Source organism: Psittacula echo (genome assembly GCF_963264785.1).
Source record: "Psittacula echo genome assembly, chromosome: 4".
Taxonomy (NCBI): Eukaryota; Metazoa; Chordata; class Aves; order Psittaciformes; family Psittacidae; genus Psittacula; species Psittacula echo.
Genome location: NC_137738.1, coordinates 107,713,986 through 107,858,164, shown reverse-complemented (window position 1 = coordinate 107,858,164; position 144,179 = coordinate 107,713,986). Strand labels below are relative to the sequence as shown.

Here is a 144,179-nt window from a genome sequence, read left to right as displayed (position 1 = left end):
TGACAACCTCGTCTTTCATGTGTTCAGAAATGCTTTGCAGGGTGATGTGCTCCACCACCTCCCCAAGGGCTGAGGCGGGGCTGACCAGCCCATAGCTTCCCAAATCCTCCTTCACACCTTCCTCAAAGACATATGACATCTTGCCTTCTCCCAGCCCTCATAAACCCACCCCAATCACCACATCCTTTCCAAAGCCATCAAGAGCAGCCTCATCAAAAATGTGCCCTTTGGCTTCTTCCGTGTTTGTGTCTTATCCCTTTCTAAGAGACCTCATGTACCAAGGCAGGCCACAGACCCAACACTGCTGTGGGGTGATAGTGCGGGGATCAGTGCTACCAGCCCACCTGGGGAAACCATCCAGGAGAAGAATGTAGAAGAACCAAACCAAAAAATACCCCAAAAAAACAGGGCTGGAGTGCCCAGAAGGAAAGGGTTGTCTTCCCTTGTGTTGGAGTTTCTCCGTCCCAGTATTAGCTTCATGGTGGGCATAATACCAACTGGCGGAGCCCATGCTGAAGTATACAGGCCATATCCGAGACCAGAACCTTTGCACAGACTCTCCTCACCATGGGTTCATTAGCTTTGGCAAGAGGGAGGTGCTACAAGTCCCAATGTGATGTCTGAGGGCTGCAGTTCAAGCACACAGCTTTTCAGCAATTGGCTATTTCCACCCCTGAGGGCAGCCAGGCTCTTCAGACAAGCAGTGAGGTGGTGATAAGGGTCCGTGTGGACACACCAAGTGTATCCTGTGCTGAGCCAAGATCCTGTCCTGGGATCTCCAAGGCTATGGCAGCATCTACAGCTGATGAACAGTGTCCTGGCAGTGGCCCATATTGGAGATGAAAGGTTGATGAATCACACTTGGGTAACAGCTCTGATGAGCACCAGCGGATAGGCTTCAAGAAGAATTACCCCAGGTGTCCTATCACCCATCCAAAAAGCAGCACCGTAAACATCCCAGGGTCTTTGACCGTTGTGTTGTGATCTTAATTCACATGCAAATGGCTTCTGCCACCAGGCCAGCCCACAGAGTTTTGGGAATCCTCAGCAAACACTAGCCAATGCTCCTCCATGTCCAGGGCTTGGGATGCTCCTTCCAATCTTCAGTTGGCATTAGTGATGCCACCATGAGTTTACACCATCCTAGATGTCTCTGGGGTACCAGAACATAGGTGATTCATCCATATATTGAAGACCAGCTCCACCAGCTATCCCTGTCCTGCCCTGGAAGCTGCGATGTTGGTGCAGACATGCCTGTAACTTCAGGAGGATCTCCTATTTCTACCTCTGAAGTATGGATCATCCACACCACTGGTGGGACTTCTTTGGAAGTTGCTATGAAAATGGTGGACAATTGCATCAAATCCCACCACGATGCTTCTTCCAGCTCAGACTGAGCATTGAAAACCCCCAGGTTCCTCTGCTCCTGGTACAAACCATTCCCTTTGAGATACAACCTTTTACTGACCCATGAGCCAGCAACCATCCTATCTCTTCTCCGTCTTGCTGGCCAGGGAAAACAGCAGCTCCAGATGCAGGACCAGGCAGGAAGGCAGGGGCTGCAGAGACACTGGTACCTCCAGACTGCAAAACAACATTCTGGGGCAAAACCAGAGGAATAGCCCCCCAGAACCTGGTGGCAGTGACATGGGAATGCAGAAGGATTTGCCTGCAAGGAAGTGGCATTGGAGTGGCTCCAGCATCTCCACAGAGCCCTGGAACTCTCTGGTCCCTCATGTTTTTGCAGTGATATTTCCCAGCCCTGGAGGCTTCCTGAGCTGCTGGCTCCTTCCAGGTGGATGTCTCAACCTGCCATAGTTTATCATCACTTATAAATTGGTGAGCAGGCAGGGGGAAAGCGATGGATGATCCCGTAGGAGTGGAGGGGGAGTGAGAGGAAAAGAAATGCTGCTGGCCAGGGCACAGCCACAGCTCAGCAGAGGGGAAAAGAAAGGATTAGGGGCTGAAATAAAAACCCAAACAAAAATGCTATTTAGTGGCTCTTTCCATCCAATGTTGGAGGCAAATCAAGACGGTGAGAGGGTCTGCAGGGTGCTTGATGCCCAGCCCCCCTAAACACTGTGGTTCACCAGCCATCTGCGAAGCTGGTCCCACCCTGATGGGGCTCAGAGGGAGATTTTGGTGGCTTCTTGGAGGGTGGGGTGGGCCTTGGCGGCAGTCTGGGGTTGGTGTAGGTAGGGACAGTGATGCTGCAAGCTAGGGGGCAGGAAAGCTGGGGATGCTCAGGGTCTTGGGACCTTCTTAGGACTCTGCTTGGGCCATTGCAACCTTGTCCCCATGACTTCCAGAAGGCAGTTTGGGGTCTGCATCTTTCTGGACGGTGTCCCTGGGGGGTGCCCAAGGAGGAGGGACAGTGATGGCACGTGGTACTTTCCCCTTGAGGTTTGGCACCGACCAGCAGCCAAAATCCTCCACAGACCTCAAACCCCAACCCAGCACAGAGAGGAAGGTGCCCACCCAGTGTAGGGAGGTACAGGAGGTGCTACCCCCCTGGTGCTGCCCATGGCAGGGGACAAGCCAGCAGGCAGAGGCACTTACGAGGACGTCGAAGCTGTCCCTGTAGAGGTGGCGGTCGCAGTGCAGGCAGTCCCCCCGGCAGTCGCCCCGTGCCCGGGCGAAGAGGCAGAGCAGCAGCAGGTCCCAGAGCACAGCCCTCATGGCGGCACCGGCAGCGGCTGCGGCGCGGGAGAGGGAAAACCCGTCAAGCCAGGACAGCACCGGCACCACTGAGCCCTGCACCTGCACTGAAAAGTGCCCGTTCTCAGCCCGTCCTCCCTCACCGCAACCCAGACACGTGTGTTCCCGGTCTCCCTGACAAAATTATCCTTTCAGGAAAGGAGCCCGAGTGCCTCCTCATTCTCAAAAACAGATCCGGTGTGTCCCAGCTTATTTTTTTCCAGCCTATCTCATGGCATGCGTCCCAGAAGGGGCTTATTTTAGTAGGTGGACGTGTTGCGGCAGCACGTCCCTGGCTGTCCCCTGAGCAGGGTGCTCCTTATCTGAGCATCACTGGAGCTGGGTGAGGATGTCCTGCTCCGGTTTCCCTTCTGGGTTGTTTCTGTGGTGCTGCCACACCTTTCTCTGGAGGGTTCAGCCGTTGCTGCTGGCAGGGATTGCTTGGGTCTGAGCCCACTCAGTGTGAAGCAGCAAAGCCAGTTCCCAAAGAACCCCCATGTGTCCTGCCCGGCTTTGCTGACATCGGTGACAGGCAGTGATTAAGAGGCATGACCAAGGTTGTGTGCTTCCCTCCCAGTTCCTGAAGATTTAGCCTGATGCATTCCCATGGCCATCTGTAAGCAGGAAGGTTGGTCCTCCTGCCCCGCTCCTCTCCCTCATGCCTCCAGGAAAAGGGATCCTACATCCCCACGGTCCTTGGGAGCAGGTCCTGGTGCTGGTTTATAAGGTTTATAAGCCAGCAAGGGTAGGAGATGGAGGTGATGGACAGGAGCAGGATAGGGATGTGAAGGTTGGTGCTACCCTTGGTGACACTGAGGTCTCACCCCTGGAGCAGCACCCAGAAACCTCCGTACTGGGATGCTCAGAGGTGAGAAAGACCTCAGTGATGGTGGCTTCGCAACCTGTGTGCTGCTCCAGCACCATTTCAGGCTGCTTTTGGGGGCACTTTAGCACCTGGGAATCCCCACTTATTTCCCTCTCTACCAAGGTGGAGAGGGCAATCCCACTCTTTGCAGTGGAGGCAGAGCACCTGGTGGGGTCCCCAACCAGCATTGCAGTCGCCTTTCATCCCTGCCATCCAGGCAGTGACACAGAGCCTGGCAGCTCTCAGTTGTCATTTGCTGGGCAGTACAAGGGGAAGCTGATAAGAGCAGGGATTGAGGCTTAATCTTCATTGAGTCTCATTAAAACTGGCTGGCAGCGTGAGAGAGAGGTGTGGCAGAGAGCTCCCAGGAGAGGGCAAGCCTCCCCCCCAAATCACTCAGCTCCAAAATGGGGTTTGGCAGAGCCAGAGAGGGGGCTGCAACCCACCCCCCAGCCCTGTTCCCATGTCCCCATGAGACATCAAGTCCAATGTCCTGGGCTAAGCAGGTCACATCTGGCTGCGGAGAAGGCTCTGAGATTACGGCTCAGCTTTTCTTCCCCGTTAATTGAAAGATGCTATCGGGCGGGCGGGATGCGGTACCCTGCCAGCATCACTGGCCGGACCAGGGGTGGGAAAGAGGGAAACAACCCCCCCCCTTTTTGCACTGGTGTGTGGCCCCCTGCAGATTAAATCAGCCCGTTAAAAGGGAAGGACCAAGTGTGGTGGGTTTTTTTTCTTCATTCTGCCCTTGGGTGTTTGGGGCAAGGGGAGTTGCAGGTTATGGGGTGGTGACGGCACAAAGCCCTTCCCGAGTTTCACATTCACAGACCCATGTAAAAAAAAGGGATGCCTTTTTTTCCCTTTTTCCCCCCATTTTTCCCCCTTTTTTAATTTTTTTTTTTAATTTTTTCCTCCTTTTTCCCATTTGTTCCCATTTTTTCCTGATTTCCCCCCATTTATTCCTCATTTCCCCACATTTTTTCCATTTCTTTGTATATTGCTCCATCTTTTTCTTTGGGAAAACCAAACCTGGGCGCTATTTCTTAAAGGGATTCACCAACCAGTCCCACTGCTTTCATGTCTCAGGATGCCATCAACACTGGCAAGGGCTGTGACAGCCCCGATGTCATACCACAGCCACCTCCATGGCTCCTCGGACACTGAGGCTGCTCCTGGACATGAACCTTCCTCTTCCTCCCTGAAAACTAAACCTATCCATCCTGGGAGAGGGTGCCAGGATATAGCCACTTCATCTCACAAAACAGCTTTGGGACCCCCCCACTGCTACAGGCTGCCCCGAGGGTGCATCCTCCAGAGTTTGCAATCCAGTGGAATTACCCTCATTAATATTTTTTGGGGAAAGAAAGAGGGTTTATTTAGAAATCCAGCCTGCAGTTCAGATAATGGCAAGGTCTGGTTATCTGCCAGAACAAGAGGCTTTTATTTATTGCTCCGGCTGGGGCAATGTGGGAGATGCAGCCGTATGAAAGGGCTGATTTGGAGGGCAGTGGGAAAGATGTGGGACGTGAATAACCCGAGGAGTAGAGGTGGAAGGGGAAGCAGCTGCTTTCTGAGATGGGTTTTATTCACTTGATTTGATGTGGTTTGGGGTAGGAGCTTGCGGGCAGTGCCGGGGAGCTGCTCCCTGCCTCTCTCCTGGCATTCTGCAGCCCCTTTTCCTATGGGAGATACTAACAGAAGGGATTATCCCAGCAGTAGGATCGACATCCTTCCCCAAACACCTTCGCAAGGGTTTAAACGCAACGAAGCTCCAGCTTTCCCAGGTCAGGATCAGTCCCGCCACGTGAGGAGCACATTTAGGAGCCCCTTGCTTCCCACACCTGGAGCAAAACCAGCCCAAATTCATGTTTTGCTTGCTAATTCCCACACTGCCCAAAGCCAAGGCCTGATCCAGAGGGCAAGAAAGATGCGATGGGGCAGGATCCAGCCCCGCTGGGAGCCAGCATTGAAGGAGTCAAAGCTTTTTCCAGCCGAAAAAGCACAATACTGTCCAACAGTGTCCCCCACTGGCGCTGGCTAAAATATTTCCCCAGCTCCCCCAAACCCTGGCGATGCCGCTCGGCTTTGTGCAAGCAGCTTTTGGGGGGATTTTAGGGAGAATCGGTGAGGTTTGAGGCCAGGGGCAGGGTTGGCTGCAGATGCCCAGCGCTTACCAGAAAAAGAAGCATTTTCTTTTTTTGAACCCCCTCAATCAGGTAATTGGCCATAATTGGTCAAAATTAGATGCCGCGGCGTGACTATAAACACAGATGTGGGCTCAAGAGGCTGAGAAAGGCTGTTTAGAGGTAAAAAAGCTCAGGAAGAACATTTCTCCCTGCGTCCCCGTGTCTCAGCCATTCATTCCTGCTTTTCTGAGGGAGATTAAAAAAAAAATCAAAGCAACAAATAAACCATTTTCCTCCTTTTTGTGCTTTTTCAAGAGGAAAAAAGGGATTGCTCGCAATTCGGGCATCTCCCGGAGCATCCCATGGTGGCCCCAGTGAAGTCCTGGCTAGGAAAAAAGGGGGCAGAAATATTGAATGGGGAAAGTCATGGCACTGCAGCTCCCCAAAAAATACCCTAAAAATCCTACTCATCCCAGAGGAACCCACTATCACTCTGTGGGCTTCCCCCTGGCTTCGGGCAAGTGGCCTGTGCTGACTCTTGTTGCACCCCTCTGGCTCCACTCCGGTTGATTTTGGGGCTGGATGGTAAAGCTGAAACTTTTCCTCTTGTGGGATAGAGGAGATGGATTTCTCTCTCTGGGAAGATATTTCATTTAACCCTTAGCAAGGAGGGGAATATCTCTTGGTGAGCTGAAGCCGGACGAACCATTCTCAGACAAAAAAATCCCCAGCCAAGTCCCCCCCAGGATGGAAAATAAAGCGGATTTCCTACCTGCGGGTGTGCTGTCGGCTGCCGGCTCCTCTGATCTGTGACTTCTCTGGTGCCTGTGCCACGGTGGTATATATAGACAGTGTACACACGCATCCCCACACCTCCCTCCCCGAACACGTGCGTCGCTGAGCCCACCCCCGGGGGCTGCCAGCGGAGGGATGCACCAGCCGGCAGCTGGGGACCAGGGATGTGCATCCTTCCCCTCCTCCTGCAGCCTTCACCCCTTCCTCCTCCTCCTCCTCCCCAAATCTGGGGGGCAGCCTCGAAGGAGGTGATGGATGCTGGCCTTGTGCTTATCCAAAGGTGTGGTGTGTCTGAGCAGCCCAGGGTTGGGGTGGAGGCTGGGGGGGTGCAAAGCTAATGCTGCTCAGTGTGCCCTGGCCCAGACCTCGGGGGGTTACATGGATCTGAAGGCACCAGCAGCTGGGTAAGCCCCAAAAGCACCCCCAAAATCACTGCTCAGCCCTTCTTACGGAGATCTTTTTTCCCCCTGAGACCCCAGAAAGAGGCAAAGGAGGGGTCTCCAATCCCATTACCAACCCACTCTGCCACAGCTGCGGCAACACCGTGCGGCACCGAGCACGTCGTGCATCGATGGCAAGCGTGCGGGTGGGAATAATTGATTTCAGGCTCAGTGGATGATGGAGGGGGGGAGCAGAAAATTCCAACTTCACATTTCATGGACGATGGAAACGCCCGGCAAGCCAGACACAGCCGCATGCCAGCACCTCGCGAGGCGGAGAGCTGGATTTGGCCATTCCAGCATCAGGGATAGATGCTGCCTTTGGTTTGGAAAGGCCAAATCTGTCTCGACCTTCAGTGGTTTCTCCTGCAAACCAGCATCACCCCATTTTTCTCCCCATTTAGGTGACCTGCAGCAATAACGCTTGTCCCTGCTGGTGCCGGCACGGAGCCAGGACCTCCCCAAGCATCTTTCCCTGCCCCACCTCAGTAATTAAATAATAAAATCTGCCTTCATGCTGTGATCCTATCTTGGTAATTTCTTGTAATGACTCTCTAGGAAGGGCTGGAGATCGGAGCAAAATGCCTTTTTTTGTTCAGATACAGCTACTAAATAGCTGCATTTAATGCCCCCTGGGTGAGACCTCGGATGTGCTGGAGCTTGGGCAGGCATAAAAAAATCTAGAAATTGATGAAAATGCCCAAAAGTGGTAAAACAGCATCATAGAAGTGGTTGGAGGGGACCTCCCCAGTGCTGGGGGCAAGATGTAAGCCTGGATTTGGGGTGTTTCAGTGGAAAATTTAGGCTGGTGAGCAATGCCATGTCAGTTTCATGGGCAGCCAGGGGTGAAGTGGTTCCCCATCATGCTCCCGGGTGAGCCCTGGAGATAGAGTCTCTGCTTTATTAAAGATATATATATAATTGATACTTCTTTTTAAATCAAAATATATATTTGATATATAGATAGATAGATATTGCTTCATCCTGCCTTTATCACTTGTTTTTTCATTAAGGCCATATTCCCTGCCTCTTATGCAAAGCCGAGCAGCAGCTGAGCCAGAGCGAGAAGGGCTTCGCGCTTCTTTTGTCCTTTCCTGGGGTGGTTTCTCAAGCTCTTGGTGCTGCTGTCTCCTCCACAGCCCCCCCCCAAATAGTAATTTCTCAGCATTTACTGGAGTGCCACAGCCTTTTCTCCCCTAACCTGGCCAAATGGGGTCGCCTCCACGTCTCCTTGTTTGAGCCATTGATAATGATGCTGTTGAGCTGGCAGGAGCAGGAGGCAGCAAATGACATGGGGTGACGTCGTTTACAGTCTTGCTAATTAACAAAGGGGTGGAGGGGGGTGATTGACAGCCGAAGTGCCCAAACCCAGCTTGCTAGGCAGGAGAAACACCCAGTTTTGCAGCTTTTCCAGGTTTTTCCAGGTCCAGCTAAACTCCAATCAGCAGTACTGGGGAGGGAATGGGTTTGGGATCTGGAGACAGTTGACTCCTTGTAAAATTAGGATAAAATTAGGATTAATTTTAGGATTTTTTAAGGTTTTGGGGCATTTCTGTTTCAGAGTTAGGTCCAACTGAGCACTTTCCTCTGTGGTTTGGGGCAGCAGAGGGGAAGAACAGCTCTGGTGGGGCGGAGCAGGAGGATTCGAAGTGACAGGCAATTAGCAACGAAAAGCAACGATCCTTTTCAGAAAGCGAACATAAAGCAGATGGGATCTGGCACAAGGGAAACACGGAGAGGATTCAAAAGCTGCCTGGAGGATACAGGATCTGGAAAACTCGGGAACTGGGAAGTTTTGTTGTTCCCCAGGTCTCATGGATCTTCCCGCAGCTGGAGGGGCCAAGGACATACCCAAGCCTCCCATGTTCACTTTTGGATGCTGCCTGATTATTTTCCTGATTAACTCCTGGTGTTTATAGGACAGCCATCCCCTCCATCAAGAAAAACATTCCCCTGAGCATCACCTCATTTCTTGGCCCCTGCTTGGGTACTAGTGCCCAGGAGGTGATTTTCCAGTAGCTTTTCAAGAATCAGACACTTGATGCCAGGGCCACATCCTGCTCACGGGCTGCCTCAGTGAGGTGCTTTCATAAGATTAACGAGCAGTTTAAAAGGCCTCACTGCCCCAGTTTGGGGTTAATAAATGCCACAAGTGGGGTACAGACCAATGCTGCTGATTTACTCCTATTGGCAATGATTGGGGGCTTTGAGTTCTGCCCTGGCAGGGTAAGGATGAGTGTGATGAAGGTTCAAGCCATTTCTGCTCCCCAGCAGGCAGCTCATGGCTGGGCAGGAAAGCGGGTCTGGCACACTAGGTCTCCTCACCAAGCTGGGGCTTGCAGAGCCACTGAGCACCGCAGCCAGCTGAGTCCTGCTGGGTGGCAGGCAAGGACTTGCCAGGCACAATGGGAACCTGTCTGCATCCTTCACTCTTGATAAACCTTAACAGAGGCACCTGGCTCTGGGCCAGGTGTGGGGACCGCTGGCAGCCCTGCTGAGGATGCTGAGGGTTGCCTGGAGACCTGCCTGCACCAAGCAGGAGGTAGATGCTCTGAGCAGGGGTGGGGAAAGTAAACCTCAAAATTGAATGCAAAGAGAGGGGGGATGTAGCTCTTTTCCAAGAGGGGTGGGTGCCATGGGGGGTACCCTCTGGCTCCATCACTATAGAGGCGAAGGGTGCTATTGCAACTAGGCTGCAGCTGATTCAACTGACTGGGTGGGAAAATAAACTGATTCTCTCTCAGGTTGGTCTTCCACCACTTTAGTGGGTTGGATGAGCTTGTAAGGGGTTTGATGGGCAGCAGGAGGATCTGGTGGGATAGAAACCCATGCAGACGCAGCTCTTCGTGGGCAAAGCAGCACAATATCCTCTGCCTGGTCTCCATTGTCATGTGGGCAATGATGACTTCACTGCTGGGTCTCCACCACAGTCTGGCTGAAATAAGGCTGGGGCAAACGACGGATGAGTTGAGGGATTGCAGAAATGTTAAGGAAAAAGAACATGAAAGGAAGGGGAGATCAATCCCTTCCAGCACTTTACATCTAGCAGGAAAGAAGCAAAGATGATATTCCTGCAATAAAAAGACTAGAGCGACTTGGCTTGATGTGACATCTAGGAAGATCATAATTTCTGCTTGCTGCCCTTCATCCCTGCTGCTGGGAAGGGCCAATTTGGACACAGAAGCTCCACTTTGCATTGGAAAAGGGAGATATTACCCTCAAGACCCAAGGAATGTGGCTTCTTCTCTTGGCACTGCCTCAAGGTTTTGTCTTTGGAGATGCTGGAACCATGTCTGGACCGGTGCTGAGCACCATGATCTGCTTTGTGGTTGGCCCTACTTTGAGAGGGTTGGGACTAGAGCCCTCTGGAGGTCCCATTCTGCCTTTCTGGGACTTTCTGACCCAAGGGTGGTGAAAGACAGGGACCAAAAATGGATCAGAAGGACCTTTATTAAAAGTAATAAGGGCAGGGGTATTTCACCCCTCTGCCTGTAGTGACCACAGGAGTCACAGGATGTGCCCATCTCCACCCATCTCCAACTCTGAGCTGGTCCCAGTGGCAATGGGGCAGCTCTTGGAAAGCTGAGGTAGATAGGGAGCAGGTTTGACCCACAATAAGGTCATGGACTCTCTATCCTGGTGTTTCTTGAATGAATTTCTGGGACCAAACTGCCCTGACCAGATCAGAAATACTCCACAGCATCTGCTTTGCTTGCAAGTGGTTCTGGAGCACCTACCTTTCCTCTGGTGCTGGTTTTTGGGGTCCTGTCACATCAACCCTATACAAAGAACAAAGATAGGTGATGTCTTTTATTGAAGCATCTGCAAATTTGCCATTCAAGGCAATTTTTGTGCCAGCATCCCAGACCATCCTCCTGGTTACCCCATGCTGGGACACACCATCCCCAAACGTCCTTATGGCTTTACCATCCTCAGCTCTGCTCTCGCATGGGCCACATGGATGTTAGCTGCCACCACCATCACCACATGCCCACCTTGGCGTGAACCCACAAAGCAGAGCACAGCTTGACAGCAGCCTGCAGCCTTCTCCAAGCAGAACCATGAATAGGTTCATCAAGAAATAAAACCGATGGCAGATACTGCCAGCAACACAAGAGCTCAGCCTCAGCGAGTGGTGGGGGCTCAGTGGGGCCCTGCCAAGTATTTGTGTCATCTCATTAGAAATTGCAGTTTCATTGAAAACCCGATTGTGCTCATTTAGCTGTCGCTCAAACCCTTCTGCAGCCACTTACTAGCGGTGGAGCAGGGAGCAATAAGACTTTGGTGAAGATCACCCATCCTTTCACAAATTACCTCTTACTGATGAATTAAGGCCGTTGAGACAACAGCGCCTGAAAGCTGAGAGAATATCTGAGTTTCAGAAGAAATGCCCTAAGCCATTATCCTTCTTTATTCATCACCCATGAAGCCACATCTGGAATGTTGCATGGGATGCTCGGCTGTGAGGAGCAACGCAGTGACTGGGAGGCCATGGGGATGGTTGGTGGGTGGAAGATGGGATGTCGGGGGAGCTGTTAAAAACGCTGTGGAGCAATATTTTGTTCGAATGGAGGGAGAAAATGGTAGATCTGACCCCAAATGTGCTCCAACATATGGTGTGTGACCCCTTGTACGTCCCCTCGACAGTGCAAGCAGGGGATCCTGCTGGAGATGAGCTTAATTCTGGTGTGGGAAACTCACCTTACTAGCACCACAGCTGATTTTACAGGGAAAAACTCCTGACTTTGGGCAAATCCCAAAAACACATATCAAGGCAGAGAAAGAGCTTTGTAGGGAAAAGATTTTAACCCACGGCATGGGAAGTGTTGGCATGTCCATATACATGTACATGGGTTTGGGGCTCTGAACACAGCCTTGGGGCCAGCTGAAAAACTGCTGTCCGAGGCTCTCTGCCTCCCAGAGCATCCAGGAGCAATGATGTTGTTACCTGTTGATTGTTGTATCTATGTTCAACCCCTGGGGCCAGCACGTGGAAGATGGGCAGGATGATGTTCCAACCATCTACTCACTTCTTCCTTTGGGGACACAGCACCCCCTATCTCCTCCTTTTCCCATGAAAAAAAAATCTTCCCTGGGGGAAGAAGTCTGCTCGGCTCAGCCCCGTCTGATGGATGATGGCAGGGACGGGCTGGCGAGAAACCAGATTGAAACCGGTGACTCATTTCCCACCGGCGGCTATTTCAGGGGGGAAGAGCGGCCGTCCGCGCTCCTCCAACATCCATCAGGTGGTCGGAAAGTCCCCACAGCCACCTCCAACACCCACCCCTCTGCCGCGGGGCGGACAAATGAGTTTTCACCCTGATTGGATCCTTTTCTTTCTGTTCTTGCGTGCCCACCCCATGCCATCCTCTGCTGGACACGGGATGAGGATGCAGCTTCATCCCTGCTGGTACCCAGACCCCCTGTGTCCCCCCTGCTGTTGATGGTTGACACTTGCCTGTGATGGAGCAGCTTTCCCTGAGTGGGTGGGAAACAATTAGCAATCAGCTGCTCTAGGACATTGCCATAACTTACAGATACCACAATGTCTATCGATGCTGACATGGAGCAGAAACCAACCCAGAATTACCAGCACACATGCCCTGTGGTGGTTTGGGGCAGGATTTGAGTTTCAACGTGCCAGTGATCCTATCCGAGAGCAGAGGATGGCTCTGAGCCCAAAGCACTGGCACACGTCCATTGTCATGCAGCCCCAAACACTCACGCTGCCTCCAGCCAGGCTCACGCCAGGGAAAAGGAGCTCGAAGTTTAATGAAACAGGATCAGCAATCAATAAAAAAAAAAATAACAAGAAGGGATTTCTTTGCTCAGCAGCAACTAAATCTCTCCTCTCACCCACCAGTCCTGCCCATCTGACCAGGCTTGTGCTCTCCGCCTTCCCCATTGATCCCAGTGCAGGTCCCAGCATCCTCCCAGCAAGGAGCCTAGGCTGGTATCCACTAAACCACCATGCATCAAAAAATAACCCCCAAACCCTAGCATTTAGTGCTTTGTGAAAGAAAAACTGCTACATCACTGTTGTCCTTAGCACATAAAACCTCTGAGTCACCAGAGGAATGTGCAACGCTTTTTAATAGAGTCCAAACTGTCCCAGCAGGCCCAATGTTTAATATTCAGGGATTTTGATTGATTTTATCTTTATTAATTTAGATTGCTCCATTAAAATATTCCCCCCCAGCACCCCAACATGGGTGGCTGGAAGGGGAGAGAGGAGAGATGAGCTGTGAGTTTCTTGCTGTGGGACATTGCCATGGCTGAAGGATACTGCCGTGATAATAAAGGAGTAAGAATCCATCAGAGGCAATTAAAACCCTCCCTGCCAGCCGGATATGAAGGTGATGGGATGGTATCCGACATCCTATTGGGCTCATCCTCCCCGTAGCATCCCTAAGTGGAGGCAGGATTTGGGGCTGATGTGCCCCTGAGGGTGTAACACAGCACTGGGTCTGGAGCCTTTTTTTAAGATGCAAGGAAACATTTCAGACCAACGCAGTGATTTTATTTCATATTGGGAGCACTGGCTGTTATTAAAACCAATATTGAGGGTATGCAATGGCAACACAGAGGTTGGCCACAGGGGAAACCTCCCCAGCCTTGCTGATTAACGTCAGAAGACCAGGATGCTCCAGCCATCAGGCTGAATCCCAGCTGCAACCCCTGAGTCCCCATCACTGTCCTCCGGGATGACATGTGGGACCAAGGTGGGGTTTTATTTGGTTGCCATTCACAATGCAGGTGCAACCAGAGTGGATGTTCCGTGTGTTTTCTTGCTCCTGTTTGCTGGCATGCAGATGGTCCCAGCTGCTTCTTGCTGGTCCTTCTTCCCATCTCCATCAATGTTAAGGGTATATTTAGGGCGCAGATCTCTCCAGGAGTTCAACCACACACCCCAAAGACACCTCGTAATGTTGCATTTTAGTGTGGAAACACGGCCAAATGGACAGTTGCATAGTTGCTTGGCTAAGGGGACGGAGAGACAGACAGACGGACGGAGAGACAGACGGACGGAGAGACGGACGGACGGACTGACAGACGGGCAGGTGGGCGGGAGGTCACTGCCTCCCGCGCCGCGCCTCTCGCAAGCATCAGCTCCAGCACCGCGGCACCGTGCTGAGATTTGGTCCCAGCCAGCACCCATCGTCCGCCGCAGAGTCTCTTGGGATTTGCAGTTCTCACGTGCTGCCACCGTCACGCAGGCGCACAACTCCTCTTCCCGGGCTGCTTGCGCGGGGAAGGAGAAGCGTTCGCCGATTGGTCTGCTGGAGGCCCCACCTCCCTCTCCCTGACTTGTGATTGGTTCGACCGCGCCTCCCTCCTTCTGGTTGGTAGGCTGCGGGCAGTGGGTGGGGCCTCTTGGCGGCGCGGGAATTGCGGCTGTGGCTGGTGCCGGTGGTGAGGGGGGTGGCGGCTGCGGCGGGGAGAAGCGGGAATGGGCCGGGTTTGAGGGGCTGCTGGGGAATGGGGCAGGGGCCTGAGGTGGGGAAGGAGTTGGGGGTGAGTGGGGAAGTGACCTGAGGTAGAGCAGCGGCCTGAGCTGGCCACGGGGTCTTACTTGAGATTCTGGGAAGTGCTGGACCTGAGGGGATGGTGGAGGTGGGGATTGAGGTGGTGCTTGAGGTGGGGCAGGGGTGTTAGGCGGGAAGTGGGGAAGAGCTGGGCCGGGGGGGATGGGGAAAGGGGCTGAGGTGGGGAAAGGAATCTGAGGGGTGGGGAAGGGGGTTTAGGTGGGATGCTGGGAAGAGCTGGGCCTGTGAGGCTGGTGGAGGCAGGGTATGGGGAAGGGCCTGGGGGAGAGTGGGGTGGGGAAGCGGCTGAGGCGAGGCAGGGGTGAATGGAGGTGGGGGACCGGAGCTGAGCACAGGGTTGTGTGTTATTTCAGGGGGCACGGCTGGGATACGGGTGGGAATAGGTTTGGAGAAAGGGTTTGGGCTCTTCCCAAACCTACTTTGGAGAGGAGTGGGGAGGCTGAGGTCTAGGTGAAAGAATGAGAGATTTGGGAAGGGGGCACAGCTGGGGGATGGAGCTGGAGGAGGGATGAGGTGAAGAAGGAAGCTGAGGTTTGCTGGGGAGAAGCGGGTTATGTTGGGGGAGCTGGACTGAGGGTTTGAGAAGGGAGAATTTGAGGGCAACTGAAGGCTTAGAAGCAGGTGGGATAGGGAGAAGGGAGAAGTGTTAAGGGGATTGGGGAAGGAACATGTGGTGCATGAAAGCAGAGAATGATTGATGTGTTATTAGGGAGACAAACAGAATGGGGCTGAAGAGCACAGGCAGAGGGGTGACATGAGAGGTTGAAAAGGGAGAGGGCTATTGGGGGATAGGGGAGGAATCGAATGAGGGACCATGGGAATTGCAGCAGGAGCCTCTAGTAGACAGTGAAGTGACAAATGACCTGGGATGGGGGTCCTGGGAGTGGGACAGGGAGCTTGTGGCAGAGGGGGAAGTGCAGTGTAAGGCTTGCGAAGGGATTGGAAGAGGGTGAGCTGGAAAGAGTGAGCATCAGGGCATGGACTGGTAGAAAATTGGTAGTTGAAGTGCAGGGACATGAGGTGGCCATTGATAGATAAATAAATTTACTGGAGCAGGAGTGAGAGTGAAAGATTTAGTGCCAAACTGGCACTTCTGGCTAACTTTATTTCTTTAAAAGTCAATTCTGGTAAAAGTAAGTCACTTGTTACCCAGGAGGTCTTGTCTTTCCTTCCCTGCCCTGCTTAGGAAATGTGTCTACATAGTTCTTTTTCTTTCTCACTAAACTTTGTCCACTGTGGACAAATCAATGTCACTTCATAGGTGGTTCTATCCCACTGTGCAGCCAGGATTGTACTCACTGATGTCTCAAAGTTACCATGGATATAGACTTTCTCTTAGAACCCTGTTTTAGCTGTTGGTCCTCATGAAGTTGCATCATAAAACAATGCTTATACTGCTAGAATTGATACCACTTGGAAGTATTTGCAGTTAATAATTGGTAAGCTGCTTTGTTGGGGGAGTTTTAAGCTTTTTATCCTCTTCTCTTTCAGGGTTTTACTGCAGGTAACTGATTGCCATGAGTTCAAATATTTTCCTCTGATTTGCTGTTCACTGGGCTGAAGTGAGGGATGGCTGAGGAAGCCAAGTACAGCATCATTCGGGAAGTGGGCCGAGGGAACTATGGGGTGGTTTATGAGGCCATCCTTAACCAAACTAGAAGCAAAGTAGCTGTAAAAAGGATACACTGTAACGTGCCTGAAAATGTAGAACTGGCTCTGCAGGAGTTCTGGGCCCTGCAGAGCATCCAGAGGCAACATGAAAATGTGATCCAGTTGGAGGAGTGTATCCTGCAGAATGGCCAAGTCTTTCAGCCCATTAGTCATCATTACCGGAAATCAGACAGCCACTTGCTACTCATTGAGACCTGCCTGAAAGGACGGAGGTGCATGGATCCCAAATCAGCCTGCTTTCTGTGGTTTGTGATGGAGTTCTGTGATGGTGGCAACATGAATGAATACCTGCTGTCCCGCAGCCCTGATGCTCAGCTGAACTACAGCTTCATGCAGCAGCTCAGCAGTGCTGTGGCTTTCCTGCACAGAAACCAGATAGTGCATAGAGACCTGAAATCCGACAATATTCTGATTTCTCATAGGCGTGGAAGTCCCATAGTAAAGGTAAGGGAATAAAACTTTGTTGTGATGAGTATGTGCTGTACACAGCAGACCAATACAGGCAGGGGAATGAAGGGATTGAGAGTACCCCTGAGGGGAACGACCTGGGGGTACTGGTGAATGAAAGATTAGACATGAGCTGGCAGTGTGTGCTTGCAGCCCAGAAGGCCAACCATATCGTGGGCTGCATCCAAAGAATTGTGACCAGCAGGTTGAGGGAGGCGATTCAGCCCCTCTGCTCTGTAAGACCCGTCCTGTGTTCAGTTCTGGGGCCCTCAGTATGGGAAAGATGTGGACCTGTTGGAGATGGCCCAGAGAAGGGCCACAAAAATTATCAGAGGGATGGAGCACCTCTCCTGTAAGGAATGGCTGACAGAGTTGGAGTTGTTCAGCCTGGAGAAGACTCTAGTGAGACTGTATTGTGGCCTTTCATTCCTTAAAAAGAGCCCATAAGAAAGATTGTGATAGGATGAGGGGTGATGGTTTTAAACCGAAAAAGGAAGATTCAGGCTGGATGAGGAAGAAATTTTTTACAGTGAGGGTTGTAAAACACTGGCACAGGTTGCCCAGAGAGGTGGTAGATGCGCCATCCCTGGTGACATTCAAGGCCAGGCTGGATGGGATTCTGGGCAACCTGATCTAGATGAAGTTGTCCCTGCTCATTGCAGGTGGGTTGGACAAGATGATGTTTGATGGTCCTTTCCAACCCAAACTATTCTGTGATTCTACATGCATACATGTCATGTGCTTTGGAATGGGCTTTTGGTAAGTCTTGTGATACTTGTAATAAGTATACTCAGAACATCTGATATCAGTTGTGGGCATTTTTTTTTTTTTAAGGAGTCTTGGAAAGAAATAAAGGTCACAATGGTGTTTTTCTGTAACATCCTTCATCCACTGCTTATCTGTTGACAGGAGCAGTTCAGAGCTCTCAAGCTTCTGCATGCTAGATCATCAGAGAGATCATGATCCATCCAAAATGAAGCAATATTTTCTATGCCCTTAAACTTTAAGAACATACGGCCCTATTACAACAGTTAGTGCTTCCAATATTGCTGCCTCAAGCACATACTGATGTTCAGGGGAGGCAGGGAATGTCTTTGTGCTTCATATTGGTGCCCTGATTGAGATAAGCACTGGCTAGCTGTGCTTCTTGTAACAGTAGACTGAGACAAAAAGCTGGGAGCCAGCTTGCTCCTGAACTTGGAATCCCAAGAGTTCCAGTAGTTAGGACATAAAAAAATAGGTTGGTGCATTCAGATAATTCATGTGTTGACCATTCGGATCAATAGTGGTATTTGTACTTCCACTTGTAGAGCTGTCAAGGGACACTTAAATCAATGTCATCTTAATCACTGTGGATAATAATGGTAATGCAAGAGATTTGGTATGCTCACTGTGGAACAGTACAAGCTGCTTCTACTACAGGTGGTTTTCAAGGTATGTTAATGGACAATTAGATGTAATCAGAGTGAACTTGACAGAAAGATAATGATCAGGTGCCTGGTTTGCCCCTCTTAGGAAGGGGAGCAACCAACAGGAAAGGAGTTGGGAAGGGACAGCTAACAGGAAATAACCAGCTCTTGTTCACCAGGGTTTGCACCCACCATGCTGCGGTGGATTTTGGAGCGGAATTCGCTGAGCTGCTGTTTGAAAACTTGGTGCTTGTGAATAACTGATTTTTATTTTCTTTGCATGCATTACAGGTGGCAGATTTTGGTCTCAGCAAGGTGTGTCAGGAGAAAGGGAATGTGAACCAGCATCGCTTCTCTTCTGCTTGTGGATCCAACTTCTACATGGCTCCGGAAGTATGGGAAGGTCACTACACTGCAAAGGCTGACATCTTTGCCCTTGGGATCATTTTCTGGGCTATGGTTGAGAGGATCACCTTCCGAGATGGGGATTCTGAGAAGGAATTGCTTGGTGAGGATCAGATCAGTGCTGTCTTGTTGTCGCTGGAGGTTCTGGATCTGTAGGGATACTCTGAGAGATGTTCTCCCAGGCATAGTTACAAATGCTGTGGCATATATGCTTTAGATTTGCCTTTTTCCAGGAGTTTGCAGCCAAAAGAAACACAAATCTGACCTTTTTTTTTTGGGGGGGGGTGGGGGAGGAGGTGGGTTTTTTGTTTGTTTTCAAGAGAACTGCAAAGAAATCTTTTTCTTCTGCATGCATTGTTTTAACTTGGTTGCTTCTCATGCTGGGTTTCCAGGTCTTGGAGACATATCACTAAAGCAGAGGGAATGTTTTTTCTATTTAGAAATCATTATTTTATTTGGAAGATTAAAAGATTTACAAATACTCTGGGCTGAGGGAAAGATCGCTTCTGGCTTCTCTGCTCTCAGGCATTCCTTACCCCAAGGAATGCTCTTCAAAAATGGATTTGGCCCTTGTTATTGCTAAAAAATTATAAGAGGGAAAATACAGCTGTTGGTGAGGCATCTGTCTCACAGCTATAATCTTTATAGACGATGTAGTATCTATATGCTTCCATTTGCTCAGAAATGCTTTTTATGCTCTTAAACCCAAAACTTTTATGGAATTGGGTTTATGAGTTTGCTTGTAGGCCTTGACTTGGCATAACCAAGGTATAGGATCACTTGGAGCACTGAAAGGATGTTCCAAAGAGCCAAATAATCAACTTGGAAAGGATGTTTAGATGAGCTTCGTTGCCATCTGGCTGAGTTTCCTCACAGTTTAGAGATGCATGATCTCGCAGAGATGACTCCTCTGATGGCCTCCTTGCTCATTCCCTCCCTCCCCACCGCCGCCTCCTTCCTCCAAATCCCCCACAGAAATGCACGCTTGAAATACTTTGTACTAAATGATTTCAGAAAAGTATATTGCAGTGGAAAATCCATCTCAAGAGGAGAGAATGCCAGTCATGCACATTAGCATAATAATTGAAGACATCTACCCAGGCTCTGAGATCATGGCATACCTGTCTCTCTGTCTTTAAAATGTTTAATTTCTTAAAAGGAATTTCCATGAGAAACTTTGAGAATCTATTGTGCTAATCTTGTAATTTTTTTTCCTGTCTTCCAAGTAGGCTCAGTTCTAATTCTATTTTTTATTTCTTTTTAAAATGCCAAATACTGATAAATGTTTTAGCTCCTGCCTACAGAAACAAGCAAATGTTTGCAGCTGAGACCAAAGCATGAACAGATTTCATTAAAATAGCTCCCCGCCAAGTTGCGATAAGGAGTGTGCAAGGCCAACCTTTTCTATGCACACACAGGTCGCTGCCTCTGAAACATTTATTCTTTGCTTGGTGCAGGGGCAGCACAGCTTGAGTGAGCAAAGCTCTTTCTACTGTCTGGTTTGGAAGCCGGTTAATCATTTTCAACAACCACTGAAATTTAGATTACCAGGAGCAAATTTACATTTCCCTTCCTTAATCTTGCTGAGGAGAAGTTGGCTAACGGTAAATGGCCTGTGCTGTCATTTGAATTGAAATTTGTTTGACTAACTGAGCAAGTAAGTTTTGTGTTTTAACTCTTTTCAAGTCACCTCAGCCAAGCATAGTCTCCCTCCCTCTTCTAGAGCTTCTCAGTTTGGTTGTAGGGAGTAAAATGGAGGCAGTTCATTTCAGCAGCCCATTTTTTCTGCACATGGTCCATATAACTGCTTGCTGAGCACACCGTGCTTAAACTTGCTCTGTGTGTTCCACATAGCTGCTCACACAGCCTTGTGCAACATCGTGATTACTGTTTAAAAGTAAAAGCCTCTCCTGATACCAACCTCTCCCAGTATTTGACTTGGCAATTGTCTCTGATAAGTCTTTCAGATATATTGTTTTCCAGATTGTCTATCCATACTGCACGACAGTGTTTTGTGCACTTTTACTGTATGACCTGACTCCTTCCAACCTGTGTTTAGGAACTTACATCTGCCAAGGGAAGGAGCTTATTCCCCTTGGAGAAGCATTGCTGGAGAACCCCAACATGAAATTACAGATTCCCCTGAAGAAGAAGTCCATGCCAGGTGATCTCTGCAAGCTCCTGCACGACATGCTGGCTTTTAACCCAAAGGAAAGGTTGGATGCCTTCCAACTAGAAGTCCGAATCAGGCAGATCTCCTACGGCAAAAAGCGCCAACGTTCTGTCTCGTAGAGATGAAGGACGTTCAGGTTAGTGTCTGCCAGGCTGCTCTCTGTTTACTCTGAGCTTAAAGGGGATTTTCTGTTAGCGACCAAAGCCCTCTAAATCAAATGTAACATGTAGCAGTTCTGAAAATTCAGTGATGGGAGTATGCAGTCAAACTAGAAGAAGAAAAGGCTTCAATAAGCATTTAGGAAAAGGAATTTGTTTGAAGTGCTTCTAACAAAGAAACTTTTGCTCCCTTAATAGTGTTTGTTCAGGGAATTGGCTGTGCTGTCTGGAATTACCTCACCTACTTCCACAAATGTGGGCAGGTTTCTGCCATCACTTTAGCGTTTACCTCTGCTTGTTCATTGCTTTTACAATAGATTTGCTAACTAAATAAAAGCTGAATTAGGCGAAGTTACTGAATATTTGTGTGAGTGCATCTTAAATATGGCATTCAGGTATGAGAGTAACTGTCAGATTAAAGACAGATCTATGTTTTTAATTAAAGCACTTTCAATGCTCAGAAGGCATCAGAGCTGGATGCCCCAAATGTTCAAGCAGCTTCCTGTCTTTTTTGGCAGGTGAAGGCCTTGATAAATGTCTAGGAAAAGGCTGGACTGGAAGTTTGGTGGCCTTGCCAAGTCCCACAGTGAGGCAGTTGGTTTTATGTGCCCACTGAACGTCCAGCATAAAATACAAGGCAATCTCTCAGATTCCCTGTCTTTCAGTAGAGCAACGAAAACACAGAAGGGAGTTTCCAGGATTTTCAAGTCCTGTCTTCTGCTATCATGGGCTTCATGTTCTAGAATTTGACAAATGCATCATCAAAATAAATGTTTTGTCTGACAGTCATTGAGAATGAGCATCTGGCTGTCCTTTGCAACACAAATGCCTTTCTTATCTGTTTAGTACTCTTGATCTTGTGACAGACTTGTCCTTTAGCTTAAAATGTTCTTTGTCCCAGGTGTTTGCCCATTCTGAACTATTTATGGAGAACAATTGTAACCTTAGCAGCATTTCTTCCTGCTCAGGTTTGGTTGGTTGGTTCCATTGAGGTTGGCTTCTCCATCTCCTCCAGTTACAAATAATTTCTGCACTTTAAATGAGTCTCTTCAGGTCCTTGTAAAGTGCTAGGATTTACTATCCAGTCTGAAAATACTCTTCCTGATGTATTCCAGGACAGCATCTCTTCTTTCATATCTATCACTTAATCTTCTCATAATTACTTTGTATCCTGAAGCCTTTTTTGACTTGAGTTGCTTCAAATAAATAGCATTCTGGGTTAGAGCAGTTACTTTCGCTTGCAGATGTATGACCTTATGTCTTCTATTTCCAAGTTTCATTCTGTCAGTTAGAAGAAGCAGTGAATGACTGAGTATTTCCTCATCCTTTTTTAATAACTGTAATACCTTCAGCTTTGTCATCAGCACACTTCTAAGTGTGCCAAGGCTGTTAGTTGAAACAGTAATTAAAGAAGTCTGTTGCCAGTGCCAATCTTGATAAAACTCCATTCTAGCCTCTTCATTTCCAAATTACCAGTTTCAGGTTCCCCTTGGGACAGGTTAACTGCCTTGACATCTTCCTTTTTGACTAATCCCAGTCTTCTCCTGACTATCTAATACTTTCTTGTGTGGTACATCAAATGCTTCACTAAAATCTCAATGGACAAGATCAACGCTTCTTTTTATCTAGAAAAATCAGTTTTATAGCTGAAAATGCAAATCGTACCAGAGTAATTGAGTCAGTTCTGGGGACTCCTACCTGAAATGGGAGGCCTGGCATACTGTAATAGCAACAGTACCACTAGTTGGCAGGCCAGCCCTGAAGTGGTTAGCCTGCTCCAGAGGAATTTGCAAGGATAAAGAGGAAAAAAAGGCTCTAGCAGCACAATGTCAGGCTTACTACTGCTGTCTTTCCTTTTCATATACAACCATAATGGTAAATAAGTTTGCAGACTAGGCTCAGATGAAAAAACACCAGCACAGGCAGGACATATCCCTGAAAACCCTGTCTGTCTCAATCCTCTTCATTTATTGTATCCACCTGGTCTGGAAGAAGCTAGCTGAATACTGATTATGCTTGATTTTGGCATGAAATCGGAGTTGATGCAGCAGTGACTTGTGGCACAGCACTTTGTGCCATGAGGTGCTGATGAAAATGCTGTCAGCAGCTGTGTTAGCATGGACTGGAATGGACCGCAACCTGCCTTTTGAAAATGGGGTTGTCTTAAACTCTGATACGTGGATGCTTCAGTCCATAAAACAGTGATTTCATATCGGACTTTGCTAACCTAAAATCAGGAGTATGATGGAAGCTGAGATTCTCTGATTCTTGCAATGCTAAATCTAGGCACTTCAGTAGAAACTCTCCAATAGCAAGTTTGACTGAAACAGGAGTAACTTATTTTTCCATATTTTTTATCATAAAATTGCTTTGTTATCATATGGCAGTGAACTCTACCGTGTAGGGCAGCCAAACACTAAATCTCAGAACAGTGTGAAAAATATCTGAGTTTTCTTTCATGAATTTAAAGACAAGGATAGGGATATAACCTGTGAAGTTTATATAACAGGAAGTCCTTCAGTTTCACATTGCTCAGAACAATACCAAGCTGTGTGATGCAGTTGACATGCTGCAGAGAAGGGACGCCATCCAGAGGGACCTGGACAGGCTGGAGAGGTGGGACAGTCCAAACATTGTGGAGCTCAACAAGGCCAAGTGCAAGGTCTTGCACCTGATTGGGGCAATCCCAAGCACAAACACAGGCTGAGCAGAGACTGGATTGAGAGCAGCCCTGAGGAGAAGGACTTGGGAGTGTTGGTCAATGAGAAGCTCACCATGACCCAGCAGTGTGCACTTGAGCCCAAAAACCAACCGTGTCCTGGGCAGTGTGAAAGACAGGCTGAGAGAACTGGGTTTGCTCAGCCTGGAGAAGAGAAGACTCCGGGGAGACCTTAGAGCAGCTTCCAGCACCTAAAGGGGCCCACATGAAATCTGGAGAGGGGCTTTGACAAGGGCCAGCAGGGACAAGACAAGGGGGAATGGCTTTAACCTGACAGAGGGGAGATTGAGATGAGCTCTTAGGCAGAAGTTGTTCCCTGTGAGGGTGGTGAGGCCCTGGCACAGGTTGCCTGGAGAAGCTGTGGCTGCCCCATCCCTGGCAGTGTTCAAGGCCAGGTTGGATGGAGCTTGGAGCAACCTGGTCTAGTGGAAGGTGTCCCTGCCCGTGGCAGAGGTGTTGGGATTAGATGAGCTTTAAGGTCCCTTCCAACCCAAACCATTCCATGATTTTTTACTGAGAAAGGCCTGCTTGTGTACCTGCCCTAGTGTATGCTATCAGTGTCCTCAAGGCAGAGCAGTGGGCCAGGGGACCCCATATTTGGGCCTGTGCTCTTACCAAGCTATGTTTTATTTGCCAACTTTTGTGTGTTTCTTTTGCAGATATCATTTCCTGCTGCGATCTGAAAGCCTTGGAGATGGTGAATAACTGCCTTCCTTTGGAATGAGTGGGTCCATCAGAAGACTGTTGCTGGTGTCCAGTTTTCCCAAACGGTTATATTTAAATGGACAGCAATTTTATTTATTTGTACAGTAATTTTAAGAGAACTACAAAGTATCTATTTTTATCCAAACCTTCAGTGTTTAATTTTATGTTCTTTTATGCAGCGAGTAGCACAGGTGAGAGCCTGGCTGAGGTGGTCTTGTCTGTCCAGCCACACTCAGCACAGTCCTAGACCAGTTTCTCAACTTGCTCTTTTTAAAGCAATCCTTGTGCAACCTTTCACTGCTGTCCTGTGGCTGTGCTTTCAAAGGATGGCAAAGAAACATGTGGAAACTGCCTTGAAACGGGCTTTTCTACCCCATTGCATGCTGACTGCCTCTCCAGCCCTGGCTTCTCCTTGTCAAGGCTCTGTCGCATGTCCTTGGCACACAAGCTCGTCTTTAGGAGGTTTAATTGGAGCATTTTTTGTGTGTAATTCTTCACTCCGTGTTGCTTGGCCATGTAAGCGAGTGATGTCTGCTGAATGAGCTGGCAAAGTGTTCAGTGTCTGTTCTGCAAACTATGAGCAGAAACAAAAATGTATTTTCTTCACAGTAGCTTTTGAATATTCTTGCTTAGATTAACTAAAATGCTTTCTTAAAATAAATACAAAGAATGTTAAAGATGCCAACTCTTGATTAGAACATATGCGTCACTAACACTTAAAGTAGTTTAAGGAATCATGCTTCCTGCTGTGTTAGCTGCTTGTGCCAGCTGTTCTTACAAGGGGAATGAAAAGGACTGAACTGGAATCTTGGCAGGTAAATGGGGAGTCTAATTTACACCCTGTTTGAAAAAAATCTTAATGTATCTGTAAACTACCGCTGATCTTTGCTTTTCTTAAGGAGCTGGGAGCTCCTAGAACAGGTTCCTCCTGTTCTCTGCTGTTGTGTGGAGGTGAAATAGTGTCCTTCGGGGACAGCTTCCTTTGGTAGGAAAGGAATGAGCTACCAAAAGGGACATCCCTTTTGGGCTGAGCCCTCCACTGCTGGGTTGAGCCATGGTGAGCCCGCCACCACTGATGTCACACAGAGGTCAGAAATGTATGTATTTATGTTAGAAGTAGATTATAAATGTTTTTGCCCCTGTCCTACTCTAAGATTGTGACTTGGAAGTATAGAAGACCAGTATTGTGTGTTATAAATGTCATTCATGGATAAGATCTTTCTTCTTGCCATGACTTTATCCATAGGCTCCACTGGCCTTGCATGGGGAAGTGTAATACTTTATTACCTGCTCCTCTGGGCTGTAAAATATGTTTATCATGCACAAACCAGCATTAATTGACCTCTGTCCCCAAAAGAGATAACAAATGGACTACCCATAGGAGTGGTCCCCGAAAAGAGATGTTGTGGGAACATATAAAAAGCTAATTCAAATGATTAAATTAAACTTGACTTTGAATTTAGGAAATCCCTAGTCTGATAGCACTCTGGCATATGAAGCATGTGCAGCAATGACAGACGTGATCGCTTTGAAGCTCATTCAGCTCTTGACACCTCTGCTCAGACAGGGTGACTAGAAATGATCTCAAAATGGGGTCTGGACCCTGTGTGGGCCACATTCACCCTGTTCTGGAGAGCACTTCTGTCTTCTTGCAGGAGACAGGTCTGGCTTTGCAGCTCTACACCTGTAGTACAGCTCAGCCTTACCTAATTGCAGTTGTTGCCCTGATTTAAATTCATCTTGGAGTCCTGAGGAATCATAACTCAGGACTGTAGGCTGGGATTACCTGTCTGCAGCTTTCAGTTAGAAATACTCTTCTGCTTTGCAGTGCTGCTGTTCTGAAGTAAGGTTTCCTCATCCTTTCCTTCCTTATCCTTCAGCTGCTGCTACTTTGCTTTTTGCCATTTCCAAGCACACTGATGGTCTTCCAGGGCTCTTCAGTTGACCCAGCTCTATTTTTCTGGCCTGCAGGTAGGTCTGTCACACCTGTGCAACACGAGGAAAATTGCAGGGCACAGAAGTGGCCCTTTACTCTTTTTCTCCCTTGTTTTGCTGTGCTGAGTCTCCTCACAGCTGCTGGGTATGTTTAGCTAGTTCAGCTATGCTCTAATCACTTGAAACTCTGTGCTTTATAAATTAATAAAATGCTGTGGGGTTTTACTAATGTGTTTTAAAAGTGTGGTAATAGTGAGCATCTCTTCAGAATAATGTGAAACTCCTTCTTGTTCTTTAAGATACCACAAGTTAGTAAGTCTTACCCTAATACCGAGAGAACTGGTAAATGAACGTCTGCAATGACAGCCTCTAATTTAAGTGACTGCTTCTTAGGGAAAGGGGCGTGAGGGAGAATCCTGGAGCTGCTGTGTGTAACGCTCAGAAAACAAGCTCAGTATTCAGCAGTGATCTAAAGGGTAAATGTAATGTCTGTAGTCAGGAGAGGAACAGAACAACACGGATCCATGGTATTTTCCCATTTCAAAAGCTGTATGGAGCTCATTAATAATTATATAGCTGAGAAAAAAAGAAAGAAAAATACAGAGGTTTGTCAGAGTCCTACAGTTTGGGAATGGGGGATGGGAACTTTGTTAAATTCTAGATGTTGAGAAAGTGAACTCTTCATGGGGTGGATGCTCCCCTCATGCTGTGACAGTTGAGGGGGTGCCCAGGGGATACTTAAGTTTCATGCAGCACACCATAGGTGAATTGCTGAACTCCCTGATGAACCACTCCCTGGTGCTAGGAGGATCAGAGGGTTTAAATCTTGGGGTGGTTACTGAACAGTGGTTTAGAGCAGCCTTTGGTTCATGGAGTTCCTGAACTGCTGTTTTGCTGCTCATGGAGCTACTGTCTCTAGTGCCCGGTTTGTAGACAGGTTTTTTTTTCTTCCATCTCCTGGAGAGATGGTGATGCTGCTGTCTTCTGTCTCACCCTAATGTGCTGAACGCTGAATGCTGCTGCCCGTCACTCACTCCTGTCCTGGTGAAGTACCTGGATCTGGGTGAAAACTGCTGCTTTGGTTAACTGGAGGAAGGTGGCTGCCAGCAGTAATTGCTTGTGTGGGATTCCCATCTGAGGAAGAGAACAGCAATGTCAAGTGCATCCCAGAGTGACAGGGCTGCATGTGAGTGTCTCGGCACCTGGCTCTTGGGACTCTGACACTTGATTTTTTTGTAGAATCACAGAATGGTTTGGGTTGGAAGGGAGCTTAAAGCTCATCCAGTTCCAACCCCTACCACAGGCAGGAACACCTTCCACTAGACCAGGTTGCTCCAAGCCCTGTCCAACCTGGCCTTGAACACTGCCAGGAATGGGGCAGCCACAGCTTCTCTGGGCAACCTGTGCCAGGGCCTCATCACCCTCACAGGGAACAACTTCTGCCTAAAATCTCATCTCAATCTCCCCTCTGTCAGGTTAAAGCCATTCCCCCTTGTTCTGTCCCTACAGGCCCTTGTCAAAAGCCCCTCTCCAGATTTCATGTGGGCCCCTTTAGGTGCTGGAAGCTGCTTTAAGATCTCCCTGGAGCCTTCTCTTCTCCAGGCTGAACAAGCTCAGCTCTCTCAGCCTGTCTCCATAGCAGAGGTGCTCCAGCCCTCAAAGTATCTTTGTGGCTTCTGGACTCACTCCAACAGCTCCATGTCCTTCTTACGTTGGGCCCCAGAGATGGATGCAGGACTATGGAGGGAGTCTTACCAAAGCAGAGTAGAGGGACAGAGTCCTCTTCCTCGACCTGTGGGCCATGGTCCTGATGCAGACTAGCATAAGGTTGGTTTTCCCTAGGTCAATGCATAGGTGGTGATGACTAAGGACATAGCGCCCTTTTTTCAACCTGAGGTCATAATCTCTAGAAGGAAAAGAACAGAGAGAGATGTGGCTCTTGTGATTCAGCTTTTTATTTCAAGCAAGCAAGCAGTGAAGAAGCTTTGTCCTGCTTTGGGGGGGAAAAGTTCTGCATTTTCTTTCTCTCCTCTGCAATGAGCCTTATGTGCACCAGCGTGGTTTGTTAAAACAGCCTCAGTGCTGGAGCTGTCCATTGAGACCGGCAGTTAAACTGATTGCTTTGGATTAAGGATGCTTCAGACTAGTTAATGTTTTTCAATGGGACAAATAACATCACTCACATTGATGCAGGATCGCTGGGGGCTGGATTTATCCAGGGAAGAATTAAACACTGGCTACCGGCCCCGGTCAGCATCAAGTCAGTCAATACTGCTCTATTTTTCTCTAAAATTAAGCACTGCCTCCGAATCATTCATTAGCAGAATCCTCCATTAATCATAAACCCCAGCACATCTCACCAGACAGCAGAAGGGCTTTTTTTCCCTTTGCCTGTTAAACATCGCACTGGGGCTGGTGGTCTTATGGCTGCTAGAAAGCGTTTTTTGGGACGAAATAAATGCCCAGGGTCTGTTAATCACAAAGGCTAATGAAGGTGCTCGGGCCGCCTGTCACCCAGCAGTTATCTGCAGGCAACCAACATGCAGATGGGTGGCTGGAAATACAGACAATACCGAGGGGTACAAGGCAGCCTGCTGGATTAAGTGCCTCCTCTCAGCAGGGGCTCAGGATGAGATAAGGAGAGCAGATTTGCCAACCTCTTCTCCAGGGTGGGGAGGAGGAAGGACGGGTGGTGTGGATGATGGTTTCAGTGAGTGCTGCAGGCCATGGCATTGGTGCTCCTGTGATCCTGAGTCATCAGCCAGAAATGTTCCCTTTGTGAAGTGTTTGGAGGAAGAATTTCATTTCTGCATGGCTGGAGAGGTAAGAATGAAGTTACCATGGAATCACAGAATCACAGAATGGTTTGGGTTGGAAGGGATCTTAAAGCTCATCCAGTTCCAACCCCTGCCATGGGCAGAGACACCTTCCACTAGACCAGGCTGCTCCAAGCCCCGTCCAACCTGGCCTTGAACACTGCCAGGGATGGGGCAGCCACAGCTTCTCTGGGTAACCTGTGCCAGGGCCTCACCACCCTCACAGGGAAGAACTTCTTCCTAAGATCTCATCTCAATCTCCCCTCTGTCAGGTTAAAGCCATTCCCCCTTGTTCTGTTCCTACAGGCCCTTGTCAAAAGCCCCTCTCCAGATTTCTTGTCAGCCCCTTTAGGCACTGGAAGCTGCTCTAAGGTCTCCCTGAAGCCTTCTCTTCTCCAGGCCGAACAAGCCCAGCTCTCTCAGCCTGTCTCCATAACAGAGGTGCACCAGCCATTGGCGCATCTTTGTGGCCTCCTCTGGACTTGCTCCAGCAGTTCCACATCCTTATATTGGGGCACCAGAGCTGGATGCAGGACTGCAGGGGGGGGTCTCACCAGAGCGGAGCAGAGGGGGAGAATCCCCTCCCTCGACCTGCTGGTCACACTGCTGGTGATGCAGCCCAGGACATGGTTGGTTTCTGGGCTCAAGCGCACACTGCTGGGTCATGGTGAGCTTCCCATCAACCAATGCCCACAAGTCCTTCTCCTCAGAGGTTCTCTCAATCCAGTCTCTTCCCAGCCTGTGTTTATACTTGAGATTGCCCTGACCCAGGTGTAGGACCTTGCATTTGGACTTGTTTAACTCCATCAGGTTTGCACTGCCCCGTCTCCAGCCTATCCAGGTCCCTATGTAAGTTATTGACTTGTGCAGGTGCAGAAGGACTGGAACCATTCCTGGACTGGCTGAATCCAGGGAAATACTTCTCAAAAAAAAAAAAAAAAAAAAAATGGAAAATGGAGAAAGCTGCAGTTTAATCATTGACAATGGATACAGGCTATGTCCGAATTGAAACAGGTCGCACTGGAGCACGCAGTTCACATTAGCTGCTTCCCCTCTCAACCTAAACTTTGACGATGTTGCTGCTTTGTTCCATTACGTAGCTGCTGCCTTTCCCTAGCACAGGAGGCTGTTTCCTCAGTGCATAAACCCCGAATGCTGTGTTTTAATTCAGTTTGCTAAGCATGATCCAGGTACTCTCGCAGACGAGATGAAAAGGCACCAATGAGCCACTGCTGACGTTGCACAGGAGCATCATTGAGAGGGTTTGAAAAGGTAATGAGTTTGTGCAGTTCAAGCTGTCACTCCCTGTTGCTCTTTCAAGCTTCTTCATACACCCTTAATTGATTTTCCTGAGGCTTTTTGAAGTCAGAAGCAGTGATTTGATCCCTTTTAAACTTCCTTAATTCTCAAAGAGCTACAGGATCAGAGAAATCTATGTGAAATTGTTTTAAATGGAAATAATGGACAGTCTGCTGGTATTACTCACACCTCCCAACAGTGCTCCCGCTCGGCACAGCCTTGAGCTCACCCCCTTTCCAAAAGGCTGTTTGCAGAACAGCCTGGAGTGCAAAGGAGCCGCTTTTCCTGGGAAGAGGGAAGTTGGAAGCTGTCATCCTGTTGTGTGCTGATGGACTCACAGGGGCGTAAAACCCAACAGATGTAAAACCCCTTGTCCTCCTGCAGGTTCCCCAGAGAGTTTGGGGTTTAAGTTTGTGAGAAAGTGGTTCTGCCCCTCTGCTCTGGTGAGAACCCCCTGCAGTCCGCTCTGCGGTCCCAACATAAGCACATGGAGCTGTTTGAGCAAGTCCAGAGGAGGCCACGAAGACGTTCTGAGGGCTGGAGCACCTCTGCTATGGAAACAGGCTGAGAGAGCTGAGCTTGTTCAGCCTGGAGAAGGGAAGGCTCAGAGGAGACCTTAGAGCAGCTTCCAGTGCCTGAAGGGGGAACAAGAAATCTGGAGAGGGGCTTTTGACAAGGGCCTGTAGGGACAGGACAAGGGGAAATGGCTTTAACCTGACAGAGGGGAGATTGAGATGAGATCTTAGGCAGTGAAAACAGGTACCTACAGAGGAATTTGTACACATGGACTTGACATTTTGTTGGGGTTTTTTAACCTTTTTCCCTTAAACCAGCACCAACTTCTGCCGAAGCCGTGTGCTGGGTGAATGGAGTGGTCAGCTGGCGACTGAGCAGTCTCAGCCTTTTGCTTACACTATAGTCTGAGGCTAAACCCAAACCCACCACATTTGCCTTTCTCCCCACAATTATAAAGAAACTAGAAGAGGGAGATTAAAAAAACCATAAATCCAAGTGTGCTGCAGCAAGTTTAAAGCCACCAAAGCAGGTCTGTGGCACGGTGCAGGGCCCGGCAGCCTTTGGTAGCGGTGCAGGGTTGAAATCCCACACAGCCCCCACGCCAGCCAGCTGAGATGGGGAAGGGACAAAAGGGGAAGCAGGCAGCGGCACCGATAAATCAATGCCAAACCACTTCTTTCCCATTCGGAAAAGGACTCGAGGCGAGCCCAAAGGTTTTGTGCCGCTGTTCAGCCGAGGTCTGCGTGGTGCCGCTTCACCTGCACTCTGTTTTTCCGACCCCCGACTCTGTATTCTCATTAAGCAGCACTGATGAGCACAGCCGGATCGTGACTGCTCTATTTTTTAACATCAGGCTCCTCTCCGGCTCCTGCTTCTCTCGATTTAATTCTCTCCTTTTCCTCCAGACCCGCCGCAGAGTCCCCGGCGTGATGCTTATTGCACTGGAGGCAGGAGGCGGCCCCTGCTGCCGCCGCACCGAGGATGCGAGCAGGGAAGGAAAACAAAAGCTGAGTGGCAGGAGGAGATTGATCCTTGAGAGCAGGCCAGCTCCCAGCTCTGCTGGCCTCACGGAGAGGGGACCTGGAGCTGTAAGGTGCTGCCGGGTTACTCCTCCTTTTTTCTTTATTTCCCTTTGGTTTTCTTTTTCCCAGTTCCCTTTTTTAATAACGAATACAGCTGCTGGGGTCTCATGGAGCAATGGAGCGAAGCACAAGAGCCCGGTGTAGCTGGGCACAGGATGTGCCAAACCAGGGTCTGAAAACAGATATTCTTGTGTTTTCCCCAAACCGAGCAGCATCTAATCTGCAAAATTCATCCCTTTCAAATGTAGTCACAGAATGGTTTGGGTTGGAAGGGACCTTAAAGCTCATCCTGTTTCAACCCCCTGCCATGGGCAGGGACACCTTCCACTAGACCAGGCTGCTCAAACAAGGGTCAATCAATCAGATATAAATATTACCAGTAACATTAATGACAGCGGAGCAGCTGAGCTGCTCATACTCTGCTTCACCATGTTTATCTCAGTGTTGGAGTCTTGGTTTACGGTTCAGTTCCTGTAATGGTGATGCTTCACCTTGGGCATCTCAGGCTTGAACACCTCAAGTTTTTGAGGTATCTCCCAGCTCCTCTTATATTTCAAGCTTCCTGCTGCTGCTGCTGTTAGGCTGTGGTCCTCCACCTTCTCCTGGACCTCCTTCTCCTGGAGCCACCTCTTCCACCCTGTGGGAGTTACTGTTCAGAGTCATTCAGCACTGTGCTCTGCCAAAAGCCACTGGCACATCAGGTCCTGCAGCTCCCAGCCATGGCTTCTTTTCTTCCTAAAGAGGCCGTTGAATCACTGTGTTCATTGTGCCTGACCAGGGCTGTGCATTCACAGCTACCCACATAGCTTTGAGGGCAGGAACCACCCTGCCTGCAAAGCTACAGGCAGCGAGAGCAGGTATTGCACCAGAGCGACCAACAGGTAGCCTTGGGCAGCAAGGAGACCTGCTGGAGGTGTCCACAAGTGGACTTGTGCTGGGGAGAGGGAACAGGGGCTTGTGCAGGTGCTGTGATGGATCTGGGTTTTACTTTGCTGCAGAGCTATGTAAGTAGGGTGATGCCCACCAGGTCCTCCAAGGCTGGGCACCAAAGCAGAGGGGCTCAGACGTCCCTGAACAATGTAAGCACTGAATCATTTTGGCTGGAAAAGACCTTTAAGATTAACCCAGCACTGCAAAGTCACCACTAAACCATGTCCCCAGGCCTAGACATCTTTTAAATACCACTAGGGATGGTGACTTCACCACTGCCCTGGGAAGCCTGTTCCAGTGCTTGACAGCCCTTTGGGTGAAAAGATGTTTCCATGGGTCTGATGCTGCCCCTGACAGGGTCTGAGAAGTCCCAGATTGCAGCAGTCCCACACCCTCAGCAGGGTTCTTCTCCTAGCAGCACTCCTGGGCAAAGATGGGCTTATGTCCATGGCCATGGGGAAGCAAATCCCATCTCTGCAGCCTTTGTGCTTGCAGCGAGAGGCGCGTTGAGCAGGCACATTTCTAATCGCTCCAGCACTACCGAGGCAGGGGCAGAAGATAATTTAAAAGCAATGAGGAAAAGGCATATAAATAGAAGCAAGAGAAATATCAAAGCTGGCAGAGCTGCTTTTCACGTCAGAAAGCACAAGACTACAGCAAGGAGATCATGGTGTGAGCCCTGGTGCTCTGGCCTCAGGCAAGTTATTACTGCTTGAGCTGCACCTGAGCTCCATGGCACCCACGTGCCACATCTTGGCCGTGTCTGATCGCAGGCAGGCAGAGAACATCGGTATCCCAAAAAGGGAGAGAGGGAGAAAGGCAACAGGCTAAAATCAATGCAGAGATGGGCACGACTCACCTCTTCCTCCTTCTTCAAAGAATTTTAACCTGGTCACCACTGTTGCCCATGAAAGGAGAGAGCAGCCTCCATTAACAGCTTGCTTTCTTTACGCCTGCTTGCTTATTTTCCTCATGGGCTGTGAAGGAGCTAGGCACAGGCAGAGGAACACCACCCGCGTTGCTGCTCTTGCTTGAAAGCATCACCCTCAAAGCCCCATTGCCTGCCTGAGGCTGCGATGGGTCACTGAGCATGGGGGATGCAGCACGAGCACTCGCTCTGCAGCGGTGACCTGAATCCTTCCTTGGCACCATCCTGACCCAGAGCAAGGGATGTTGGGGCATTCCCAGCCCAGGTTGTATTTCCACAGGTGTGGGATCAGCCCCAGCCCTCAGGCTGTTTGGGATGATGAGCAAATTGCATTTTCTTTACTTTTTTCATCTTTTGATCGCTTGTGTAAGGCTGTGTCTGCTTAATTGACCCTGTTCCCATCATGAAGGGAGAAAGAGCTGCAGCTCGTCAATGTGAATCACCTTGGGGGTCTGTGTGGATTTTGGTGAAGGTTTTTTGGTGTTTTCCATCCAGGAGGCTTCAGTAAATTCTTCACTGATCTTCCACCAAGTCCTGTGTAAAAGAAGCTGGGCTTGGCCACTTAAGGCAACGCTGTCTGCACTTACTCCACCTCAAACTGGAGGATGATTCATGGCTGCACAAGACAGACTCATTTCATGGGCTGAAGTGCAAAGGTTCCTGGATTTCAAAGTCACTCTCCCTTTCACAGTTAATTACAGGATGCTTTTTGCTGATTTCCTACATGATAGCTCTGTAAGAACGATGTACCTGTACTGGAATGGATGCTGGTCTCATGGAGGAAAAAAACTAACCCAAACCCTAACGTAATAACCTGAACTACAGGTAAGAACTTCGCTGTGCATCAGGATCGCTCCGTGCTCCCCAGTTTGTTATTTGGACACCTGGTTCCTCACTGTCACCCCATGTTAATGAGGCCTAGTTCAAGAAGTGGCCACAAAGCTTCAAGCATCACTATGGGAAGGATCAAGATCAGACGGACGTGGAGCTGCTGGAGCGAGTCCAGAGGAGGCCACAAAGATGCTCTGAGGGCTGGAGCACCTCTGCTATGGAGACAGGATGAGAGAGCTGGGCTCGTTCAGCCTGGAGAAGGCTCCACAGAGACCTTAGGGCAGCTTCCAGTGCCTAAAGGGGCTGACAAGAAAGCTGGAGAGGGGCTTTTGACAAGGGCCTGTAGGGACAGGACAAGGGGGAATGGCTTTAACCTGACAGAGGGGAGATTGAGATGAAATCTTAGGAAGAAGTTCTTTCCTGTGAGGGTGGTGAGGCCCTGGCACAGGTTGCCCAGAGAAGCTGTGGCTGCCCCATCCCTGGCAGTGTTGAAGGCCAGGTTGGACGGGGCTTGGAGCAACCTGGTCTAGTGGAAGGTGTCCCTGCCTGTGGCAGGGGTTGGAATTGGATGAGCTTTAAGGTTCCTTCCAACCCAAACCATTCTGTGATTCTATGACCTGCACAGCCCCTCTCCTCCCATAGGGTATTTGTGCCTCCCAGTTTTTGGCAGCTAAAGATGTCTGAAATCTTACCAGACTTTGTGGCTTTTTAAGTGTTCGTGCCCATTGTACTTCAAACACAAGAAAGCATGAAACCCTTCAAGACAGATTTAGAGGGAAGCATGGTTTTTGCTTTTCCCTCCTGGCAGCCAAACCACAGGCAGCAGCAGAACAACCCACAGGAAATGATCCTGCCTGAACTTATATTCAGGCAAGTTTCCCTGAACTTATGTTCAGGTGACCGCAGACCCCATAAACCACAGTAAAGCCTCTGGAAAATCCACACTCACCTGCTCAGATGTCCTTCTCCCTGCCCTCCATAGTTGAATAACACATCCCATGGTATTTCTAAACTCGGGCAGCCACTAAAAGGGTGAGAAGCTGCAGCTCAGGCTCCCAACCCAGGACCTTTCCTTAAACCAGCACAGCTCTGGGGCCATCCTTGGCTGCCACATGAGGTTTGCTTGTGTCATGGCCAGGAAGAGCCATGGCCTGAGACCTCATCCCGAAGCGCAGTGGTGCGCAGAGCAGCACCAGACAGGACACATGCCAGGAACATGCATTGGAGGAACTCCCTGTCCCTGGCAGAAGCACAGGGGCTTGGAGAGAAGTACAAGCCAGCTATTCATCTGGTTGCATTTATATCAAATGGGCAAATCAATACATCACACTTCAAAACAGACCCGAGCCTGTGCAGACAAGCCCAGCGACTTTCACAGCAGCTGAACGAGTGCAGCATGAAATCACCCCAGAAAGAACACACTAATGGGAAGCTACAAATACAGCACCCCCCAAAATTGCTTTATTTCTTGATAAAGCTGCTCTCACACTCAAAACACATTGGCCTTAAAAAACAAGAAATAAACGTATCCGGTACATCCCAGGTTTGCCGGAGGGCCACGCTTTCAGACGCACGGAAATGGTAAATGTTTCTGGCCGGTACCTGGAAAAAAACTGGGCTGTCAGAGCTGGGAGCGTCAGAGTGATTCATAATTATGTCAGTGGCACCAGTACAACAAATTTTGTGGAAAATCTCAAGGATTCTGCACAGAAATTGCATCTCCTCTCCCCATGTCCCTGTCCATCTCCTCTCTCTGTACCATGTCAGAAGCTTAACGCGCCCCATTTACCAGTGTCTTGGAGGATGGAAAAAAACCAGCTCAACAAATCAAGAAGCATGAGCTTCCATCTCCCTTCTTTAAATCAAACCTCTGCACAAGGCAGGAGGCTCAAACACACTCAGCTCGGTACCAGCACGCTGCTCTGTGGTTTGTCACTCCCCAGCTCTTAAACAGGACACTGCTGTTCACCTTCAATAATAACACATTACCAAGTATTTGGACTCTCCTTTTCCATACGTGTGCCGCTTGTGCGTCAGCAGCCGTCAGCACGGTTCTGCCCACTGACCCTGCAAGCTGCGGGGCAGGAGCAGCAATAGATCATGGCGGCAGAATCGCATTCCCTGCGTGGCACCACTGCCATGACAGCTTTCCTCCCTGAGCCGCTCCTCCTCTGGGTTAATCACGTGTGTCTGAGCACTTCTTATTGCAGAACTTTCCAGAAGGCTCCCGACAGAGTCATTTATTACAGCAGCACCCAAAATGTCAACTTGCTCTGCAAGCCGCTACGCTGGTTTTGATTGAAGTACAATAAAAGAAGTGGATGAGGTCAGGGCTTCTGTTGTTGTTACATCAAGCAGGCAGCCCCAGGCCTACTGCTCTGGGAAAGCTTGAATCACAGGTGTCAAAGGACACTGCATGTCCTGGAACATCCCCACCCCACCAAAGGGCTGGGGAGAGGGATGCAAAGTGCCGAGCTCTTCATCCAGAGTCACAGCTCACTCTGACAACCCACCTCACTCTGTCTGCAAAAATAAGCTTTAATTCTGTCATTCCTGATAGAATTCCTGATTTCTGGAAAAGGCAATCATCTTCAAGGAGGACCAGGATTTGAGGAGCTACAGGGCAGTGAACCCCACCTCTTCACTGGGAGAGCCGGGGCCCAAATGCTCCTCAAGGCCCTTTCCTGTTGTGGGATGGAGAGGGGAGGAGAGAGCTGGGAACAGCCAGGAGGGATAACCCATGGACTGATCATGGCTGAGCAACCCTGCTGCCTGCTGTGATGAGATGATCAAAAGGAGAGTGACCAGCAGGCCGAAGGAGGTGATCTTGCCTCTCTGCTCTACTCTCGTGAGACCTCACTTGGAGTATTGTGTGCAGTTCTGGTGTCCTCAACATAAAAAGGACATGGAACTGTTGGAACAAGTCCAGAGGAGGGCCATGAGGATGATCAGGGGACTGGAGCACCTCCTGGATGAAGATAGGCTGAGAAAGTTGGGGCTGTTCAGCCTGGAGAAGAGAAGGCTGCGTGGAGACCTCAGAGCAGCCTTCCAGTATCTGAAGGGGGCCTACAAGGATGCTGGGGATGGACTATTCATCAGGGACTGTAGTGACAGGACAAGGGGTAACGGGTTCAAACTTAAACAGGGGAAGTTTAGATTGGATATAAGGAAGAAATTCTTTACTGTAAGGTTGGTGAGGCACTGGAATGGGTTGCTCAGGGAGGCTGTGAATGCTCCATCCTTGGTGGTGTTCAAGGCCAGGTTGGATGAGGCCTTGGGTGACATGGTTTAGTGTGGGGTGTCCCTGCCCATGGCAGGGGGGTTGGAACTTGATGATCTTAAGGTCCTTTCCAACCCTAACTATTCTATGATTCTATGATTCTATGTTGTGCACTGTGACATCTCCAACGCTTCTGACACTGACACCACAGGGCAACCCAAATCAACAGGCTATGGGCTGGAGAAGGGGTGGATCTGGAGCTCGAAATACAGACTAACAAAATGGAGGCCACCAGGATGGTTGTGGCATTGGAGCACATGATGTGCAAGGAGAAGCTTGGAGGCCAGAATCAGACTTCCCAGAAGCTCACAGCAACAGGCTGAGAGGCAATAGACACAAGCTGTAACACTGTAAACTCCAATCTGGAAAAACTTCTTCAACATATGGGTGGTGGTCAAATATTGGAACAGGTACCTAGATGCTGTGGACTCTCAATCCTCACCCACAGAGTATCTCCATCGCTGGAGATACTCAAGCATTGCCACCCTGACCTAACTGGACCTGCTCTAGGGTTGGACTAGAGACAGGAGATCCCTTCTAACCTCAGTTACTCCATGGCTGTGTGTCACCACAGAGAGTCAGTTTAAATTTTAATCTCAATTCCTACAGCCAGCAAAGTGGCTTCTGATCCTCACAGTCTCCTACTGTAAGATGATCAAATGGCATCCCTTGGGATGGACAGAAAGCAGCCAAGCCCAGCATAAATGAATACACACAGAGAAGGAATTAATTCATGTTGCAGAATAGCCCACACGGTTTCAGTGCTGAATCATTAAAAACCCGCTGACAGCATCACAGAAGTAAACAGATGTTTTCCCCACTAGGCTGTTCAATAGTGTTCCCACATTCAGCGCTCTCAGTTCACCTATGTTCAGTCCTCTGCTGAAAGGCCTCAGGGCTCTCCCAGAGGTATGGCAGGCTTACATATGTAATGACACAAGAAGAACATCTCCAGCCTCTCCTGGGGCAATGGGCAGAGCTCCAAACTGATCACCCAAGAAGAGATGTCCCATTTGCTGCCATGGGCTCTGGCATAAGCAAGTCTTTTGCAGTTGGCAGGCTTTGTTTTTTAGCTTACGTCTGTTCTCTTGAGCTGCTTCTGCATGATGAGTCTTGTCTCCCCACCTCTCCTCCCAGCAGCTGGTCAGGGTGAGGACCCCCTGGGGTATCAGTCCAGCTTTTTCACCATGTAAGGCCCTTCCAGCTCATAGCCAATCTTCCTGTAGTAGTTCCTTGTGCCAACACCTGTGAGGAGAGTGACAAAGAGGTTTAATTCGCTGCAATGCAAACAAGCTGGGAAAGCCAGGGCCTGGCAGGAAAGTCACTTCCACGGAGGGATGGTGCCGAAAGGCGCTTGGCCTCTCCAAAGAGTTGGCACTAGGCCTCCCCATGCTGGAGCAGGGGTGTTTACTTCTTAGCATTTGGACTAATTATGGTGTTTTTAAGGGACGAAACACAGGAACACAGCTGTTTCAGCTACCCTGAATCATGCATCCCATCCTTTGTCCTGAGAAAGGTTGTGAGCTGTGAGGGAGAGAGGAATCAACATGGGAACAACTGCGAAACGTGAGTTCAGAGTACCCTGGGTACAACAAAACCCGAAGACAGGCTCTTGAGAGGAGGCGGCGCATTCGTGGTAATTCAGTTCATTACCAGGAACTGAAGGGCTCTAAACCTCAACAAGCTCTGTCCAATGGCTCCTAGAAATGAGCTCAGCTCCACTTCAGATAGACAAGTGGGCTCTGCAGCCACAATCTAATTTCCTCATTGAAAAGGACGGCTCCAAACACCTCAGTTCTCCAACAGCCTCTTCCCTCTCCTTCTTCTCTTAATGAGATCCCACAGTATCTGCGCCCAGGGTGAGCTCAGCCACACTGACCTAGGCTGCCTTTCCTGCAGCAGCATCCTGCAGCAGGACAAGTTCAGGACAGCAGCGTTTGCCCTCACCTTATCTAATTACTCACAGATGCAGACATTAGTCATCAAGGGAGGGAGGAGGAATTCAGCATCATGGCATCATTGTCAGTGCATCTGGCGAGCAGGGACAGAAGGACAGATAGGACATGGTTCTCCATCAAGAAAAGCAGCCCCTCTTTCTTCTAATCTCATCCCTCCAGCCAGTTCCTGGAAACTGCCCTGCTTGCAAATGGCTCTCCAGGAACTGAATAGGCTGCATCTCTCGCAGGGAGTGACCAGGTGCAGCTGGTAACCCCTTCCTCCCCACTCACTGCTGCAGCAATTTACCCATTGCTGCTTTGACAGATTTGTTTAAAATAGCCCTAATTATTTTCTGAATGCAAGCTACAATTGCTGCTGAGTGGCTTAAGCACCTCAGTTCCAGGCAAGTCCCCCTCCAACTTCCTAGAGAAGAATTATATTAATTTAAAGTACCAAAAAGACACGTGAAACCCAGACCTGAGATGTCCTTAGCGTGACCACCTCTCCTCCTCTGCTCTACTCTGGTGAGACCCCACCTTGCAGTGCTGTGTCCAGCTCTGAGGCCTTCAAAGTAAGGAGGACATGAACAAGAGGGAATGTTTTTAAACTGACAAGAGGGGAGATTTAGGTTAAATATTACAAAGAAGTTGTTCCCTGTGAGGGTGGTGAGGCCCTGGCACAGGTTGCCCAGAGAAGCTGTGGCTGCCCCATCCCTGGCAGTGTTCAAGGCCAGGCTGGACGGGGCTTGGAACAACCTGGTCTAGTGAGAGGTGTTCTAGTCAGTGAGTTTTAAGGTCCCTTCCAGCCCAAACCATTCTGTGGTTCTATGATGTCCTCCTGCCTCTCACTCCAGCTGAAGCTGGGAAGAAACTGAAAACCCACAAAGAACCCCAAATTGGGGAACACCTGGGCAAATTTACTTCAAAGTAGTTGCAAAGTCCCTGTGACATTGCAGCAGAGCACCATTCTCAACTAAAACTGGTGCCATGGTTTAGTGTGAGGTGTTCCTACCCATGGCAGGGGGCTAGGAACTAGATGATCTTAAGATCCTTTCCAACACTAACTATTCTATAATTCTATGATTCTATGAAAACATCCTGAAAGGGATCTCAAATTCACTCAGATGCAGTGTGAACCTGAAGCCAAGTAAAAACCCAAGCCCACTCTGCACATGTCCACTTTCTTCTTTGTGAGCTCTTCCCGGGAGGGTTGGGATCTCTGACCTGGAGTAAGTAAACTATCATCTTTAGCAGTATCTTGCCTAAAAAATGTCCTCTAGGTTCCCTAGAAGAGATGCTGGGGGATGACATATGGATTTTGGCAGTAAAACAGCAAAGCCACCCATCCATGGCCCAGGACAACTTGGTTCCAAGGATTAGCGAAATCTAAAGCTGAAGAGGACCCCTCTTGAAGTTAAAGGACAACTGAGTACTTTGGCTGATGTTTTTAAAAACACCTTGATCTGAGTTATTTAACACTCCCCCTTTTTTTCCTAAAGCACTTGGGAAACATATGGACTTTAAAGAAGGCAGGTTAGGTTGCGTCAGAGCATCTGAGTGCTGCCTCCATTAATCTCTGAGCTGTTAAGTGGCACTAGTTAAGTGCCAACTCTTCCTCGTTTGAGGGCAATGGGTTCAATCCATTAACAAGAATGATGATGCAGTTGGCCAGCCCTGTGCCCCAGGGGTCCCACACCGTGGCACTTCGCAAAGTATCTTGGTCATCATCTCAGCCCTGCTTACAGTAACTTCTTGCATAAAATTACTGTCCTGCAACAGGATAGTCTTCCATGAAGAGGAAGTCTCAAGCTGAGGGCTGCATGTAAAGATACAGCATGGTTTCCCTGCTACCCAGCTCTAACTTGGGATGTCTCCTAAGCTCCAGCGCTGCAGGAATGTTTTCTAGGCAAGAAGCTTTTGAAGGGAAAAGCTCTCCCCAAGACATCTGTGTTTGCTTTGTGTGGTGAGGTTTTGACAGCACGGGAGCTATAGGGGATGGCTTCTGTCAGAAGCTGCCAGAAGTTTCCCCCATGTCCAACAGAGCCAACGCCAGCCGGCTCCAAGATGGACCCACCTCTGACCAAGGCTGAACCCATCAGCAACTGGGGCAATGCCTCTGGGATAATGTATTTTAAAAGGGTAAAAAGTTACTGAGCAGGAGCAACTTAGCCACAGAAAGGAGTGAGAACATGTGACAGGAACAGCCCTGCAGACCCCGAGGTCAGTGAAGAAGGAGAGGAAGAGATGCTCCAGGTGCTGGAGCAAAGATTACCCTGCAGCTCCTGGTACCATCCCATGGTGAGGCAAGCTGTACCCCTGCTCATGGTGTCCCTGCTCATGGCAAGGGGTTGGAACTAGATGAGCTTTGAGGTTGCTTCCAACCCAACCCATTCTGTGGTTTTATGATTCCTCATCTGTGAGGGAAATGCCACATTGTAAGCACTCCTAAATGGAATAAAAGATTTGTAGGACACTAATAACTGCCTGTAACTCATGCAGAACAAATCCATCCTCACAGACCTTTCTGTTGTGAAATTATCACAACTTTGTATGGATGAAAAGTCCAAAAAACCCAAAGTCACAAAACTATGCTGCTGGCTTCTGATCCCAAGCAGAATATCACCATGCAGTCCTAAAAAATCAGAGCAACAGCTATTAAAACAATATGCTGTTTCATCTGCTCACAAGCCATTCTAGGGGTAAATGCTGAAGAAGAGACTTGCCAATGCCCAGCATGCTCTCAATACTTGTCCATTAAGCATATCCGAAAGGAAGGGCTCAACAGCACCGGTTCTCCTCCCAAGGTTTTGCTGCTCTAATTTACAGCAAACATACCACAGAGCTGGTGGGACCTGCTCAGGCAGCTCTTCCCACTGCTCCAAGTCATGCTGCTGCTTTCCATTGCAAAGACACATCATCCAAGAAATATCACAAAAGAGATTATCAAGCAGGAGTGGACAAGTAAGGTCACAAGGTGGCTCAAGAAGCTTTTTGAGTTTTCAAGCCTGAATTTGCTGCATTCCTCATTCCAGGTCTTTAAAACAGGGTTTTAAATTTTAAATATCCCATCTCAAGCCGTGCAGGAGAGCTTAGCCTGAACTCCGCAAAGCAGATTTCAACCAGCCACTTCCAGATTCACCAATGGTGATTTGGTTGAAGGGCAGGGGCTCTGATCACACTAGCCTGGATGGAAACCTGTGGCCAGGGGCCAGCTGAGCCTTTTTGGAAGTGTCCCTCATTGCAATCTTCAAATGACACAACTTCTGGCAACAGCTGCTGGTTTATTTAATTACCTTTTGTTCTCTTCTTTTGGAAGCATCTGAATAACGGTGAAGCCTACTGACAAAACCCCAAACCTGGCTGTTGACTGTAACATTTAAACCTCAAAATTAAATACATTTAAAAAGGCTGCCTGTAGCAGGGGATGGAGAAAAGTGACCACAGTTTCAGGGTTAAACACTCTTCTAGCCCAGCTGGATGGCAGAAATCAGATTTCATTGCCCATGTGCAGCAACTCCTGCCTGTGACCTTCTCCATGCAGAGCCCACAAATCCATCCTTCTGACTCAGCCCTGCCACACAGAAATACTGCGGTGCAGCACCCGAGGCTGAGTATCCTCAAAGATTTCTCCACCACGGCTCACTAGTCCCAGAACTAAGTGAAAATGAGACATTTTTCAGGATCATTAAAGAACTACTAATAGTTCATAAAATTTCCATAGCAGAGACTTACTGAGGCACACGAGAGACTTATCTCTGTGCAGGCCTCCACATCTTTTTGCAGTGACTAAATCTTTTCCGAAGATGCACAGCCAAGGCATATCATGTCTTGCAGCTTCCTTCCCCCTCAAAATACTTTTCAGAAGCAGTTAGCAGGGCCCTGTGTGCCAGGCAGTGAGCCTGAGTCAGCTGAACTTCCCAAACTGCTTTAATCTATTAACTTGTTGGCTGCAATGCTGGTGATAACAAAGCCTTTCCAGTTTTTTTTGGGGAGTAACTGCCTGGCTCGGTGCTTTGCCTGAGGAAGGGAGAGCCCTGGACTCTATGCAGACACCCAGATCATCTGTAGGACCTCTGGCAAGTAGGACTGTCCTTCAAGGGTGCTGAGGAAAGGATTTGTGACTAGTGCAGCAACAGAAGAGGAAAGGGTGATGCTACGTTCACCAAAGTGGTATGGACTTCACCTGGAATGAGCAGTGAGTCTCAAACCGGCTGCAATGGTTTGGGATGGCCACAGCTGCTTAACTTGATATCACAAAGCACATTCCTCCCTTGGCTGCTCTGTTGCTGTGGGCACAGCCATGCCCTAAGAGGGGAATGCTCTGCCACAGTTGGAATATAGTTTTGTGGTTTGAAAAGGCACAGAGAAGGAAGCAACAAATGCTTCTGCAGTCACCCACAGTACTTCCATGGACATCAATAAAACCCAGCAATGGCAAAGAGCCAGGCAGAAAGCTTGGAAGCTGCCGCTGCCATCGGACAGATCATAAACATCTGTTTTCAACACACAAGTGAAGAAAGAAGACAAGAGCTCTGAGAGAATCTCCTTGGCCTCCAAATGTGTCTCCCATGATCAGACAAGGCTGCCAAAGCATTAGGAGGACTCAAAGGCCGTCATTCAGAAATCACAAAGTCACATTTTAAAGTCCCTCAAGACAGGGGTCGGGTGACTCGGAGCCTGATGTCAGTGGTGAGTGAGCAAACAGAACCCTCTTTTTACCACAGGTCTTGTTGGAGACTCAGGCTACTAAAAGAGAAGTTTTAATTTTTAATACTCCTTGCTTTGACCCCCACCAAGTCCAAGAAGAAACCTCACCAGCTGTCCAACAACTGCCTTCTGAAACCCATTGCTATCCAAAACCTCGACTCTGTGCAGGACTTCAAAGCAAAGCCAACACTGACTGGAGCTTGGCAGCCACTTGGGCAAGCGTCCAGATCTAGTGTGGGAGCAGGCCCTTGCTCTTCCAGTTGGCAGAACTGGAATCTATAACAGCAGTAGGAAAATAATGTTTTCTTGTCTCTTGTGTACTGGATACTGACTGAAAAACCATACACCGCATTTCTGCACTGATGCACGAGTTAAGAACGTAGAGCAGATCCATCCACAACCTCCAATGAGTTTGCTTTGGCATTTACGCTTTTCACAGTGCTGAATTTTATCTTCAGGGAAAACATGAGGCTGTCTCATGTGAATCCCTACCAACCAACCACTGAGAACGGTAACAATGGGGAAAAGGCACAGGATTGGAGATAACCAAAAAGCCTTATTGACACTGAGGAAACAGAAAACAACAATATTCTTAACACTGCTGAGAAAACCTGGGCATGTCAGAGCACCCAGCAAAAAGTTATTAATTTAAGAAACCAAGGAACAACCCTTACATCTATCCCTGAAGCACAGCTTTTTATTTTTTTAAGGATTAGATAATTGGCACTCATTTCCTGACAGTTCCTAAAGATACTGGGAGATAAAAATCCTCTGAAAATTACAAGGAGAGGCTTTTGGAAATGTTACCCAGTATCTTACAAATTATGATGCTCCCAATTTTCAAATTCCTCTAGACAGAAAGCTCAGACATTCACTTTCCTTTTAAAACAACAGATTCTGTGCAGAATTACTGAGCACTACTAGAACTCTGGCAGCCATCAGAAAACATAATCCAGGCAATGTGAATGGAAACAGAAATATGTTTGGGGTTTTTTATAAAGATAAATGAAAATATTTTGATTTCATAAATCTGCTGTAAAATCAGAGCACTAGAAACTCTAGGTTGTTTTGCACCCGTAGGCACGTTGCAGCCAGGGTCTGAAGCCTAGGTCTGAAGTCTCACCGTGAGAGACTCCCCCCACGTGTTTCAACAGTCTCTGAAGGGACTAACGGCGGGATGGGAGAGTTCAGTGTTTCACGACCTCCTCCTGCTGCATCAACCACAAAGAGCTAATTAGTGCTGCAGTTAAAGATATGTCTAAATCCCAGCTCCATGTACTCACATGATTGTTAATATCGCTGCATGTGAAGCATTCCATAATCGTTTCACTAGCAAGGGCTAAAGGAGTAGCAGAATCAAACCTACAAACAGCAACTGTGCTTGACCTGTATTTAGTCTGTGTGTGGCTGTTTGCTGGACCAGGAAGAGAAATCCACATGTGAGAGCCTCTGTTTTTTTCTCTCAAATGCAAGTTGTGCTTCCTTCCTGCCCGGATTGCTCCCTAGAGATTTCACACTACTGTTTTCACAACACCTCAGTCTAGCAGGGAGGGACTGTCATCGCCCTGGCTCAGGAGAAAAGCCAGGATCCCAGCAGCTGGATAATTCATCTGAAATCACAAAGCAAGTCTGAGATAAAAAAGAGTTTTGAAGCCTGGGTCTCCCTCCATCAGCTCAACAACTCACTTTGCTACTGCAAAACACCAATGGCCTTTTGGATTTGAAATCAGATTATTTTTGAAGCCATGACCCACAAGCTGAAAGCCCTGAATATCCCCAGCCTCCCCCAAAAATCCAATCCCTGTTCTGTTTAAATTCACTCCGGATTTACTGCGAACACAAAGAGATGCAGCCTCTGACAGAGCTGAGCCTTCCTCCAACTCATGGCCAGCTCCTGGGTTTGATGAATAAAAATGGAGGAAGAAATCACACTACATAAATAGCACAGGAGACCTTTAATTCTCCCCTTTGCAGCTTACTCTTTATACCCTACAGATTAACTTAACTCAGTTTATATCTAGGATGGCTTGGAATGGTCTATGACCTGACCAATTTGATAAAGATTTTCTTCACCTTTTGAGTCTCCCACATGAAAGGCAGCATCCCTCATTTATCACAGGATCACAGAATCGCTTGCGTTGGGAGGGAGCTTAAAGCTCATCCAGTTCCAACCCTCCTGCCACAAGCAGGGACACTTTCCACTAGACCAGGTTGCTCCAAGCCCCGTCCAACCTGGCCTTGAACACTGCCAGGGATGGGGCAGCCACAGCTTCTCTGAGCAACCTGTGCCAGGGCCTCACCACCCTCACCACCCTCACAGCCAAGAACTTCTTCCTAAGATCTCATCTCAATCTCCCCTCTGTCAGTTTAAAGCCATTCCTCCTTGTCCTGTCCCTACAGGCCCTTGTCAAAAGCCCCTCTCCAGATTTCTTGGCAGCCCCTTTAGGCACTGGAAGCTGCTCTAAGGTCTCTGTGGAGCCTTCTCTTTTCCAGGCCGAACAAGCCCAGCTCTCTCAGCCTGTCTCCATAGCAGAGGTGCTCCAGCCCTCAGAGCATCTTCGTAGCTTCCTTTGGACTCACTTCAACAGCTCCACATCTTTCTTGAGTCGAGACGCCAGAGCTGGACACATGACTGTGGTGGGGGGTCTCACCAGAGTGGAGCAGAGGGAGAGAATCCCCTCCCTCAACCTGCTGGTCATGTTGCTGGTGATGCAGCCCAGGACATGGTTGATTTTTGGGCTACAAGCGCACACTGCTGGGTCATGGTGAGCTTCTCACTGACCAACAGCTTCAGTCCTTTCAACCAACCATCTCTTATCTAGCAAATGAGGTCCCCACATGCACTCCCGGTTCAGCCTGACCATTCCCAGCTGCAGAGGGAGCCTCAGCAATTACTCTAGAGGAACCACCTCAACTTTAAAGGTTAACATGATCTCTGATGAATCCTTCTGTAACAGAGCAGTGACAGTGACTCACCAGCAATCTCAAGGGACATTTGGGGACACTGCCTTTGGAGGCCAGTTCTAATTTGCTGGGGTACGTTTGCCAAACACCAAAACCAGTTTAACACGGCAAGTTTCTGCAGCGACACTACAAGATGGGAGCCTGGTGTGCCCGAGTGCTCTGTGGGGTACAGCCAAAACAGTCTCAGTCAGGAAAGGTTGTAAGGATTATGGTATCTTCACAGAATGATTTAGTAAACTGCTTATGAAAGAAAGCAGATATACCATGTTTACTCCTGTCCTGTCACATGCAGAATTCATGCGCTGGTGAAGGTGCAGAGCTAACAAAGAAAACCAGAGCAAAAGCTTTATCATATTAACTAATGGATCACACAAGGATTTTCTGATTCATTCTTAAGGCCAAATCTCAAACCTAGTTCTGTCACCAGTAACTTTTTTATTTCCCTTTTTTTTTTTTAAATAAAACCAATTAAATTAACAGTAGAATTAAATAACTGTTTTTACAGCATTCAGCTTTTGAGGTGCCTCTCAGCACACAGGAGATACCCTGGCTAGAACTGATTTTTAAATGGCGAGTCTGCAGGTAAGACCCATCCTAGAGCTTCCAGATGGTGAGATTACATCTCATTGATCTCTTTACTGTAGAAGCAATATTTCATTAATGACTACACAGACCTGCCCAAAGGCAGCTGCATTGAAAGCATCCGCTGTCAGGAGAGAGGAAGCCACCACGCCAATGCTGCCTTTAACTGCGACAGACGAAGCCAGACCTGACAGATCTTTTGATTCTAGAACAAGCAAAATTAAACATTTAAGAGCTAATACCATAACTTCTCTTACACTTTAACAAAGAGCTGCCATTGGTGTGGCTGCTGGGCATTGAGAGAGACAGGGACAATGAAATGTGTCTGCTACACAACCCCAAATTTGTGAAGTTAAGTGTTTGTGAGATTTTAGATCTACAGGCTATGGAATGTCTTGAGGCTTCTTCCAGAGATGGTTGCTGAAATATCCAACCCAGCTGGTAAGGTATTACTGAGAGACTGGGGGTTTAGGATGACTCACAGAGCATGTGAGGCATTCATGATCAATTTTCTTTCCTATGGGCTATGAGATTTTAAATGCCAACTAAGAAACACTCAGCAATCCCGAGAGCGAGCCTAACAGCCATTAAACCAGCAGCGTCCCCATGCATCTGCTTCATAAGAGAATCACACAATGGCTCGGGCTGGAAGGCACCTTAAAGCTCATCTAGTTCAAACCACCTGCCACACGCAGGGACACCTTCCACTAGACCAGGTTGCTCCAAGCCCCATCTAACCTGGCCTTGAACACTGACAGGGATGGGGCAGATACAGCTTCCCTGAGCAACCAGTGTCAGTGCTTCACCACCCTCATCATAAAAATACAGCACATGGCCTCAGGAATTTGTTCCAGTACATGTCCAGTGCAAGAAGACAGGAGTCAGAAACCAGCCTTTTCTTCTGAACTTTCCCTTCTCACTCTCAGAAAGAGATCATTAAGTGTTATAAATTTGATGCCTCTGTATCAAAGAAGAACAACTTTAAAGGTTCCTACAGATCTACAGTTTAATAGTGCAGATTCCTACATCAGATGTTAATGACTTCTGGTGAGTAAAAGTAATGTGAGCAAACTGCAGAAAGACCCCAAGATCCCTGCCATGTGTTCCTGTAAACAAAAGGCATGCTCAGGAGCCTGCAGGTGATTATCACACGTTATTAATAAAAAAGCATAAAAACACTAAAATAAATAAGTAAATGTCCTGGGTTCAGCAGTAGCAGGCATTTTTCTCCTTCTTAGTAGCTGGTGCAGTGCTGTGGTTTTGACCTTCAGCCTGGGAACAGTGCTGATAACACCGATGTTTTCAGTTGCTGCTCAGTAATGTTTACTCTGACCAAGGACTTACCGAGTCTCATGCTCTGCCAGGGAGGAGGGGAAGCTGGGAGGAAGCAGAGACAGGACACCTGACCCAAACTAGCCAAAGAGGTATTCCATACCACAGCACATCATGCCCAGGATGTAAACTGGGGGCAGTTACCATGAAGGGCTAGATCATTGCTCGGTCGGGCTGTGTATCTGTCGGCAGGTGGTGAGCGGTTGTATTCTCTCCCCTTGTTATTTCCCTTATCATTATTCTCATTGGTGGTAGCAGCAGTGGTTTGTGTTATACCTTAGTTACTGGACTGTTCTTATCTCAACCCTTGGGAGTTACATTCTTTCGATTCTCCTCCCCATCCCTCTAGGAGTGGGGTGGGGAGGAAGGCGGGGAGTGAGCGAGCGGCTGCGTGGCAGCTGGCCTTAAACCACAACAGTAAATAATGCTGATAATTAAAAAGAAGTACAAATGGCTGAGCAGAGGAAAATCCTTTACAACCTCTCCTCAGTTTTGCATGTGCTTGTGTCAGCAAATTGCTCACGGGGCTCCCACAGGTTCGTGTGTTCATCTGGACCCAGCAGCAATGCAAGTGGAGAGGGTCACTTGAACATCAATTCTGTCTGCATCTTTGCAGTGCAAGGAGGCCCTGAAAAGGCTCCAGTGTGGCAAATAATGAATTAATACAGTGAACGTAAGTTAATACTAGTTACCGTCTCGCTTCCAAATTTTGCAGACAACACCCCTCACCTGCTGTGCAGAAATACTGTTCAGCTTAGTTCTGAACAGAGCATACGGTTAATGAGGACTGTGCATGCTATGGGCCATTTTTCTCCAGCTCTTCCCCAGCTACTGGACTTTCTGATGATCTGGCTAATGAAGCAGGTCCGTGACTCTTGACATCACCTGATCCTCCATGCCTACCATTCAGAAATCCATCCTGCCTTCCCATTGCCACCTTAAGCCTCAGCGCACTCAGACATGAAACATCCCTGGCCTGTGTCCATGTTAATTTTCTACTTGACAGAACACAAATAGAAGCCTGGTCTGGGGGAAAACTGATCATCTTGCCGCATAGTAATTAGCTTATAGGAAAGAACAGCAGTAGTGCCAGACCTCCACAGTGCCGTGATAAGGCTGCTACGTCACTAGGATGGAGTGAGGCTACGGTGAGATCTCGCTGCAGGGAGACATTAAACTACTGCTTTAGAAGATGAGGCGTGCTGGTGCGGATTTGGCTGCGGTTCCAGACACCTCTCCAGTCTTGGGAGTAAATTATCAATGAGGCTCGTTTAAAGGCGCCAAAATGCCTGCACTTGGAAGGAGAAAGGGAGCTTATTAATGGACCTCAGTGCGTTCAGTTTTAACAGAGCAAGCACCTGTGACAAGGGAATTCAATCTCTTTCCCCACCTCCCCAAACAAGCGTCTTCTGTGCAGAGATAAGGAGACAATCCTGTTGGTACAAGCCAAGCTAGTCTGCTTTTCTGATGCCAGCATAAACAGATAACGCTGACAGACGTCACAGCAGATACTGCAGCTGAAAAAAAACTCTTCCGTGCAAGAGCACTGTATTTATAGAGCTAGCTTTTAGCATTTGAAAAGTAATTTGTGGTCTTACAGCGCATAAATATTTGGTCTGTGCATTCCTGATCCTTGCCCTTGGAGCAGCCTACAGCTTTATCCACAGTATCTCAGCTTTCAGATGCACTAAACAAAGGAGGTGGCTACCTGCTGCAACCAGCATGCTCATCAAGGACAAGCAGTAAGACGCCAACCCTTTAGGGACAACGTGACAGTAGATTTAGAAAAGATAGTAGGAAGAAGTTCTTTCCTAGAGGGTGGTGAGGCCCTGGCACAAATTACCCAGAGAAGCTGTGGCTGCCCCATCCCTGGCAGTGTTCAAGGCCAGGCTGGATGGGGATTGAAGCAACCTGGTCTAGTGGAAGGTGTCCCTGTCTGTGGCAGGGGGTTGGAACTGGAGGAGTTTGAAGGTCCCTTCTAACCCAAACCGTTCTGTGATTCTATGGTAACGGCGCTGTCCCTCTCCTTTGGCAGCTGATTTAGGCTAAGTAGTTAGGGATAGAGATGGCTATTCAGTAGCCGGATATGTTCAATTCCTCTGTGGCGAATAAAGGGAATACTCAGTGGTAGCATCACCTTAGCTTCAGACAAGAATCCAGGCTATGGAGGTAAAATAAGCCACTTTCTGTCACTGCTAAATGACACTGATACTGAGACCACTAACCGTTCTATGTCCATAGAAAGCGAAGTTTGAGGCAGCTGCATATGCCAGCAGTGTAAAGTTTAGAGGAAAGTGGCTTTCACACACTGAGGACATGTGGAGGGTACATGGAGGCAGTGGTGGATAGTAAAACTAGGGTTTGGAGATGGTAACATCAAAAAACCCACATGTAAAGCCAGTGGCTATCCCTGGGACAGGAGGAGACGTATCCTTTAAAAAAACCCACCCAAACAAACTACAAGAACAGCGATGTTAAATGTGGAGTCAAAGCAAGCTATTTTGGTGCCAGGACAGGATGTCAGTTTGGCACAACCCCAACACTTCTCACAAAGAGGAGCAAGAGATTCAGGACTTGGCAAGGAGCTAGAAAAGCGTAACAGCACAGTGTGTACTCTGAGCCAGGAGGAGTGCAGTGTAAAGCCAGGCTGCCTGTGTGTAGCAAGCTCTGACAAGTGGATGTCTCACACTCAGTTATTGCTAAGCTGTGTGTCGGCATGGACTGGTCAGAGCTACTCAGGGATCAGCCAGCTGTGCTCCAAGTCTTCAATGTAGAGGCATGAAGGCCACAAAGCACATCCAGGAATGACAGCAGCAGTTGAGCAGATCCCTTTGGTGGCTTGGTGCTGGGCTGTGATGCTTTCTCCCTCCCTGGACGAGCATGTGGGCTTTGGCCAGTGGTGCTGGGCACTTCCAGGGGCACGAAGTCCTCACAAGTGTGAGGACCATGTGTGTGCTGCTATGCACTCATTCACACCATTCTGTCTCTGCAGATGTGCTGATTACAGCCTCTCTCCTGATTTCCTAGATTGCTATAATAGATGACACACGCATTAGAACAACACAAATACCTGGGATGGGAACTCACCCAAAACTGCCCCTGCATACAGATTATTTAAGTTCACAAAGATTACTTTAAAAGAAGGTAGGGAAGCATTTCTGCCACGTGTTTTTCAGCATTGTGTGTAGCTACTGTACTTCAAAAGAGAAGGTTATCAGTCTTGTCATTTTATTGCTCAGGTGCTTCAAGTAACTGTAAAGCACTGAATCAAATCTCTCCAATCATTGTTACTGCCAAAGCTAACCACCCAAATCAGAATATGACACTGGAACAACTGAGTTGCAGGTTAGAGGAAACACAAAGGATCCACAATGCATGAATTTCTTTAAGAACATCCAGTCAGGAGCTTTATGCTTCTGTCTTTTAGGAGGGGGAGGACTCAGGACTTCCAGTATTTCAGAATTTGTTATGTTACATTTCACATACTCATCACTGGTGCTATATTAAAGAAACAGTTTGAAGTACTTGCTACAGGTTTAGGGTCAGAAGGGATTAATTATGGGATGTCAAGCAGCAAAGTCCAAACAATAGCAATAGGAACCCCCAAGGAGAAAACAGGAAAGGCTTTAACAGAGGACTGTCCTCTATCCATGTTTACCTAGATCAAAGGATTACTCTTCCCAAGCTCAAGATACAACGGTGGGGCAGTGCAACCGACCTCTATAAAGCTCATGGAAAAGGGATAGGGAGAGAAGTTTATCAGCTGTTGCAGGCAGGCAGACTGGCAAGACAGAAAAATCCCTCGAGGGCTATCAGATACAAAGGCACCCTCTCTGACTCTAGAAGTCCTTGGGCAATGAACAGCTGGAGGCTGAGATGATGTCTGCATGCTTACTGGATATTTGCTCCCTCCTGCAGACACCCAGCATTGGCAGCGTCAGAAATGACACGCTGATCCAAACTGCTGCAGCCTACTCACATGCTTTGGGCAGAGGCAGACTCTGAAGCAAATACGCTGCAAGCTGGGCTAAACAACAACAGGCACGAGGGCTGCATTGTATTTACACAGCAGGAGTAACTCCTAAAGGGGATCCTGGCAAGCGCTGACACCTACGGACTGCAAAATGCGGGGGACACCCTCAAAAGAGAGATAAAAAAAGTCACATCCCAAACAGAAGGAAATACAGGTCTGCAGGCCGAATGGTAGAAGAGGAGTGGAAGGGAAAGCTTCAATAGGGACTGGAGTACCATCATCCTACCAAAAGGAAAGAAAACCCTGAATACAGAATTCAAACATCAGCTACTGACAAAAAGGAAGAAGCAATTATAAATCCAGCAAGCTTACAAGCCATCCACTAACCTCAAACACCAAGGTTTCTTACATTTTCAGTGCCTGATGACTTTTGGACATCAGAGGAGTAACATGTTTAAAATTATTTCAGTGTAATTTAGATTTGGGGGCTTTTTTTAAAGGGAAAAAAAGATGCAAATTCAAAGCAGGTACAACTGAAAGAAAAAAAACAGAACAGAACACCCACCACAGCACAAAACCAACAAAAGGCAAAGAAAACACACATGCAATTACAAATGCTGGAAAATGGAAAAACAGACATTTCAGATCAGACCTCCCCAGAGCTCTGAATAATGGAGTGATGCCTCCAGGGTCTACCATTCAGCTACCCAAGCCTGCATACTAATATACTACTCACATCAGAAGGGTAGAAAGGCACCACTCATGCAGAAAATTACCTTAAATGAGCAATGACTTCATGATAAAAAAGCCACTCACTTTTTTACTTTGCTCTTTGATTTAGGGGGGGAGGACACCGCCTCCCTACTGCTAAGGAGCAGGCAGCACACTTCTGGCTCTGTGCTTAAACCAAGAGGGCAGGCCACAAAACCATTTCATTATTGTGAATATTTAGTTCTGGTTGGTTTAGTCAAATGTGCAGACGTGAGACTGCATCTCTGGGGGGAAGCATGTACCTTAGCAGCCTTAGTATCCGGGGTCCAATGCATGCAGGATCACTAGCATCCAAGCTTTAAATAGAACTGAGAATCCGCACAGCGGCAATACAAGAGGTACAACTACAGAATCAAGCACAATGAGAAACCAGAGTACCTACGGCGGATATCATTTCCCATCCCACTGGTACCCTAATCACCCCATGTGCTGCCAGAATCCAAAATGTCTTTCCAACCTGGCTTGCAAATGCTCATCTTCCCTTACTAGTGCATTTGTCATTGACTCCAGAGTTGATTAAATGCAATTCTCCCACTGGTCCTCTTCAAATGAAGTGATATTTAACTAGACACACCATGAGGCAGCTGCGGTACAGCCTAGCTTGCCTTGTGCATCATTCCCCGGTTCATTGCCTGTGATGACTCCTGGGTGCCTGCTGCAGGGGACCTCAGATTTTCCTTTGTTTGGAAGTAACCTTGCATGGTTTTAGGTACCATCATTGTAAGCAATAGTGACCCTGTTGAATCCTGCTGCATCTTTTCCCTTTTCTGTCCATAAATTAAACAACCCCAACAGAAAAGAGCCTTACGATGTTTAGAGGTTTAGCTGAACCTGCTTATTCCAAGAACAGCAGGGAGAATAAAATGCTTTGAAAAGAGTCTGCTGGGAAACTCGCTTTATCTTTTTTTTCTCCGGGAGCACAAATTAATGTGCTCTGAAGAAGCACAGGAACTGATGGTATTCATTTGTGCAGTTCTGGTTTGAATATGCTTTTAAAGGAAAAACCTCACTGTCTCATGAATACCTCTGCTTGTGACACAGAGAGAGGTCCTTACCCCGCTCTGGGTAGGGTGATTGCAGGCAATGAGGTGCAGAATGCTACCCACACTGCAGGAAGAGACTTGTAGACTAGGAAGGAGTGGTAAGTCTTTTCTATAACAGGCTGCAGAGACGAACAAAGCACACTGGAGATAAGCCTGCCTTAAGCCAGAAGTAATTCTCAGCTAAAGCAGCAGTTGAAAAGCTGGACTGCAAGCGTGCATCAAGTGCAGGTTATAAACACGACAAAGTCGAAACCCACAACTCAACAAACTCTACACTCGAAGGTCTGACTAAGAACAAGCTTTAAGCCCTTAACCCCTGGTGCAGCCTTGAAAAGGAGGATTACCACTTGCTGCCAGTGTAAGAACAATGCCAGTCAGAGAGTAAGATTCCCATGAAAGTAAATGGTATTTATTTTTAAATCCCTGCAAACTGCTATTACTCACAGTTCTGTTTCAATGCTATTTAAACTGCTGAGTATTACAAGTCACTAGGATGGAAATCACCTTTTCATCACTATTCGAACTTCTAAATACTTCCTACCTGACCTAATTTAAGAATTGGTGAGGTTTTTTAGTTGTTTGGGCCTTACAAACTTGGGAATAGTTTGGCTTGAGATGGGGGAAAGGGTTGCTGAGGAGGGAAGAAGCACAAAGGAGATTTCCCCACACATTCAATGCCCGCTTACTAGATTCGTGTAGGGTTTGTCTTACTAGCTCTTTCCCTGCCCACTGTAAGGAAAGCTCTGGTGGGTGGAGACACAAAAGCCTTAATGGATCAAGACAGATCCTCACTTTCCAAAACCTGCTCAGCTGGGACAGATGCAAGACAGGTGGAAGTCTTTGGTCTGTACTATGCAGAAGTTAGGCCACACTAAATCTTTGTAAGATATCTTATGGTGTATATATATATAAAAGCTTCCAACCAGAACACCCTTGCAGAATGAAGGCTGTTGCAGAAATGCCCTTGCTTAAGGACAATATTCCTGTTCTCACCTGTGTTGAAATCCCAGTTAATATAGTATCAAGCCTGTTTTCAAAGCTGTTACATTATTAAACCTTTAAAACTGAAGTTCATTAAAAACTAGAGGATTGTACACAGCAGCTATTCCACAGCACCAATCCCCTACTACAGATTTATCCTTGGCTTCCTCCAAATCCCCCTAATTAATTTTTTTTCAAAGGCCATCAATCTAAAGCAGACAAACATCAGAGAGTCAATTCATTAACATTCCCATATTTCCACTTATCTTGGGCCACTTCTTTTCTTATTAATAGCTACTAAGATTGGCATTTCTAAAAATAACCAACCAGCGCTGGAAGCAAAACTCCAGGGAGTCCTCCGGAGCTCCATTAATCCTTCAGCAGCATTTTGGAGTCTTGTCCTAAGGTCTCCTGAGTACACCCTGGCAGTTGGCAATCTCCAAGGCAGCCCATGAATCAACATCCTATGAACTATGAGACGCTGATTACTCAATTTATTACTTCTAGGGTGACCAAAGGGCTGTTTACATGGAGAAATTAGAATACTTCAGAGTATCATCAAATGTGCCCTGAAACCTTACTTCTGATTTATGTGTTAGTTCAGTTTCTCTCCCCTTAATGTTCCTCATTGCAGGTGACTTTAACACTTGTACAATTCATCAGATTTACTTTTAGAAAGTTCCAAATCTCCGTTTTCTCCCTAACTGCAAAAGGCAAAGGCAGGAGTAACACGGTTTCCTTAATACATGAGACAGCGTGCTCAAGCAGCACCAACAGACTGGGAGATGAGTCACCAACGATTTTCTCTCATGGAGACTACAGAAAGCAGGTGGTATTAGTTTTAATTTCTATTCACAGCCATGCGATTGTGGATTCCTGGCTGCTGCAGTATGCTTAGGAGAAAGATGTTGGGATCAGTCACCCCAATCTGATTATTATGGTCCTACCGATCTTAATCAGGAGGCAATCATGAATTACTCACTTGTTTCCCATTTACATGTTTGCATCAAGTGACTTTACAGTACTGCCTGATAGGGAATGTAAAAATATGAACACTTCATGCTGAAATATGCCACTGACTCACTGCTGAGGGGGATGGAGTTTTAGCCCTTTTTGAAGCAAGAAACAGGCAACTGCAAGACAGACACCTGACCTAACAAAGGGGATATCTGCATTTGCAGGCAAGTGAGATGAATAATTAAGAATATTGACAAGGTTATACGTGGGGAGGAAGGAAGCAGAGCCAGAGGGGAAAAGATTATGCCTGAAGTCCTTCAGGGAGTCTGGACAAAGGGAAAATTTGCTCTGGCAGCTAACACGCTCTGCCATAGAGGAAAGATGTTTCTAATGAGTGAGGCTCTAATGGACATATCCTGAGATGACAGGAAATGTTGAATACTACCATGATCAGGATGGGCAGCAACTCAGGTGGACAGAAGCGAGGCATTTCTAACATAACCTCACTAAAAGCAGATTACTCATAAGGTGGTGTTCTTTCTTTCTTTTCTTCCTTTTTTTTTTCTTCCTTTCTTTTTCTTCCTTTCTCTTTCTTTCTTTCCTTCTCTCTCTCTTTCATTCCCCTCCCTCCCTTCCTTCCTTCCTCCCTCCCTTCCTTCCCCTTCCTTCTCCTTCCTTCCTTCCTTCCCTTTCTCCTTCCTTCCTTCCTTTCTCTTTCTTCCTTTCTCTTTCTTTCTTTCCTTCTCTCTCTCTTTCATTCCCCTCCCTCCCTTCCTTCCTTCCTCCCTCCCTTCCTTCCCCTTCCTTCTCCTTCCTTCCTTCCTTCCCTTTCTCCTTCCTTCCTTCCTTTCTCTTTCTTCCTTTCTCTTTCTTTCTTTCCTTCTCTCTCTCTTTCATTCCCCTCCCTCCCTTCCTTCCTTCCTCCCTCCCTTCCTTCCCCTTCCTTCTCCTTCCTTCCTTCCTTCCCTTTCTCCTTCCTTCCTTCCTTTCTCTTTCTTCCTTTCTCTTTCTTTCTTTCCTTCTCTCTCTCTTTCATTCCCCTCCCTCCCTTCCTTCCTTCCTCCCTCCCTTCCTTCCCCTTCCTTCTCCTTCCTTCCTTCCCTTTCTCCTTCCTTCCTTTCTCCTTCCTTCCTTCCTTCCTTTCTCCTTCCTTCCTTCCTTTCTCCTTCCTTTCTTCCTTCCTTTCTCCTTCCTTCCTTCCTTTCTCCTTCCTTCCTTCCTCCTTCCTTCCTTCCTTCTCCTTCCTTCCTCCCTCCCTCCTTTTCTTTCTCTCTTTCTTTCTCTCTTTCTTTTCTTTCTTCCTTTCTCCTTTCTTCCTTCCTTTCTCCTTCTTTCCTTCCTTTCTCCTTCCTTCCTTCCTTTCTCCTTCCTTCCTTCCTTCCTTCCTTCCTTTCTCCTTCTTTCCTTCCTTCCTTTCTTCCATCCTCCCTCCCTCCTTCCTTCCTTCCTTCCTCCTTCCTCCCTCCCTCCCTTCCTTCCTTCCTCCCTCCCTTCCTTCCTCCTTCCTCCCTCCCTCCCTTCCTTCCTTCCTCCCTCCCTCCCTTCCTTCCTTTCTCTCTCTCTTTCCTGTTTTTCACAATCACTTGTAACTGTATTGCCTATTTTAGATGTTATACACACCTACTTTCATCTGAATCTGCCTTCATCTGGCTGGAGTTAAACACATTTCCAAACAAGCCATGCTTCAATCCAAGCCAGAGACTCCTGGACCCGACCAGATTTATCCAGCTCCCCAGATTTATTCCCTAAAGGGTGAGAGGGACCCCGCCAGCTGCAGGAGATGGAGATGGGTGTCTGGCCTCACACATCTGGAAAGACAGGAAAAAAAGTTCTTCTATGTGAGGGTGGTGGGGCCCTGGCACAGGCTGCCCAGAGAAACTGTGGCCGCCCCACCCAAGGCAGTTTCGAAGGCCAGACTGGATGGGCCTTTGAGCAACATGGTCTAGTGGAATGTGTCCCTGCCCATGGCAGAGTGTTGGAATCAAGGATTCTATGATTCTGTGATCTTCAGTGATCAGTGGTGCAAAACACTCTGCTCTGGCATGCTGCGGCAGACAGGGCTCTGGCATGTAGCACAATACAGGGGGCAACCAGTCGTTTGGGATCCCCAGGAAATGTGCTGTTCTGCAACAACCAGTACAAGATGCCCCTACTCAAAGCCCAGGTAGGGAACAGTCACAGATGATCATAGGATCATTAAATGCAGGGAACAGCCACAGATAATCATAAGATCATTCAATGGTTTGGATTGGAAGAGACCTTTAAAGATCATCAAATCCAAACCCCCTTCCACAACAACTGCTGCTCATTTCTAACCAGAGCTGCTAATTTCTAACCAGAGCTGCTGATTTTTAACCAGAATTAGAATGAATTTGACTTGATCTTAGAGACCAGCCTTAATCTTTAGACAGTAACAAAAACCCTCCATGCTGTCCTTTTGTAAAAATACATGTATTTCTTTTTAGATAAATCAATGAGAGAGTTTGCCACTTAGACACATTCTTCCTAAAAACTGGTATAGTACAGAAATTAAACCATCCACTCTGCTACTTTGCTAGCAGGAGCCCTGAGGAGGACTAATGCTGCTTCATGCAATCCTCCAGTAGAGAACATGCATCAGCATGGACCAGGGACCACACCCTGAAGATGCAGTTTGCATAGAATCATAGAATAGTTAGGGTTGGAAAGGACCTTAAGATCATCAAGTTCCAACCCCCCTGCCATGGGCAGGGACACCCCACACTAAACCATGTCACCCAAGGCCTCATCCAACCTGGCCTTGAACACCACCAAGGATGGAGCATTCACAACCTCCCTGGGCAACCTATTCCAGTGCCTCACCACCCTCTCAGTAAAGAATTTCTTCCTTAGATCCAATCTAAACTTCCCCTGTTTAAGTTTTAACCCATTACCCCTTGTCCTGTCACTACAGTCCCTGATGAATAGTCCATCCCCAGCATCCTTGTAGGCCCCCTTCAGATACTGGAAGGCTGCTATGAGGTCTCCACGCAGCCTTCTCTTCTCCAGGCTGAACAGCCCCAACTTTCTCAGCCTACCTTCTTACAGGAGGTGCTCCAGTCCCCTGATCATCCTCGTGGCCCTCCTCTGGACTTGTTCCAACAGTTCCATGTCCTTTTTATGTTGAGGACACCAGAACTGCACACACTACTCCAAGTGAGGTCTCACGAGAGCAGAGTAGAGGGGCAGGATCACCTCCTTTGACCTGCTGGTCATGCTCCTTTTGATGCAGCCCAGAATACGGTTGGCTTTCTGGGCTGCGAGCGCACACTGCAGCCGGCTCATGTTCATTTTTTCATCAACAAACACCCCCAAGTCCTTCTCTGCAGGGCTGCTCTGAATCTCTTCTCTGCCCAACCTGTAGCTGTGCCTCGGATTGCTTCCACCCAGGTGTAGGACCTTGCACTTGGCATGGTTAAACTTCATAAGGTTGGCATCAGCCCACCTCACAAGCGTGTCGAGGTCCCTCTGGATGGCATCCCTTCCCTCCAGCGTATCAACCGAACCACACAGCTTGGTGTCATCGGCAAACTTGCTGAGGGCGCACTCAATCCCACTGTCAAATGTTCTGCATTGAACACTGCATGTTCTGGCACTATTTATTTGACTAGTACTGATGTAGCCATTAAGTGCAAGACTGGAAAATACTGCTGAAGAAAGTATTTTCTTCAACATAAAATATAAAGCAAAGGCTGCACAAAAAGCATAACACCCTTACAAGCTTCCCTCTAGAAAGCAGTCAAAAGTTTGCAATATGTTGGAGATGTAATCTTGCAGTGGGTTCCCAGATTAAAAATCTATTTTGAAACCACAATTAGCAAAACCAAGTTCATCCTCCAATGGAGGAAGAACTTCCGGCTGCATTTTTATTTCAGATAAAACCTACAGGGGAACTGCAATTCAAGTGGTAACATCTCCAAGGAAACAGCTGGAAATTTTGTGGTCTTCACAGATGCTGTACTATTCTGTGTTTGAAGACAAACTGCACTATGTTGTACTTTGCACTCCAGGGAAGAAAAAAAAAACCCAAACCCCAAACCCAAAGAACACAGATGAGCTCTTAGTAGGATGCCACAAACTCTGCATGCAGCAAAACAAGACTTCTTGCACTGGATCTTCATGCAAAGAATATATTCTTCACATCAGTTTGCTAAAATACAGCTAAAATCAGTTAATTACCATGGAATGCTTTCATAAATAATTTTTTAGCAATTGCTGTATGTTCTCTGTTCTTCTCAAAAGAAGTGCTCTTTAGCACGGAGGAACTGTGTCTTCCTCTCTCCACACATACCAAGCCAAGATTCTACCAGCAAAACCAAAAGAAATCATTTTCACCTTTGCCTCTCTACTCCATTCCAAGTTCAAACTGACACCCATGAAGCAGCAATCAGGAAGCAGGACTGGCATGTGTCTTAAATAAGAAACAGGGGAACCACAGAACACAGAATTATTTTTAAGCATCCTGGGCTGCAGCAGGAGCAACATGACGAGCAGGTCAAGGGAGCCTAGGTTGGACGGGGCTTGGAGCATCCTGGTCTAGTGGAAGGTGTCCCTGCCCGTTACAGGGAGGTTGCAACTGGATGATTTTTAAGGTCCCTTCCAACCCGAACTGTTCTGTGATTCTCTGATCTGACTACTGCCTATACACTGCCCTCACTCATGTGCTGGCCCTTGTCACAAGTATTTGTCGATATGGCCCACGCTGGCTTTTCAACATCCAGGAACATTACAGAGCCAGAAACACACAGAACAACCCTTTGCTTCAGCACTGAGCAGCATGGGTCAAAGTTGTGGATTTCTGCTTTTCAGGGGATTTCAGCAGCAGAAGGTTATTATTTGAGAGGTCTAAAATACAGCTATTCCATTTAAATTCCCCAGCATACATTAATCTTACACCAACAGGAGTTTCTCTTTTAATGCAATTTGCCAGCTTCCCCAGTCATAGATCTCTATGCCTGTAAAACATTTCTATGGCTACTATAACTTCTAATATAAGACAAATTAAGACACAAAGGCAGTCCTGACCTTGACTTCACACACACGCAATGAACTGATGCCTCTCTTCTTAGCCACAATGCCTCGAAAATGAACTAGGAGAAAAGGCTGCAGCTCTTTCTTATATAGCTCCCTTCTTCATGATAATACTTAATGTATCCTAAAAGCACATCTGTCCCCTCTAATGACAGTACTTGCAGAAAGACGCTAAAATGGAGGCTGACAATTTTCCATCCTTATAAACTCTGGAAAGCAGCCCTCGACAGTAACAACCTGCAATGGGGTGAAATCAGCGGGGTTGGTAATAGTAGTGTTTGGAGGAGGAAGACACCCATGGTCATGCTGTCTGTTTCCTTCGGCACTAAGAACAGGATGGTTCCCTGCAGCGCATCCTCTAGTATGCTGCTTATAATAACAGTACTGTCTGGACAAAGCTACAATGGAATTAAACTCCATTAAGAAGAAACATCTGCTGATGCTCATTTTCTTCCTAATACGATGAATGTTCACAGCAGTGGCGTTGGCTGCAGTGGGTTTATTTTCAGATTAAGATTATATATATTTTATATATATATTATATATATATATATATATAAAAGGTATCAAGCAAAGGTACCTGAAATTACAGCAATTTTCCATGACCCATGTTCCTCCTTGGCTATTCTTTCTGCTTCCTCCATCAGTAACATACCAAATCCCTATAATGGGAGAAATAACAGGAAAAAAACGTAAGTTCTCTAAAAAATAGAAAATACAAGCAAGCTCAGAATGTAAGCATTAGTACAGTTCCAAAAGACTTGTATTTTTGTCAGGAATGATCCTGTGATCAGGAATATTGCTGAATAGTGCAGGAGAGGGCTTGAGAAGAAGTGCAGGAACACTAAGCTTTACAGTGGAGCTTTCTCAGTGGGTTTTTTTTTTCTACCAGGAAATTATTCATAGTCAGTTTTAGTGTCTGACTGCTTCTCAATGGAGGGAACAGAATGAAGTTAAATCCATTGAAGGTAGGTCGACTTGGTAGGCATCCTGTAATTTCTGGTGCTGAATGAGTCTATCTGGCTGAGATAACCAATTCTATGCAACAATCACCCACCATAACAGACCTGGGTTTGCACTAGTGAATTTAACAGAGTCTGCGCGTGAACACCAGAGGCACATGCCTATGCTGTTGAATTGCAGAAAGATCCCAGTGCCATTTTGATGAGGGACATAAGCTCAAATGGATCATAGAATGGTTAGGGTTGGAATGGACCTTAAAGCCCATCTAGTCCCAACCCCCTGCCAAAGGCAGGGACACCTTTCACTAGACTAGGATGTGGCCAGATACTACTGAACAGAGACGGGCCTTGCTGCTGTTCACTTTTCTGATATACATCAGCCTTAGCGCTTCAGACTTTATTCCCACAACCTCTCCACGAGTCAAGAGCTGCTACCATGCTTGTTTCAGGATGAAGAATTGAGGCAGGCAGCAACCATTGGGCTTGTCAGGGCTACCCACAAAGGCTACAGCAAACTGGTGCATGACCCCTGCAGTAGGTCATGCTAGGCTCAAGCTTTGTATCACTCTCTAGGGTCAGCTCATGACACAGGAGTTGCCAAATCAAAAAGAATTGCAGATGAATATGTTTATATTCTGGACCAGATCCACACCTCTGGTTATGTTTGGAAACCTGGCACAGCAGGAGTGCTACTGGAATCATGATAAATACTTCGAAAGAAGGGAATAGCCTTTCTACTCTGTTTAACAACTTCCTTGGTCCTATATATCTTGGAGTAACTGATTGGATTAATTAGCTCTTAACATTAGGATGGGAATTATACTCAGCTCTTTGTTCATCTGTTTTTCTGACAAGATGTACAGAATGGGGCTGTGGCAACACTGAAGCAGATATGATTTAGCTCTAAATAACACTGAACACTTACAGGCATTTTTAAATAACACACAGAAATCTTCATTCAGAAACATCCTTCTAATCAGAAATTGCCCCACAACTGTGAAGAACATTTTCTGATTAACCTCTTGAACACAGACTATTCCGAATGAACACGAGTGCGTCATATGCCATGAAATTTCAATTTGCAGCCTATTTTAATGTTTGTAGTTGGCTACTTTCAATTGATTTTCTCCCTCTTGAAAAAAAAAAAAGTATCTTTTTTTCCCCCAAATACTTAGGATGACTTTTTTTTTCTTCCTACATTTGTAACGGTTAACTATTTTACAGTGGAAATACCCACTTCTCTCCCTACCCCCCAAACACTGCCTTATGGTCACACATCATCAGCATCAAGCAGAACTGCATCTTAATGCGTATATTCAGGGATTAATAAATACAAGGATGTTAATTTAAAACATCAGCCCTGAGCACTTCTGGCAAAGAGAACAAACTGATTGCTTTTTAAAAAGCTCAGTCTAAAGGTTCAGAACCTACCAGGGCAAAATCTAATTCACATTTTTGCTCACTGCAAGCCACAGCATGTCACATGCAGCAGAAGGATAATGTGCTATTTTCATGAGTCACTGCAAGGAATTACAAACACAGCTTTCCACTCCATTCCTCACATGCTTTAGGATATATATGTGAAATGGTCTCACAAGCATGTCTGAAGCAAAAAATTGTCTGACCCAACTGAAGGAGTTTACTTGGGAGTATCACCACATCACCCGAACTGATAAACATCTCAGAACCAAAGTTGGATTTCTATTTTTGGTAGGAAGAACATATTCAATAAATGTATCTTTGAAAGAAAACTGGGTAGTACCAAATAAAACTTCACCTTCCCATATGTAAATATGTCTCACCACTGTGAGGGTGCTGAGGCCCTGGCACAGGGTTCCCAGAGAAGCTGTGGCTGCCCCATTCGTGGCAGTGTTCAAGGCCAAGTTGGACATGGCTTTGAGCAACCTGGTCTAGTGGAAAGTGTCCCTGCCTGTGGCAGGGGGGGTTGGAACTGGATGAGCTTTAAGGTCCCTTCCAACCCAAACCATTCTATGATTCTGTGATTATTTTAGATTTCAGAAGTAAAATTCATCTACTGAACATGATCAATTTTAGAAGGAAATAAAAAGACACAATGGATCACAGAATCATAAAATCACAGAACACCAGGTTGGAAGTCACTTCAAGGTATCCCCTTTGCTTTGTTTTTACTCAGTCTGCAGTCAAATCTGATGTACTGTACAGGTTATCAAAGGAAAGATACTTCCAAATTAACAATGCTCAATATTGGAAAGTCAAATTAGCAGCAGCATATACGAGCTTGTATTGTACGGGCATGAAGCAACACTGATAGCGTTCAGATGTGCTTTTCTGTTTTGCAATTTCAGAGCAGTTGCAATTGCCTAAACATGATCACACTAGTAAAAACTCAGAAGCAGCATGATGTTGGCAGGTGAAATTCAAGAAGGGGCTCAAATCCAATTCTGTTTCTATTGCAGTGACTATAATTCAAAGCAACCGAATGAATCTCAGATAATAAAATTCTTCTCCCATTATACTAGGGAGAGGGGAGGGAGGTGCAAGAAAGAGGCACAGATGAAAAAGATGCTTGGAGTACCTGGTGCTGAAATTTTGAAGGATCCCGACTGCTCACTGGGACAACGCTCCCATACACGTGCAATTCCCGGACAATGGAAACACCTCCTTTCAGCTCAGGTCTGAATGACTCCTCCGAACACTTCCGCAGTCGTAGAAGGCCAACAAGAATATCCTGCTCTGGATCTTCATAGGAAAGGAAGGTCTCCCAGCCACCATTAGCTACATAATCTCTTCTAACTAATTCAATCTGATCAAACAGAAGAAGCGAGGACAAATACAAAGAGGAAAAGAGAAAGGGAAAATGTCCTTAAAAATATTTAAAGCAACAAACTGAATAGACCAAAACCAATTTCATGGGTCCATAAACTATTATGATTCAGAGAAAACATGAAGTGCTTTCTTAAAGGCCAATTTAATTCTAGATGGATTTTAGCAGTACTGGGTAAGAACTGCTGTTACTGCAGTCATATTAAAGATAAAACATGAGATTACTTTAATAGAAATGTATTTGCCAATGAGACAGAACTAGTCTTCTATCCTACTTGTCGGATTTCAAGAAGGGCTAGTTACACATGTGGTTACATGTTTGTAAGTCAGAAACCTAAACCCCACGTTTCATAGTTACCCGAGTTTCATAACCAGTGCAAAATCAATGGGAGCAGCAACTCTCACCTCTAACCAAGGGCCTATCTCTAATTGAAATTCAGGTACAAACTTGCTGATTTAGAAGTAGTTTTGCATCTGCCTTAACTAAACCTGCATTTATGACTTTGTCTCTACTGCTTTGCAAAGGAAATGGCTTGATATATCTATAGAATGTGGGTCTTCTAAGCAGCAGTCAACTTCCTTACTAATTACCAATTAGTACTTTCTGGCACCTCACAGGTTCTACCTACATGAGCAAACTGTGTAGTGCAACAGGAGTGGATCTGAAAAAGTTGGTGTTGAGTGAATATTGCATTACATGTGCTTTACAGAATCAGCAGGAAGTTTTCTTACTTATTCAGACAGTTCTGAAGACAGCAAAATCATCCAGACAAGTACTCTGAGAACTGACCAGTAACAACTTGTAAGTTGCCTCAAATGCGATTTTTTACAATAATCCAGACAAAGGCATGTCAAAGGCAGACAAAGATCACAAGTGGAAGGGAAAGTGAAGGGAAAGGGAAAGTGAAGTGAGAGTGGGCTGACTGCAAAGAATACAATAAAGACCACACTTGGGTAGAAGAAATTACTTCTGCAGAGCACCTAGAAGCTATGAAGAATAGCTAAGGGATGAGAGAGCAGAAAGAAGAAAACCCTTCTGTTTCAGACAGTCATAGAATCATAGAATAGTTAGGGTTGGAAAGGACCTTAAGATCATCTAGTTCCAATCCCCCTGCCATGGGCAGGGACACCCCACACTAAGCCATGTCACCCAAGGCCTCATCCAACCTGGCCTTGAACACCACCAAGGATGGAGCATGACCTACCATCATCAAGAAGCAGCACTAGGACCCAAGACATGACTCCCTTGTGGCAATATGAGATCTGATTAGATGTCATAAAACGGGAGCTGTGTTTATATGTAGCTGAGCTAGCCCCGAGTTAATTTAATGCAACCTGTAGCTGATGATGATAACGTCACATATCTGGTGACACAGTGAGTCACTCTATTTGTGTTTTGAGTTGATATGGTAGAGCTGACATAGCTGCCCATCCTTTCTGTAGGTATTCCCTTGCCCACCTCTAACAACCAGCTGCTAAGCAGGCTGAATTTTTTTCCCAAATTGTCTGGCTCAACAGAGGAGAAGCAGCAAGAGTTTGCAGTATTGAGAGCCTGATGACAACATATGTTGGTGGGGCTTAAATACATCCCATGAACCAGGCACCCATCACCAGCTGGCGTACATTAGGTGCACTCTTGGAAAGTGCTTTCTAAATTAACCTGAAAGGACTCAGGTTGCTGTGCTTCCGAATGCTTTCAAAGTGGGAAGCAATCAGAGGATTTGCTTTAAAAGCACACCCCTAGTCTGAACCAAAGCCACCACATAGGTACAGCTGCCATTGTTCTGACAGATTCCTTTAACTTTAGGAATTCAAACATGTATGGCAGCACTGTACTGGTGTTCCTAACATTTATCCTGATGGTACAGTATAGGATTGATCCCTCCATACAGGTGTATTGATTCCTGTGTGCCCAGGTGGCCAAGAAGACCAACAGCACCCTGGCTTGTATCAGCAATAGTGTGGCCATCAGGACAAGGGCAATGACCATCCCCCTGTACTCAGCCCTGGTGAGGCTGCACTTCAAATCCTTTGTTCAGTTCTGGGCCCCTCACTACAAGAGAGACATTGAGGCGCTGGAGTGGGGTCCACAGAAAGGCAATGGAGCTGGTGAAGGGTCTGGAGCACAAGTCCTGGGAGGAATTGGGGGGTTTTATCCTGGAGAAAATGAGGCTCAGGGGAGACTTTCTTGCTCTCTAAAACTACCTGACAGGAGGTTGTAGTGTGACACGGTCGGTCTCTTCTTACAAGTAACAAGCGATAGGACAAGAAGAAACGGCTTCAAGCTGTGCCAGGGGAGGTTTATATTAGATATTAGGAAAAATTTCTTCCCCAAAAGGGCTGTCAAGCACTGGAACAGGCTGCCCAGGGCAGTGGTGGAGTCACCATTCCTAGAGATATTTAAAAGATGTGTAGATGTGGTGCTTGGGGTTTAGTGGTGGACTTTGCAGTGCTAGGTTAACAGTTGGACTTGATGATCTTAAGGGTCTTTTCCAACCTAAATAATTCTGTGACTCTGTATCTTGCCATGCTTTCCCAGTATTACTACAAACTAAAGCAAAGGACCTCAGTATTTTTTTGCAAACCTTCTCATACCCAGAAATCCATGAATTAAAGATTTGTTTACAGAAAAGCCATACGGGATTCTGTCGCCTGCCTGCTCTACTCCATGACAAAGCCTGGGTGAACGCAGCTCACAATTACATCCCTTGCTGACTGCAGAAGCAAGGCTCATTTCAACACTGATGTACAGCTCGCAGGGTAAGCACCCAAGCAGACGTCTACTGATGTGCCAAGTTCTCTGAGAGCGTAACTCCGCTCCAGCTTGTGTGTCAGGACAGCTGACACACACACTGATCCAGATCTACAATTAAGTACATAATGCCACTGGTAAAATGGAAATGTGCAGGAAAAGAAAAGAGATTTTTTAAATATCCATATTCTCCAGCTAGGTTTGTATGTGAAAAACCAAGTTAGGGTAAAGCTTCTTGCTAATGTATAAAAAGCCTCTGAAAATATTATTAAGCATTGTTATACTAAGAGTTTGAAATGGCAAGATTGGAGAACTCTTTGTTTCTTCTGAGGACAAAACAAAATCAGTAGAAAGCCTGGTTCCACTGCTTGTCCTCCAGCAGGGACTAGATGCTGCGTTATGCCCACCTCCAGTCTGAAAGCCACTTCTAGACAGAGACAAAGCAAGACTACAGGAACCTTTACCAGGAGGTTTTGTATTATGTGCATCTTCTTAGCACCATAAGCACGCACCAGATAAGCTCATACGCTCAGAAAAGTCCCTCCTGGGTTGAGTTTTTTGTTCTCCCCAATTCCCTGGGCACAGAGGGTCCCTACAATACATAAATCCCCCTCAACGGGGTTTTGGGAACTCATGAGATCTACAAACCCTTTTCCTTCTGGGATACTGATATGAATGTGGCAAAAGCCATCCAGAATCACCTCCTAGTCAGCTGGTGCACAGCCATGCACAGCAGCATATCACAATCCCCAGCACCAGTTTCTTGTCTGTAAGCATCCTGTGCGCTGGGTAAGGATAACCCTCATCAACATGGATCACCATTTCAGTATGCAACCCTATCAAACTTCTGGCACAGCCTGTTTTAAACTTACTTTTACAAACAAAGAGGAAAATCCAGTTTCAGATTACACTCAACCTAAACCATCTTAACAAACTGCCTTATTCCTACTAAGGCTTTATATTGAGATCATTACCTTGATACAACCCTGCTTTGCAGGAACAGAAGCTTTTGCATTTTACACTTTCTGCTTTAACACTAATGCAGGTTCATATCCATAACAGAGCTGTCATTGCCCCTCGCCTTTCAAAAACTGTCATTCTGAATGTCTCTTTACAGCAACAATTCACTAGAGCATTTTTAAGGCTATTACATAGCACTAGGCAGCCTTAACCACTCTGAGAGCAAGCAAATACCTTCCACTGCAATGGAGAAAAGCCACTAATTGAAAAGGCAGCTTGGAGACAGCTCTGTAAATAACCAGCTATAGGCAAGTAATCTACTTCAAACTGATCTAAAAAAAAAATTGAAATACTTTTAAAAGCAGACATGTAATCACCATTATGAAAATACATACAGCCTACTGATCCTTAACAGAAAGAAGATGCATAAAGTATAAGTGATTACAGCAAACAATTAATTTATTTTAGATCTGACATGATAGCCTCTCTTATCAAGAGGATGCGCTGTTTACTTACGAAGCCAAAAACAACATCATACCTTGTCATTAGTCTAAAGTGCATGAAAAATTATACCATCTTCAGAATATTTTTCTTGCTTGCTGTCATGATAAATTTTGCAAAGACTACATAATGACATCCTCCTGTCACTCAGATGGATGAGTTTAACAAAAGGAATTTTCAACATAACATTGCTTTGAAAACCCTGTGATAAGCTATTTGCTAACTACTCAAGAAATTTACAATTTAAATTAGATTAGCACCACTGACAACAGACATCTTTGGAAGATATTCTGTGAGATGACCGCAGATTAGATAACAAGAGCAGAGCATAAAGGCTGCATGGCCTACATCCAAATGAGTCTGTACAGCCTCAGCTCTTGCAGAAATCTGGTAAGAACAAGATTATTTATTGGGGATTGTTACACATTCATATAAATTATCCTGGGCTGCATCACCAGCAGTGTTACCAGCAGGGTGAGAGGGGGGATACTGCGCCTCTGCTCTGGTGAGACCCCCCCCCTGCAGTCCTGTATCCAACTCTTCGGCCCCATCATAAGCAGGATGTTGGAGCAAGTCCAGAGGAGGCCACAGAGATGCTCTGAGGGCTGGAGCAGCTCTACTATGGAGACAGGCTGAGAGAGCTGGGCTTGTTCAGCCTGAAGAAGAGAAGGCTCCACAGAGACGTTAGAGCAGCTTCTTTAAAGGGGCTGAGAAAAAGTCTGGAGAGAGGCTTTTGACAAGGGCCTGCAGGGACAGGACAAGGGTGAATGGCTTTAACCTGACAGAGGGGAGATTGAGATGAGATCTTAGGCAGAAGTTCTTCCCTGTGAGGGTGGCGAGGCCCAGAGAAGCTGTGGCTGCCCCATCCCTGGCAGTGTTCAAGGCCAAGCTGGATGAGGCTTGGAGCAACCTGGTCTAGTGGAAGGTGTCCCTGACCATGGCAGAGTGGTGGAACTAGATGGTAGTCTCCTAGACTAGATGATAAGGTCTCCCTCAACCCAAACCATTCTGTGATTCTATGATCCTATGAATCGCTCTCTCTCTGCTGATACAGAGAAAGCCTAACCGAAGTTTAGTGGCTCACATTTTAGAAAGTGGGCATGTACCCATTGCACACGAGAGGAAAGATATATGTAAGTGTCCTTCTGATTTGGGTTGCTACCTGGGAGTAGCAGGATCTTCTGCCTGGCACATAGAATTCTTATTTGAAAGTAAAGGCAATATATGATGGACAAACTCCAGAGTTTTTTCAGTCCCTCTCTAATATCAGCAAAGGAAAAGGAACAGCATACTTCCAGGGTATGACTTATTAGCCACAGCATACATGTATAGTAAGATGGATCAGACCCTGTGTGATATTCGCAAACTCGTCTCCTTGGATGCCACGGACCTCCAAACAACTCCGTAGAAGGACCAATCCCTCCTTGTGACTACAGTGAACTGAAGGACCAGTTTCCTAAACTGGATGCTTGAAGTTCAGCAATGAACATTTTGCTTTCTACAAAATAAGTCTTTTTGTGGACTATTTTAGGAAGGAAAAACACAACATAAGGGTCATATGCTAAATGGATCCACTCACATACACTTCCACACATATATGTGTGTATATTTACACACAGACCATTTGCCTATATAAACATTCACAAAGGCTGTAAAGTCGCACTGCTAAACAGTCATTCCTGTTCAGCATACACACACGGTGTTATTGGTATTTTCTAGATCCAAATTTATAATGAGGAGGGAGAAAAGGGAAGGCAGTTATTTTGTTACAGCATTGAAAATACCAAAATAACTGCTGGCTGTAGTCAGTTTATTGAACATGGTGGTCCATAAATTTTAGCATGTGACTGCACTCAAACAAAAGACATCCAAAGCTGCTGAGAAAATAAATGGAAAATTGGATACATCTACAAAGGCAAACCACAGGATTGGACATGCAACAAATGGGTCCCAACGCCTCCACACCAAACACATATAACAAATTGTGTGTGACAGAAGCTCCTAGAAAAAAAAACCCAAAAGACAAATCTTACCTGATATGGTCTCACTTTATGGTGAATTTCTTGAATTCCGACTTCTCTTGTCCTTACATCACGACACTAAGAAAGAGAGGAAAAAAAAAGTTACATAGGAGAAAAACATTAAGCTTTGCAACATACAGATTTCCAGACACCTACTGGGTTCAAAACTAAACTGAAAGACCATGAAGCTACACAGATTAATTTCAAATCGGTAGACTTCAAAACAAAAATGCTCACCGATCCATTCTTAATATACCTCAGAAAGAGGTCTTAGTGCTAAATGGAAAGACATGCTGGCAAAAATCAATTCACTAAGCAACCATTATGGCTCTAAGAGGAAACGGACTCTTTTTCACAAGCAGCAGGGTCTGGAAGCAAAGTCAACGCATAAAGAAAAGTAACAGAGAGAAAAAAAAGATTTTGGCATAATCCATTTTTATCCTTCACTGGGAAGGTCTAACATTGGTAAAATCTACACCAAAGCACCTGAGAGTCCTTAAATGGACAGATTTTGAATCTCAGCAACCCCTTTTCTTGCTTTTAAATGAGAATTGTTGCAGAAGCCCTGTCCAAATATCATAAAGTAAAGCAAACACTGCTCTGGCATCCACAGAGGCATCACTGAGGCTTGGGACCAATGATGCAGAAAACAATGAGAGCCAAAAGAAATCTTCCCTCCCTTAGAAGCCAGACAGAGGAGATGAGGGCCCAAGCTCAGTGCTTGAGAGATGGGTTATAGCTTGTATAAAGTTTTGTGCTTCTCAACAAAGTCAAAGTTGAGTCATTTGGCACCCACTCATGTAAGCAAAGGGCTGTAATAGTATGAACACTCCTATTGTAAAAGACTACATGCATCCACATCTTAGCGGGTTTATTGGAAGTCTAACGCTAAACTTAACCCAACTTTTGTCAGCAAAGTATAGCCACAGGAGTTTTACCCAAAGCAGCTGAGTTGCAAATGCTTGTTTCATAGACTCATACATAGATTAGACCTATCTTTAAAAAAAATAGCACTCATTCACATCAACATAAAACACCTTTATAAAACCAAGGGGTCTGATCCAGAAGTCCCAGAGAAAAACTGACATAGACTTTAAAGGATAAGGCTTAGGTGTATCCTTTAGCTATAAGCCTAAAGGATGTTTTTCTTTACTGTAAAAAGCTACTGGACAGGTGTTTAGTTTTCCTTTTCAGTTTTCTAAATGGCTGGAAACTTGGTAATTGGCTTCAGAACAAGTAGCTTAAAAGCACTAAAATTAACTACTTAATCTGGTCATGAAATTAACCCAGGAAAGGAGGTCTTGTGGGCTGCAGGTAGGTAACTGGTTACATCTGTTTGCATTTCAGAGGTTTTTCTGCAAACCAGAAGACTAAGAGATCATTATTCAAGAGAATAATACTGCTTTTATCATTAGCTTTCTTTCAAACTTTTTATATGTGAAACTATAAAGTCTGGGCATTGGTCTGCAATATCTAGACTAGGACAGTCTAGATAGCTAGTTTCATTCCACTAGCTCTGCTCTATTTGGAAGGAAGGAAGATAACCTCCACCAACAGGGTAAAATTGGTCTAACAGCAAGAGCACCTACCTGTCCATGGATTTTGAAAAGCCAGACTTTCAGATGGGGATGCAAAAAACCCATTTCACACAGAAATTCTGAATACGCAGAACAAGCACAGCTCCATCTCATGCCCTGTCCTTCTCTGAATGCTTTTTAATTCCATTATCAATATAAAGCAACCACCTCCCAAATGGCAGGAAAAAAAGTGTGGGCTTGTGTTAGTTTCTTAGAGTGGGCTATGGTAAAAGCAAGATTCCAGGATTAAGTGTTCAAGGCAAGGCTGGATGGGACTTTGAGCAACCTGGTCTAGTAGAAGGTGTCTGTGCCCATGGCAGGGGGCTAGAACTAAATAAGCTTTAATGTCCTTTCCAACCCAAACCATTCTGTGATTCACTGTCGTACCAGGATTCTAGAGTAGACAAATTCATCTCCGCTTTACAATTTCTTAGGTACAGAAACAGCACTGTAAAAGGCAGAGAAACATCCACTCTTCATTAAGAGGAACTGAGGAAGGGCAATGTATTGTGGGATGCTGCTTAAAAATTCTGTGTCCCAGCAGTGTATCTCCACTTGCACTCAGTGGCCGGCAACCATAAAGGCTAGCATCTGGTTCCACAAGGCCACAGACACAAGCTGCAGTGTTGGCATGACTGATACTGATCCCTATCCCTCTAACATGCTCCTCACCAAGCCATTCCTCAGAGACAGATAACAGAACTGCCAGAGCTGATGAGCTGGCAAAGATATGATTCCTATAAGTCCCTTCCTTGCCTCAGCCTTTTCCTCTCTTTAAGAGACAAGAGGACAAAGTATATATATAATTTTCTCCTATGACACAACAAAACCACAACAGTACCTTACATTTCAAGCTATACTGGTTCCTCATTCCACCAGCTGTAGTGTTTCTGCCTCACATCACCTGCACAGTAGAGATATGCACAGATTTGGTTCTAAAAGCAATGACTGCCAGCCTGACAAGCTCTTTAATGGTTCAGCTCTGCCCTGCCTGCCATGGATCAGCTATCCCCACTTCTCCAGCTGGTCTTGATCAGGTTCTGATCAAATGATGTGGTTTCAGTATCAACTCTAAGAAGTGTTCACTTAGCCCTAAAAAGCTCAACTGAAAAAGCTCAGTTGCATCAAGGAGATTGCCTCCACTGCCCGGTTTTGAAGTGAAAAGTCAGCAGGAGGGATGGAAGCTTCTGTGGCTGGCAAAGCTGTCTGCCAAATCCTGGCTTGCTACTGGAGAGAGACTGGGATGAATGATTCAAGGAGAAAGTCCAGGACACCAGCTTCGGAAAGATCAAGGGGTACGGAAAGCAAGCTGGAAGAAGACAGTCTGGAGTCTTTCTTTTCTGATCTTTTGCACAGCAACTACTTAAGATGCAAGTGAAATGGCAAAGGCAGTAAAGGAGCTAGATGTAGCCAAGAGATCTATGTTAAATACCAAAAATACAGGTCAGGAGCACAAGCTGGTGTGGGACTACAGGCACAAACCCAGTAGCTGAAGACTTTATATTGCTGCATGCAGTAATGCCTTGAAACATCTTTAAGAAAAGGTGAGCTAGAAAGAGGGAGCACTGAATCACAATACAGATGTGTGGAACAGTTATGGTGAGGATGTGTTCCTGCCTGAACACCAGAGCAATTAAAGTCCTCTGGAATAGACTCAAGGAGCATGTGGTTCATGTGATGTTTTCACAGAATCCTAGAATCCCAGGTTGGAGGGGACCTCAAGGATCATCTATTCCAACCTTCCTTGGCAAAGCATGACCTAGACTAGATGGCCCTGCACCCTGTCCAGCCAAATCTTAAAAGTGTCCTATGTTGGGGAGTCACCACTTCCCTGGGGACATCATTCCAGTGGCTGGTTCTCAGTGTGAAAAAATTTCCCTTGTGTGTCCAGTCAGAATCTCCCCAGCAGTACTTGTGCCCATCACCCCTTGTCTTTTCCATGTGACTTCTTGTCAAAAAGGGAGTCTCCTTCATCTTTGTAGCCACCCTTTAAACACTGGAACATGGGGATAAGGTCTCCCCTGAGCCTTCTTTTCTGCAGACTGAACAACCCCAGCTCTCTGCCTTTCTTTGCACAGCTGCCTAGTCCTTGGATCATCATTGTGGTCCTTCTCTGGACCCTCTCCAGCCTGGCCACATCTTTTTTGTACAGTGCGGACCAAAACTGAAGTCAGACATCCCAAGAAAGGAAGAACTTAGCATAATTTTACTGGAGGATTCTGCAAACTGTGGTTAATAACTGGGTTTCAGAGCAAGGTTCAAAGAATGAGCAGTGTCACAGCAGACCATGAGATGCACTGTGAATGCCAACTGCTGCAGTGATCTTCTGAGAAAAATCAAGACAGGGTACACGTACCTCCTTCTGACTTCAAATACGAACTCAATTCCTCCTTCCCCCTCGTTCTTTCCACCCCCACACCTATTTTTATTTGACCATAGAAATATGAAGAATATCAAGTCTCATTTGTTTGTGCTGAAATCTCTCTTGCCCTCAGACTAAGAGCTTTTCTTTCAGTTGTTCAGTCAAGTAAGTGCATGCGTGGGAAAAAGAAAGAAAAGAGAATTTCTAATAGCATAAATTAAAAAGAAATCTTCCTGCCTTCTCTCTGATTTAAGGATTTCATTCTGCTAAAAAATGGAATACCACAAACTAGCTACCAGGTGCATTCAGGAAAAGGGTGAAAGTGCTAAACTAAAAATCAGCCAAACAAAACCAGCTTTTCAGAAGGATCCTCTAGGTGCTTTTCAATCATTAACTTTTTTTTTTTAAAGACCTTTGCAGATCATTTTAGTTCAGCAGGTAAACCTAGCTCCTATTGTGCCTTCCAGTCATTCCTTTCCTTTATGCTATTTTGTATAAAGTCATCAAGCAGCTTTCCCTCAATATCAACTGACAAATATTTTACCTGTGTCCCAAGATCTTTCATTCTGGCCAAGGCAAGCTCTCTCAGGTTCCCGTGCTCCACTCCAGAGCTGACTAGTGGCATTGGGATATCTCTGTATAAAAGAGCAAAGCAAAAAGCACAAACAACTGCATTAGCAGACAATAGACCACAAAACACCATTACAATCACCTAAGCCAAGATCCCAAATAGCAGACCACAGAACTTATCTGAATTACCTTCATTTCAAGTCTTTGGTTGAAAAGGAAATAACACAGACAAAACACAACTAAGAGCAGGGGAAAAATGAAGTGAAAAAGCTACAGATTTTACTTCAGCAAAAAAAGACAAAAGAAGGCTTTTAGAATCCTAAGAAACAGGTTATAATTTCACTCTCAGTTCTTCACTTGGAAATTTGGGAAAAAAAAAGAACACCCAGCTGGGCCTGTGACTCCAGGTCAGATGTCCTCCATGGTATCTGTTGCTGAGACCAGCAATTAGGAACCAGACTGCATCTTTCTGCAGTCTCTGAGCTGAAGGGACATCAGGGGAAATTCATCAGAATTACATTTCAATACTGGGACACTAGCTGCTTAAAAGTGAGAAAGTTCTGTTTAGCAAATGATTTGCAGCAAAGCCCATCTAAAAGGTCTAGGGCCTTCCTATGGGAATGTAAATCATGAGTCTGCAAATGGCAGAACTCCTTCCTCCAGTTCTCCAAGGAAGGTACTAAAATGAAATTTGAAAGCAAGATCAGGTTAGGCCTCTCCACTGCCTTCCCGGGCAGCTAGTCCCACTGGAGACTATAAAAGCAGGATACCAGCCCTTAGGGAAAGGAGGATTTATGCATCCAGATCAAACTGAAAAAGAAATGTGCAGATTATTGGCTCCACGCTCACCTTCTATCTAATGGTGTCCTATCTGGTGATCTCAAATGCTTCTCCCTCCCCAGCAAAAACTCCCCCCTGGCACCTCAGTAACACACCACCCAAGTGCACTATGGAGTAACCCAAACCCCCTTGGATCTTCTTCAGGGAAATAAGGGCTACACAAGTATCAAAGATACTCAGTAAATTGTACAATATGTGGGTCTCAAACAGGGCTGAAGCATTCCTAGCTGAGTATTCTTCGTTTTTCCCTATGATAAAGATTCAATCAACAGAGTAAAAAACAGAACATCACAAAAAAAAAAAACCAACAGAGAATGTGATGGTTCAGGGAATTGGTAATGTAATTAGCTCAATCTATGCTGGTTCAGTGGTGATTGAAGGTCATCACCACCTAGCAGCTGTCTGATGACCTCTGTAAAACATATTAATTGATGCATTCAGTTCCTTGAGGACTTGCATTCACACCATGGCCCCCATTAACACTATTTTCAGCAGTAGCTGAAAAGATGGAAGGTCTTAAAGGGTCCTAAAGACCTGATCCTTGTAGTGCCTTACAGAAATCTGAGACACTGGCAAGGGATGGGGCAAGAAAAGTTTTCCTTTACCATTAAGAATGAAAACAAGAGCTTCAAGACTCCAGGATTTTCCTCCCATTTCAGCATCACACTCCTATTTTGATACAACTTTCTCCAGCATAATCATAAAATCACAGAATGGTCTGGGTTGGAAAGGATCTTAAAGCTCTTAAAGATCATCCAGTTCCAACCCCCCTGCTACAGGCAGGGACACCTGCCATTAGCCCAGGTTGCTCAAAGCCCCGTCCAGCCTGGCCTTGAACACTGCCAGGGATGGGGCAGCCACAGCTTCTCCGGGCAACCTGTGCCAGGGCCTCACCATCCTCACAGGGAAAAACTTCTTAAGATGTCATCTAAATCTCCCCTCTGTCAGTTTAAAGCCATTCCCCTTTGTCCTATCCCTACAGGCCCTTGTCAAAAGCCACTCTCCAGCTTTCTTGTTGGCCCCTTCAGGTACTGGAAGGCTGCTAGAAGGTCTCCTCGTTTAATGGAGACCCCATATTTTACTTTTCTTCCTTATTTTCCCTGCCTTTTTTAATATAAAGCCAGAGAGTCTGAGAAAAATTCCTCGCCTCTTACACTCACGTGCCAAAAAGTTGAGGCAAAATATGATTAACTCCCCAGTTCATTTATTCGGTGGATTTCTTTGAGTAAATAAGACACTGCACAGCCACCACAACATACTTCAAAGAGCTTCAATTAGAGGAAATGAGCACTTCATGTTGTGACTAAAGGACACACTAGTGGAGAAAAGCATTTTCAGCAGGGTGTGTTAGATCTGCAGTGATAATCTAACTGAACGCCTTTCTTCTAATTATGGAACAACTCCAAGAAGTCAGGCAGGATGTATTTTTCCCTACAGGGACACAGATAAAACATCCTAACATCTTCCAGTACCAGATCTTCAGCTAAATCTGGTATCAGCTATGAAATAGTAAATGAAGTACTGCAAATGAAAGGTGGATTACAACATACAGTAGCTTGAGCCTCTCTCATCCACCTACTAGGGAGCAAACTCAATTAAAATATGAATGTGGAAAATCAGCATTTTAAGAAAGATAAAGCAAGAAACAAGCCTTCCATCCCCACTTCAGATTAAGGCAGGGTATTTAAATAAGTACCGTGTGTGTAACATGAGTGTACACACTAACTGCCTATTTTGAATAGCCACCAGACAGCATTTTACCAGTGCTTTTAGGACTTGTTAAAATGCTAAGCAAATTCAGGGATACAGGGGATTAAATCCTGACCTTATTAAAGTTAATGTGCAATTTGCCAGGAGCTTCAACAAGGCCTGTTTAATCTTCTGGTTTTCAAACATTTTGCATTACTTAGGACACCTGTGAAGCAGCCGATTGAAGCACACAGTGAAAGCCTAAAGACCTCAGAGTCTGCAACCAGCTCTGACTTATTACATGATCTCTGTTGAGTCAGGTATTTTATTTCTTCATATCTACATCTCCCCATCAGTAGAGTGAAAAAAACCATGTAAAACACTGAGATCCTTGAAAGAAAAAGTCTCAAGGTGTAGCACTAATCCTGTCATTTCACACTTTCTCACACACTAAAGTGCTTCTGTGATAATAAGATTCACAAACATGCAGGATAAATACAGTAGTAAGCATCCATGACAGTCACAAAACAACCTGGAAGATGTGTTCTCCTCCAACCAGCCATTATCAACAGCACTTCAATTTTAAAGAAAAAAACCTAATAAAACTAAAACATATTTAACACGGTTTCCTGACACAGAAAGACTTCTACAGTGTTTTGTCAGTGACACCTCTCCCATGATTCATTAAACTGATTCTTATGAGCATGCGACAGACTACAGAAATACTGAGACCCTTATGTTTCCTCAAAACCTTGTATAGAGAATAGAGACAGAATCATAGAATCACAGAATGGTTTGGGTTGGAAGGGACCTTAAAGTTCCAACCCCCTGCCATGGGCAGGGACGCCTTCCACTCGACCAGGTTGTTCCAAGCCCCATCCAACCTGGCCTTGAACACTGCCAGGGATGGGGCAGCCACAGCTTCTCTGGGCAACCTGTGCCAGGGCCTCATCAACCTCACAGGGAAGAACTTGCTGTCTGGGGCACTAGCTGAATCCAAGAGAATTGTGGAAATAGGGCCTGAAATGTAAGATGTGAAGGATGGAAGACTGGAGGGAGATGGAAAGGGCCTGGGACAGCAACTGAGAGCAGGGAAAAACTTGCTGTCTCCAGTGGAGCAGTGTTGGGAACAGTCCACAGAAGTTTTTAGAAATCTGGTTTTGTTTATTATTCTGCTACAGTCATAAAATGACCCTGAAAGCAATTTAGATCAATGTAATAACTTTTGGACTTTGCACTGGAAGTGTAAAAATCTGTAATCACTGTGAACAAGTTTCAGATAACGAGGCAGTCAGTAAGAAAACAGCTATTCCACTGGAACATAATAACTGACAACAGGTTGACAGCTGGATGGAGGCTGCTGCTGTTGAGAGGAAATCAGTCAATCTCAAGCAAATCAGCACACCAGCAAAGACATTTCCAGGCCTGTGTTCCTTAGAAGACCTGCTAGGCTGCAAACTCATATGACATCCTTTAAGAATAAATCTGGTTTAGTCAGATATGAAGATACGGTGAACAAACAGGCCATTGCATCTATAGTGGAACTGATGATGAAGAAGACGTGCAGGGATAAAAGGCAGGAGTTTTCCCTTTAATAATCACAAGATCATGGAATGGTTTGGATTGAAGGAAACCTTAAAGCTCATCCAGTTCCAAACCCCTGCCACGGGCACGGACACCTTCCAGGTGCTCAAGAAGTTTGCTCAAAACCCTGTTACGATGACCAGGTTGCTCAAAACCCTGTCCAACCTGGCCTTGAACACTGCCAAGGATGGGGCAGCCACAGCTTCTCTGGGCAACCTGTGCCAGGGCCTCACCACCCTCACAGGGAAGAACTTCTGCCTAAGATCTCATCTCAATCTCCCCTCTGTCAGTTTAAAGCTCCTATAAGTGATGTGAAAAGCCTGAGGGAATACCAAGTAGATATTTACTGTGAGCCATGTTTGTTTTCTTCAGTGTCATATCCTTCTCAGAGTTCAGCTACAGCCACCAGTTTCTCACAGTAATGAAGATTTGAAGGAAGGATCTCCTGGTTGCTGAAACCATGTCTCAGTTACCGCATGCTTCTGTATCTCAATCACATTCATAAGCCTCAATAAAATTCATAAGCTCAAGCTTCCTCATATTCATATTTCTCTTCTCTTCCTCTTTGGTAACTTTGGAAGGCTACTGCAGAATCTCAGTCCTGACTCAAAATTCCCAGCTTCCTGCCTCATTTTATTCAAGGCCACTTCTTATCTTCTTGTTCTTTCCCTACATCTATGTTCCTATTTCTTAAAAGGTTATTTTCCTTCTCTCAAAAAATTACAGAGGTCAATTATGCCCACAGTTATCCTGCAAAAAAGAGACTGGTGCTCCTCCGCACGTATTTCCACAGTTCATTTTCTTGAAGATGGAGATTATTCCAGACAAGGACTTAACCAAAGCCTTGTCTGGCTGCTGCATTAATACTTTCATCTCTAAAAAGTGTTATCCTGAAAAAAAATGCTTTTCACAGCTACGTTCACCAGTGGCTTATTCATATTACAGAGCAAGATACTAGAACTTTTCCTCCTCTGCTATTTTCACATGATGACCTCATGGTTTGCAGCAAAACCCACTCCCAGTTTCATAGAATCACAGAATGGTTTGGGTTGCAAGTGATCGTAAAGATCATCTAGTTGCAACCCCCTGCCACGGGCAGGGACACCTTACACTAGAGCAGGTTGCTCCAAGCCCTGTCCAACCTGGTCTTGAACACTGCCAGGGATGGAGCAGCCACAGCTTCTCTGGGCACCCTGTGCCAGGGCCTCACCACCCTCACAGGGAAGAATTTTTTCCTAGTATCTAATCTAAAACTTGGAGTTTGACCTCAAACTTCCCTGAACTGCATCTCATCCCATCTCTATCACTTCAGCTTCACCACCACCAGATCCTGCTTGTTCATCCTCTCTTTTTCAATGATGCTTTCCAGCCCTGCAAGGTTTCCTCAATGCCCTGTTACCTTCTGTGTCACTGTAAATAAATAAAGTGTTGAGCAAGATTTGAGCAAGACTTTTACATGGAAGTTTGAGAAACTCCACTAATAACCCTGAGTCCGTATTTTCTTCGTCAATGCTACCCAGCATTTCTTGCCTTCAGCCACCTTTCTTCTCTATCATGTTTTACTGTTTATCCCCACTCTGTCACACTTCTTTCTCACAGGACACAAAATCAAATACCTTAGAGAAGTCCAGGAAGGTGATGTCTAATGCACAAGGCTTTCTCATTCCACATGCTCTTGGAGAGCTCAGCATTGGCACTGTTTCCAGCTCACATAGCTGGAAGCCAACTGAGTATTGTCTGCACATGTGAAAATAGTCAAGTATGTCATAGCCTCCCTTACTATTATCAAAAAGATTTAGGAGATAAGAGAAGAAAAATAATCCAAGGGAGAGCCCACACTGAAAATATAGTGCTAAATGTAAGCATTATCTATTGTCCTGGGAGGTGAGTGCCAGAAATAACGGCATTATCATAAGTGCATTTATGAAAACCCTGCAATACCCACGGGGAAAGAAAGGAAGTCTCTATAGCCAAAAAAATGACATACCTCGTAGCTCTTGCAACAAATACAGGGAATGTTACCCACAGCCAAGAGGCAATTATCCACCAGTATCATTAGAGGATTATGTGTGCTGCATCCTATGCTCTTGTCTGAGTGGTAGCAACAGTGGGGCCTCCAGAAATCTTCCAAGTTTCTGGGTGCATTACAGAAGCAGTTCAATTTAAATAGCTTCTCATTCTATTTGGCCTTTCCCATCCCAAATAGAAAGGAAGCAGTTTTAAAAATCTTTAGTGTAATAATGACTAAGGCTGAAAAATAATAAAAGGCTGAGTCAGATCTTGCTATAATTAAAGTAAGAATCCCTCCAAGTGCAATAAATCAATATACAAGGCCCAACACAGTAAATTACCTCTGAACACGGTACACACGTGTCCATGGTGGGACAAGGGCCAGGATTCTAGCCACCAGATCCACAAGAGTGCTGGGGGGATAGCTCTTGTATCTTCCAGTCTTCCAGAGCTCGTACAGACCAGTGCCACGGATCACTAGTGTCGGGTAGAGCTTCATGCCGTCTGGACGAAAAGCAGGATTCTCAAAAAACTCCTGCAGAAGTGGAACAAAAAATGCAAGTTACAGCAAAACAAACCACATTTCCTGGGGCTTCAGTGTCCCAACAAAATGAATTTCAAGACAGATTTTGTAAAGACAATTGTAAACATGTTTTAAGAATTACTGGCTTGCACTGAGTTGCCAGAATTTATCAGTTTACGACATTTTTTCTTGAGATAAAGAGTACATTCTAGATTTAGAGAAGACGCTAAAGAAAAAATCCACATGACAATGCTACGAGTCAAATCTGTGCATTGCTTTTACCTTTCAGCATGAATTCAATAGATACTGCACCATTTATTGTAACAGACTCTGCTCAGAATTAGAACAATGGAAATGAGTGTACTTATCTTCAATCTCAGCAGAGCCCATTTAGAGATTAATCAATGTGTCTGCGACACATCATTTGAATAGCAATGAAGAAAAACAGATTTATTCTACAGTGATGTTCTGAACAATCCTGGAGAACAGGAGGACAATCTGTACCTCCTGCTTATTCCTGTGATGAAATCCCAGCACCAAAACACAAACTGGACAGCACCAGCTCATGCTACACAACAATCGCATTGGGGGGGGGTTTGAAATTAAATTTCACTGATGACAATTAAAATATATTCACTTTAAAAAAAATAGAAAACCAGGCAGGGCATCCTGGACCAAGCAACCACGGAACTGAATTAAGCAATGACATGGTCCTCATTAAATACCATCAATGGCCAGACCTAAGACTGGATTAGACTGTTGCACACTTGAAATCCACCAGTTGATCCCTCTCCAGCATCATATTATGAGGAACAAAGATAATATAGAAAATCATGTAAGTTTGTTAAGCTGAGATAATGGCAGGCTATCGTGGTCCCACCAGTTGCCATGCTAGCTTTGGTACTCACCAGCACTTTGCTGAAGTGCTTCAAACATTCATGTGGCCCAGACCCACTCAAGACATTTTGCTGTTTCCTCCCACAGCTGTGTGTTAAACCAGCTCCTGCAGTGCTCCAGCAAGCCCTGATGCTGGAATAAAGTGCCATTAGCAGCCTGATGGGAGCAGGACCTCCCTATCCAAGCAGCTCTCGAGCAGCTCTGTTGGCTCACTGTTGTTCACAAAACCATACTTCAATACGATAAAAAGCAGCAAACGGTTTGCTGCTAGCTTAAGCACATCAAAATGGATCTGCACAAACTCAGATGCATGCCAGATCCAGCACAAATACAGAAGAGGTGAGCAAGGTCAGAGAAATGGCAGCACCACAGCAGCCTTGGCCATTCCAGCAGCTTCTGCCTGGCACATCCACACGCCTACACCACCCTTACCTGCTGTGCAGCTACAGAGAACAACAGACCCCAGAACTAACCCAGCTAAAAAAAGAAACCATTTAAGCAGCTTTTCCAGGCAGACCAACATGCTGAGCAGTTTATATACATCCTTAAGAGAAGGACAACTGAGTCAGCTTAAGAGACAAAACAAGATCCAGACCATGAATAAAGTCATAAAACTCACAGAATGGTTTGGGATGGAAGGGACCTTAAAGCTCATCTAATCCAAGACCCTGGCATGGGCAGGGACACCTTCCACTAGACCAGGTTGCTCAAAGCCCTGTCCAGCCTGGCCTTGAACACTGCCAGGGATGGGGCAGCCACAGCTTCTCTGGGCAACCTGTGCCAGGGCCTCACCACCCTCACAGCCAAGAACGTCTTCCTCATATCTCATCTCAATCTCCCTTGTCAGGTTAAAGCCATTCCCCCTTTTCCTATCCCTAGAAGTCCTTGTCAAAAGCCCCCCTCCAGCTTTCTTGCTGGCTCCTTTAGGCACTGGAAGCTGTTCCAAGGTCTCTCTGGAGCCTTCTCTTCTCCAGGCTGAACAGCCCCAAGTCCACACTGCTCCTGCAAAACTTAACCATCAGATCCTGCATCCATGGCCTGATGAAGCTTCAGCCATCATCATCATCCCAGCAGCACCGAGGGCTTAAGGAGCAGAAAGTCCTGGATGGACCCATTCAAAAAAAATAATCAACACGAGGGGGAGGTACTGGTTTTACATTTTACAAGATTGTTTTAACTGGGATCAACTCACCCGCTTGAGTTACCTGCAGCTCTGCAAAATGGTTGTGCCAAAAGCTACTACTGCTGCTGAGAGAACCCCACCCAGGCACAGCCTCATTGCACTCACCTTATCACAGAATCGCTAAACAACTTCGTTCTCCACCCTCAGCCTCAACTAGGTATAACTAACTCATTTCTCCTCAAAGAATATCCAAGACACAAGACCAACCATCTCAGAGAGGTAACAGACCTTTTATCCTACTAAGCTGGGCCGTCTGTAAAGGAACTGGTTTACAAGGAATCTAGGCTGAGGCAGATAAAGAGAGATGACTCTGAACCCCAGCTTCCAGATGCTCACTGTGGAAAATGTGCAGGTATAAGGCTGGTCTCCTCCTTTCCTCAGGACTGTTTATGCACTCCATAAACACTCCTGTTTGTCACAAAATCTCACATGGCCACCTCAAGATCAGAAAACATACTTATCCTGCCAGCTCCATGAAATAATAAATCGTCCTCACCACCTCGGAGGACAGGACATAAATGACTTATTTGGAAGCACTCTGGGCTGGTTTGTGCTACAGCTCCCCAGGCAGCAGACGTGATGGCTCCCTGCCCTGTCCACACTTCCAGCCATGCCATCCTGATCCCAACCTCATGCCAGCTCCAGTTCCTGATGGACCCTTGACCAGGATGATTCAGCCCAATAACGCAAGAACCCAACATACGTTTGAGAGCACTTTTGTTTCTGAGCAGAGCTCGGTTACAGAGTGGTCTATTCAGCACCGCCAGTGAATCATAAAATATCTCAAGTTGGAAGGGACCCATAAAAATCATCGAGTCCAACTCGCAGCAAGGAAATAAGGTCAGAAACAGGATATGCCCCCATGTGACAGCATGCAACCATTATGTCTGATTAACACATCTCTTAGAAGTGTGTGTACTCCCCTCTGCTGCACAGGTTCAGTTTGAGTTTACAGCTCAATACTGTTGCTGGCAGCTGTCAGAGCAGGCCGACATGTTCTGCCCTTGGCTGACCACTCTTACCACTTCTGTGCTGGCCCTGGTGTGCATCTGATGCTCAATATGAGAGGGGAGAAAATAATCATTGGACTTATTTTCAAACCAGCCAGCAGAAGCAGGTGTGACATACAAAGTCATACAGCATATAATACAGGCTGAGAGATTTGGGTTTGTTCAACCTGGAGAAGAGCAGGCTCCAGGGAAACCTTAGAGCAGCTTCCAGTGCCTAAAGGGGCTGACAAGAAAGCTGGAGAGGGGCTTTCGACAAGGGCCTGCAGGGACAGGACAAGAAAGAATGGCTTTAAACTGACAGAGGGGAGACTGAGATAGGAGGAAGAAGTTGTTCCCTGTGAGGGTGGTGAGGCCCTGGCACAGGTTGCCCAGAGAAGCTGTGGCTGCCCCATCCCTGGCAGTGTTCAAGGCCAGGCTGGAGGGGGCTTTGAGCAACCTGGGCTAGTGGAAGGTGTCCCTGCCTGTGACAGGGGGTTTGGAACTGGATGAGCTTTAAGGTCCCTTCCATCCCAAACCATTCTGTGATTCTATGATAAGGCAACATAGGGTCAGAAAAATAATTCAGAACCCTGTTGTCCTGGAACAACCCAAAAGGACAGACTTCTGTCTTCTGTGGATGGTTAGAGGTGCTGTAATGTAAAACAAAGCAACTGTGAAAGAAGGAATAAGAAAATAATGCAAGAGGTGACTGTTCTGACAAGAGGAGCTCAATGGCCAATCAGCACTGAAGAAGAGATAGACGTTAAGGTAAAGAAGCAATGATGCTTTCCTAGTGAGATATAGGAAGGTAAATAAACCACTCCAGTAAAGAAAAAAGGCTTCCAGTAAGGTTATATATTAATATTTGCAACAGTACTGAACAGAATGTAAAAGCATGTATGATTCACCACACAGAATACTTAAAACATTCAGCGATTTACATTGCAGATTAAAGGGAAAGGCACCGACACAGCAGTAAGGTTAAAACCATCCAGCAGTCAAAGGCAAGGTCAAATGTTAAGGTTTCTAATCACTGTGAATTTGCCTCTTTATACACACACACTCACATTTTACGTCATTATATTAAGCTAGCTGATAATGCCACTTCATATTTCAGTAATGCTGGCATAAAAAGAAAATCAACGTTTTCATACTTTTTCTTAAACTATTTCTCAAAATATCCCTCGAGTTAAATTATTTCACAAGTAACTAATTTCAAACCATATAACAGAGCAGTGTCTTTTTTTCTGAACCCCTTTTTCCAGCAGTAAACTTTAAATAGTTTCTGTAAATCCCAATATATAAAAGCTTAACCTTTTCCCACTTACAAACAACTTTGATTAAGTCTTTCATGAAACAAAGGAACTATAAAATGCTAACACATGCCAAGCTTTGGGAGGAATTGTAGCCTTTTCTTTTTATAATTAGACATCTTAAAAGGTGTCTTCGACTGATAAAAGTGTTCAGAACAGTTTACTGCCAAAACAAATTCCATCCCTAAACCAACATTTGTTCTGAGGACCACCATCCACAGCATCACTGGAGTCAACAGGAGGCTTTCCATCAGCTCCCGCAACCACTCAAGCAGGTCTTAAATCCATGTCTGCTAACTAACGCACCATGAAGTTAGAGGTTAAAGATGACCTAGAGAAAAAGGATCCTGACGTATTTCCAGGCTTTTTGAATCACTTGAGGATGCAGTGCTCCTGCATGCATGAATATGTATGAACACACATACAACTTCAAAGCTACTAAACCAATTTTCTTTGAAGTTTTCCTCCTTCTAGCTAAAGCCTGCAAGCAAACGAAAATTTAACACATCTCATGTAATAAAAATGAATGCTAGAGTAAAAATTCAAATTTGTCTGTGTAGATGATGAACAGGACATGAGAGATTATCGTAGTGGTTTAACTGTAATTAAAAATAGTCAATTCAGATGAGCTGAAATTTAAATGATCTGGAGGTTCATAAACATGGACTTTTTCATATCACAGAATCACAGAATGGTTTGGGATGGAAGGGACCTTAAAGCTCATCCAGTTCCAAACCCCCTGCCACAGGCAGGGACACCTTCCACTAGACCAGGTTGCTCAAAGCCCCCTCCAGCCTGGCCTTGAACACTGCCAAGGATGGGGCAGCCACAGCTTCTCTGGGCAACCTGTGCCAGGGCCTCACCACCCTCACAGGGAACAACTTCCTAATACCTAACCTAAATCTCCCCTCTGTCAGTTGAAAACCATTCCCCCTTGTCCTGTCCCTACAGGCCCTTGTCAGAAGCCCCTCTCCAACTTTCTTTTCGAACCCTTTAGGCACTGGGAGCTGCTCTAAGTTCTCCCCAGAGCCTCCTCTTCTCCAGGCTGAGTAAGCCCAGCTCCCACAGCCTGTCTCCATAGCAGAGCTGCTCCAGCCCTCAGAGCATCTTTGTGGCCTCCTCAGGACTTGCTCCAACAGCTCCATGCCCTTCTTATGTTAGAGCCCCAGAGCTGGACACAGGACTGCAGGGAGGGTCTCATCAGAGCAGAGGGTGAGAATCCTCTCCTTGGTCCTGCTGGTCACACTGTTGGTGATGCAGCCCAGGACACCGTTGGTTTCTAGGCTGCAAGCGCACACCACTGGATCACACTGAGCCTCTCATTTACAATCACCCCAAAGTCCTTCTACTCAAGACTTCTCTCAATCCTAAAATATCTCTGGATCCTAAAATCTCTCTTTGTATCCTAACATAATGTTTCTCATAGCCTTGCTCAATTTATGAGGTATTAGAGAAAAGCTGAGTACTTTTTCACATTAAATAATATAATCAGTAACCACAGAATCCTGGAATTCAGAAATTTTTTGCTTCACCTGAGCTCCATTAAACATACTTTACTTGTTGGAACAGCTGCTCTGTGAATTACAAACAATGAATCTTAATAAGATCCCGTCAACACACATTCAGTCTACAAGGTTATACAAGTTAGCCACTAACATGCTTTATGAGAACAGTAATTGATTTTAGTAGCATATGCCTTTGTTGTAGAAGTTCCCTGTTATTAAAGCTAATGGCATCTGTAGGATCCATTCATCCACCACCTCATAAACTCACTGCCAATATGAATAATCAGAGTCCGATGGGTGTAAAATTAGTACTTTTGATGCCAAGAAGCCACTGATTTTTCCATCAAGTCAGACGTATCCTAGGGCATGATGGAATTCTTTTGTCCAGCTCTCATCAATTGCTTTCAGTCACAGAAATTGCACGACATTGCAATCACTGTCCAAGAAAACAGACATGAGTTGAAAACAAAGTCAAAGTAACACTGCGTGAACCAAAAAAGGTCAGAATATAAGAGGAGATGGAATCAGGAGATGAAGTCCTGAACTTGAGTATTTCACTGTCATGTGCATTTGCAATAAACTTTAAAAATAAAAACCCCATTAGTCACCCTTGTATCAGTTCAGAGTTGGAACAGAAAGGTCAAATGATTTGGGATCATGAGAGCATTCAGCAGTTTGGTCCCATTTTCAAGTCCAGTAATAGCACAACTCAGCCAATATTAAAGATCATACCTTGCAGTTTTAATCTGATTTTAGTGACTGCTTTAACTGCAGAACAAATTAGAAACATGTTTTGAAGACACCAAAAACCCACAGCTCTCCAAGAAGAGAAAAATATTATTTTCTGGTATTCCACTTCAACATTTTACAGATCAAAGATTCAGTTGCATCTTTAATCTTCTTGCTCTCAAGATGTTCAACTGTTTGATCAGATACCAGTTATAGGATAAATGCAGCCATTTTTTAAAGCAATTTACTAAAATGTCAGGATTTGTTAAATGTCACTAAAATCCATTTTTTTAAATGACTGTCCACTAGAAACCAGGTGCCACTCAACCTGATTCTTGAATTGGTTCCTTTACTGTAGTCCCTGCATTAAACAGATGAATAAATTCATGCCTGACTACATTAAGACGAACATTATCTTAACTCTCCATATTACAGCATTCCTTATCTCCATCAGCTGTATTATTTATAACTCTGAATACTGGTAGCACTTGAAAGCTACTGCCTTGAATGACACTTCCAACTCTACAGGGAATGAACAATCACTTAGCAGTTTAATTATATGCATTAACAGAAGCTTGTGGCTCAAAAATGTGGCTCCATTTTAACTCTAAATTTACATTTTCCCCTCTTTCTTGTAAATGCTAGTCTAATTAAAATGTGAAGATAGGATCTGCATTCAATGATAGAGGCAATGGCCTACTGACCGAGAAGTAGGGACTAAATTGGGCCTTTTTGCTGCCTTTGGAGCAGCCTGGGAACATGCACATAGTCAAGCAGCAGTCGTTACCTGGGAAGCAGGAAAATAAATCCTATCCAACAGCAGTCTGAAAAGTGGTCATTTTAAAAATCACTTAACATCACTATCTTTCAATTATGTGACCTCAGATTTGCTCTCAGGTTACCAGAATACGACCTATCAAAGCTCAACATGACCCAGCAATGGGTACTCACAGCCCAGACACCAACCAGCAGCTTGACCAGCAGGTCCCCCTCTGCTCTGTTCTGGTGAGACCCCCTCCCCAGGCCTATGTCCAGCTCTAGGGCCCAATATAAAGATGTGGAGCTGTTGGAGGGAGTCCAGAGGAGGCCACAAAGATGCCCTGAGGGCTGGAGCAGCTCTGCTCTGGAGACAGGCTGAGAGCTGGGCTTGTTCAGCCTGGAGAAGAGAAGGCTCTGGGAAGAACTTAGAGCAGCTTCCAGTGCCTGAAGCGGCTGACAAGAAATCTGGAGAGGGGCTTTTGACAAGGGCCTGTGGGGACAGGACAAGGGGAATGGCTTTAACCTGATAGAAGGGAGATTGAGATGAGATCTGAGGCAGAAGTTGTTCCCTGTGAGGGTGGTGAGGCCCTGGCACAGGGTGCCCAGAGAAGCTGTGGCTGCCCCATCCCTGGCAGTGTTCAAGGCCAGGTTGGACAAAGGGGCTTGGAGCAACCTGGTCTAGTGGGAGGTGTCCCTGCCCATGGCAGGGGATTTGGAACTGGATGAGCTTTAAAGTGCCTCCCATCCCAAACCATTCTGTGATACTACAAATTAACAAAAATATATGATTTCGTTTGCTACGTACCAGACTAATACATATGCTTACTTTAGGATGTATTATGCCTCATGCAGACTTTGAACATCAAATAAAGTAAATGGATTTGTCTGCTAATACCCAGAGTGAACAGTGTGAAGGACCTTGTAATTCACCCTTCAAGATGTGGGAAGCTGTTAGACTTCCTTCCCCAACAGCCTCAAGACCCCAAATCTATATTCCAAAGGGAACATTTCCAGAAGTGTCTAACACAATCTTCAGCTTCGATAGGAACACATTATCACATTAAACGCAGGAAGACACTGCTCTTGGGGTGCAAAGCAACCATTAAAATAGAGACAAACTTGACAGGAGCATTTTGTCCACAGATGTGAAGCTGTCTTCAGAGTTATTTACCCAAGACTATGCACCTCAGTCATAAATACCCTGCTTCTCTACATAGTACAGGAAACTGCTGCTGCCAGACAAGAAGGGAACATGCCTGCCTCCTACCTCAGGGTCTCTCTTTACCCCGGACTCTCAGGATCCACTGACTGCCTCCTGTCCAACACTGCTGGAAAGTTGCTCTCTCCAAGTTTGCACAGAACTTATGGCAAGGAGATCCTAGTCTGCGACACTTCCCAGCACTGCTATAATACAACTCAATACTAAGAGACATTTAACATTTGTAAGAGGCCTTGGGCATCAGCAGCATGACCTTGGAGCGTGGTTTTGACTCCTGAACTCAGTGTCTATCTGAACACCAAGACAAATCTCTCCAGATTGTGCTCACTGCACCAAGCAGTCCCATCTGCTTAATCTTGCAGGTGCTCCAAGTGAGTCTCCATTTATTACGCAGTTCTGGAGAAACCCATGAGAATACCTCAATCAATCTGCTGTGAAGTTTCACCTTCACTTTTACTAAACACAGAACTCTGGTCTCTCTCTGTCTGGAAGGGTCAGCTTTCCCCTAGGGCTAAGTATAGGAAATACAGCATTTTTCACTGTCTTGAGTACACAAATTTTGCTACAGAGATCCCTGTAGAGCATATCTTTATATTTCACATACCCCCAAAACAGCAACTCTGGAGTATTTTTGATAATCCAATCCCTCTTCATCAGAGCTCACCATAAGGAGCATCCATACAACCATGTGCCCTTTCCCACCCGACTCAACCCTGTGGAAGCTTCTCTCATCCTTGTTCACAGCAAAAGCATTAGACTTTTCCAGTAAGCTTTTTTTTTTTTTATTTGTATAATATTAAACACTTACCCCCCCCCCCCAAACTAACAACTTAGTCCTCAGAAATTGAATTTGGATATCATGGTTTGTGCACTCTGATGACAAGCATTTAGTTGCTGCTGATGGTTTGTGCTAAAATACGTATTTTACTGAATGATGCTCTCTTTGCCTAAACACCCGTCAAATTCGCACTCTCTAGCCAAGATAAATCCCTCTGTTCCTGCACCCCTTTCCATTTGGCTGTATGTTCCCAGCCATATGCTCATTATTGACTGCAGCAGCAAGGGGCCCAGCAGCAGTGAAAAAGCCCCAGAAAACAACTTCTGAATGCTGGTGTGAAAAGCACAAATGACTGCAGGAGCCTGTGCAACCCGTGGTGGCCTTGGGACTGTCAAGTGCAGAAATGATCTTTTAGTTCAGATAGAGAAAGGGTCTCAAATGTACCTTTGTATTTAGCAGAAGCTTTTTGTGAATGAGAAGCTATTTTAAAGGTAGTGATTATTATTATTGTAACTTTTACAGCTGGCATGCTGGAGGAAAACGTGTGTGTGAACAAAATACTAATTCAGAAAGACAAAAGAAGCAATCCAAGACCCATAATAAATGCAGGTTTTCCACACAGCCTGGCAATTTATCATGTCCATACTAATGGTACAGCAATACAGGATGCTGGGTTACATCAACAAGGGCATCACTAGCAGAGATAAAGATGTCATTGTCTCACTCTCCTCAGTGACTGTCAGGCCACAACAGAAATACTGTGCTCAGGTTTGATTCCTGCTCTACCAAAAAGATGGAGAGGGTCCAGAGAAGGGCCGCAAAGAGGATCCAAGGACTGGGCAGTTGTGTAAGGAAAGACTGAGAAAACTGGGCTTGTTCAGCCTGGAGAAAAGAAGGCTCAAGGGGAGACCTTATCACCAGTTGGACACAAGAGGAAAATCTTTCACCATGAGAACAATCAGCCATTGGAATAATCTCTGAGGAGAAGTGGTGAACCTCCCAACTTTGGACATTGTCAACATTCAGCTGGAGAGGGTCCTGGGCCATGTAGTCTAGGTTATGCTTTGTCTAGAAAGGTTAGACCAGATGATCCTCAAGGTCCCTTCTGACCTGAGATTCTAGGATTCTGTGATTCAGTATGTACTACTTCTACAGTGGAATGCAGAAAACATCAGGCCACTACTGAAACCCCATCCTCTGCATTTTCCACATTGCTCATGGGTCCCCAGATGATGCAGAAGCTGAAGGACCAGTTTTACCTAAACTATTCAATGGATTCAGCTATTCTGCTCCTGCATATTGTCACACTGAGGGCTGCAGCTTTAACTTCTACTTCTTTCCTACACTCCACATATCTAGAGACAAGTTTAACCTGATTTATAGGAAACATACTCAGAGATGCAGCAAACATACCCAGCAAGTACATAAAAGTCATTTACACACATATGCTGGAGCGGGAGAGGAGCTTTGTGCACACAACTCCACCATCTGCAGAAATGGGCACACACTGGGGCTTTATCTAGACATTTTATCCAGAGAAATATGAATGCAATTACCTGTGAAAATACTTTCCAAAAATAGCTTGTCCCTTACTATCATGATTCATATTAACATAAAAATTACCATGACATTGGTCATAGTTCATGGAACTATAATTGTTTCCAAAGTGAAGGGCTTTTTAGCACTAACATTTACTAGAACTCCAAGAGAAGCTGTAGTAACTGAAGGACTGATCATTAAATACTGTCTAATGCATTTCTGTAAATGTGCCATTAAAAAAAAAAAAAAAATTTACAGAGGCAATGCTGGCTACCTGCAAATAACAGCATCTCAATGAGATGTTTAGTAGGAACTGAAAGAGAAATCATTTACCCCACGAAACCTTTCAGAGCTCTGTTTAAAAACACAGATAACACTCTTCCCAAAGGAGTAAAAATCAATGTAGATCAGCAGTTTAACCATCTTTTATTACAGTTATTAAAAGCCCCGACTGAGGTGCAATATATTAGTTTAATTATGAATTTAATCTCCCTGATGAAAATGGAAGTCCTCAGGAAAACTATCTCCTTATTTACAGCTAAAGGTGATACAACAGTATCTGAAGTTTTACAACAATGTCAAATATGTTGCAAAGAAAAAGGACACTTGCATTACCCACTGCATTACTTGACCATTGCTTTTCTCTTTCATGTTCAAGAAAAGGATGGACCCCTCTGCACCACTTACACTCAAACCACAGGCGCATCAGGAATTTCACTAAAACTGGTCTAGTTCTGAGAAATTCTTATTTTGCAATTCTTTCAAGAAAAAAAAAATCCAGCCTGACATATGACTGTAAAAAAAGGAATTTTCACCAGACTAAAACCATTCAGTGATTGCATTTTATTTAAAGAACACAAGAACAGCTCTGCTGAAACAAACCAAAAAGCTCCTCAGCCTGATTCTTGTCTCCAATACTGCCTATTAAATAGTCCTGCCTATGCTTTTACCCTCATCATTTTATTTATGCGAGACTTTAGATAGAGTAAAGCCACAGGACATCCTCATAGATCTCCTCATGGAAAAAGAGCTCCTCAGCAACTGGAGGCCTATGTGATGTTTCTGGGCTGCATCCACCAGCTCCCACGTGCCTCCAGAGCTGACAGGTTCTGCTACAACTTGCTATGACACTTCCTCTGACACTTCCCACACTTGAAATTTCTGATCTTCTGGCACTCCTCCCTGTTTCCTTTCCTTTTTTTTGGCTCCCCAGATTTAATTCATCTATGAAAGGTCTTTAAAGTTGTTTGAGATGGGCTTTCAGCCATCCCTCCTGGAAGACTGGGAGGAACAGCAACAGTAAATTATGCTTAGGCAAAGACCATAAATATAAAACAAAGGCAAACATTGCAATATCTTCTCCATTCATAAATCCATTACTAACTTAGTAGTATTTATTTTAGAGCAGATAAACTTTGTTGATTATACTATTGCCTCTCAGTGGCTCTGCAGAAACAGAATGAGGAATTTAGTAATAACATCCTGGGAATTCTTTAGCCTCCTGAAGTTTTTGCTTAAATCCTAAGTTCTGCTTGGTAGCCCTGTTGGCAAGTGTGATTCATGAATCCTCCCAACCATTTACCCCTAGAGTCACCTCATCTCCCTCGTGGTTCAGCAGCAAAGCTGAGTGTTTATCGTGTTCCACAGAATGAGGTGTCTGCTCTGGTAACAATTCCATTATTCCCGCTGAGTCCTTGATTTATTCTAGCTATTATTCTAATTATTTTCTCCGACCACCTGCTACGTGAGGCGCTGCGAATCGGTGTTATCTGCTATGCTTGCATTTGCCAACAGTAAATAGCAGCGTGTGTATGTAGATGTACACTACCTGACGCTCCCGGCAGTCACATGGGTGGTGGGAAGAAGCAGAGCATACTCCCTCCCTGCAGCGCTTTCCCCATATGTGGAATGGGGTGGAAAGGCCTGAAGTAGAAAGGAAATCCTCCAAGGCTATAAAAAGAATCAATAATAAGGGAAGAAAACAGGCATGATGAGGGAGAGAATGGAGAAGCACAACATAAAGGGGACACGGGACTAGTATATCCACTCTCTTTAAAAGAGGTAACTAATAAGTTTCCTGATGAAGCCAGGCACTTCCCATGTACTGTAAAAAATCATATATGCATATAATGAAACACATTCAATATAATCCCATCAATGAACTAATGGTTTGAGTAATTATTAATAAACTGTCCAGGAAAACTCTTGCTATATACACACACAACTTCGAAAATTTAGATATGTCTGCAAAGAAGTAACCGATGAGCATCCTTGCTGCTGGATAGAAGGAGCAGGAAATGTTTCAAAATCAATAGGTCATACAGGACAGAAACAATGTTAGTCTTGAAACCATAATTACCTGCTCAATTTGAAGAAGCACCCAGTATTTTTAGTACGCAGTCAGCACAATCAGCAAGTTTTTATCTTCCCAAGAGAAGCCCCTGTATTTAATACATCAACTGGTAATGAAGGCAAGGTGCTTAGACCTCCTTTTAAAGTCAGCTTGGTTCCTTTTTTGTCCTACTTTTCCCTGGTCTGAAAAGCACATGTCTAGAAAGGAGGTTAATATCACAACAAATAGTTATCTTTCCACACTATTCTGAAGTACTGCAAAATCAAAGATCTATAAAGATCCTTGATAAGCCACAAGTGGTTTTGTCCCAAAAGTCAAAGATGATACATTTTAGGAGAATACTGCATAGAAGAGCACTCCTGTTGCTCATGAACAGCTCAGTACTGTTGCAAGAACACAACAGATGCTCTCCACTTGGCTTCTCTCTTTGCTCTCACATTATTTTTATGTAGTAGAAACGTCTAAATATTTACGAGCATGGGCTAACATTTATACAGCACAACATATAAGTAAGTTGTTAAACTCAAAATTATGATAGAAAATTTTAAGGTAGGAAATGGAGAATTACTATCTAGCTGAATCCCTGAGAAAGAAGGAATTACTGCCTGCTAAATACTTCCATTATGTTCACCAGTGGACTCTGGAGGGAAATAAAAAACAGAAAAAAGAGTTGCTTTTACCCTTTATTCTCTCCTATTTAAGACAAAGGATCTTTGAAAAATAAGTTATAAAGCATTTAAAATAGGATCAGAAAGGCATAGGAGAAGGTAAAGGGAAGAGGACAGTGGTCTCCTGTTTACCAGTCCACCTTGAAACACGTCACAGTGATCAAGGACTTCAAACTGAGAGACGGGAGGTTTAGGTTAGATATTAGGAAAAACATTCTTTACTATGAGAGTGGTCAGGTGCTGGCACAGGTTGCCCAGAGAAGCTGTGGCTGCCCCATCCCTGGCAGTGTTCAAGGCCAGGTTGGACGGGACTTGGAGCAACCTGGTCTAGTGGAAGGTGTCGCTGCCCATGCCAGGGGGTCGGAACTGAATGAGCTTTAAGGTCCCTTCCAATCCAAACCAGTCTGTGATTCTATGATCCACAACCTCTCCACTCCCATTCCCTGCAGCTCCATTTTCCGAAAGGCATGGTGATCACTCAGCTAGGCAGCAAATTCACAGCCACCTCCTTCACACAGGTCTTTTTACACATGCTGTCCGGTCTCAGGTCAAGGTGGGGACCCTGCACACCTCTTTAACACAACCATTTTTGATTCCTTCTTCTCCCCTTTCTCATACTTCCTTTTCTTTGAAATGACACAGGTATAGTTCTTCTCTCCGTGTTGATGTGACCTATCACCTCTTCCCCACCAGCTTGCCTCCCAACTCCCACTTTTCTTCCACACTCTGTAGCATTCACATTGCTTCTTGAGGGCTTCATCCTCCACACTGATTACTCATCCTCCAGCTCCTCATCTGTATGTTCACTGGCATCTAATCTTAATTTGATCTGCAAGTCCTGCTTCAAGTTTCTGAACTCATTAACGCGGCTGTCACTTGGTCTTCACCCCCCTTGTAGTCTTGAATTCCCCCTTTTAAACTATCACCTGGTTTTCTTAATCCCCTGCTTAGCATTTCTCTTTCCTGGCCCTTCAACCAGGCTTTTTGCCAGTTGCAGCAAAAAATCCTGATCTTACCTTATCCCTTCCTTTTCTAAATTGAAAAATTTCCTAATTCTCTTTGGGCCTCATACTCATCTACTCTCACTTTTCCCATCCTATCATGTCCCAGGCTGGCCTGCCATCAGCACTGGTTTTCCAAGCTCCACAGCCAAGAGATCTCTCTGCTGGAAATAGTCTAAACCAGTTGACATTCTCCGCTTTGTTTCCTCCTTCTCTTGCTTTTCTGTGTTCAACTGTTTTCCTAGCTTTCTTTTAATCCCCTCTTTCACAATTGCAGCCTTACCACCAGTTCTTGTCTCCTCTTTCTGGAAACTTCACCTTCTGCCTCTTCTATTTCTGCAAAAATTGTCATAAATATATGGACAAAATACAGAATGGCATCATCCTCCCCTTAACAAGCAGGGGAGCCTGCCGGCCTACAGAAACTGGAGGCAGTCCAGCATCACTTGAAGTTACACCTTTAAACAGACTTCCCACATCTCCTTCAATGAAAGAGGAGGAACTCCAGATCAGACAGTGGAAAAGCCTTAGCCATTTATCATGGGTAAGCAGCAAAGAATAATAATCACTAAATACTTGCTATATAAGCTTGTAATTCTCCCTTAAAGAATTCCTCTCTTTTCAGTTTTACATCTTCTAAATACCTTAGATTACTCTATCTTCTCTGCTGTGTCTTACCCAAGGTTAACTCTTCAAATCTTTTTGTCAGTATTACTATTCTATCACAAATTCTCTCCAGCCTAATACTACTTCACTAAGTAGTATAATTACACATAAAAAATACAGAACTTCATGAGATATAAAACAAAGAATCCTAGAATGGATAAGGTTGGAAGGGACCTTAAAGCTCATCCAGTTGCAACCACTTATCATAAGCAGGGACACCTTCCACTAGACCAGGTTGCTCAAAGCTCCGTCCAACCTGGCCTTGAACACTGCCAAGGATGGGGCAACCACAGATTCTCTGGGCAACCTGTGCCAGGGCCTCACCACCCTCACAGCCAAGAACTTCTTCCTCAGATCTCATCTAAATCTGCCCTCTGTCAGGTTAAAGCCATTCCTTCTTGTCCTGTCCCCATAGGCCCTTGTCAAAAGCCTCTCTCCAGCTTTCTTGTTAGCCCCTTTAGGCACTGGAAGCTGCTCTAAGGTCTCCCTGGAGCCTTCTCTTCTCCAGGCTGAACGAGCCCAGCTTTCTCAGCCTGTCTCCATAGCAGAGGTACTCCAGCCCTCAGAGCATCTTTGTGGCGTCCTCTGAACTCAGTCTAACAGGTCCATGTATACATATGTATGAGATATATATCTAAGATACAGTAAGGGACTCCAAGTTTTCCCATAGCCTGCATCACAAACAATTCTCTGGAAACACTGCTAATGTGATGTCCACCCTCTACCTCCTCCAGCATTATAAGAACTTAATTCAAGAGCAACAACATCTGGGGCAGGAATTTTGAGTTAATTTTGAGCTCTCTCACTGAATTCTCCTCTAGTTTTATGCATACCCCTTTGCCCCAGCCTCTCACTTTCTTCACGTGAACACAAGATTTGCTGAGTACTGTGATAATACATTTATGAAGAGCTCAAGGAATTCTGCACAGAAGCCCTTAGAAAAAGTACCTCCTGAGGTTTCAGAATTGCCTTCATGTACTGTACAGCTGCATTTTCGACTAGCTCTTTCTAGACATGTGTGTTTGCAGCATACCAGGATAAACCTTTGCTTTCTGCCTGTCCTTCTGATCAATACATTCCATTGCATCGATAGCTTTTTAGTGCCTCAAAGCACCTAGTCTGACTTGCATGGAAATATACCTGTGATTCCTGAGTTGTGACTGGAGTTTTTGCACTGTTTAGAAAAAAACGAACCAATTTGACTTAAAAACCAAAAGAAATCATGTGAAAAAATCCACCAGGCTACCAGATGAAGTGGTAAATTCCCTGCACTATTTACATTTACGCTTTATTCCACATTTCAGTTTCTCTGCAAATACTTTCATATTTTCTTCTACATCATTGATAGATATTGACTAGCACTGAGCCAAGAACAGAGATGCTATATAATACACCTATACATTCTATTATGCAATTAAGTACCTTTGAGATAGTATGCTTTTAACTTTGAATCATGCACTATTCTAAATCCAAGGGAAGAAAACCACCTTGGAAGAACTAAGAGCCCTAGTTAATATCGGAAGAGCTATATTCCACAGAGACCCGAGTGACTCAGTCTTTCATGAGGCAAGGATATAATTTTCTGGATGAAGTAGTTCAACAAATCTTTCTCACCCTCCACCTTCAAAAATGAATTTTAAATTATTTGTCCTTAAGAAACAATTCTGGCCTGGATTATAACTAATAGCTAAGAAAGAGAAGCAGCATTAGATGAAAAAGGTGGAACACACTAGAAACTCCCCATTATTTTAAGCTGTACTCACAACAAACTGGTCCATGTCCCTTTCAAGCCCCATGTTTGGTAGATCAGGCATCATGTGCGCCACCACTTTGAACCCGGCATCCTTGGCTAAGTGAAAAGACTCACACACGGCCTTCACGGTGTGACCTCTGGGGAGAAAGAAAAGAGATTCAGCATCACACAGAAAAAGACATATTGTCTTACGCTCAGTTGAAATTATTGTCTAGGAAGTGGGAAGGACTGAGTTTGGAACATGGTTGCTAACAAACTAAACTACACTTCAGGCTAAAAGAGGTCTAGTTTGCTACTTCTGTAGCAGGTGAACCACACCAAGGCTAAGCTATTCAAACCACACCCTGAGAAACTTTGGAAAGCTGCTGAAATTCGGTTTGTGAAGCAATGACACAAGTTGATGCCACAGCACAAGCTAGGACACACTGCACTGAAGACTGTGTATAATCAAAATCATAGAATGGGTTGGGCTGGGTTGGAAAGGACCTTAAAGATCATCCGGTTCCAATCCCCCTGCCATGGACACTTTCCACTACAACACATTGCTCAAAGCCCCATCCAACCTGGCCAAAATGAAGCATAACCAGAAACAGAAGCAACAGAAGAGGAAAAGGATGGAGACTAAGTAAAACCAGCTAGCTAGAGAATCATCTGGCAACATGCCTGCCAAAGTCTCAAATCCTACTTTTAGAGAAACACACACTCTTCTCAACTTCTTAAAAGTGTCAAATCTCTGAAACACAGGCTGGATTAGGACTGCAGGATTTTACGTTGTTCTCCACTGACATCAAACCAAGCTAACTCAGGCTTAGAGCAAGAAGCAGCAGCTCGGAGAGTCTGGGAGCCCAAATGATGGCAGGAACAAAGACTGAATCTCACAGAACTCGTTAGCCTCAAGCAAGCTCCTCTATCCTTCCACCCCCCGCCAATCACTTTCACTGCAAATAGCTACTAGGAGGTCCTCACCACACGTGGCCAGTCTTTCTTCCCATAAAGTCCTCAGTTTTGCTCTTCCCCAGCTTCCCCATCCACTACTGGCTGACATTTCTGGACATTTCTATCCTCTCAGCATCTGCTACCTTCTCTCTCCACTCCCCAATTTCTTCCCATCACACTTTTACACCAGTTCATCCCATCTTTTGGAATTCCTTGCCAACAGATTAGCTCAGCAGGTGACTCTTCTTCTCCTCCATAGCTCTTTGGATGAAAAATTAATGCCATCTGAGCATCTGCACAAATGCACACCTGAGACCTGATGTGAACCCAACCAAACAGCCACTTCCCTTGTTTTAAGGACCTCTACCTTCCTCTCTATTGGCAGATTCTGCCTCCATTAAATCCCTACATGCAGTTTTATGACTACAGTTTTGGGTTTTTTCCTCAGAAGTATTACGGTGTTTTTCTGACACTGTTCAAGGACAGTATTACTCAAGACCTTGAGTAGCCTGAGGGGAGTAAATGGAGACTTGCTTCATAAATAAAAATTATTTTCTTATTAGAAGTGGAATTTGAGCTGCATCAATAACTTGATTATTTGATGCCTAGGATCTGTTCTTGAATATTTTTCTGCCTCACAGCCACCAAAAGCACTCAAAAACCTCACTAATGACTTATGGAACATAATAGAAAGTAATTTCCAAACAGTTAGCCTAATTGGTTGTAATCTGACATTTTGCTACAAGCGAAATATTAAAAGTTTAAAGTCAAAACACATCCCCCACAAAACAGAAGCAAAATGAGGTCGTTTCAAGAGAAAGAGAAACCTGAATCACCCTTCTCTGAAAGTATATTCTAATTTTTTGTTCTAAAAAGTTGGAGGGAGGTGTTTAAGTGAGCAGCCTGCACTTTCGCTGCTCTGAGAGAGCCTGCAGCAAAGCTGTTTAGGAATTCTGCAAGCAGCTTTGAAAAGTGCTTTTAAAATTGTAATTCTATACAGCATTATTTCTCAGTGAAGTCAAGCAAGTAATACATAGAATCAACCAGGAAGGAAAAAAACCTTTAAGATCATCAAATCAAATTACCCCAGGACTGCTAAGACCACCACTAACCCAAGTCACTAAGGACCTCATCTACACAGTTTGAGCACATTTCCAGGGATGGAGATTCCACCACTTCCCTGGGAAGCCTGCTCCAATGCCTGATCACCCTTACAGTGAAGAATTTTTCTCTAATATCCAGTCTTCATTCTTCTTCTTCATCAGCAGGAAAGCAAGGGTTCAGTAGCAAATGTACAAGTCAAAAGTGACATACAGCTGTGAATGATTTATGGTACTAGCTCTGATGTGACACACAACACTGAAGGAAAACCAAAGATGACTGAAGTGATAGCTAAGCGAGGTTTTAAAGTTTCACTGCAGGATAGAACAGCTTTAAAAGATTTAAGGTGGAAAGAAGATTTTAAGAGCTGAAGAGAAATTAATTGTTAAATTTACAATCTGTGTCAGAATTACCAGTAAATATACATCTAGCCTAAGAGTGAGATCTAACTACATTCTTTTCCTTTGGAAAGCTCTGACATCTAGAGGAGGAAAGCACCACCTATAAATATTAGCTTCTAACTCTTGGACTATTCAACAAATGGCTCTTCCTGTCTACTAAGACCTAGAGCCTGACCATTTCATAGTAGTGACATCCTGCACTTCCAGTGCATGGGCATTAACAAAAATGTGCTTCGCTTATTGAACCGTAATCCCTTTGTCATTATGTATGATTACGGTTATTAAACATCCTTGGTATGTGACTGGAATATAGAGTAAGAACGAAGGCAAGTTGAATGAGTGTCAGGAGTGAAAAAAAAAAGAGAAAAATCACTTCTTTCAAAAATCTCAACAGAATTATCAGACTTGCAATAAAAAAAAAAAAGAAAGAGATTGGCTTACTTGCCTGTAAGGGGTGGGATGAACAATATATTGCATGCTGTCCTACACAGGACAACTGTTCTTATGGCCACAGGTCCCAGATGACAAGGAATAAATCACAGGCCTCTTGCAAATATATTTTACAATCCCTAGAGATACTGTATGCCTAGAATGACTGTGGTTAATCTATCAACAGGAGTTGTTTCTGGCTACATCTCACTCTCTGTACTTGCCAGTATCATCTCCCCTCTCTAATACTCAGCAGAAAATAGTATCTGGTGCAGAGGACACGCTACTTGCTGGTTCAGCACCTCCAATAGATTATACTGTGCTGTATCTTCTCAAGCCTATAGATTATGAATTATGTAGGACAAGAACTATGATCTCTCTCTGAGCACACATTCTACTTCATAAAACTGCATTTACTTATGAAGCAATAAAAAAAAGCAGGTGTACAAAACACGAAAAGAATATAGGTTTAAAATAAAACATCACAAATAACTCAATTTCTCAAGCCATGGTCTACACAATATCACGAGGAAATACACGAAGCCATTGTGGTTTACTACTTTTTCTTAACAGACGTGGCCATGCAAACAAGGAAATGAGCGAAGTGTTTCAACATTCAGTGTTAAATGCGTGTTGAAGCAAACAGCTCAAGACACGCTACTCGAGTATTCCAGAAAGCATGCAGTGTGCAGCCATGCTCAGCTTTGCACTGAAGCCGCCTTCTTACCTGTTGGTGTCTCTGGCCACATCCTCGTACACGCTCTGCACTCCAATCTCCAGCCGTGTGCAGCCGTAGGATAACATGTCACTCAAATGCCGCTTCAGGCAGTAATCTGGTCTGGTCTCTATCGTTATCCCAATACATTTTGTCAGGCTTCGTTCTGAATACCTGCAAAAAACCACATCCTCTGTTGAAATTATGAAGTTGGCAAAGGTGACCTCAAATGTGTTTCCAACATCTTCCAGGTGAGAGTTTCCATGTCACTATCAGAATTAAAATCCAGGTTAAAACCCTCAAATATCCCAGCAGCCAAGGTGCCTTCAACCTTACAGCAATGCATGGATGAAACAATACACAAATATGTGCTAGTAAAATCTGGGGTTTGCTTTGTGTGAAAAACAACTGGGCTTGCAGGGCTTTTTTAAACAGTCTTTGTTAGGAAGACAACCCCAGACCAGACTGAGCCTTTAGTACTCACTGTCTGGAAACAAAGCCTGGGTAGCAGGGAAAGTCAGAGCAGGCAATGAGAACCGTGTTCAGTTCTGGGGACAAAACAAAGACAGCCTGAGCACTTGCTCCCATTCAGACACCAACGACAATACAGGACCTCATGGTAGGGAGAGGCTGGAATGCTCAGTAGATTTTCATTTCATTCCCATAATGTACAGATAAACTGCAGCTACATTCTCACAAGAAAACGTACATGTCCATGAAAAATATCCACAAACCACTTCCCTTTGTGAGCAAGCAGCATGCTCACAACTTCATTGAAGTCTAATGCTGAAACAAAATTCATTGTTACCCTTTTTCCCCCTCCTCTCCCATTCATCACAGGATGTCAAACACAGACTAATTGTTCCAGCTAGTAGAAAAATCCACTACTGATGACAAATGGTACATTACTGACCTACGAGAGAGTAAAACAAAAGAAAAGAGGAATCCAAAGCAGCCTCGAACCAAAGTTCCGGAAAGAAACCATCAATCCACATAATTTCCAACACCATCAGCAAAGACAACATTCCTTTCCATACAGGAATCATTTCACTTGACTATCTTTCCTGAAGAATATAGTGGTTGTATAACAGTGAACTGCAGCACCCAGAAATGATTTACAGCAGGAAGAAGGGGAAGTTCTTCTTTTGAAACCATCTGAAACTGCAGAGATAATCTGGCTAATTCCCAAACTGGGATGCGGGTAGGATTAACAGCCACTGTTTGAGATTAATATCGGTCTCTTTTAATAGTCCCAAATGATGAACTCTGTACTAAAAGTTGCTGAAAAGAGGACACCTTGAGTAAGAGAGAGATATTATGCTGATACCTGAAAGAATATTATACACCAAAATCACAAGGATGACTAACTTCAGCTCTTTATTAAGTGTTCTATAAGGATTCATCATCTGATTTCTAGCTCCAGATAGCTGGAAACTTCTTAATCAAAATAAAGCTCCAGAGCCTACCTTGAGCATGATGGAGGTCCAATTTGACAAAAAAAAAACAAACCAACATCCCCCCCACATGCCTGCCTCCAAAAAGCAAAAAAAACCCAGAGGGCTCATACTGAATAGCAAAAATATTAACTCCCTTCAAACTGTTAAAGCCTAAGATATATAAAGACCAAGATATTTGGGGGATAGATTGCAATGGGTGTCAAAATAAGCATCTTCAAAAAATCCCAAACCGACAAAAACCACATACAACATTTCAGAGTTTGCAGCTCGCTAATCAGGCAGCAAACAGAACAAACGTTTATCACGTCAGGGAAAACACTGCCAACGTGTGATTCATTAACATCAGACTGAAAAACGCCCACTTTTAAAGACGTGACCAGCAAGAATTGAAGAGAGAAAATTTAGCTAAAGGAGGAGTGGGGGAGGGAGGAAGTCAACAGATAACTCGCCTATCATGCTATAGGGTACATGCTCGTTCTGAGCATATGCAATCAGGCTAGAAATACTGAGGAGACAAAAATCATAGAATCATAGAATAGTTAGGGTTGGAAAGGACCTTAAGATCATCTAATTCCAATAATTATATCCCCAAATTCATGGCCAAGATGTAAAAAGCTGAAGATAATGAATACCAACAGACTCTAAACTGTAACATCTACTACGGGAATCGACAGATTTCAGTGCAGCGTAATGGCTGATAAAACTGTCTTACCCAACTGTATGCCATAAAGAGAAGTGTGGTTAAAGCAACTACAAAAGCAAGACCAAAATGAACTCCAAACAGATAAAGTAAAACAAAATAAGAAAGCTGGAGAGTGGCTTTTGACAAGGGCCTGTAGGGACAGGACAAGGGGAATGGCTTTAACCTGACAAAGGGGAGATTGAGATGAAATCTTAGGCAGAAGCTCTTCCCTGTGAGGGTGGTGAGGCCCTGGCACAGGGTGCCCAGAGAAACTGTGGTTGCCCCATCCCTGGCAGTGTTCAAGGCCAGGTTGGACGGGGCTTGGAGCAACCTGGTCTAGTGGAAGGTGCTCCTGCCCATGGCAGGAAGTTGGAACTAGATAAGGTTTAAGATCCCTTCCAACCCAAACCATTCTGTGATTCTATGATCCTATAAATTTCATCCAATACACTGAGTTAAAGCAGGGAGAACCAGTGGAGATATACAGGAACAATGAAATATTTTGCATTTCTTTTTTGTAAAGAGGCATGAAGTATTTGAGACCTCTATATTGGCAGGGCAGTAGTACTGTTGTCTTCCGGTCCAACATAATCCTCTGCCATGCGCACTACCCATAACCCCAAATCACTACCTAGAAAGAGCAGATCATTCAAATAAAGACCAAGGCAAAGAAACAGCCTTTCCCTGTGTGCTTTATCAGCTGTATGCCTCATTCAGCAGGGGACCCACATTTTACTGACAACGTATCTATGGAAGTTCTTGTTGCCCTATAATCCCTTGGAGTTTCAAATCCAGCTAAGCTACACTTTCCTGATGTGCCCTCTGCTTGCCTGTATCCCTTCTGGGTATCTCAAACCTCCTTTCACCTTCTGCACACAGTCCTTTTTTCACGTTTGAGCTCCATCAGGATGTCCCCATTATGCTGTTAAGCAAAGCTGGTGACCTGTTGCACTTGCTTGGTTTCCTGCACATCAGGATGCACTGTCTGCAATTTTAGGAGGCTGTCCTGGAAGATCAGCTAAGCTCACCTGAGTTTATGCACCCTTCCAGGCATCCTCCCATGGGATCCTGGAAAGGTTCTGTTGTCCTGAATTCTGAGGTCTTTATTCTGCTACTTGCATCTCTTGGGATCTTGAGCTCTGACATCTCAGCCATTGCAGCTAAGACAACACCTCAGCCCAGCTTGCTCTTTGAGAGTAGCAGACCCAGGAAAGCGCCTCTCCCAGTCACTGGATTGTCATGGAAAGGACTCAGTAGGAGATCAATGTGATCAGACAAAATCCATTCATTACAGAAAACTAACTCTTTATATACTATTGCTTAAAGTTGCTTACAATAACTTGGCACATTGTGATTGGATACATATCTTTAAGACCCTTAACAACTAACATATAATTGGTTAAGCACAGGTGTGAGAACCCGACCTTCAAAACTTGCCCACAGTCCACAATTTAGCAACTCAGTAAATTCCAGCTCCTTCTTATCTTGCTGGGATTGTTACTCCCAGCGCCTCACTCCCATTCTCCTTCACCTTTAGTTGTCCCTTGGTTCATGTCGAACTCCACATAGTCACTTGCTGATCTGGGTACGTGGCCATTCTTTGCCAGAAAATCATCCACACTGGATGAACCAACTATGTCCAAATACCACCATAATGCACTCCAGAAATCTCCTAAATTAGTTGTGTTCCACCATGTTGCCATTCTAGCAGGCATCAGGGTGTCAGACTAGGCTCAAGGAGCTTTGCATATTGTTTGCTATGTGCATATATTCTAATGCTTCATCACTTTCATACTTTTTCTTAGCATCATCTCCATTTTCAAGCATTTTTTTTTGCCTTTGTTACCAAAAACAGCCAAAGAACTTTGCAGACACACCAGTACTATATCCAGATGGAATATGATTTGCCTATTCCTATCCAATTTTCCACTATTTATACAGTCAAGGGTAATTTGGCTGCTGAATCATACAGATAGCTCATGATAATGCAACTTAACTCATAAATGTTTTCTAGATATTTCGCTGCTTCTCAGAATAGAATCCTGCACCATTCCTAGAAAAACAGCTTTACATTTTCCCATAATAAAATATACAGCTTGCTCATATACAAATTACCATGGAATACAGGTTTATCCCCTATATGCCCACCTCCAGTATTGGTATCTCCTGCCAACCCTTAGAAATCACTACACAAGCATTAAATAGTAGGCCCGAAGGCAAAACCCAACAGAATCCTATTAGAAATCATTCAGGTCAATGACAATAATTTTCTGCTATGTCTGGTTTGGAAACCAGTGAAATGGGTGACACAGTGTTCTAGTCTCTTTTTTAAGGTCAAAATACCTCACTGTACCAGGTCAATTTTCTTGCAGGAGTTTATACATATTTACACTTCATTTCTCAAAAAAACCCCACAACCAACCCTGCAAGCTCACTAACAGGATACAACGATGTATCATGATAATGGACATGATGGATTTGCCTTCACTTAATCTTTAAAAACAACAGATATCTAGGCACATATCCTGCAGCAATGGCACGCTAGCCAAGGCAGATGCAAAGAGGGAACAGTTTCCATCCACTTAGGCAGACAGCCTGAATAGCACATACCTAGAGCTCTGCAGAAAGTGATTTCAGGATACGCAGACACAAGAGTGTCTGACACAAGATGACCTTGGCAATGACCAAGACAAGCAGAACTATTACCAAAAAAAAGAAAAGAGAGCAAGCCCTGAGAAATTAGATGAACCCAAACTGGAAACTACACCCACAATGGCGCTGTATATACAAGTTCACCCCATTTCTAAGTTCATTTTTGCATTAATATTTATGAAGTGCATTTCTTCTGGAATCCGAAAGGGAAGATGGATTTTATCTTCTCAGGCAGCAACAAGTATCTTACAGTGTTTCTCCTCCTTCCCTGGAACAGTCTTACTCATTATTTGCAATACAGCAGTGCTGAGGAACCCCATATAATCAAAAGAACAATCAGAAATCAAGCCAAGTGTACAGCACAAGATGGCAGTGGGGCAATTTTAGTAACAGACTGACCGCAGAGATGAATTATGCAAATAAAGTTGATGTTAAGCCATACAAATGAAAGAAATTAGGTACAGAGAAACCTTAAGATTTGCACAGATATTACTATTCTAAGTCAGTTCTTGTCAGTGTGATTACAAACTGCCTGAAATAGGAAGTTGGAAAGGAGAGTCTATTAATTTTAATCATTACAGAATTTCTGACTGAATTTTCAGAGAAAGCTGGTACATTAAGTAGACCACCTTTGAATCTGCCTCTTATTTAAGTTCTGGGGGTTTAGATCAAAAAAGCACCTACCTCTCCACCAAACACAGCAGTTTAACGTAGAGTTTCAAATGCTTTCTCACTTAGAGAAAAAACAGACAGCACAGTTCTGGCATAAAACAACTCATTCAGCAAAGCCTCTACTTGCTCTTGATTAAACCTGGTCTACAGACAAAAAGTCTCATCCACTAAGAGACCTGAACATCAAAGACTTAATTATTTACAATCCATACCACATCAGTTTCTAAACTCCCTGGTTGGGATCAGAGTGGCAGGATGTCAGGCAACACCAAAAGACCTGCCTCATCCCAGCAAGCTTAGAAAAGATAAACTGTAAGAATAAAGCAGGGGAGTTAACACAGTGTGCATACAGAACATTAATCACATGCCTTAAAACCATTTATCTGTTTTACATGTTTCAGGCTAGGAGAGTACATAAAGAGGAAGCAAAGGGAGAAGAAAAAGAGCAGAAAAAGGCGCAAGAAGCAGGAAAAGGTTAAAGCACAAGAAGCTGAAAGGCAGCAACAAAGAGAACCACCTCCCATATGGAGGCAAGCTGAGAGAGCTGGGCTTGCCCAGCCTGGAAACGAGAAGTCTCCACGGAGACATTAGAGCAGCTTCCAGTGCCTAAAGGAGCCAACAAGAAAGCTGGAGAGGGGCTTCTGACAAGGGCCTGTAGGGACAGGACAAGGGGAATGGGTTTAACCTGACAGAGGGGAGATTGAGATGAGATCTTAGGCAGAAGTTCTTCCCTGTGAGGGTGGTGAGGCCCTGGCACAGGTTGCCCAGAGAAGCTGTGGCTGCTCCATCCCTGGCAGTGTTCAAGGCCAGGTTGGACAGGGCTTGAAGCAACCTGGTCTAGTGGAAGGTGTCTCTGCCTGTGGCAGGGGTTGGAACTGGATGAGCTTTAAGGTCCCTTCCAACCCAAGCCATTCTGTGATTCTATAGATCACCAAAAGCAAGAAGTGTTTAGCTGTACCTGTCTATATGGAAAGAAGGGAAAGATCTAGAACAACTCATCCAACCCAACAGTCCCCAAATCTGCAGAACATTCCAGTGCTACTTCAAAAGCCAAAGAAAACCTTCTGAAAAGGCAAAGTTGGAATAAATTCTGAAGATGCTCACATTACTTGATCACCATTGTTGTTAATGGATTACCTGACAACAGCAGTTTCCACAAAATGTGGTGCTCAGTATTCATACACATTGCAACAAGCGGTCACAACTGAGCTGGGAAGTGGAAGGTACTGCTGCCCATTTACCCTCAGCCTCTTCCCAAGGAAAAAAAGGAATAAAAAACCAGTTGCAAACCTGCCTTAGAAGCAGTGCATGGAGTCTTGTGGAAAGAAGGAAGCTGTAGAGGCCTGGGTGGGAAAAAAGAATTTTAATCAGCAACTGGTGACAGAACACTGGAACAGGCTGCCCAGGGAGGTTGTGGAGTCTCCTTCTCTGGAGACATTCAAAACCCGCCTGGACACATTCCTGTGTAACCTTATCTAGGTGTTCCTGCTCTGGCAGGGGGATTGGACTAGATGATCTTTTGAGGTCCCTTCCAATCTCTAACATACTGTGATACTGTGATACTAAAAGAGCTCTCAGCAGAAGATTCCTGGCCTTAACTTTGTCAACAACCAAGACTGTGAACATCCAGCATCTCAAACAAGTTTAATGTCTTGAAAAACAACCTTCCTGTGCCCTTGACTCCAAGAAGCATGGTCCTAGGTGTGACACAACTACAGGTGTTCAAGACAGATAATGACATCTATACACATGGAATTAACACAAAACCTAACACTACTGCTTTCTGAAAAGAGGAAACTGCCAATATAATACACAAGGATCACCTATTACTTAAATGACCTTCTCCTTGATCTCATAGCTCTGCTTTATCATATGCCAATCTTCAAAACACAGTTAGCAATAATTAATTTAATATCTACAATTTCCTGCCAGTAAACCAAACAGGTGGCATCTTACTCATCTGACAGATTTCAAAAGTTGCATGTTTGATGACTGCCCAGAGCAGGTATTTCTGAATGCTCAAATACCGGTAATTTGGGTTTTTACTGCTCCCTTTTTATTACAACAGTTCAGTGTTTTCTTTATCACTACTACCAGGAGTATAACAGATTGCTTTGGTTTCTTAGCAGCATCAGTTTCCCAAGGTTCAGTTTTCAAATACTGAACAACTTCGTTACTTAAAATAAGGTCATTTATTGTCTAAAACATAATTTTCCAATTTTGATAAAGTAACAGTATTTATACCTGCTAAAAGACAAGTGAAAAAAATATAATATTTGTTCTCCTTAAATGCCACTAACAGATAAGTCATATGTAATTACACTCCCTCCTGCTGTGTCACTTGGTCTTCAAAATCCAGGGTAGGACCTGTGTTCAAAATCATATTCATTCAGAAGCAAAAACCCAACAACTTACCGGTTTTCTCTCTTTCTTGTTTACCAAATTGTAACCACAATGAATGGATCCAACATCTGAAAATCCTCCCAAGAAAAAGCACAGCATGAGCAGAAGCAGCACAGCTATGCTAACACACTTTAGGCCTAATCAGAGCAGAGCTCTTTGCATGGGCTAATTAAACGCCTGGCTGTAACAACAAGGAGATAATGATGTTGGCTATAGAGGGGAGAGAGTGGGAGGGCTGTTTGGTTTATTTTTATATCATTCACAGCTTTCATAAAGCAGTGCCACGTTGAGGACCTCTGGGCAAGGAGGCTGTAGCTTTGCCGGAGGGACCCTGCTATTCACGACAGCCAGGACAGAGCCATGCACAAGAGCTGCTCTGCTCTCACCATGCTGGGATCATAAATGCACAATCATTTCAGAAGCCAGAATCCAGAATCACTGCCTTAGCTCCTGTCTTAGCTCAAGAAGCAAAAACAGGACACTGAACAGAAAACCCTGACAGGACCATCTAACACCACAGGCTTATTTTCTAAGCTCCCATCCCTCAAGTTCAATGCAATAGCAACATAACATTTTTTCAGCAACAAATTATTGGCAAACTGAAAACACCAGGATGAATAAGCATACGCTAGAGTGAAAGATTTCAAACCAGAAAAATTGGATATGCATGGCTCTAACAGGAACCGAGTTGCTATTTTACCTACCTCTGTTAAAACTAAAGGGGGAGGGGAACACTAAGACAAAACTAATATAGACAAGTGCTCATCTCCTCCTCCCTTATGTTAACTCTCTGCTTTTCTCAAACCTGTTCCATTGAGCAGAGCCAAATTACAGTCTTGGAGACTGAAGTCTTCACATTTCTCCCAGAACAGAAGCAGCACCACAAGCTACCAGCTTCCTTGTGCTGAGGAACAGGGAGAGCAGAGTCCCTGAACTCCCTTCAGAGATAAAGATGTCATTGTCCCACTCAGCACTTGCCAGGCTACACTGGGAATAGTGTGTGCAGTTTTGGTCCTTGCCATAAAAAAAAGATGCAGATGGGCTGGAGAGGGTCCAGAGAAGGACCATAAAGATGATCCAAGCACTGGGCAGCCGTGTGGGGAAAGGCTGAGCTTGTTCAGCCTGGAGACAAGAAGGTTCAGTGAAGACCTTATCCCCATGTTCCAGCATTTAAAGGGTGGCTACAAATATGACAGACTCCCTTTCTACAAGGGGTGATGGGCACAAGTTACTCTTGGGGAGATTCTGACTGGATACCAGAGGAAAATTTATCACAACGAGAACAATCAGCCAATAGAATCATCTCCCTAGGGAAGTAGTGGACTCCTAAACATTGTTCACTGTTAAGATTCAGCTAGACAGAGTGCTGGGCCACTTAGTCTTGGTCATGCTTGGCCAAGAGAGGTTAGATGATCCTTGAGGTCCCTTCCAACCTGGGATTCTGTGATTCCATGACTGAATCAATGTTTATCCTTTGTCTTCTCCATGCCACTCAGGATTTCACAGATCTCTATCATATCACTTTGAGATATTTTTCCCCAGTTCCACAGTATCATTTCCCTTCTCCCTCTTCCCCTTCTTTTTAAAAAGAAGAACTGAACATAGTGTGAAGGCACTACTGAATTACATGGCAGCAAAACAGTACTTCTCAGGTTGCCCTCTATTCCCTTCATTATAGAACCCAGAGGGGTTGAAACTAGATAAGCTTTAAGGTCCCTTCAACCCAAACCATTTTACGATTCCATGATTCAGATGGCCAGAAGCTTCAAGATGCTATGAAGCTCTGGGCTTGCTACAGAAAAGGGTAAGACTTCCTGTGCCAAATAGCAGCCCCTCTCCTATTTAAGGAGAAAAAAATAGTTTGCAAGTAATTACATGCTCTTCCAGGCTACCAAAACCACACAGGTCACTTCTGAAGTGGGGAAAAAGCCCCTGCATGAGGGTCATCAACCCTAAACAGTATTATTTTCAAACCCATTTGTCAGTTTATGGTGCAAAATAAAAACTTGGAAAAAAAAATATGCTCAGCACAATGAGAGAAAATTGGAGACGCTTTAAGCTATGAAGTTTTAGAAACCATTAAATGTATTTCTCAGTGACAATTTGGGGATTTCTGGTCAATATTCCAGGATAGACACTAAATACAGAGTGCTACTCTTTGCTTTAAGCACCGATTCTGTGCAGCACAGTGGCCTTCACCCACACAGTCTTTCAAGAGGAGAAAAGCAGAAGGCTTTAGGCTGCCTTTGGTTAATATTTCATTTTAGTCAATTTTGCCTTTCTGATATCTTCTTGCCAAGCAATATAAAATCTAAAACCAAGTAGCTCTTAGCCTCATTTCACTGTCTCTTGTGTGGATTCCAGTACAATTATTTGACCTTTAGTTAAATTCCACCTCTACCAGGCAATCAATAACAGCTATTCCCACAGGACAGGTTTTACTCCACATCCCTCTCTCTTTTTATCCAAGTCTAGGGAAGCAAAGTAACACATCCCATGAACAACAAACCATGTCACCACAGTGACGCTGAAGCACGAGCAGCTTGTCAGCCTGCTACATACAGCAAAACAAAGATTGTTATAAAACTTGCTTGAAGAGATGCCCAAGATTTGCCCTTGATTTCTCGTATCTTTGCTGTGCAATTTACTTCAGGGAAACTTGAAAGAACAACAATTTAAATGTCTGTTGCCAAATCAATAATGATCAATGATTAGGTCCTAATTATACAGACAGTTTACCATGCAATAGTCAATATGTAGTTATAGATGCACACTGAAAAGGGAATTGAGAGCAAAAAATCCTTTTATCTACAATTATGAAAGAAATGACACAACAGTCTTTTGTATTAAATCTAAACTGAAGTTCAAGTTTTTCTTCCTACAGCTGATGAGACAGGCAGCACTAGGTGAGACTTTTATGTATTTTTGTAAAAGTCTGGTTCTAATTTCAGTTCTGATATTGCCTGGCTGTGGCCTAGGGAGAGTTGCATATTCTTTGCATCAGCCACTTCTTGCTGTTATTGAGGAAAATAACCATTTCTGCTGCTGTGGTGCTGCACAGAGTTCTGACAACTCTATCTCCTAAAAGCTATTGTAGCATAAAGACAGTGTCCAGCAAAGACCTTGCTTTGCAGTTTCTGCATCTCCCTATTAAATAGAATTCATCTCGCCCCCATCCAACACTCCAATATAAACATTTAGCTTGAGGAAGGAAAAAACAACTTGATTGTTGCTTTGAGGAAACAAAGAAATCATATCAATAAAATTATAAACAGAGCTAATAAAAAGCAGTCATCAGCCAAAACTGCCAGCGAAAAGCTATGGTTTATCTAATCTTGTTCTCTTGCAAAGCAGCTCCGTCACCTAAAAAGCTGCAGTATGATTTCCTCAAATGGCTACACACCCATACATTTGTTTTGTCCATGCTCATAAAACCACACATTCAGACACAGGCTTGCTGCAGTAGACTGCAGGAAATGGTGGGTCCATTTCCCTGGCTCCATTCACTGTCCATCATAGCTCTAACTAAGATGCCAACAGCTACCCAACTTTTAATGGTGACTGAGCTCATCGCTTTGGAAAACTATTTCAGTTTTTAGCTGCTACAGTAGCTTAAAGCTGTGTCGTCCCTAGGCACACGCATCCCTCTCAACTTCAGTGAAGAGGTGTTGGTCCTGAGGAGCAAGATCCTTTTACGGAGTAGAATCATAGAATAGTTAGGGTTGGAAAGGACCTTAAGATCATCTAGTTCCAACCCCCTGCCATGGGCAGGGACACCTCCCACTAAACCATGCCACCCAAGGCTCTGTTCAACCTGGCCTTGAACACCGCCAGGGATGGAGCATTCACAACCTCCCTGGGCAACCCATTCCAGTGCCTCACCAACCTTACAGTTAAGAATTTCTTCCTTACATCCAATCTAAAGTAAAGTCAAACATTTCCTATCATGGCCACAACCCCCTGTGAATGGCACAACCTGGCTTACAACAAGACAAATACACCAGAGAGGAGACAAAAAAAGAGTGCAACCAAAGGCGAGCAGCCATTTGTGTCTTCTTAGAGGTGGTGGGAAAAAGCAAAGACCTGAAGAGCAGAACAGGACCAAGAACCAACACTGGAAGAAATAGGAGTATGTTGCAAAAAGCTACGCTGCATCAAAAACCAGCAGGAGCTCAAGGAGTCAGAAGTCAGAGATGAAGAAGGAAACGTCCTCTTGCCCAAGCCTGCAATGGAGCCAAGAATCTTGGCATGGGATCCAGCTGATGGACGCAAATACCCACATTGAGCTGGCAGTCAGCAGTGCCCAGGCAACAGAGCCCAGAGACGCAAACCAAGAGCGGGTGCCCGCTTCAGCACAAGCTGGATCCTGCTCTAGGCTCTGCTGGCTACATCTCAGCTGGCTGCAAGGGGAGATCAGGCACCTGGTTCACACAGAAATATCGGAACTGAGCTGACTTATCCCACATCTCACCTCAGAGCTGTTAGCATGTTCCAGTATTTAAAGAGTGGCTACACAGAAGATAGACCCACTTTTTAGAAGGAGTCACACGGAAAAGACGAAGGGTAATGGGCACAAGTTATTCCTGGGGAGATTCCAGATGGACACAAGGAAAATTTTTCACAATGAGAATAATCTCCCCAGGGAAGTGGTGACTCCCCAGCATGACACTTTTAAGCTCTGGCTGGACAGGGTTATGCTTTGGGTCACGCTTTGCCTGGGCCATGCTTTGCCAGGAGAGGTTGGAGCAGATGACTCCTGAGGTCCCCTCCAATCCAACCTGGGATTAGAGGATTCTAAGATCTCTGGAGGCAAACAAGGCAAAGGTTTTGCAAGAAAGAGAAAACCAGGTAATTGCATAATCCAAGCCCAGAGGGTGACCAAATTCAGGCTGCAAAAACACTTCCAGCTCTGTCAGTTTTCAGCTTTTGAGTACTTGACTTCACAAACTGATGGGCCATGAGGAGGCACCGAGTCCCAGAGCACATCAGCTGCAACACATTGCAGAAAGACGTATTTCAAAAGCAAACAGCCTCTGCTCTGCCTAGTACAGCATTCACAAAACAGTCCCAGGAAAAAACACTTCTTGACATCCTTCCATAGAAGTATGAAAATTAAACCTGCCTTCGTTTTTCCATGCTTATTGCACCCACCATGTTACTAGAAAATGACTTTTCTTTCAAATTAATTTAGCACTGTTGAAAGGCAATGGATCTCAGTTTACAATATCAATGAGGCAAGCACAGCACAGCTGAGGGAACTATAAACCACATCTCACCCTTCTACCAGCCCATTTCAATTTGGGCTGGAAAGCAATCTCTGCTGGAAGAAGGAAAATACATACTGCAGGTCCTGCATTAGCTCTCCAGGGCATGGGAGTGTCAGTCGAAGATCCTTTGCACCCTAACGGAGCTCAAAGCAATGGCTAGTGCATGACCTTTTGCCCACTTGGAAAATTAGAATACAAAAGCACCTAAGGCATGCCGCTGTAATACAGGCAGTGGTGTAATACTTTCTGTCAAGAAGGAAATTAACCCAGAAAACTTATTTAGTACATGCCACGCCATCTCTACGAGACATTAACTGTGGATCACTAGCACAATCTGAACTAGAACCATATCATCGTCAGGCCAGGTTCATATTCATACAGGTGACCAAGCCGTGTATAAAATTCCACCTCCAGTTACCAATCCCAGCTGACCACTCAGATCCCATCCTCACATTAACATGTCAGTGCAGGTCACTGGAGAACTTGTCATGCTTGCCAAATTACACATGCACAGCAGTGAAGCAGCAAAAATGAGAAAAGTATTCCCTTTGGCAGGTGTTCAGCAGTAATTTGCTGAAAATGTACAAAAAAAAGGCACTGAAATTCATTATTTAGCTTTGACAATGTCATGACCGCAAGGACCATCATCCCTTCCACTGGTGCAGGATAAAATATGGATCAATAGCATTTACAGATATTGCTAAATCTCCTGTAGCTCAAATTTCTGTTATGAATAAACACTACTACCTTGTAAACCTTTGACAAACATGCATTTGGTTCCAGCATCCACACAAATATGTGAGTATGGCTTCCTCAAATCTACCCTCCTTAGTCACTTATGTTCAGTCACAAACCTGAATATTTCACATGCAGGAGAAAATGCTGTGGAAATATTGAACAGGACAGATAACTGGATAGGCAATCACTTTCCGCAGCTGCAGGAGGAACAAAAGAAGATGAACAGCTACCCATAACAAGATTAGGATCTCACGAAATGATTTTCACTTACACATCTTCCAAATAACATACTCTTCAGCTTCTAGAAGTTGGGTCTTGCAGTAGAAAATATGCAATGCAAAAGTAACAGAATGACAACAAAGGGCAGTCAGCTGTGGGTAAATTTAGAAATCAAAATGAGTTGGGTTGAAGCAACCTTAAAGCTCATCTAGTTCCAACCCCCAGATTTCTTGTAGGCCCCTTTAGGTTTTGGAAGGCTGTTTTAAGGTCTCCCCTCAAATTTCCTCACATTCTGCAAGTTGGAAAGATGTTACCCATGCCGAAGGCATTCAGAGGTAAACACTCAACAATAAACAGGTTTTAAATGGCAAACATGGCTCCTGAACCATGTCTGAGTCACATCCAAAGCTGGAAACAAAGAAAATCTGCCTGCTTCAACAGAACGAGTTAGGAACAAGGCCCCCATATCTCTGAGAACAAAAGGGAATTTAGGCAGAATCTCTGTTGTAAATGATCTGGCACTAAAACAACAGCCAGTTATCTCCTGCCTGGCACAGAGGCACAGAAAAATCCCTGCCCAGTCAGATGTCCTGAGGGACTTGACAGACAAGGTCTGATGGATACAGCCACAGCAATTTGCAGTGTGGCTGCCTCCTGCTATTTGCTTTCTTCTCTGCCAGAAGCTGCTGCCGGCACAGGAGGGGATGCAGAACTGGATTAAGGACCCACACACCTCGATTCCCCAGATTACTGCTAGAACAGGAGCTTAAGCCAGCAATTACAGCAGTTTGTGCTGGAGCTGATCAAGCTTCCAGAGCCTACCTGTCACACACCTGCTCATTACGGCAAGTCAAGAGGTGAGATCTGACTATCAAATTCTGGCAATTTATAACACCCTGAGCTCCCCACAGCCAAAGATGATTCTTAAATCGCTGTATGTTCCAGATGACATTAATTTGCCACAGAGTGAATGCTGGCAGCTGAAGGGTGGACAGCTATGTTTAGCTGCTTGTCTAGGAAGCAGTAACCTCAAGCAGAGGGTCAAGGTAGATAAAAGGAGAACACTAACCTCTTAAATCGCCCCAGCATGAATCACTGGAGCTCGTGAGTCAAAGCCCTCGGATATTTTTGCTAGAGTCACAATTAGTACTCAGAAAGCACAATTAAGATACATTAGTGTAACAAACAACTATATGTGAATTGAGCCACCCAAATTATAGGACAGCATCTTCTCTGCCTCTGCTCATAAGGTAGAACAGATTTGCTTAAACATCTTTTCTTGAGATTGACAGTGCACTAGAATTACCCACTAGTGAAATACAGATCCACAGCCAGCTGCAATAGCACAGAACAAATACGCCTACTTGTTACCCCACCTAAATTCATTGCAGGTCTGTGCTTTCAAAGTCAAGCAGATGGGCTAAATCTCGGTAAAATTACAGGACAGCTGCAGTAAGACTGGACTTGCCTGCAGAAACCTCCATCTTATCATAAAATTATTTGGGTTAGAAGAGACCATCAGTTCCATTGCCCTTACCATGGGCAGTGACACCCTCCACTAGACCAGGTTGCCAAAATCTCCTAACAAAAACTCCTGAAGTCTTACTTGAGAAATTTAAAACAGACTTCAACTTTGAAAATAAAGTGCAACCTTTTAAAAGTAGATTTATTCCTTACTATAGAAAAGCAAAATTAGGACCTGCTTCACTGCCAACCTTCATGATCGCTATATTTCTTGTCGAGAAACTGCAGTTTCTATTAGAAAAATGACTGATACATGAAACCTAATGTGAGTATTTGAGAAAAAGAATAGAATGATCTTTCCAGAAAACATATCATAGAATTATAGAATGGTTTGGGTTGGAAGGCACCTTAAAGCTCATTCAGTTCCAATCCTCTGCCATACACAAGGCCACCTTTCACCAGACCAGGTTGTTCAAAGACCTGTCCAACCTGGCCTTGAACAGTGCCACAGATGGGGCAGCCACAGCTGCTTTGGGCAACCTTTGCCAGAGCCTCACCACTCTCACAGGGAAAAACTTCTGCCAGAGTGCTCATCTCAATCTCCCTTCTGTCAGGTTAAAGCCATTCCCTCTTGCCCTGTCCTTACAGGCCCTTGTCAAAAGCCCCTCTCCAGTTTCCTTTTCACCCCTTCAGGCACTGGAAGCTGCTCTAAGGTCTCCTTGATGCTTTCTCTTCCGCAGGCTGAATAAGCCCAGCTCTCTCAGCCTGTCTCCATAGCAGAGGTGCTCCAGCCCTCAGAGCATCTTCATGGCCTTCTCTGGACTTGCTCCAACAGCTCCACATCCTTCTTATGTTATCATCTGTTAACCTCACCAAACACATTTGTAACAGGTTGCTCTGATCTGGTGTCTTTGAGAAGGGTGATTTCCAGCTGGCTTTCAAAAAGCATCAGGAGCTTCACATATCAAACCAACTGCTGGTGAAAGTGCCAGTGCTCGGGGTTTTTTGTCCTTCCTTGGATGGGCTAAGAGTTCTTAAACTGTACACACAATAACCTAAGCATTAGTTATTTAAAAGCCATGTCTTCTCTTTCAGCAAATGCTCTGAAGTAGCTGGCTCTAACTCCTTACTGCTTGCCAAAAGATCAATATGGCTTTTGGGATACCTAAGGCGGATTTCCTCATGCATAATGAAAATATTTGTGGTAGTGGGAATACTCAGCAGAATACACAGCTAATGGTGGGAACACAAAAGGACACTTGGCAAAAATGATCCATGACAAGCCTAAGAAAAAGGCAGTTTCATGGCAGAGTCTGGTATTAGGAGTAGCAATTTCTCCATGAAGAATCAGTCAATGGTACTCACTTCTGCAGGTGCTGGGCTTCAACGTGTGATGCAGGTGGAGAATAAGCCTTTTAAGAGACTACTGACTGATGAATGGTGTAAAGCTAAAACAGTCTTGGATTACGGACCTATTATGAAATCAGTTACGATGCTAGCCACACACCTGAATATTGTCACATAGATATCAGGTACACCAGAATTGCAGAACATAGGGTTCCAGCAATCCTATCCCCTTCTTACTTTGCCACTAACAATGTGATTTACAACCAGATCGAACATCAGCCAACACATGATACTGTTAAAATAAATTAAAAACCCCCCAAATTTCTGTGCATTTTTAAATACCCTAAGAGAAGCCAGGCTTGATGCTGCAGTTCAAGGCGCTGCTCAGGTGTACAGCCCAGGGGGACTTTTCTGACACCTGCCTTTCTCTTAGAATCATAGTATGGTTTGGGTTGGAAGGCACCTTAAAGCTCATACAGTTCCAACCCCCTGCCACAGGCAGGGACACCTTCCACTAGACCAGGTTGCTCCAAGCCCCTGTGTCCAACCTGGCCTTGAACACTGCCACGGATGGGACCACCACAGCTTCTCAGGACAACCTGTGCTGGGCCTCATCACCCTCATAGGGAACAACTTCTTCCTAATTTCTAATCTAAATCTCCTCTCTTTCAATTTAAAGCCACTCCCCATTGTCCTATCCCTACATGCCCTTGTAAAAAGTTCCTCTCCAGATTTCCTGTGGGTCCCTTTACGTATTCTCCACATAGGTGAGTTCTCCTTTGGCCTCACTCACTAATTAAAAGTCAGATCCTGGCTCAGAGAAGAGCTGCTCAGCTCTGGGAGTTAAGTGGTGAGTCATGGCTGCAGTTAAATATGCCCAGCACCTCTAATGACTCATGGGTCAGGTGAGAGGCGCAAAATGATGGGGAGCAGCAATCTTCATTTGCATGTGCATTTTACACCTTCTTGGTTCATTGTCCTCACAAAAGAGCAAAGGCAGCCGCAATCTAGTCAACACCTTGGCTTGATGGGAACAACTCCCAGAGAGAGATGTATTTCTCTAGAGTACAAGAAGAAAAATCTGTTTTGTTGTCTGTCTTACTGTGATTCTTTTACACTAATTACAGATCTCCTCCTCACAAAGCCCAAACCCTTGCTTGACAGGCATCCAGAAGTGCACTGAAATCTCCTAAGTGGTGTTCTCAGCAGATAAAAATTAAAACTTCCCAGTCTTATTGTACACTCTCTACAAAACAAAGGTTCCCTCTGGCTCTGCAATTCTTTATTTATTCCTTGGCCAACTTATTTCTCAAGCATAACAAAGCACCTCAAGCAAAGACGTCTGTCTGAATAGTCTAAAAAGTGTTTATTACCGCAACAGGGAGGTGCTACAGAAATATTAAACATCAGCAACACTTTTTCACAGAAGGAATTTCTTTCCTTCACTTGCAATGGAGTTGCTATGAAAGCTAAGCTGTTTCTCTACCTTTTTTAAGCAATTGAACATTTGGTTGGTGTTGCTTTGGATTTTCTGCAGCAACGTGCTCCAGATGATATCGGTGGATAAAGAATTGGCTGGATGGCCGCACACAAAGAGTTGTGGTCAATGGCTCCATGTCTGGCTGGAGACAGGTAACGAGTGGTGTCCCTCAGGGATCGGTGTTGGGGCCGGTCTTGTTCAACATCTTTGTCAGTGACATGGACGCTGGGATTGAGTGCACCCTCAGCAAGTTTGCTGATGACACCAAGCTGTGTGGTTCGGTTGATACGCCGGAGGGAAGGGATGCCATCCAGAGGGACCTCGACACGCTTGTGAGGTGGGCTGATGCCAACCTTATGAAGTTCAACCATGCCAAGTGCAAGGTCCTACACCTGGGTCAGATGAATCCCAGGCACAGCTACAGGTTGGGCAGTGAAGAGATTCAGAGCAGCCCTGCAGAGAAGGACTTGGGGGTGTTGGTCGATGAAAAAATGAACATGAGCCGGCTTCAGTGTGCGCTCGCAGCCCAGAAAGCCAACTGTATCCTGGGCTGCATCAAAAGGAGCGTGACCAGCAGGTCGAAGGAGGGGATCCCGCCCCTCTACTCTGCTCTGGTGAGACCTCACTTGGAGTATTGTGTGCAGTTCTGGTGTCCTCAACATCAAAAGGCCATGGAACTGTTGGAACAAGTCCAGAGGAGGGCCACGAGGATGATCAGGGGACTGGAGCACCTCCCGGATGAAGATAGGCTGAGAAAGTTGGGGCTGTTCAGCCTGGAGAAGAGAAGGCTGTGTGGAGACCTCAGAGCAGCCTTCCAGTATCTGAAAGGGTGCCTACAAGGATGCTGGGGAGTGACTCTTCATTAGGGACTGTAGTGACAGGACAAGGGGTAATGGGTTAAAACTTAAACAGGGGAAGTTTAGATTGGATATAAGGAAGAAATTCTTTACTGTTAGGATGGTGAGGCACTGGAAGGGGTTGCCCAGGGAGGTTGTGAATGCTCCATCCTTGGCGGTGTTCAAGGCCAGGTTGGATGAGGCCTTGGGTGACATGGTTTAGTGTGGGGTGTCCCTGCCCATGGCAGGGGGGTTGGAACTAGATGATCTCAAGGTCCTTTCCAACCCTAACTATTCTATGGTTCTATGATTCTATGATTCTATGACCCTGCTTGAGCAGGAAGGTCAGAGTTTTATCACCTCAGGTGGTCCCTTCCAACCTCCATCATTCTGTGAGTTCATGTATGGAAACATAGTCACTTCTATACTCATGTCCTGTCTGCGCATCCATAAAAACCATCATCTTAACTCATGCAAAAAGGATCTCCTCTTGCTTTATCAATAGAGGTATAAAGGGAGTTCTTCACACTGCCAAGTCAGTTGCCCAGTTCACAACAACGTAGCTTAGACGCTCTGAGCCATACCATGAGGATCCTGCTCTCTCCACTGACACAGTTTCAGTCTCATTTATTCAGCAGCAGCTGGCTAGAGCAGTGTCCCACTTCCTGAGACAGATCACTCCCAGTCCCACATCATTTCTTTCACACAGGCACGGCTGTGTTTGCAGCTGTGTGATTTACCATGATGCTGGATTTAATGTAAGACACTGTTTCTGCAAGAAAGCAAAAAGCCCACTCAGAATATCAACTGGAGTCCAATAGCCAACAGAGTTTGAGGATTTATGTCTTTTGTCAGCCTTGTAGTGCCAGTTCCTGGTGAGAAATAGCATACACCTCCCTGGCAGGCAGCAGTCGTACTGTACTGCTTGAAACTGCACAGAGTCACATCCTTTTTATCACATTAACTAGGACCAGAAGCTGCAGTGCACTGATAAAGACAAAGTATTATATGAAGACGATTAGAAATTACATCAGGAGGAGGATGCCAGATTAATGAGCCCTTCAGTGCTGCAAAAGTCACACCGTACAGGTCAGCATGTCACTGTCACTGGAAAGACAGTATTTGAACACAGAAGCAGACCTCAGGTTTAGGACAAAGTAAAGAAATGACTGGACAAAAGGGGAAAAAACTGTTTATGGTTAGATGGACTGTTGTCTATGTAGATAGATGCTTCACTAGCCTAATCAAAGGTCACATTCAGGACTTTCAAAAAAGCAACCTGGCTAAAGGTCTTTCTTCCCATTAGGGAATCATTGTACAAAATCTAAAAATAAGTAATGATTTGCAAAAGGAAGAAAAATTTCAAGACCACCACAAACCCATTCAAAGTAAGGGATCATAGAGACCATCTCCCAGGTTACTGCTGAAGGCCATGCCCACAATATAAAACAAGTAAAATGCTGTCATCATTCCCCACACAGCATGGCCTCTGTTGATGTAAGAGGTGAGGGAGAAGGGCTGAATTGTTGTGTACAACGAGAAATAAACTTAATCTTGAATGTAGCATTGACCATCTCGAAACAGTACTGCAGTGACACACTGCAACAGCCAAAAGCAAGCAGCACAAAAAGTAAAAGGTCTGATTCATCTTGAACCCAATTTCCGCGCCTCTAGAATATTCAGGAAGTGCAACTGGAATAACTCCCACATACCTCCATTTAGTAAGCATTTAACATGAAATTTATGTTAAAAATATAAACCTTTATTTATCTACTGGAAAAACCCACACACTGTTAGCGCAGGTTTTCTCACATTCCTTGATCTGCGCGCTTGCAAGGCAGCGCACTGACTTCAGAGTCACTTCTTTTTGGCATGCACTTAAAATCACTTGGTTGAATGGTCTGTGTTGTAAATAGCTTCCTTAATCATCTGCAGAGTAATGGCCAGGCTACTCAAAAAATAATTTTAGGTCCAATAAAACACCAGCAGCAGACAAGATATGGAATAAACATGTCCTGAGCCACCTGATGTATGTACAAGCATAGCACTAATTTGAATAGACAACCCGCAAACACCACCCCTCTTCCATGATGAGCTGCGTCCTTCAGTGCTCACAGCCAGGACACTAGAGCAACAGAAAAGCAATTCTCTTCTCATTATTTTATCTGGATAAAATCCACTCTGGAAGAGCAGCACAGCACTTTTTGCCTAGTCTTTGAATGACAAGGAAAAAGAAAAAACAAAACCCAAAGAAAAACCAGCAGAAGTGTTTGCTGCCCTCCAGAGGAAAACCAGATGAAATTACAGCTTTCAAATACGAAAACAGACATGAAGCTACTAGGCACGGGCTAGTCCCACTTACTTTTAAAATCACTTTCTTTAGTAGATGATAATGGTATCAAGGAAAATCCACCTGACTGAACAATGACAAGCAAACTAAAACTGCCAGTGAGCACGCTCACCTATTTTAACAGCTCCAAAACGTCAAATCTCTCCTTTTTTCTTCTCAGTGTTACACTGCAAAATGCACTGAAAAGTTAGGTATTTAATGACCCAAAGCACACATAGATAAATCAGCCTGATTTTCAGTTCCTCTGCTGTAAAATGAGGAGAGCACTTCCCTGTCACACTGAAATACTGCAAGGGTAACTGCGTTTGATGCTGCAAGGGGCTTGGAGCTCCTGAGCACTGACGCTCTCAGGGGTGAGTCATTCCTTGCGGGAGCTGACGTCTGGCCTCTCTCCAAGGCAGGATCAGTTCCCCCTGCCAGCTAAAGCCAATAAATCCCACAGCAATGTGTTTCGTCACAACTCCAAACCAAGGTGATGAGGCATAAGAAGTAGAAGTCTACACGGAATGCCAAGAAACCACAAGCGGCTTAGCACTTCCTACATGAGAAAATAGATAAACCTATGGCCCAACTTTCTCCTTGTGCTATGCAATACACAGAGCAAGGCTCCAAGCTGAGCTATAAATATTCTATGCCTAAATGCGTATTTGGATAAACATTCAAAAAAAGTTATGCTGTCAGTATTTTTTGTTCTCACACCAGTTAAAGAACACTTTTAAACCATTACAGGAAGGAAACCCAAGATGCTTACCTGACGGCCTCTGCAACGTTATTGGAAGTGTGACCTGATAAGGCATCGTGAAGGTTTCTGATGAAGTAATCACGGTAGTCTTCAGGCAGGGCCATGAATGTGCCACCCATCACAATAAACTCCACTTTATCCACGCTGTGGCCCAACTGCTTCAGCTGTAAAATTGAAAGTACCATGGAAAAATTATGCAGGGACTTTTTTAGAAGACTTCTCTGAAAACACTGACATTCTTACACCGTGTTTCCTTCTTTAGTTGTGGTGTCTTTTAGCAATGACAAGCCGTTAATACTTTTGTAAAGACTTCTTATAAACCCTCCCCAAAATATAACCCTCGAAGTTACCTTTCTACTGCAAGAACATAGTACAGATACTGAGCCTAGCATAACAGGTTTTCCTGACAAAGCAGAATCATTTGAATCTAGCCTCTTGCTGACAGTTACACTGGTTCCAGCCTGAAGCTAGCTTAGATTTGACTGATAGAAGATTCCTTGCATCTGCTTCAATCCATGCAGAACTAACTTCCTTACAAACTTGAGAGAATGGAGGACTATACTGAATCCATGACGGATTTTCCAATGGATTTAGAGATAAACAGGAAACCAGTCAAAGTAGAGCAGGATTAAGAAATCCTTCAGATCTTCTAACTCTCCAGAAAAGACCCCAATAAGCCATTTTGGTATGAAAGCCACTATTCGAGTACTAAATTCTCCAATTGTAAGTAATTATCAAGAACTAGCAATTGCCACAGAAGCTCAGCACAATTTATTGTAATATAATCTCCTATTAGAAATAAGGTATTGTTCACAACAGGTAAGATCTTACAAGAGGTTCAAAACTTCTAATTTATCTAATGGAAATGACAGACTAAAGGTGTAAAAATAATACTTCTGTGGGGATCAAGTCAGACTAATGTAGAATTACAGAATGATGAAAAAGGTGAGGCTGGAAAGGACCTCTGGAGATCACCCAGTCTTATCTCTCTTCTCAAAGCAGCATCAGCTACAGCAGTTTGTTCAGCACTGCACCCAAACAGGCTTCAAGTGTCTCAAAGGCTGGAGACTGCACAACCTCTATGGCAACCTGGTCCAGTGCTTGGTCACCCTCACAGTTAAAAACTGTTTCCAGATGTTCAAATGGAGTTTTTCACGTTTCAATTTGTGGCCACTGCACCATGTCCTGTCAGTAGCACCACTGAGAAGGGCCTGGCTTCGTCCTCTTTACAGCCTAAGGCCAGGTATTTATACACATCAGTAAGACTCCCGCAAGCCTAGCCTGAGCAGTCTTGGGGTTCTTGGCATCTCTTCAGATGCTCCAGTCCTTCCATCATCTTAGCGGCCTTTTGCTAGACCTCCTCCAGTATGTTCAAGTCTGCTGTCTTCTGGGGAGCCCAGAACTCGACACAACTCTCCAGGTGGAGCCTCAGCAGTGCTGAGGCAAAAGGAAGGATCTCCTCTCGTGATGTGTTGGCAACACTCCTCCTAAGGCTGCTGGCTGTCTTTGCCTCAAGGGCACAATGCTGCTCACAGTCAACTTGATGTCTGCCAGTATCCTCAGGTCCTTTTCCATCAAGCTGCTTTCCAGCTGGTCAGTCCCCAGCACATACTGGTGCCTGGGGTTTGGCATTTCCCTTTGTTCAACTTCAAGAGGTTCTTGCCAACCCATTTCTCCAGCCTGTCCAGGTCTCCCTGAATGGCAGCACAATCCTCTGGTCTACCACTCACTTCTCTCAGTCCTGCATCATCAGCAAACTTGCTGACAGCATGCTCTGTCCCAGCATCCCTGTCATTAACACAGACATTACCACATTAAGCACTAATAGTCACAATATTGACAGATGGGTTATACGCAGCTTCCAGCCAATCAGTTTAGGTAATTAAAAGCATTCTCATTATTTTCCTTGCAACCACAATGCATTCCCCTTTCAATGGTAAAACTTCACCTGTTCCACTCTGTGTCTTGTCTGGAGATAGGGGTCATATCTGGCTCGAATCGCCCTCATAGACGTAGGCTAAAAAAACAGAAGGAGATTCAGTTTGTAGGTTTTGGGTTTTTTTTTTCTAAAAAGAAAAGAAGAAGGGTGAAAAAGAACAAAAGAAAACTTTCAGCATTGAAACAGATGCTGAAGTCTTCAAATCCTAACTGACCCTAAACTCTTCAAACTTGCAGCCAAAGAGTCCATCCAATTGTGAATACAAATTTAGCTCCTTCCATGTTTTAAAATGATAACGAAACACATTGTTTTGCTGAGATGGTAACATGACATAAAAACAACACAGCTCTTCAAATTTTTGGTGCATCACAACTGGATAAAGAATCTCTGTAGTGATTCACTGAAGATACTGCAAACATCACAAACAAAATGTTTCTCAAAATACCACTTCTTCCATCCCGTTCACTTTAGTTTCTCTTCACTTGCACGAGTTATCCAAACAGTCTCCCCTAGAGCACAGTCTAAATTTCAAATATTCTTTAAGCTAAACATATTCTTTCAACTCAAATCCCTAACAACTTACTTTCTGTATTACTACTAACGTAAGCGTACTAATACTACTCTAAGATAAGGTGTTCAACTACCTTGTGTATCCTGGATTTGTTCAGCATTTCATTCATGTTATATTAAAAGCTCTAAATGATGAGACTCTTAATTATGCACAACTCCCACATGCTGTTAGTACTAAACAAATGAATACAACATATCCAAACCAACAGGAATTACAAAGCATTTACATATACACAGATTTTCCTACTTTGCACTAATAGAACAAGTTTCAAGTCACTGAGAAGTGGATAACAGCAGACAAAAATTGAAACTATAAGTATGCTGAATCGCTGTTTACCAAATCCAGTTTGTATTTTACCTCATTTTGCTACTTTACATCTGTATGATAGCTATGAGTTATTTTGTTAAAACCAGTCACAATAATTTAGTCACAAGATCTGCTGCTGCTAAACTTTCTCCAGATAACAGGAGTGCACTATTTCGGAAATACATACATTTAGTGAGATATCACTGCACATACAGAGCATTAATGTAATTTCAGAGGCACTAACAGCTAAATAACAGGCTTTTTCCCGAGAACTTAGTCTTTGTTAATCTGCAGGGTCCTGTAGGTTGGACAGGACTGAAAGCAGGTCCATTTAGGACAGGATGCTCAGGGCTCTGTCCATTCAGTTCTTGATTATCTTTAAGAAAAGAGTTCCCAAAACCTCTAGATAAATCCCTACCCAAGTGACTGACAATTGTCATATTAAACCACTCTTATATTAGGGCATAATTTTCCACATTCTAACTCATGTTTGTTGCCTCTCCTCTTTCCATTGGGCAGCTCTGAGGAGAAGTCTGGCTCTGTCTTCTTTGTACCTTTCCCTTAAACCCATAGGGAGCCACAAGTAAATCTGTACAGTTCTGCTGGACTGTTCAGCCAGGAAAATTTTGACAAAGATTGATAACTTCTGTAGGAATCACAGCCAGCATTCATTTCAACAAACTGCACACAGCAGTGTCCCATGGGAGACCACAATGTCACCTCCAACTGCTCTCACTCACTGATCTCTTTCCACAGCTGGAGATTCACATTAACAGCAGTTCCCACATCAGCAGGTCACGGGATACAGCCACGATGCTGCACTTGCCCTGCTTGGAACCACAGGCTGCTCACTCCTGCATGTATAACAGTATGAACAGAAGCAAGGTGAGGAGAAGGAAACAACTGCTACAATAATCAAGAGGAATTTCCAGTCCTGTAGTTGAGCTACTTTAGATCTCAAACTTCATGAAGCCTACTTTTGGTTTTTATTCTTGCAGCATGACTGAATCTGCAGAAATAAAGAGCAGCTGAACCCAAGTTTATAGTGAGCATGGGCAAGGTGCCACAGCAAACCAGATTAATACCTCATATCCAGTGTAAGACTGTGTTGAATATTCAAAATCAGAATCAGGTCCACCCGGACAGTACCTGCAAATATAAAAAGACAGAAAACAGGCATCAAACTTGTACAGGTGCAATGACTTAATCTGTCTGAGGTACAGATACACAAGAGGGTGCAGGCTGAGCAGACACTGCTCTAACTGCCCCAGCTCTCACCAGAAACACACAGAAATACAAATCATAGAACCACAGATCATGGCTCAGAGCATGGGATGAATGAATAAATTTGTGTGTTTCTGCATCAAACCGATAAACACAGGTACAGATTCAAATGCAGATGCTGGAGGGGGTAATTCTGCGAGTTGAGAGGAACTGAGCCTAGGTCTGTTTACAAATGCTAAGTATACAGTACAAAACAGTTGTTTTGTTTAATGAGAATGGGATGTCAAAAAACAGTTCAGACATGGCAAACAACTACATCCATAAAAAACAACTTCATAAGACTTAGAAGAAGCAAACTGTACCGTGAACCTATTTCTGGAACATGGCATTGTTTAAGGAGCTGAGATATATAATAAGTTTATATAATTAGTTTCTGCATGTAGAGGCTTGTTTGAAGCTCTTTATTCTGTGACACAGCAAGACAGACTTGTAGCTACCACAGCACGACTGCTGGCCAGAAGAGGAATGGTACATGGCAGAGAGTAATTAAAGGAATATAAACTTATTCTGAAGGGTCCTTAACTCTCTTTAGAGGACTGTGGTTATTAATGGCCAATCTACAGCCATTCTGGGCTCCAAGACAACCCTACACATGACTGTTGACAGCCCTTTCTATCTTAATTGCAGGCACCGAGCACCCCCAACAGAAAAGGTAACAGCAGTCAGCATACTGCTACTCATGGTGCAGATCTCAGTGCACAGACACCAAGATAATGCCATCTCAGTCAAATCAGACACATTTGCTTCATAGTATAATGGATGAGTTTCCTCAGTGCCTGCCCTGCAAACTTAACCCAAGTCATCTGTCACCATTACAAAATTAATTACCAAATTAATTTGCCAGCAAAAGTTGTGCAATCCAATTGAAGGCATTTTATACACGTAATTACCTGGAACATCTCAGACAGAATAGCGGCTCATTCAAGAGCAAGATCAGAGCCAGCTCACTCTGCATCAGGCAGCTGGTAGAGAGACGGAGATGTTTTGGGAGTGACAAGGCAGGAAACAGAGGCAATGTTTTGAAATAGATGAACTGTTATGGTTAGAAAAAACCCTAGATGTGATGACAGGTGTGCAGACTCTTAAGTCAAATGGAAGTAATATAGAAGTAACATACTTCAAGGTAAAGCCATTTTGGGTTTCTCAATTCAAATAAGACTCCAGTGCTATTCCCTTAACATCACAAGCTCTTGGCAGCTGGAGGCCTTCCCTTCCATCTGTGTTCTCATTTCACTCCAGAGCCAGGCAGAGCCAGCCTGTCACACCAAGCAAGTTTTTGCAGATACCCACCTACACCTCCTCAGGTGGGTTTCAGTTCAGCACTTTTCAAACTTGTCAGATTGAGCCCTGTTTCTTTTCTGTAATGGTCTTCTCCAACCTGCCTACATACCCAGTCAGGTGTCTCTGCACACCCTGACACAATCATACAACTTACATTTGACTGTTAATATATTCTCTTGGTAATTCTATTCACAAAACTGTATTCTACTAACATGGCCGATGAAAGAAAAAGGTCTCCTCCATGATGAAAAACTACAAACAAGTAAACTTTTTAGAGTAATATGCAGGTATCAGCAATCTGCAACTCTGCACTTGTGCAGGAAGGAAGCCTGTCTCCAATACAATGCTGCTGCAATTGTAGATTTATGCAGAAATACTGGAAGACAGACTGAGAGAGCTGGAGTTCTGCAACCTGGAGAAGAGAAGGCTCTGGGAAGATCTTACAGTAGCTTCCAGCGCCTAAAGGGGCCATCAAGAAAGCTGGAGAGGGGCTTTTGACAGACGCCTGTAGGGACAGGACAAGGGGGAATGGCTTTAAACTGACAGAGGGGAGATTGAGATGAGATCTTAGGAAGAAGTTCTTTCCTGTGAGGGTGGTGAGGCCCTGGCACAAGCTGCCCAGAGAAGCTGCGGCTGCCCCATCCCTGGCAGTGCTCAAGGTCAGGTTGGATGGGGCTTACAGCAACCTGGTCTAGGGGAGGTGGCAGGGATTTGGAACTGGATGAGCTTTAAGGTCCCTTCCAACCCAAAGCATTCTGTGATTCTATGAAAACAGTTATCTTAGCTCATCTAAGCTGTCATACTTACACACATATGTTGCCTGTGAAATTAATGTGCGGACACCTGTGTGGTTTACACATCACAGCTACAACAGCAATCTGTAAGAAGCAAAATTAGAGAGGAGAGAAATTATGGTAATTGCTGCTGAATTGACTTGGAAGACTATGTATACATGTGCATCTGTGAGAAACTATTTAAAGATGTTTTCTGCTTAGTCTGCCAGCTAGAATATCTGTGTGTTAGCTCTTGAATGAGATAACAAATACATAAAGGAGCAGGAATGCTATTCTTTAATATTTTCATGATTCAGAATAAACTGACAAGTTTATTGGAAAGAACCATGTGTCTTATAGTGAATTTGATTAACCACCTTGATGAAAAGATGCACACAGACATTCAGGTATTCACTAGGCCCATCTAACATGTACCTAAAAGGGTGAGAGTGTGCCAGTAAGCACACCAAACACCACTCAAAGATGAAAATGGGGGAGAGATGAAGAGAAACACAAAGACATATATCAAAGATAACAAAAAGAGCTCCCTCCCTCCACCTGAGCCAAGCCCTTTTTCCCTGTCGGATCTCACAACTGCTTTTTCAGCAGGGGGGTATGGTGAGAGCAATGCACATGCTTACCCCGCTAGCAGTCCTTATAGGCTTGGCCTTCAGCTTTGGTACCAGCACCTTGCGGTACTGTGGTGGAACAGCAGCAATGATGTCAACCAAGCGTGGCTGTGCTGAAAGGCCATACTTTGCTGCCGTCTTGGTTTTCAGCCTGAAAGCAGAAATACCTCAAATTAACAACTCCATTCTGACTTATTCACCCATATTCCACAGCAACGCCATTCTGCTGCTGTTCAGTTACACGGAGATCTATGTATGTTCTCCCAGTTTGCTCTTCCAGGTAGGTTATTTAAAAAGCATACAGTTATTTCTTGCAACAGCTGCATTAAGATACCAAAAATTAACTCCAAATAAAGTTGATGCAAAACTGCCAGTGTTTTTAGTTTCTGTATAGTTTTCTTCTAAATACGGTTTTATCAAAGCATTGTCAAAGCTGCCAACAGACTCTGGCTTGCCCATTTTCAGTGATTTAACTCTTTTCATGTCTTCCACATGATTAACCCCTCCACACAGACCTTAGCCGAGTTCATTTCTAACATGTTCATGTCAGTTACTTCCAGCATCAGCAAGAACGTTGCAATTATATCAGGTAAATTAAATGGAAACAGCGGGAGAAATTCAGGTTTATTATTCCACGTATGTCAAGAAGGAAGAACTTTCTCTAAGCAACAATGTCATTTATAACACATTGCCAAGAAAATCTGATTTTAACTTATTCTCTCCTTCCTGATTTTGGGACTCCTGAAGAATGGATGCAGATGGAAACACAAAAAGGCAATGACAAGTTTCTAAAGAGTTTTTCACCAATACAACCTATTTGGTACCCTGAGCATTGACTGTGAAGTAGCAAATCACCACAGCATTTACAAATCTTGGTGTCTTTATTATCAGGTAACAGTAACAACAGTAGCCTGTGAAAACAAAACATTTTAAAATAAAGCCTGCACATGATACAGGACACATTCATCACTGGTGGACCAGCTCTTCAGCATCATCCCAGGGACTTACTTGTTCAGATTCACATCATTTCCCTGCTCATGAGCCTCAATTAACTGCTTTATGATGTCAGCGATCGTCATCATCATCAGCTCTGCATGGCTGAGGTCTCCTGCAATGAGAACAAACCAAACCATTGTGTATAGCCAGAGTGTGCCACCTGCTTGTGGCAACCAAGGCACACCTGCTCTGCAATTAATGTTTAATATTTCCTACAATTACTGCTCTCAAAGGGAATTTTGCCACTGCATATCATTGCAGCCTTCCCCAAACAAATGACCGTCATTACCTCATATCACTGATTCCCTTTTACTTCTAGGACAGGAGTCAGGCAAATTCCTGAGCACTCACGTGAGTGCAAAGGAATCACAGGATCATTAGTGTTGGAAGGGACCTCTGGAGATCATGTAGTCCAATCCCCCCTTCCAAGGCAGGGCCTCCTAGAGCAGGTTACACAGCAACACATCTGGTGGGGTTTGAATGTCTCCAGATAGGAAGGAGACACCACAACCCCCCTGGGCAGCCTGTTCAGGGCTCTGCCACCCTCAGTGTGAAGCAGTTCTTCCTCATGTTGAAGTGAAACTTCTTGTGGTTTAGTTTACAGCCATTGCTCCTCATCCTGTCACTGGGTACCACTGAGAATAGTCAGGCGCTATTCTCTTGGCACCCACCTTTGAGACATTTATATGCATTAATCAGATCCCCTCTTGGTCTTCTCTTCCCTAGACTAAATAAGCCCAGCCTCCACAATCTCTCCTAAGAGAGATGCTCCAGACCCCTGATCATCCTTGTGGCCTCTGCTGGTCCCTCTCCAATAGCCCCTTGTCTTTCTTGCACTGATAAGCCCAGAACTGGACACAGCCCTCCAAGTGTGGCCTCATCAGGGTCGAACAGAGGTGGAGGATCACCTCCCTCCACCTGCTGCCACACTCCTCCCAATGCACCCCAGAATACTGTTGTCCCTTCTGGCTGCAAGGGCACACTGCCAGTTCATAGTAAACTTATCATCTACAAATACTCCCAGGTCCTTCTCCGCTGACTCTGCCTCCCATTCACAGCGCCCGATTCAACAGTGGGGAGAGAATAGCGGCGGCTCAGAGGGGGATGCCAAGTCCCTCCGCTCTCCTCCAAAACAGCACGGAGGGGGCAGCGCAAGGCCGTGTCTCGTTCTCTCGCTCCACACACACACATAGAGTTCATGGACGTGGTAACCCCACAGCTCCACCACCACAGAGCCAGAGGAAGCGTGGGAACCCCCCCGGCCATGGCCAAACACACGGTGAAGTGCTGGCCCACAGCCTCTCCTTGCACACAAACGAGGCCGGGGGAGGCGGCAAAGCCCTACCCCACCGCCCTCAGCTGCTGGGAGAGGGGCAGGAGCCGCCCCGCAGCACGAACCAAGCACTACGGTCCCGCACACCCCGATACCTTTCCTCTTCTGCCTCATGCTGCCCGCTCCCCCACAGCCGCTCCCCTCACAAGCCAGAACACGGACTCCTGCCATCAAGCGACACCGCCCAGCTCTGTCGCGAAAACGCCGCACCTCCAGCCGCGCTGCCGGAAAGCGACATGAGGACTGCGGGCGGTAAGGGGTGCCTCCGCCAGCCGCTGGGGGCGCTGTGGGTTGACCCGCGGGGCGCCGCTTGTCCCGTGGGGGACCCCATCAGTGTCGTCCCCTCCGTACCGTGGGTGGTGCCGAGTGTCCCTCGGTGACATGATCAGCGCTTGCCGGTATCGCGGCGGACCGAGTTCCCCCCGCTCCATGGGGGTCTTCGGGCCCTGCGCCCCTTAAGCGCTAGATGGTAGCAAAGCGTCGACGTGAGGGATGGAAGAACGAGCTGGATTTTCCTGCGAAACGGATAAAAGTCCGTCCCTGAGAGGTCCCTGGAGACCTGCGGGCTCCGTAGGAGCACAGGGGGGAGCTGGGGCATGGTGCAGGGGAGCAGGGGTGTTTGAGGGTGCCTGTGGGAAAGAGAGGTGAGGGAAGGGGCTCCTTCAGGTGGGAAAAGGAAGGGCTCTGGGGGCAAACAGCAGCCCCACAACTTCCACAGCAGTGTGTGGTGGGAGGACGGGAGATAACAGGCATAAGTTAGAGGGAGAAGGGTTCAGACTGAGTCGGAGCAGTCCCAAGCACAAACACAGGCTGGGGGGAGACTGGATTGAGAGCAGCCCTGAGGAGAGGGACTTGTGAGTGTTGGTTGATGAGACGCTCACCATGACCCAGCAGTGTGTGCTTGAGCCCAGAAACCAACCGTGTCCTGGGATGCATCACCAACAGTGTGACCAGCAGGTCAAGGGAGAGATTCTCCCACTCTGCTCCACTCTTGTGAGATACTCCTCCAGGCCTGTGTCCAGCTCTGGAATCTCCAACATGAAAAGGACATGGAGCTGTTGGAGCGAGTTCAGAGGAGGCCACAAAGATGCTCTGAGAGCTGGAGCACCTCTGTTCTAGAGATAGGCCGAGAGAGCTGGGCTTGTTCAGCCTGGAGAAGAGAAGGCTCCAGGGAGACCTTAGAGCAGCTTCCAGTGCCTAAAGGGGCCAACAAGAAATCTGGAGAGGGGCTTTTGACAAGGGCCTGTAGGGACAGGACAAGGGGGAATGGCTTTAACCTGACAGAGGGGAGATTGAGATGAGATCTTAGGAAGAAGTTGTTCCCTGTGAGGGTGGTGAGGCCCTGGCACAGGTTGCCCAGAGAAGCTGTGGCTGCCCCATCCCTGGCAGTGTTCAAGGCCAGGTTGGATGGGGCTTGGAGCAACCTGGTCTAGTGGAAGGTGTCCCTGCCCATGGCAGGGGTTGGAACTGGATGAGCTTGAAGGTGCCTTCTGACACAAACCATTCTGTGATTCCGTGGTCTCTAGAAGAGACTGAAGAACTGATCCTGAAGTCACGTTGCCTGGACAGAGCCTTAGGAAGATTGTATGCTGGACAAGGCCCAAGTCATGAAGAGTTAAGTGCAGGCTCTGGGCCTTGGCAGTGTTATTGGTTGTTCTAGTCAATCAAAGGAATTCCACTGGTCTGGCAGCAATGTTGTGGCCTCCCAGGAATGTGGCACTCAGCTCTGACTCCGACTGCTGCTGTCTGGGAGGCACTGGGAATGGGAAGAAGGTGTTTAAGTCTCTTAACTTCTGAGAACCAACCTGCAGCTGCCATTGAGGTGCAGTTTAGTGCTGTCAAGAGGATGTGGGGGATGGAGTAAGGGAAATGGCACCCAGGGATTGTTAATGGTTCGGTACAGGTGAGGGCTAATGGCACATGGAGGGACATGCAGGGTCCTGTTAGACCTATACTACAGTCGGTGTCTTCTGCATGATAAGAATATTAAGAACTGCATGAGGATAGGGTATGGGTTAAGTGGGGAAGCAAGCTGCCTACAGACACCAGAGATGTGGTATACAGACTACCAAGATAAACTTTCTCTGAGGGATTGCATTTGGATTAGGGACAATTTGCAAGGCAAAACTGTATATTTTTTTTTGTATCAGAGTGACAAATCCTACCTTAATTCCTTCAGTGACCTCTCCGGGACCTTTGTGATCTCTGCCAGGCTCTTCCCAAGGTAAACTTACCAACTTCAGCTAGTGCTCCAGATGGGCTTTATGAAGGCATGTTTGCAGATTGTCAGAAAGGTGGGCAGGAAAAGTAAGCATGTTTTGATTGACGATTATTTTCTCTATAATGAGATGATGAATGGAAACTGTCTTTCCATTCAATCCAGATTTGTAAAGTATTTGAGGTATTAAATGCCACCAAAATCCTGAGGATTGGCTGAGTACATGAATATGTTTAAAATCTAATTTCTCTGACTAAATTAATCTGGTTCTTATATTATTTCTCTTTCATCTCACTGTTTGAGGCTCAGCCCTCCATCTAACCAAGGATCTGACACAGAGTGAGGGAGGACCTGTATCTTTCATCCCAGCAGAACAGGAACTTTTCTCCCTGGCACTGGGGAAACAAGAGCAATATCACCTGAGTCCCAGGCTGTGCTGGGTGAAAAACAGTCCTTCATAAGGACCCAGCTTCATTTTTGTTTTCAACTCTTGCTAGAAAAGACTTTCTTCATTGATCTCACCACACCATGCAAAGAAGTGGGCATGGAGGTCCTGTGTCTGTTCTCACTTAGGCTGTTCAAAAGAAATCTGAACTGCCTTGTAGGAGGCCTTTTGGATCACCAGGTGAGATCTCCCATTTCCAAACTGGAGTACAGTCTAAGTCTGTTTTGCTCTTGTGCTTCTCAGCCTGGTTTTCCATCGCTGCTGCTCTCAAGCTAGTGCTGTATTCTCTTTTTCTCCCACACACATCATCGCTGCAGAGTTCACTGAGGCTTTTCCCCATGGAGACACTTGTGTAGATCCTTGCTAGAGCTGCTGGACCTCATGTGAGCTTGTATGTCAGACATCTTCGGGGACATCCAATGGCATGAGCTATTCTGTGATGCTTTGGCAGTGAATTACACAAGTTGGCTGTCTCTGTGGGCACCAAGGGGATTGTGGATGACACAAGAGGACTACCAACCACCTGAATGATGCAAACTGTGCCCTACCTGCAAAGTGAGTGGTTTACCACTGATGTTAACATGATCCCTCAGCTGTAACCTACAGCCACTGCCAAATCAGAGAAGCTGAAGGAAGCACCATAGCATTTAAAGGGAAGGCCTTTAATATGTGGGAGAAAGGAGGATCAGGAAAAACGCTTCAAGAAGACCTTCTGTACTGAAGACAGAATTTCTTTCCCATGTTAAACAAGGCAACTCCAGCTTTTCAGTCCTGTTAGAAGAAAATCAAATCCCACAGTGGATTACAGCACTGCACATGGCTCTGTGTGAAGAGCTGGCACTAGTCTATTATTTAAGAGAATGTAAATTATGTGCTCTTTTCTGCAATTAAGGAAATACCCAGTAAATGTAACGAATAGCAGTTTTTAAGGATAAGGGTACTGAATGCACAGCATCTGTAAATCATTGTCTTAACGTATCCCAGAGTGAGAGAGCTGGGATAAAACTGAACCTTCCCACATCTTAGAAAGAGTCACAGTACCCATGAAGTCTCAACATTTATAGGCTAGAAATCATGATTCAGAGAAAATCCCAAGTGCTGATGGACAAGGATTAGGAGGAGACTCTGCTGTGTGAGCAGATTATTCTGCACTGTGTCACTTGAGGGTTTCAAGGTTTTTTGGCATGAGAGACATTGACCATTTCCAAGACTGGACATGGGACACGAGGCACCATAGATCTGATCTGAAGGGACAGTATCCAGCAGGAGACTCTGCCCACTGGGGTACTTGGTAGAGTGCTGTGTGAATTCCAGCTTCAAAGCAATGATGAGGTAAATCAGTGTATCTCCTTCTCTCAGACTTTGTTCTTTCATTTTTTCTAGTTGGCCTGGATGCTTGGAAGGAGGAGTTCATCTCAACTAACATGGTGGGCTAAGAGCTATCAAAGTCTGAGCTGGTCACCTCTCAAGCAATCAGCTGAAATAGGAACTTGCAGATGGCAATTGTCTCATGTATCTTAGGATCTGTTGATTATGCAAGAGACCAGACTGACTAACTGTGATTAAGAAAGCTAACTTTTCAGCATTTAAAGTGATGTGAGGCAAATCCCATCCAAAACATTCATCAGCATCATTTTCTGGTATTGCAAATCATTGCAGAATCACAGAATGGTTTGGGTTTAAGGGACCTTAAAGCTCATCTGGTTACACAGGCAGGGTCACCTTCCACTAGAGCAGGTTGCTCCAAGCCCTGTTCAACCTGGCCTTTAACACTGCAGGGATGGGGCAGCCACAGCTTCTCTGGGAAGCCTGTGCCAGGTCCTCACCACCCTCACGGTAAATCTCCCAAGCTTTTCCCCCCAGGAAACCAAGTTAAACTGATTGTTTCATGGGTGTTTCTGTGATTTCTTAAGTCCAAACTGTTGTTTCTGCCTTTTAGTATCCATTAGGTAGCGTGTAGCTTCTTGTGACAGCAGTTCAGCACTAGGTCTGTGTTAAAAAGAGCAAATGGCTACACAGGGAAATTATGGGACCCTGCAGTAATGGTTTTTATTTTCTCAGCAATGAGCATACTCACTGGAAACATAAAGTTCTCAGGGATTTGTATTTATGATGCTGTAAAATAAGTAACAGTAATGTCCAGGAATGTATCAAGCCAAGTAGTCTCTATCCTTGATGGAACAGCAGACCTAAATAACGTCTTGATGTAACTCCTACCGATTATGTTATTAGTAAAAATGTATGTACTTCCAAAATGCTTCGTAATCATTCCTGAGGTCACAAAATGGGTTAGAATCTGAAATGGAGACAAAAAACTACAGTGGGACAGTCTGCCTCACTTACCTCTGCCACTGTGCTGCTGGCTGGCCACAGGCCAGCACGTCCACCACCCATGCCCCGGCTGCTGATGTGCCAATGCAGAGCATTGTTTACCCACTACTTACAGTGCACTTCCAGAGACAGTGGTAAGAAACCTCTAAACAAGTACAGAGGAAGGCTGTTGTGCCTGTGCTCTTCCTCATAGATGCATTTCCCTGCACTGTTTGGCATTTCCAGAATCTGCCCTACTCTCATTAGCCACAGCCTTTGATTAAAGAACTGAAAGTGCCTTTCAAACCCCAGAGGCCAGTGAATCAGCATTGCTGCAACTGAATTCCACCAGTACAAGCAAGATCAAAATGTGAGCCCTAGGCTACAGCCCTGCTCAGATGTGGGGAACAAACCCACACACGCCAGCTGCCCTCTTATCCAAGCTTTCCTATCCGCTTTTGCCCAGAACTCCACCTGCACTTACCTGGTGTTCCTTGCCGGGAGCAATGGCAGAGTTTGATGCTCTAGTTTGGCTTTGTAGCCAAAATGAAGTTTTCCTAATTACTGCTTTTCAGAGCTAAAGACATAGAAGCTTGGGGAAGAGGATGATGTGTAACTGAAGTTGATGGGAGTTGCAGGTGGGAGCATGGCTGGATTAAACCTGAGGATTTTTTGAATCTTCCAACTTGTATGGCAAGATGGAAAAGGAGTGAACGTGGGCTGTTGCCAGGGAAGTAAGTGCATTCAGGGAACGAAGTCTCAGCGGTGGCATTGGGGTTGTAATAGGTGAAAGGATGGTTACCAAAGACTGTGGAGACCTTGCGGCAAAGGGAAAGCAGTTAATGATAGTAGCTAAATGCAAGATAAAAAGTTGCTGTAATAGGTGGATGAAGCTGATAACAAATGGAAAGCACAGCTCAGCTCACATAATGAAGGGCTGAGGAGGTGGCAGTGACTCAGTATGAAGGGTTGTGGTTGGGGGGGTGGATTAAGGAGAGGGAGCAGAGACAGGAATTGGTTTGAAATCAGTCACCTTCTCCCTGCTGAGGACATGCTCTTAGCCCGATCGCTTTATCACATACCTAGCTTGGGCATCCTTCCTCTCCTGTGGTCTGTGCTGTCTCCAAAACCATGCAAAGACATCCTCCAGGTGGATGCTGCGGAGAACATGCACCACCAAACCATTCAGGGGAAGGAACTGCTTTCACACCCCAGCCAGCCCAAAGCAGGGCAAAGCTAGATACACAAACAACCCCTGATTGCATCTGAAATGCTCCTTGCTGCACAGCAGCTGCTGCCACAGACTTGAGAAGGATGATGGCAGAAGATGCATGTCTGGATAGATGCTTTGTAACTGCTTGTGCAGCCCGTATCCTGAGCACAACCCATCTCCAAACCACAGAGAAATCGTTGGTTGGCACACAATGCTTGGGAGACCCCCAGGGAGGTAAAATCCCAGGTGGAGACAGGTCCAGACATTGCAGGGCACTCCCAGCACATCCTGTAGGAAGTAAAAACTGAATTCAGCTCTCCAAAAAGCCCTGAAGGCAGGAGAGAGGTAGCAACAGGAGCAGATGGTCTAAATGATCTTTTCAACCTGTTCCATCCTGGGATCTTGCTCTGGATTGGCAGGATGCTGCCAGACGTGCCCAGTGAAGTGGGGAGGGGAGGATGGCATGCACAACCTCATGTAAGCTGCCTGCCAGGCTGTGTGTGCTGACCTCAGTAACCAGAGCAGCTCTGGTGGCTTTATAAACCAGTCCATGCAGTGAGAATAGCAGGCCTATGGCTCCTTCCATGTGCTCTTTTCCCTCCCTGCAAACCCTGCTGACCCCTTGGTCCCCAGGCGCACACTGGTCCTGAACGTCATGCTAAAAGTCTTCAGTCAATCCCAAGATCAGGAGGTTTTCACAGAAAGGTTTTTAGCAGCCTGCAAATCACAAGAGCAGGTTGCTCAGGTACTGTCAGCACCTCCCTTTGCGGGTTTTTTTCTGTCATTCTGGTAGTTTTTTTGCTGTTTGTGTTAGTTTTGTTTTGGGGGGTTTGTTGGGGTTTTTGTTTGTTTGGGGGGTTTTGTTTGTTTTAGTTTGGTTTTTTATTGTGTAGTTGTTCGGGTTTTTTTTCTTCTCTTTGGTGGTCTTTTTCTTTCTTCACTGCCTGTTCTCCCCTGCGGTCCTGTTTTCTCATCTAGGCAGCTTCTCCCCTCTGCTTACTGGCAGGTTCACTCACAAAGAGATTACAGAATGGTTTGGGTTGGAAGGGACATTAAAGCTCATCCAGTTCCAACCCCCTGCCACAAGCAAGGACACCTTCCACTAGACCAGGTTGCTCCAAGCCCCCTCCAGCCTGGCCTTGAACACTGCCAGGGATGGGGCAGCCGCAGCTTCTCTGGGCAACCTGTGCCAGGGCCTCACCACCCTCACAGGGAACAACTTCTTCCTAAGATCTCATCTCAATCTCCCCTCTGTCAGGTTAAAGCCATTCCCCCTTGTCCTGTCCCTACAGGCCCTTGCCAAAAGCCCCTCTCCAGATTTCTTGGCAGCCCCTTTAGGCACTGGAAGCTGCTCTAAGGTCTCCCTGGAGCCTTCTCCAGGCTGAACAAGCCCAGCTCTCTCAGCCTGTCTCCACATGCCTTCAGAGCATCTTCGTGGCCTCCTCTGGACTCACACCAACAGCTCCGTGTCCCCTTATGTTGCAACCACAGAGCTGGATGCAGGACTGCAGGGCAGGGAATCTCACCAGAGTGGGACAGACGGGGAGAATCCCCTCCCTCGACCTGCTGGTCACACTGCTTGTGAAGCAGCCCGGGACATGGTTGGTTTCTGGGCTCAAGCACACACTGCTGGGTCATGGGAAGCTTCTCATCAACACTCCCAAGTCCTTCTCCTCAGGGCTGCTCTCAATCCAGTCTCACCCAGCCCGTATTTGTGCTTGGAATTGCCCCAGCCCAGGTGCAGGACCTTGCACTTGGTCTTGTTGAACTTCATGTACCTTATATTGCTGTATTAGTATGAGGGACTGTAAACTTCCTTGCTGCTTTCCTCTCTTGGCTTTTAGCCAGAATGCATTTATGTTCTGCTTCCTACACAAAGAAGTCATCACGTGTTTTACCTGGGTCTCACCTTACTTTCAGTGCTTTCCCCTATGTATCATCCTTTGGCTGTGTTCAGATCCTTTTTTTCGCCCCCCCCACAGAAGGATTTGAGATCACTCTTTTGCACTGTGGGTCCTATTCATGGGAATTAGCCTATGGACCTGCTATAAACACTAGATGCTAGGGAGATCCGAAGGGATGACGGAGATCTCCGTTATGTCCCTTCTAGATGGGGTCATCAGTAGTTACTGGGTAGTCACCGCCCTTTGGGAGCTCTCCTCACGCTACCCCACTCTTTGAAAATCCTGACAGTTCATGTCAAAACCCTCTTTTCCTTTGTTCTCTCTGAGTTCTTTATCCACTCCCCTTCTTGCACTATAAAAAGTCATCAGGGTCACAGACCACAATCCTTATGTTGACAACTCACTTGTAAACTACTGGGACTTTCACCAGAAACTACACCAATGCTGTGCGCTTCTGAAAGGTACCAAAGGACTTGCCCAGCAGGCTGCAGATGTTGAGGACTTTTAG

The 144,179-nt window shown here is 45.4% G+C and overlaps 3 protein-coding genes across 6 annotated transcripts in view; 1 reads left to right on the top strand and 2 right to left on the bottom strand.

Moving 5' to 3' along the window:
• PNOC (prepronociceptin) overlaps positions 1-2,679 on the bottom strand; it is a gene marked incomplete at both ends in the record, with an annotated part of 3,977 nt that extends 1,298 nt beyond the window's left edge. Inside the window, one exon of the mRNA XM_080615366.1 lies at positions 2,560-2,679. Coding sequence (XP_080471492.1) covers positions 2,560-2,679 — 120 coding nt within the window. The remainder of the gene's footprint in view (positions 1-2,559) is intronic.
• Positions 2,680-16,039: 13,360 nt separating this feature from the next.
• LOC308219911 (serine/threonine-protein kinase PDIK1L-like) lies at positions 16,040-20,694 on the top strand (the record flags this gene model as incomplete). The annotated part of the gene is made up of 3 exons (XM_080615517.1): positions 16,040-16,585; positions 18,289-18,505; positions 20,462-20,694. The coding sequence occupies 3 exons, from the start codon at positions 16,040-16,042 to the stop codon at positions 20,692-20,694; spliced, it is 996 nt and encodes a 331-aa protein (XP_080471643.1).
• Positions 20,695-37,708: 17,014 nt separating this feature from the next.
• On the bottom strand, positions 37,709-135,759 carry ELP3 (elongator acetyltransferase complex subunit 3). Of its 4 annotated transcripts, XM_080615648.1 has the most exons (17): positions 135,677-135,740; positions 134,538-134,688; positions 134,261-134,360; positions 133,265-133,403; positions 132,658-132,728; positions 131,460-131,531; positions 130,371-130,434; positions 128,418-128,486; positions 126,479-126,633; positions 104,173-104,334; positions 100,589-100,715; positions 83,045-83,238; positions 76,555-76,645; positions 72,084-72,149; positions 65,590-65,817; positions 62,651-62,732; positions 37,709-39,019 (listed from the first exon to the last, which is right to left on the bottom strand). In XM_080615648.1, the coding sequence occupies exons 3-17, from the start codon at positions 134,335-134,337 to the stop codon at positions 38,943-38,945; spliced, it is 1,674 nt and encodes a 557-aa protein (XP_080471774.1). In that variant the 5' UTR covers positions 134,338-134,360; positions 134,538-134,688; positions 135,677-135,740; the 3' UTR covers positions 37,709-38,942. The 4 variants fall into 4 exon arrangements, with proteins under 4 accessions (XP_080471774.1, XP_080471771.1, XP_080471772.1 ...); XM_080615645.1 differs by lacking the exon at positions 134,538-134,688 and having other exon boundaries at positions 135,677-135,759; XM_080615646.1 differs by lacking the exons at positions 128,418-128,486; positions 134,538-134,688 and having other exon boundaries at positions 135,677-135,759.
• Positions 135,760-144,179: the final 8,420 nt, after the last annotated feature.

Excerpts from the sequence above, each read along its gene's own strand:
- ELP3 (XM_080615645.1), bottom strand. The coding sequence starts at position 135,752 with ATGGCAGGAGTCCGTGTTCTGGCTTGTGAGGGGAGCGGCTGTGGGGGA. Across the intron at positions 130,435-131,459 it reads TTCTGTCTGAGATGTTCCAG|GTACTGTCCGGGTGGACCTG; the intron begins GTAATTACGTGT and ends TTATATTTGCAG. Across the intron at positions 104,335-126,478 it reads AACGTTGCAGAGGCCGTCAG|GTATTCAGAACGAAGCCTGA; the intron begins GTAAGCATCTTG and ends GGTTTTTTGCAG.